The 135,751-nt window shown below is 44.4% G+C and overlaps 3 protein-coding genes across 8 annotated transcripts; 1 reads left to right on the forward strand and 2 right to left on the reverse strand.

The window, feature by feature from the left end:
• Positions 1 to 29,340: 29,340 nt before the first annotated feature.
• NXPH3 (neurexophilin 3) lies at positions 29,341 to 33,590 on the forward strand. The gene is made up of 2 exons (XM_016215594.2): positions 29,341 to 29,492; positions 31,912 to 33,590. Exons 1-2 carry the CDS (start codon positions 29,439 to 29,441, stop codon positions 32,614 to 32,616), a joined length of 759 nt encoding a protein of 252 aa, XP_016071080.1. The 5' UTR covers positions 29,341 to 29,438; the 3' UTR covers positions 32,617 to 33,590.
• A 15,134-nt stretch (positions 33,591 to 48,724) lies between these two features.
• On the reverse strand, positions 48,725 to 110,622 carry SPOP (speckle type BTB/POZ protein). Of its 5 annotated transcripts, none has more exons than XM_087826178.1 (12): positions 110,498 to 110,622; positions 91,496 to 91,598; positions 79,567 to 79,618; positions 68,579 to 68,722; positions 67,796 to 67,917; positions 65,798 to 65,949; positions 65,548 to 65,675; positions 58,923 to 59,100; positions 55,716 to 55,771; positions 55,097 to 55,219; positions 51,416 to 51,558; positions 48,725 to 49,937 (listed from the first exon to the last, which is right to left on the reverse strand). In XM_087826178.1, the coding sequence occupies exons 4-12, from the start codon at positions 68,654 to 68,656 to the stop codon at positions 49,793 to 49,795; spliced, it is 1,125 nt and encodes a 374-aa protein (XP_087682304.1). In that variant the 5' UTR covers positions 68,657 to 68,722; positions 79,567 to 79,618; positions 91,496 to 91,598; positions 110,498 to 110,622; the 3' UTR covers positions 48,725 to 49,792. The 5 variants fall into 5 exon arrangements, with proteins under 5 accessions (XP_087682304.1, XP_016071091.1, XP_087682303.1 ...); XM_016215605.2 differs by lacking the exon at positions 110,498 to 110,622 and adding an exon at positions 92,463 to 93,190; XM_087826177.1 differs by lacking the exon at positions 91,496 to 91,598.
• Positions 110,623 to 127,296: 16,674 nt separating this feature from the next.
• On the reverse strand, positions 127,297 to 133,679 carry SLC35B1 (solute carrier family 35 member B1). Of its 2 annotated transcripts, XM_016215614.2 has the most exons (9): positions 133,462 to 133,679; positions 132,685 to 132,788; positions 131,989 to 132,119; positions 131,672 to 131,702; positions 130,935 to 131,092; positions 129,890 to 130,016; positions 129,031 to 129,137; positions 128,718 to 128,871; positions 127,297 to 127,530 (listed from the first exon to the last, which is right to left on the reverse strand). In XM_016215614.2, the coding sequence occupies exons 1-9, from the start codon at positions 133,665 to 133,667 to the stop codon at positions 127,478 to 127,480; spliced, it is 1,071 nt and encodes a 356-aa protein (XP_016071100.1). In that variant the 5' UTR covers positions 133,668 to 133,679; the 3' UTR covers positions 127,297 to 127,477. The 2 variants fall into 2 exon arrangements, with proteins under 2 accessions (XP_016071100.1, XP_016071102.2); XM_016215616.2 differs by lacking the exon at positions 132,685 to 132,788 and having other exon boundaries at positions 133,462 to 133,579.
• Between the last annotated feature and the right edge of the window lie 2,072 nt (positions 133,680 to 135,751).

The raw sequence follows: 135,751 nt of genomic DNA on the forward strand, positions 1-135,751 counted from the left end.
CAGAAGAACCACAACCTGGATCCCCTGTCAAAATGCCACCTTTTTTGAGACTTTACTAAGCAACCATTAGGCCCTGGGAGTGAGATCCTCGCTCCATCCCTTCCAGGGGAGTGGCTGAAGGCCAGGGCAGGACTGAAGAAGCTGCAGAATCACAATAGGTTCATGCAGAAGCCACCTCAGCAGCTCTGGGCACCAAGCCCCACAACACATGGGCTGGGCACTTGCCCAGAGAGTGCCACATGCCTGTCAGGCTGGAGCCTGTCTCATGCCTTTCTAAGGAGGCTGCCAGAAGCCCCGGAGCAGGGCAAACCCAGAACAGTGACGCAGCTGAGGAGTGAGGGCTGGGAGGGAAGGCTGCAGTCCAGGCCAGATTGTGGCACCCCTTCAGCCCTCACCAGGTGTCCGGCTAGTCAAGGGACAGGGGAGGGAGCATGGGTGCCAGGGGCAGGGGCTTGTTCCCCATCTGGGAGCATGGCAATGCCTCTCTTGGCAAGAGAGAAGTCTGCTTGGCAGACTGGCAAAGAGGCTGTCTTGGGCTGACCCAAACTCAGATTTGATACCTAAATGCCAGGCAGCCCTCCATCAAGGAGGAGTCTCCTCTATTCAGGACAAAGGGGCAGCCACAGTCCAGGCCTGGTAGGACATGCCTCTAAGGCCTGCAGCGAGGATAAGGGTAAGGATAGGGGGTGTCAGTGAGAGCCATAGCCTGATTCCTTGGACTCTGGCCCCTGGTTTGGCCTTAGAGTGAGGGGACCAAGGGATCCCTAAAGGATGGGGGTTAACCACAGCCACTGAAGTGGGTGAACCAAGCAACATAGCACCTATTAACTGGGCCTCTGGAGACACTGCTTAATGATAACAGAACACATTTGAAAGTTTACAAAGTGCTTTCACAGCTGTAGTTTCATGTGATTGTCTCACTAGCTCTACCAAAGAGGTATTATTGGACCCATTTTATAGATGACACAACTGACACCCCGAGATTTGCCCAAGGCCCCCTGATGGTAGGTGACAGAGCCAACCTGGGAGCCATATCTGCCTCCCCAGCACCCTCACCTCCGGTTCTGCCCCATGACTGGCTGAGTCTGCTGCCACTGGGCTGAGGGGTGGGGATGAAGGGTGGAACAAGGGGCTGGTGTGGAGAGGCAGGGAAGCTGGGGTGGGGACTGGAATTCAGACCGGGGGATGGAGGTTGAAGATAAGCTGACCCCACTTGGGTATTTCCTAAGGTTCATTCCCCTTCCTGAATCCCCTGCCCCCTCCTGCAAAGAGTGGCAGGGACAGCTGAGACCCACAAGGGGAGGAAGAAAGGGGATCCCCATTCAGAACACCCCCTCCCCTCTGCTCCCAGCCCCCCACCCAGGCTGCAGGAAGCTGGCGCCACTGGGAGCCTGGCACAGAGCCACACAGACCAGGCCTAGTAGAGGGAGCAGAAGGCCAGCAAGACTACACTGCAGCTCCAAGTCCCACCCTGGTGGGCCTGGCCTGGACCCCTCTTCCTATGCCCACTGCCCACCACTCTGCCTGTCCACAGAGATTCCTCAGGGCCTCACATCTCAGTCTGGGATTCAGACAAACCTGCTTTTTCAAGACATCGCACCCCCTCCTTACCCCGGGCTCTGCTGGCCCCTTCCTGGGTCCCTGAAACGAAGGCTCCAAGCCCACTTGTGTCAATAATCTTCCCACTTTGGCTGCTGGTTATTTTGGCCTCATCACCCAAGGACACAAGTGGAAAGGATGTGAGCTAAAGAGTCGCACAGTCCTAGGTTCAAACCCTGGCCTGGCCATTCATAGCTCTGGGATCTTGGGCAAGGTAGTCACATATGGTCATTGAGCCTTTGTTTCTCAGACATAAAATGCAAAGAAATAGCAGCTCCCTTGGAGATTTGGGGTAAACTGAGCACTGTGGGTCACAGTGCATATTTGAGTCCTTGTCAACCTATCCTGGCATTACAGGCCCCGTAAGGACCCCACCCTGCCCTTCCAGCCTATCTCCCACCCTATAGCGAGACTGGGTGACTTGTGTTCCCTGAGTACGGCTCATGCTTCCCAATGGGGTCCTTATTGCTGTGCCTGCTGCCTGTGGAGCACTGTCCCCAGCCCCACCTGTAGCCACACTCCTTCCTCAGCTCCTCCGGGAAGCCCTCCCGGATCTCCCTCTCATATTTCCTCCAGGATCTCCTTGGCACTTGCATAGAAAGGACTCCATTCTGTTTTGAGTCTTTGCTTTACATCTTTTATTAAATTATAAGCTGACTCATTTCTGCCGCTCTCTCTGTCCCCACCAAACCCCTCCCCCCGGCCGCTTGTGCACAGTAGGTGCTCAAAAGCCCATGGAATGCTAACTGTTCCTCTTCCACAGAGTGAGTCTCCCTGCAACCCTTGGGCCCACTTGCACTGGAGCCTTCACACCAGCCAGCCAGGACAGAACACTGCTAACCAAGGAGAACCTGGAATCCAGCTGCACTCAGACAGAAAGATGGGGAGTGGAGAGAGAGGAGCATGTTGGGGGGGGACCAGCCCTGTGACTTAATCCAGCTTGACACAGTTTGGCAAAGCCATTCATGTTGTCCCTCTGACTCCAGCCAGACCAGCAGCTCGTGCCTTCCTCCACTCTTGGCTGACGATGTAGAGAAGGAGAAGCCACCCACAGACACCAGTTGTGAGACAGACACAGCCTGGGCCTCCGGGCGGGAGCCGGAAGAAGGCTGTGGGGTGGGGGTGAAATAAAGTCGGGGGACGGTGGCTGAGCTAGGCTGCAGCTGACACCGGGCTGGAGACTGATGCATCGGACACCTGTCTGCCTTCGGGGCTGTTGTCCCTATACACACCATCCCCACTCCAACCCCCTTGCAGATTTCCAGTAGAGTCCCTTCTTCATTTCACCTGAACTGTAAGCTCTTTGAGAACAGGGGACTGGCTCTTACTAATTAATCCCCACACCCAGCGCTGTGCCTGATGAACAACTAATAGTATAGTCATCCTGTTGTACAATGAGGAAATTGAGGTTCAGAGAGGTTTGTGACTCTCCCAAGGTCACACCATGGATGCACAGTGGACACTGAGACCTTGGGCCCCCAAGTACCCTGGACTCTTCTCACAATCCCCTGGAGATGGGGGATCTCAAGGGCAAGATATTATCTGCAAATTCCCAAAACTCAGCAAATTCAGGAGGATGCAGGAGCAGAAAGCAGGCTTCTTGTTCCCCACCCATAAACTCCCAGGTGTCTCCCAAAGGGACCTCCTAGCTTAGAAGGCGCTGAGCAAGGTCACTTGCCACTGACCAGAGGAGCTTCTCTCCCAGTTTTGCAACAAACCCTACCTTCCACTTTCCTTTGCTGCCCTGGTTCCACCAGGGAGGCCCCCAGGCCCCCGGGTGCAGTGAGGCAGCCAGTGATGCACATGGTCAGCAGCTCAGGGGTCTGACTCCCAGGTTCTAGTCTTTCTTGAACTCTGAACCATCCCTGTATAAATAGCAAAGCTCTGCACACTTCCTCTGCCTGCCTTAGGTCTAACCTGAGGGTCTTCTCCTATTTAGAGCAGATAAAAATTGCTTAGAGCAATCCTTAAGAAGTCGCCAGGATGACTGGAAAGGCATGATTCTTGTCTCTGGTTAGCTCCCAATCTGATGGTGGAAACAGGTCACACTTGGAGGACAGCAGAGAGACAAAGGGCAGTGGGCACCAGTGCAGGGCATTTGGGGGAGGCAAAGGGAAAGCAACGTGTCTGGACAGAGCAGGAGGGGAAGAAAGATTGGGTGGGGGGAGGAGAGCTTTTGGCCAGAGGAAAGGCCTGAGGGAGAAGGGGAGACTTGCGTGGGTAGGGGTGGAGGCTGCTTGCCAGGACCTACAGAGGGAACTGAAGTGGCTGAACGGGTGGGGTAGGGGACAGGACCCCTGGAGGCCCCAGATCCTGGACTGGGCTCCAGCAGAGAAACCTAAGCCTGCGAGCCCTCCCCCTTCCCAATCCTCCCGTGCTAAAAAGCCCACGACATTTACGACTTCAGGAGGGTAAAGAGCCTGAGAAACAATCGCAGACCATATGGATTTGTTTCCTGGGTTTAAAAAAAAGAATCCCTCTAATTAGGCCGGGGAAAAGCCATTGGCCTCTGTCTTAAGGCCCCTGGATTCAATTACCACCCAGCCCCCCACTAGCACTGTGGCCCTTCCCACACCCTCCAAGTGGGGCTCAGGGTGGTACCCTGCTAAGGGGTGGCCCCGGGGAAGCAGGAGCCATGGGGACCAGGGCAAGGAGCTGGGGGTGGGGGGGCGGGGCTCAGTGTTTTTACTCCTCTGATAGATTCGATGATATTAAACCCCCTCTGGGCTGTGGCGAGTCCTCAGTGCCCAGCCCCTCCTTTCCTCATCCCTGGGAAGACTGAGGCCTGAGGACAGGCCCTCCTTGGATTCCCTTCCTCTCTCTGCCAGGAAAAACTTCTTGACATCAGAGGAAATCAGAATCGTTGAACAAGGTGAGAGGTGGAATTATGAGTGTTTCCAAAAGAATTTTTTATTGGCATAATACTTTTTCTGCAATAAATGGAAACAATCCATGAAAAAGTCCCTCCTCCACCTGTGCTCTGGATCCTCTCTGAGGACTCTGTCCCCTTAGTCTATAAACAGTCTCCCACTTCCCTCATCCTATAAACACCTTCTCTGAACCCCGACACACTCTCAAAACCTCTATCCTCACCTTCTCTGCCAAACTCCAGATTCAGGGAAAAAGAGGGTCACCTGCCAGCCTCAAGCAACAGCACCCAGCTCCCCTCCAATCCCCCCCTTTCCCTCCCTGGCAGGCCGCCTTCCTGGTGGGACCCGACTCTGCACGCCCAGAGCTCCCCCCCCAACCCCCCTGAGCCTGCGCTCTGAGGAAACAGAAATACACCTCCCCCGATTTTTGAACTGCCTCTCCCCCAGCACCTCTGCTCTCTGCATCTGGGTCCCCTTCTAGGCCCTTTATTCTCTCTAGGCCATGCTGTCTTCCTGTGTCACATGACCCACTGCCAGTGTGGCCCCCATCCCCTCTCTAAATGGCCCAAGTCTGTTACCTCAGCACCGCCTCTCTCCAAACCCCATCTTCTGGTTGCTTGTTAAAAACTGCCTTTTGCATGTTCTGCCAACATCTCAAGCTCAACCTGCTCAAAATGCAACAAGAATTCATTCTTTATCTTCACCACTCATCCCAAACCAAAACAATTACAAAAGTCCCTCCCTCAGTGGTCTGTTCATTTTTTAAAATTAATAAATGTTATTTTGTAGAGCAACTGTAGGTCCCCAGCAAAATTGAGTGGAAAGCACCGAGAGTTTCCATAGGTCCTCTGTCTCTGTTCCCCCAACACAATCCCCTCCACGATCTATACCCTGTATTCCAATGGTACATTTGTTAAAATTGATGAACCTAAATTGAAATATTATTATCACCTAAAGCCCATACTTACATGCGTTCACTTTTAGTGTTGTACAGTCTATGGGCTTGGATAAACGTATAGACAAGCACCACCATTGTAGTATCATACAGAATAATTTCACGGCCCTAAACATCCTCTGCGCTCCCCCTACTCACCCCTCCCACTCCCCACCCCCTGGCAACCACTGATCCTTCTACTGTCCCCATAATTTCGCCTTTTCCAGAATATCATATAGTTGGAATCATACAGTATGTAGCCTCTCCAGATTAGCTTCTTTCACCTAGTAACATGTATTTAAGACTCCTCCATGTCTTTTCAATTTGATAGCTCATCTCTTTTTAGTGCTGAATAATATTCCATTGTCTGGATATACAATGGTTTATTTATGCATTCACCTCCTGACGGACATCATGGTTGCTTCCAAGTTTTGGGCAATTATGAGTATAGCTGCTATAAATATCCTTTTGCAGGTTTTTGTGTGGATGTAAGTTTTCAATTCTTTTGGCTAAATACCGAGGAGCACAATTGCTGGATCCTATGTTAACAGTATATTGGTTTAGTGAGAAACTGTCAAACTGTCTTCCAAAGTGGCTGTACTATTTTGTATTCCTACCAGCCACGAATGAGAGTGACTTTTGCTTCACATGCTCCCCAGCATTTGGTGTATCAGTGTTTTAGATTTTGGCCTACAGGGTGTAGTTCTATCTCATTTTTGTTTTCATTTGTAATTCCCTAAGGACGTATGACTCTTAATATATTTTCATATGCTTGCTTGCCATCTGTATATCTGCTTTGGTGAGGTGTCTGTTAAGATCTTTGCTCTGTCTGACCCGAGGGCAATCTCTGAACTGCTCACAAGCCTGCCTTGCTCTGAGAGCCTGGCGAGAAAGACACAGGAGGGGGTGGGGGCTGGCATGGGGGCTGGGCCAATGGACTCTGCCTGAGGCTCAGAGCTCCCAAGAGGAGCAGACAGGGAGAGCAGAACTGGGTTTTCCTGGCTCTGAGGGGCTGCTTCCCTGCAGGAGGTTACACAGAGCCCCTGAATCATGAGATGCTCAGCCCTGGAGATCCCACAGGAGCCCAGAGCTCTCACCAGTGTCCTGTATGGTGCCCAGGGCTGGGGACAGGAGGCAAGCTCATGGTAGGTACATTACTGTGCCCCTGAAGATTCTGGGGTGGGGAGTAGTATGGCCCTGTAGTGTCAACCTGGCAACTTGCTAATGTGCAGATGCTCAACCTCCCCCGCAATTCTGATTCAAGGTTGCTGGGCTGGAGTTGGGCCTGGGCCTCCAAGCCCCAGGTGATTCTGTTGTGGCAGCTAGTCTGGGATTCTGTCCTGAGAGGCGGTGTTCCATGCAATGGGCATCTTTTCCACAAAGAGTTGCTGGGAAGGTGGGGAGCTTGATAATCTCAGTGCTCCAAGAATCTCCCAGGCAGGGCCCAATGGGGAATTGAGAGCACCAGCGGATGTACAGGGAGGGAGCCTAGGCGAGCAGGCAGAGGTGAGCTAGGGCAGGGGACTGTCGGCACCCCTTTAAAGTCCCTTGTGCCCTGGGCTCCCTCCCATCCCAGATCTTATCTTTGGGTGCTTGTCCCTGGATGGAGCTTTCCCTGGGGCACCTCAGGACCCCCAGGGTAGGAGGAGGGGGTGGATCAAAGGGCGAGCTCCCTGACAAGGGAACCTGAGATGCCTTCTTTGTATCCTGGAGAGGCCCAGCCTGAGACAGGATGGATGGGAGCCCTGGGCCAGCGGCTGGGCTGGGGGTGGGGGTGTCAGCGGAGAAACCAAATCCTGCTGTATTCACGGTGGACAAAAGGAAGGGCTTCAGAGGGGTCCGGTTCCTCTCACCAGCTGCTCTAGCTGAAGGCTCTGGCAAGGTCTTGGGACATCTGAGTCTGGTTCTCTTCAGGGGCAAGAAAGACTCAAAGCAGGTGGAGGCTTGTACTCCTACTGGTTGGGGACCTGGGTCCACTCACCAAGCCCCACTTTTAGTTGATTCTAAGTTACCCGCATCCAGGAGTGGGGCCTAGGAACAGAGCCCATGGGGAGGGGGGAGTAGGAAGTATCCCCCCTCCCCTATTCTCCAATTCCAGACACCCCCTGACATTCCCATCCCTCCTGGGAAAGTGAATGGATGACTTGGGCGTAACACTATCCCCAGGCTCCGGCTCCCCCACATCTGGAGCCCCAGCTGCCAGCCTGCCATGGAGTCTGTGAACTCTTCCCCTGCAGCCTGCCTGGTCCCAACAACAGGAGAAGAGCCCAAGGGAGCGGCAGCTGTCTGTTTGGGGCTGTCTGGGCCACAGGCAGGCGCCTGGGCTCTGTAAGGGGGTGTGGAAGGGGGAGGATCCGTGTTTCACCTGCCTCTATGGTAATTTGGGCCCTTGCAGTTGGTGTTAGGATATAGGGGGTATTTGTGATAAGGTTAGCTTTATCCTAAATTTGATGTGAATTCAAGGACACTCAGAGACTAGGACTCCCAAACCATGTCCCCGTAAGTCACCCACTGAGACCAGTTGGATTCCACATAGACTCGGAGGCCAAGTCCCCAATATAGACAGGCCAGGTCCAGAGGGGGAGGTGGGTGGGGGCTGAGCAAGGTAAACCCAGGGTGGTGGGCATGTGAAGGCCTGAATTTAGCCTCCTGTTCCCAGGGTTCTCCCACACCCCATGATCTTTCCCTCAGTGTTGCTCCTTGAGGCTGGTTGTCTGAAGCCCACCAAGTTTGGATGCCCAGTAACAAATTACCACAAATTTAGTAGCTAAAAATAACACTTTTTTTTTTAAATCTCACAGTTCCCATGGGTCAGAGTAGAGTCTGGGTCCAGCTTAATGGAACTTCTGCTCAGGGTCTCACAAGGCTGTGGTCAAGATGTCAGCCAGGCTGCGTTCCTTCCTGAGTTCAAGGTCCTCTTCAGAACCCACACAGCTGTTGGCAGAATTCAGTTCCTGCTGCTTCAGGGTTGAGGTTCTGCTTTTCTTGCTGGCTGCCAGTGGGGGGCTTTTCTCAGGTCCTAGAGGCTGCCCACAGTTCCCTGCCATGTGGCCCTCTCCTAAGCCCTCTGGTTACAGGGCAGGTTACTTCTTCAGCCAGCAAGAGGATTCCATGACCGCAGGAAGGGTTCCCAGTACCCCTTTTAAGAGATTTCACCTGATTAAGCCAGGCCCAACAGAATCATCTCTCTTTTGATAACTCAGAATCAACTGATTTGGAATCTTAATTGCATCTGCAAACCCCCTTCACTCTGTCATAGTCTATGGGCTAGGAGCAAGTCACAGGTTCTGCCCACGCTCACAGGGAGGGATTTATATGAGGGTGTGACTCATTGGGGATCCCCTTAGTGCGCCTCTGCCACACCAGCCACTGAGGGCCTTGGTAAGGTCACTACGCCTTCTCCCACAGACTTTTGCTGTCTCTGGACTGTGGGACAGTGAACCTCCTGATAGACCAGGGAGCGGCCAGGTGTGGGCCCTTTCTTTTTCAACTTCCACTCAACAAAAGGGCTGTTGAATGTACTCGAGGCATGCTGGGAATATGCAGGTTGATTAGGCCATGACCTTGGCTGGTCACTGGGACACCCATCCTCAAGAAGGAGGCCAACCCTGCATAAAGAAGCCACTTTAGACCTTCAGGGGAGTCCAGGAAAGCTGGTCAGGGGAGGGATAACCTGAGCTGGGCCTGCTGGGATTTTGAAGACAACCAGAGTGGGGGTGGGCAGGGAGAAGGGCTGTTCCGGCTAAAGGACAGCTTAAGGGAAGTGAATTTGGGGAAACAATGTGGCTGTTGACTGCAGGCTTTTCAATTAGAAAGCCGATGAGGGAGGCTCAGGGAGCCGTGAATGTGAACTTGTGTGAGCAGGGGAAGGACATGATGATATCTTGTCATGGACACCTCTTGAGAGCCTGTCTCCCTGTCTATAGTGAGCTCCCACTACAAGCCAGACACTGAGTTTGACGCTGGGAACTCAATATTAAATCAGCAGAGAAGGGACCTCAGGGATCTTAGAGAAGAGTCAGGGACACAGACATTAACCAAATCATCAATTACATCTGGAATATGAGCTGGAAAGGAAGAACCGGGCATTGTAAGAGCAAAGAGCAGGGCCCTCACCTAGTCTGGCGAGTCCGCCAAGGCCTGGGGTGGGGCGGGGGTGGGCCTCGGGGGTGGCTGGTGTGTCACAGCCCAGCAGTGAAAAGAGAAAGAACAGGGGCGCCTCGCTGGCTCTCACACTCGCATGTTCAGCCTGAAAGCAGCCTCCCTGCCCCCAGATCCCATCCTCTCTCAAAGCAAGGACCACAGACGGGCACTCCTGTGCCCAGCTCTGACCCAGCGCTCACCTTCTGCCTCCACGCGCTGGGAGGGAAAATAGCCTTGACTTCCCCGCACAGACACAGAGACTCTCAGCCAGGGGCACAACCTCTCGTCCCCCCGCGATGAGAGTGCCCTCGGACTTTCGCCCCTCTCTGCTACCAGGCAGGCCCAGGGGACCCTACCCCGCTGCCTGGCTGCTCCGCACACCCAGCCCCAGATGTTCTCACGACCCATTGACCCAGACACAGCCCCAGACAGCTGCACAGCTGGCCGACCGGCTTGTGGGACAACAGGCCTGCCAATAGCCCTGGGAAGGAGCGCAAACAGGGGATACCTCAGACAAACAGCGGACTCCCTGAGCCAAAGCATACACTGGTCAGAGGCCTAAGCAGGCAGGCAGGCTGGTGGTGAGGCGTGTGCTTAACCCTTTCCCTCCCAGCACAGCTCCAGGGAGTCCCCCATGTACTCATCACTGCCCTTCCCTCGCCCTCCAGCCAGATGTCCCTGTCCCTCAGTCATTCCAGCAGACTCTTCTGGCTGGACAAGGGAAGTCTTTCCCTGCTCCCTGGGGAACAGTTTCATTGGTTCATTCATTCATTCATTCATTCATTCATTCATTCATTCATTCATTCATTGTTATAGAAACAAGACACAGGTCTGGTCCCCAAGGAGCCAGGGTCTGGAACTTCTTTCCGTTGGCTGACCTTGATCCCACTCTCTGACTTGGTCACTGCTGTCCATCTGCTATGGCAGCTGCTGACTGTCCCTCTCTGATCTCCAGTTCCCCCTCAGCTTCCAAGCAGAGAAACCAGAAATGGGTCTAGGAATGGCAGGAGTGGGAGAAATGGAGGTGGCAGGGCCTGGAAGAGCTCCAGCACCTTCATGTCCCAAGGGTGTATGCTTTGCAGCACATGAAGCCTGGGCTCCCATCTCAGCCCCCCACCCACTAACCTCACATCCCTGGATGAGTTACTATTTCTAAGATGTCTGTGAGTGTAGGAGCTGCCTTAGCCGGGCTCAGAAGATAGAAGGAGGTAATACGTGCAAAGGCCCTAAGCTGGTGCCAGCAGTGCTACAAGCTACTGTCTGACAATCTCAGTGCCAGCAGCTCCAGGAAGAGACAATGCCTGGGCTATCTTGAACTCATGCTCTAGTGACCCAGGCAGACACTGAGCATGTAAATAACCAGCAAGCAATATCACCCCAGACTGTGACAGGTGACAGGAAAGAACTGAGAGGGTGAGCAGGAGTCTGGACAGATGGGTAGGAAGCAGCGTGGGAAGGGCTGGGCTGTTTAGTGAGCGGCTCTTTGCCTGTCTGTCCAGTCTGTGTCCTGCTGTGCAGACGGAGATTCAAAGGTGAGCGGCAGCCAGGCTCTGCACCCAAGACTTTGCAGTCTGACAAATGCTCAGAGACACAGGGTCACAGGAGCACAGAGCAGACATCCTTCACCCCCAGGCAGGCAGAGGGAGAAGAAAGGCTTGGGGCTATTGGAGAGAAGCTGTTTGAAGCTGGAATGAATTAGGGAAGCCCTGTGAGACCAAGTGTAAAAGGAGTTGAGATATAGAGTTGGAACATTCTCCTGGGGCACCGGGGAGACATGGAAGGTTTGAGGTCCAACAGTGCCTTTTCAGATGTGGATTTTAGAAATATCACTATGGCTGCAGTGAGGAAAAAAGAGTGGAAGGGCTGACCCAGGGGATGCAGGGGGAAAATCAGTAGCTATTGGCGACTGTCTGGACCCGCAGAGGTGGAACTGGGTTCTCCCTGGGAGCTTGTCTATGACTCATCCTGCACTGTGCAATTCAACACATCTCAACAGCATCTGCTGGGGGCCAGGCCTTGAGATGACCATGAACAAACCAGATGAGGGGTCTCAGGGAGATGCCAGCCAGTGGGCGAAAGAGACATTAAACAAACCGCACTGGGAGGGGTGGCTTATGAATTATTAAGGGGAAGTGGGATGGGCTGTCTGCTTTAGACCTGAGCTCCCTGAGCAGATGCCTGAGGACAGCGCAATGTTTTTTCCACTAGGCTGGAGGCTCCCTAAGAGAGGACCTGTTTCCTGTCCAGCCTGCCTGTGCCCACGTCTCCGGGGGCCAGGAACCGAGGGGAACTGGTCGTGTCATCCTGAAATACTCACTAGCCATGCGCCATTTCCTGAACTGAGCCCACTGCCCCCTCTCCCTCCAGGGCAGGAGGGTCACCTGCACTTTCTCAAAAGCACCTCTCAGGTGTAGCCAGGCCAGGGGAGTATCAGTTCCCAAAGAGGGTCTCCACTGGGCTTCAGTCCCTGCTGCCCACTGCCCTCCCCCCAGCTCCAGCCCTAATGGCCTGCCCTCCCCTAGCTGTGAGCTCACTCAGCTGCTGAGGCCAGGAATGATTGCTGCATGGGGCTCAATGGGCACTGGGCAGAGGTCAAAGGTCCACACTAACCCATAGGAGGGGCCTGAGGGCAAGACTAAGGTTGGAAGAAGACCCAGGAGAAGTTGCTAGAACATAGAGGGTCCAGAAAAAGAGCTGGGAGAAAGGGCCCTTAGCCTCTGCTCTTAATTCTTATGGGCCTCAAGCCAGCCCCTACTGTTCTATTGTCCTGTTTGCCTATGAGGTGATGGGCCCGGGATCATCATCACTGTAGTCCCTCTGGCCCTCACTTTTTTTTTTATTCCAACAGGGACAATACATCTTGGAAAACTAAAAGGTCAGGAGTTACCTCACGTGAGTCTGATGAAGCCAAATGAGAGGAAATGCCACAGCATGAGATATTCGAAGCTGACACTAAGAAGGACTTCCCAGAAGGAAGAGATATGAGCCTCTGGACAGGCCCTGTGTGACTGGTTTCCAGGGCTCCATCTGGCTAGACAGTGGGAGGGACCTGTGGCCAAGGCAGCATCAGGGGATACCTCTTGTCCTTGCAGCCAGGATGGGGACTTTTTCCTGGGCAGGTTGGATTTCCCTTACAGACACTCAGGAGGTATGACTTTTGACCTTCGGCTTAGTCATGGAACAAGGCTATTTGTCCACTCATCCCACACATTAAGATTGTGCAGAGTTAGGTGCTGGCTTTGAGGGTGGTGGCAGTCTGTCTGATGGGGCAGACACAGCCCCTGCCTTCAGGAAGCTCCTGACAGCGGGACAGGCACCAGCCCCAGGGAGATCTAATCTTAGGGGGGCACACAGCTCTTGTCTTCAGGGGCCCCAAAGGAACAGAGGAGTCACAGGCCTCAGGGAAAGACCTGTCACATGGAGAAATGACCCAGGAGTCAGGCAAACCCCAATGCCCCCCTTTGGAGGCAGCTGGACCCCCAGCTGCATGTGAATCTGAAACTGGATCAGGAAAGCAGAGATGGCAGCATGCCCAGCAGTTTGTGGGGAGCTTATGGGGGCAAGGAAAACATGCACCCCTGCCTGTCGGAGACATGTGCATGGGTGTAAGAAAGAGCGGAGGGTCAAAGCCCAGCTGGAGGCTGTGCGCACATCTGTGGGCAGATGTCCTGATACCTGTGCTCCGGCCTGGGGGGTGGGTGTGCCCAGGTGCACGGCCCTCAGTGCTAGCGAGCTCGCTTCATGCAGAGGCTATGCAGAGTCTGCAGGCGTGTGAGGTGCAGGTGTGCGCACTGAGCATGCAGCACATGTGCATGAGTCAGGATGCCAACCCTGGCGAAGTGGGAGGCCTGGGCCTGGTCTCTGTCTGGGTCTTGGCCCCATGAAGTCATGCTGGGTGATTTGCAAGCCCTCCCTGGGCTTCGGGTGCCTTACACAGGGAGGGGTGAGGGCTGTGTGAGGCTTCCCCAGCTCCATCCCATTGGTCTGTGCTCTGAGCTCCAGAGGAAGCCCCAGGGGCCCTGCATACCCATCTCTAGGCCTTCTGTCTGCCCTTAATCCCTTGCCTTGGCGCCCAACAACTGCTTCTGACCAGTGAATGCAGGCCAGACCAGCTGTCGTTATGACATCCATTCTCCATGGCAGGTCTGGGAGCTCCCACCCAGCTCCCCCAGCTCTCTCACTTTCTCCCTTCTCTTTGCACCCACAGAAAGGAATTAGGCAGGCGGCACCTGGAAGCTTCTGTGGCATGGCATTTCTCATGGGATTTGGAGCCTTAATCCACAAACTGGGAAGGACCAAGGTGACAAGGAGCTCTGCTCCAGCACCCCTAGAGTCCCATTTTCCACTTTTGCACTCAGGGCTCCTGGAGGACTCCTGGGCTGCAGCCCGGGCCAGGAAGAAGTAAGTGTAGTTATTTGCATATCACTTACATCTGATTTGCATGTGCCTCCTGGTTGGCCATTTCTAAGCAACCCTGGAATTCTGATCTCACAAGATGCTGAGCCTTTTCCCAGGGCTTGCTTCTTTCCATCCCCCTGGACCCAGATTCCTCCTGAGGGTTATCGCACAGACGCACACACACACACACACACACACACACACACACACACACACACATTTCTGTCCCTACAAACACCTGAACTTATGCAGAGTATACTGACCTCCACCCACATGCAAAATCTCAAGAGTCCTGGTCCTACTCCCGTGCACCCTCACCTATGCCCTATGAGGGGTGCACTGAGTACACCCTCACATGCAACTGCACAGATGCCTGCGGTTCTATCTTCACTCATACTAAAATTTACACACATTTGTCTACATTTGTCCACACACATGCCCCCAATAGTCCCAGTACATTTTGCACACACAGATTAGTGCCCAAGCATACACGACTCATTTCACCTAGAGGCCTGGGACCTGCACATGGGCTATGAGCCAGGGCTGGCTGCCAGTCTACTCTAAGCAGTAGACCCCATCCAGACCCCCAAATGGCCAAGGCTGGCAGGGGTCCTCCTGAGTGCTGATCAAGTGGCTATCTTTAGTGGCTTTACTACCAGTGGTCCCTGGGACGCCACAGTCAGAGTAGCAGTCCTTTTAGTCAGAGCGTTGTCTCCACTGAAACATGGCTTCACCCTGCATTTTCTCTTATCTCAGATGCCTCCCTCCCAGGCTCCTGTTGTTACTAATCTCCAAACACAGCTTCCTTGGGGACCCCTGCCTTCTGACTCTGTTCACCCTGCTCCCCACTAAGAGCACCTCCCTGCCTTCCTGCGCCATTAACACTCATACCTCTTTGCCTTTACATGCTGTTCCCTCTGCCTAGACGGGCTTCCTTCCCTGTCCACTGGGCACACTCCTGTATATCCTTCAAGTCCCACTTCAAATGTTACCTCCTGGGTGAATCCTTCTCTAGTCTTACCAGGCAGAAGTAATTGCTCCTCACTGCACACATCCAGGGGCAGAGCAGTGCGATGGACAGACAGGGCTGGCCCTGAATATCTGTACAGGGGGTGTATGGGGGTGGGAGCTGCAGTCCTCCCTTTGTAAAGAGGGACCAGGGAATTTTACTGAAAACTGCAATTACATGGCAAGAACTTTTGTTGAAATTGTATTTGTGTTGCTCTGGCAGGCATGGCTCAGTGGTTAGAGCGTTGGCCTGCTCCCCAGAGGTTGCATTCTGGTCAAGGGCACCGTACCTGGGTTGCAGGCTTAATCCCTGCACCCGGTAGGGGGGTGTGCGGGAGGCAATCAATCAATATGTCTTTCTCACATCATTATTTCTCTCCCTGTCTCTCTCCCCCCTCCCCCATCCCTTTCACTCTCTCTAAAAATCAATGGGAAAAATATACTTGGTGTTTATTTTGGGGAGAAGAGCATGGGCGCCAGAATCAGACAATGTTGCTTCCATCCTTTCTTCTGTGTGCCTTTGGGTGAGTGTTGCAGCCTCTCTGGGCCTGTTTCCTTGTCTGTCACATGGGCTCACCATGAGGGATTATGAGGACCCAATTAGAGCTCGAACATTTATGGCCTGGATTCTCATTTCATTGAAGAGTACAGTTAATTTGGCTCAAAGGATTTTTGCTCACTTCTCTACCCCCCACTGGACTGGAACTTCCACGAAAGCAAAGGCAATGTCTCTATCTACAACGATGGGACAGACCTCATGTGCTTATAGCGAGGATTAACTGAGTTAATTCATGTAATGCGTTTAGAAGAGCTCCTGGCACTATATACTCAGTGCTCGTTATTCTAGTTATTAGTACACACTCTATCACTTAATTCTTACAACAACCTAGTGCTACTGGAGATATTGTTATCCAGCTTTACAGGTGGGAAAACTTAGGCTCAGGACATTTAGGGCCTTCCTTGCCAAAGACTGTGAGCAACTATCAGAACTTGGATTTGAACATGCATTTGGCAGACTCTTAAACCATGCATCAGGATGCAACAGTTCTAGGCAAACTGATCAGATGTCAGGCCCAGGGCTTCCTGATACCAATGATTTACACAGGGCCACACACCTCACTGTGTCCCTATAGCGCATACGCCTGTGCTCCATCTGGTCTTAGAAACTGGTGCTAGTGTGGGACACCCTGGAAAGGAGCTGCCCCTTGGCCTGATCCCCACAGCCAAATGAGGTTCATGGATACTAAACTGAAAACAGGATTCCATATGGGGAGGGGGAATCAGGGTGAGGGCCTGGGGTATGGGGTTTTTGTCCACACTGGCCTAGTATGCTGATCAATCAGACCCTCCCCGCATATCCATTCAGCATCCCAGCCCTGAGCACCTGGACACTGTCCACTCCACACTCAAGTGAACGCTGGGACCCTCCTACTGGGAAGCTTGCCCCAGAAAGTGTTTCCTGGCAGCCACACTGTCCAAGCCTCACTCACATTGCCCCCCCCCCCGCTACATACCCTGGGCCAGTAGCCTAAATGGGGCCCTAATTCCAGCTAGGATAGCCCTGGAGGCAGCAGAGGGCCAGGGAAGTAGGGACACAGGGGTTTCCCCTGTGGCAGCTGGGCAACAGCCAGGCCAGAGAGTGATTTCTTCACATCACACAGCAAGTCTGGGCCTGTCCAGTGTCTGGAATCAGTGGGATCCCCCTTTCCTGGGCCTTGCTGGAGTCTTGGCCAACAGGCAGCTGGAGTCCTCTGTGTCCTGCTGGGGGTCTGGTCCCGGTTGTATGTCCAGTCAGCTTTAGGGAGGGTGGCCCGAATGGCCAGAATCCCAGAGGGACAAGAGACATCTAAGAGGCTGCAGGGCTTCGTCTGATTCTGGGACAAGTCACGTCCAAGAGCCTGCCAAGTCTGAGATGTCAGAGTCAAGAGGCATGAAATAGGGAGGGAGAGACTTTCTTGGGATGAGATGAGGCGAGACACGGGAGTGAGAAGCGCGCAGCTCAAGGCTGGTCCTGCTCACAGATGTTTCGGGCTGGGCCCAGCAGGGGGAGGGGGGGCACAGATCAGAGGCAGGGCATGGAAGGAATGACTTCTTGAGCTCCTTAGGGCTCCAGATCCAGCCTGCCGTCTTCAGCCCAGACCCAAGGAAGCGAACACTCGAGCCCCGCGGACAGTCTGGCGGGACCAGAGCTGTAGAGAGAAGGACCCAGTGGACAGAGAAGCAAGAGGTGGACGCCGGGGCACACCCAGGACCGCAGTGGCAGCGAATGGCTCCGGAAGGCACTGAGCCCGGCCCGGTGCGGCGCTCCCGCAGCGCCCTCTGTTGGCCAGAGGCGGAGGCCGCCTGTGCAGAGCTTCGTGACGGCTGGAGGGGTGGGGCTGCCTGCGGGGCTGGCCGAAAGCAAGTCAGCCCCGACCGAGGCGGTCATCCGAGCTGGAGCACCTTGGAGACTCCAGAGTCAATTCCTACTTTATTGCTGAGAAAACTGAAGCCAAGAGAGGGGAGATGGGTTAAGTCCCAGCGGTGGTGCCATAGGATGGCCAGAGATTCCATAGTGACTCCACCAGCCATGCTCCCCACCAACCACCCCAAATCAACCCCCACCCAGCTGACTAATCAGGTCTCGCAGCCCTCCTTTAACAATCCTAGAACCTCCCTGTCTCCCCACCAGCCTCCTCCTCTGCCACCATACCCCCAATTCTCTTCAGCCCACCCCAATCTCCCAGCCTCAAGAGACTACCTGTGCTTCCCAGCACATCAAACGGTTTCCCACATAATGCCTTATGCTTTTTTCTTTATTTTTTTTCCCGCAGAAAATGAAAACTTTCATTTCTTTCTTCTTTTTTTAATTAACTTTATTGGATTTTCTTTTTAATTACAAACCATGGTACTACATGTTCTTTGTAACAGCTTAAACGAACTAGAGGTATCTTAAGAAAAAGTCAATCTACCCCTTTCTACTCTTCCAACCCCACAACCCTGAGGTCGCTAATGTGGCTCAAGGAGTGTTGTCTTTCCTTATATTCCTCTAAGGCGGTTCACTCAACAAATAAGTTTTGAGACCTACCATGCGTTGGCTACTGGGGCAAATAAGACAACAGCTATGGTGCCCCTGCCCTCATGGGGCTTACATTCTAGTGGGGGAGGGTAGGCAATAGACAGTGAATTCGACTATTTCAAGTCATAATAGTAATGAATTCTCTGGGGGAGGGGGAAATGGTGGGGTGATGGGCTGGGGGTTATGGAGCCTGGGGCAGAGAGGAGGCTGCTTTAGGCGGAATTGCGAGGGAAGGGCTCTCTGAGGTGGGCCATCTGAGTTGAGCCCCAGTAGAGGGCGCTGTGGGCCACAGTGAGGGGGTTGAATGTTATTCTAAGGGCACCAGAAAGCCACTGAGAGCAGGGGAAGGTTGCACAAGGACCTCTGGCTGTCCACTGGGTGGAGAACGGATTGAAGGTGGGCTAGTGTGGCTACCGAGAGACAAATGGAGATACAGATGGATAGATGATAGATAGATGATGATAGATGATAGAGATAGATATAGATAGATGATAGATAGATAGATGATTGATAGATGATAGACAGATGATGATGATAGATATTCCTTCTTTTTATATAAAAATGGGCTCAGAGAACACACATGCTCTGACTCTGCTCTTTTTCCTTCAGTGTTTCCAGGTCAGAACACACAGCTCTGACTCCAGAGGAGCAGCAGTTCACTCTCTGGGTGGCCAGCACCACAGCTGCCTCAGCCCTGGTTGTTAATCTTTTAATTTTTCCAGTCTGAGTGGTAAAAAAATACATCACAACAATTTGAGGAACAAAAGAAATAAAGTAGTATTGGGTTATAACCCAAAGTATAAAATAAATATTCATGAGCCCATACTGATTTAAATACATAAATTATTGAATATATTAATAAATGGAGGGAGAAGAGATAAATCTCCCTTGCAAAAGAACTGCAAATAAATGATGTGGCTACTTCATCCTAAAAAAGGAGGCACATCGCCTGGCTGGGCATGGCTCAGCAGTTGAGCATCAACCTAGGATCCAGGAGATCACAGTTCGATTCCCAGTCAGGGCACAGGCCCGGGTTGCGGGCTCGATCCCCCGTCGGGGGTGTGCAGGAGGCAGCCGATCAATGACTCTCTCATCATTGAGGTTTCTCTCTCTCCCTCTCCCTCTCCCTTCCTCTCTCTGAAATCAGTAAAGATATATTAAAAATAAAAATAATTATAATTAAAAAGGAGGCACATAACTTCCCACTGCTTAATCATGGGAAGAGGTGGGCTGGTTGGGGAGGAGGTAATTTTACAGTGAAAAAACCTGCCAAACACAACTTCAGCCAGGTGATCAAGGTCAACTTCAATATCATAAATCGTGTTGATGGTATGTAGCCTTGAGATGATGTGATAAAAGTGGAATTTCATCTCTGTGGTCACCTTCCCCAAAACCCACAGCCCCAGTCTATGAAAAAAAAAAAAATCAGATAAATTCCAGTAGAGGGGCATTCTACAAAATACCTGACCAGTACTCAAATTGTGAAAGTCATCAAAAACAAGACAAGTCAGAAAAGGTCACAGCCAAGAGGAGCCTAAACAGACTAAATGTAATGAGGTTTCCTGGATGCAATTCTGGGACAGAAAAAGGACACGAGATAAAAACTAAGAACATCTGAATAAACTTTGCACTTCAGTTAATAATAATGTGTCAATGTTGGCTCTTTAATTGTGAAAAAAAAGTAACATTTGTAACTTGTTAATAGTTGGGGAAACTGTATGGGGGAGCCATCTATGGGAACTCTCTGTACTTTCTGTGCTATTTTTCTGTAAGCCTAAAACTGTTCAAAAAAATAAAGTCTATTGATTAAAAAAATACACATCTCATTGTACGTTTTATTTGTATTTCCCTGACTCCTGCTGAGGCTGAGTCTCTTTTCACATGTATGTCCTGTCAACTGCTTTTTATACTTCTACACATTCTTTATTTTTGTATTTTTCTTATTTAAAAATGTCATAATGAGGATATTAACCCTTTGTTACACATGTTGCAAATATTTTCTGATGGAAACTTACATCAGTCAAAAATACTTTTTCCCCATAACCAAAACTTTCTTGTTCTTTTGTTGATGGCTTCTGGGTTTCCTGCCCCTTCAAGGTTAAAGAATTATTCTTCTACATTTTCTTCTAATGTTTTTAGATTTTATATTACTTTACATCTTTAATCCACCTGGGATGTGTTTGGCTTTATTTTCTTCCAGATGGCTCACCAAGATGGAAGCAAGGTTTAGTAAATAAATTGACCTTCCCCCTCAACTGACATTTCCCCTTGACAGATCATAAGCTCCCATGTAGATCCTTGGATCTGCTTCCAGGAGACCATCTTCCCCAATGCTCCATGCTGTCCTCAACATCCAGCTCAAAAGTCCACACCCACCTTGTCCTCGAAGGCTGCGACCAGCCACCCATTCCTCCCAGCTGGACTTAGCCTTTCCACTTCCTGCCCTCCCCCATGAAATTCATTCAGCCAACACACATTTACTGGCCTCCTCCTGGGTGTCAGGTGCTGGACCAGAGAAGACTGTCCCTGTCTTCTGGGGAGGAAAGAGGGAAGAACAAAGTGCAATAATGTGATGTCAGTGTCTCTGGGGGTGCAATGGTAGGAGAGGTCCATTTTAGAAAAGTATCCAAAAAAAAAAAAATGATGACCGAGCTGGATGAAGTCACCAGTGGTGAACAGGTGTTTGCCAGACCACCAACAAGAACGGGGGGCTCAGGTGGAGGGCGCAGCATGTCCAAAGCACAGAGGCAAGGCAAAGCCTGGTGTGTTTGGGGAGCTGCAAATGTTTCAGAGGCCACAGCAAGGGAGAAGGGAGGGAAGGGAAAGTGAGAGACGCGCTGGATGGGTAAGCAGAGCCAGAGCACTCAGAAGCACGATAAAGACTTTGAACTTTCCCCTGAGAAGCTGTACGCTGCGGTGAGTATGCCAACATTCATTCCTCCACATCCACATTCCACTTGAGTTGTCATCATTTGACTACTTTTCTTTCAATTAGCTATTTTTTCTTAAAATAAATTCAACATAAAGGGATGTGTGTCACTTCCATAAATGGAAAATCAGTATCCCTTGCTAGAAATAAGAGAGAATAGAAAAGCCTCCAAAGAAACATATTTCCATGAAAACTAAAATTGTTCATCTGTAATATTAATCAAAGGAGTCTCCCAGCCAACAGAACAAATCCTCACTTCAGGATACACTGGTGAGAGGGGTAAAAGCATGGGCTCTGGAAGCCAGGCTTCCTGGGCTCAAATCTCAGCTCTGACGAGTATCAACTGTGCATCCTTGGGGAAGTCATTTTATTTCTAGAAGCCTCAGTTTTCTCATCTGTAAAATGTGGCAATAATAGAACCTACCTCACTGGGTGACATGATTAAGTGAGAATGTGGTTAACATTTAGTGAGTGCTGTCAATACACCTTGGCAAATTTGGGGCCATCAGAAGCCTCCCAAGGGTTTGAAACAGGAGAGGGACACCATCTAGTCTGCATCCTAGAAACTGGTCTCCCTCTGGCTGTGGGGTGGGTAGGGAAAGCTGTGAGACCAGTCCGGGGCTGCTGTGGTCCCGCTGAGCAAGGATGGAGTCCTGACGCCTGAAATGGGATGGAGCAGATGTAACTGGGTATCAGGGAAAGAGCCCAGAGGCAAGGCTGCCACCACGATTCTAACGAGGTGGAGGGTGGGGCTCTTCCTGGAGCGGGGAACACAGGAGACCACAGGCCTATGGGTCAGAATGTGCTGCGTACAATTTTGTGCACCCGGAGCTGGTGGAGTCCGTGGAATCCCATGTCTGGAGGTGGCTGGTTTTTGCACTGAGGAATGAGCAGGTTAAGGTCAGGCCCCCACCAGCCTGCAAGATCCCAGAGCGGGTGGGCGCCGAGTTTGCCTGGCGCCGGTGTGGGCCACCATCCTTCTGTGGTGGTCCAGGCGGAACAGGGGTGAGAAAACCATTTCCAGGTGGTGTCCTCCCTGCCGCCTCTCCAAATCTTCTGCTGGGTGACCCTCCTGGGAGCTGCCAGGACTGAGGACCCTTTCAGGCCATGGCCATTCCCAGGCCCATTGCTCCCCATGTACTGCCCTATATTGCCCCCAACGAAATGCTGGGGGGGCCGGGGCACCAACATGAAACAGTAATGACTCCAAATGGGGCGGAGGGAGAAAGCTAGGGAGGTCTTCCTCCTGAACTCGCTGGAATGTCATCTGGCTATACCCAACCCTGCCCCTTCCTCAGGGGGCCTTGACTCCCCCTGCCCCATCTCCGATCTGATTTGGGTGGAAGGCCCTAGGTTCCCAGCAGAAGCCCAGGTCACAGCGGCCCTGGGAATCCCTTCTACCTCCCGGATCCCCCTGACCGTGTCGGCTCCCCGCCCACCCGCACCCCACCTAGCCTCGCCCAGCCCGGCAGGGTGTGAAGAGCTTCTCAACCGGGGTTCTTTGGGGCGTGGAGGTTGCGACTGTGCTTCCCTCTACCGCCAGGCGTCACCACCGGCCTGGAAATGGAAGACGCAGCCAGGCGCGGCCAGACACCCGGGCGTCAGTCGCCAGTCGCCAGAGAGGAAAAGAAGCGCCCAGGCAGCCCCGGAGAGGTGGGCGGGAACCCTCCTGGAGAGAAGCCTTGATCTCCCAGAGGTGGCTGCTACTTGGTGCTCTAGTCCCAATGTCCATCGGGGGTCCAGAGGGGCGCTAGCCCCTGAATTCGGGCTGATGTGGCCGGGTCTCCCGAGGTAAACGCGAGGGAGGCCAGGGGTGCGAGAGTTGGCGGACTCTGGGGTTCCCCGCCTCCGCGCGCACCCCGCGCCCCTTCGGTGAGGAGGAAGCAGAACTTCTCACTACAGGTGCTATAGTGAGTGACCCACTGCACAAATAACGGCCCCGAGGCTCCGTTTCGTGCCCTTTTGCAGGAACCCTCTCCCCCTCCCAGTTGAAGCTATTTGCACCACACAGCTGCCTCCCTGCAAGCTCCTGGCATTTGAGCATCTGTGGCTGAATGGGTAACTAAACGCGAGTACAATAGCCAGAGTTTATTGAGCACTTACTATGTGCCAGAGGCTGTTCTCAACGACTTTATATGGGGATACTGAGGCACAGAGAGGTGAAGTAATTTGCCCAAGACACTGCTAAATCCAGGGTTAGGACCCAGGCGATCCGGCTCCAGAGTCACCCAGTTGTTTTAAGCTCCTCAGCGCCCACCGAGCAGAAAGGCGCAGAGCAGGCCCTTGGGGCCCGCGGGCCGCGGCGGGTTCACCCTCTCCCTCCTCGCTCCGGCAAAGCGCCGCCGGGAGGCGCCCCAAGTGCTCAGTGCTCACCAGGTGGCGCACAAACCCCGCTCTCCTCCAACTCGCCACGCCCGCGCTGCTCCCCATCGCCCCCTGCGGGAGTTGGCCTTGAGTTGGCTTTGACCACAGTGTCCTGGGTCCAGCCGACAGGTGGCGGACAGGTGACCCAGTGCCAGGTGTGGGCTCCAGGCCAGGTGTCAGCTCCCCGCCAGGTCCTCTGCAGTCTGGCGGCCCAGCTCAGGCCCTGTTTTCTCCCCCTTGCCTCTCACCTGCGAAGCAACCTGAGATGCAGCAGGAAGGAGCATGACCAGACCCCTTTTGTTCCCTGCGTCACTGTTTACAACGCGCTTCCCACCAGCACCATTCATACAAAAGACCAGGGGTAGTGTGCCGAGCCACCTGCTCTCACACCCAGCACATCCTCACCCTGGGAGATGGGAAGTATGATTTCCCCGTTAGGACAGGGAAGCTGAGGCCAGAAGAAGATGAGATTCACCCTAGATCACCCAGAAAGCAGATCTCAGAGCCAGATCCCTAATGGGGGCTGCTGGACCCCACATCCTCACCCTTCCTGCTCTACAAGAGCACAGGTGGGAACCTCTACAGGCAGAAGGTCCCTCCTGGGCTGGTGAGTCCTGTGAGAGGCAGAGGCATGGACAAAATGACCTCCCAAAGCCTGAGGTGTGCATGGTTTGGGATGGTAGTGGGCAGCTTCCCTCTGGACCTTCAGACCAGGGGTCTCCCACCTGCCTCCTTGGCTCCCTTGCCCCTCCCCCACCCTGGTGCACCCTCTCTTCCCACACTCCTTCCTGCATGACTGGCCCCAGCAGCCCCATCGTGCACCCTGGGAAGATGAGTCCTTTGCAAGCTCTTCACACTTTCACCTCTGCTGATTCTCGAGGCTCATACACCTCCCAGTCTTGTCCCTCCAGTCGGAACCCACTCTGCCCCCAGCTATTCAGCTGTGCACCTGAACTCCTTGAACCACGGACACTCCACCTGTCCAGGTCGGGGTGCTGCATCGCCCCCTGCAAATCTGCTCTTTGTCCTGTGTTTCCAGGCCACAAAGCTGGAGGTCATCTTTGACTCCTCAATACTGTATCCTGGAGTCTAACTCCTCTCCATTCCACCCCTTAAACATCCTTCAAGGTCATTGCCTCCTCCCATCCCGATGGTTTCTGCCTTATTTCAGGCCATCATCACCTGCCAGCAGCCAGTCTCACCCATCCTCTCAAACCCACCCTCCACATTTCAGTCAGAGTGATCTTCCTAGTGATTATTCTAAAGTGCAAGTCTGACTCGTTTAAAACTTGAAATACCCCCCCCCCCCAAAACACCTTAATCACAGGATGAAACCCAGACCTTAACTAGATCCATAAAGTCCTAGATCCATTCCCAACCCACCTCTCTGGCTCTCTGGCTCACGCCCTACCCCCTTCACTACACTCAATTCCTTCAGCTCCTCCAAAGCACTGAAGTCTTCCTAGTCTCAGGGTCTTAGCATGCACTGTTCCCTTTGCCTGGAACTCCTCCCCCAGCTCCATTGCTGGCCAAGGCCCCCTCATCCTTTAGATCTCAGCTGAGGCATCACATCTCTCAGACTTTCCCCTGACTCCTTCCAGGTAACTGGGGCCCCTCCTTGGTTTCTCTGGCTCAGAACTTGCTGTTCTTTCCTTCCCATCACTTGCCAACATCTCAGAGCTTGTGTTTTCTTCTGTTCAGCTGTTTAATCTCGGTCTCTCCCAAAATCTCCATGTGGATAAGTGCTGCAGCCTCTCCGTTCACAGGTGTACCCCACACCCAGCCCAGGACGACATAAAAGTAGGCATTTGATAACTATTTGTAGAACAAATGATTCTTTCATCTTGTTCTCATCAGAACCCCTTTCTCAGGCTTGCTTTCATCTCTGGCCTTTGCATGAGTTGCTTCCTCTGCCTGGAAGGTTCTTTCCTTCCCCTCCCACCTGGGCTGATCCACATATCACAAGATAATTTCTCTGGGGTTCATCCTTGGCCCCCTCATTTGCATTAGGGTTTCCCTCTGGGCTCTGCTAATCCCCTCTACAGACAGCACTCTACCATGACACTTCAAAACTGCAGATTGCCAGATAAACATGAGTGATTACTAATAATAATGACCCACTCCCACCTCTCCCCCAGGACCTCTCTGCTCCAGCTGGCTCAAGGGCATCCACTTTGTGCCTTTCAAACCATCAGGAACCCTATTTTCCACCCATCCAATAAGCACTGATCAGGCACCTACTGTGTTGTTTTCTTTCTGTAGCACTGGAGAGGCAGTGAGGGGTGGGGGAAGGGATTAGATTCTTCCAAGTGTGAGACCGAAGCTGGTGAAGGCACCTGAAGTGCTAAGCAAATGCTCAGCCACCCCACATCCAGAGTGCAAATGGCTGGGTGTGGGCTGAGGGGTGGGACTAGTGCATTGAGTCCTGTCCAGTTCATTGAGCATCTGCTGTCTGCAGGGTGTGGCGGGGGAGGGGAGCCGGTGGACACAGGGAGCTGAGCCTGAATGGCAGACGTGCCTGGGGTTACCTTCAGCACAGCTGCGCACTGTTTTCCCACCCTGGGAGCAGCTGGAGGGACCAAGGCTGGGTACAGTTGCTGGAGGAATCTCAGCCATACTCAGTGTTCTCTGTTCTGTTGCTACCTTTCCAGACCATTCTGATCTTTTGAGCTGCTTCTCATTTCCTCTTTCCCGATGCTCCCCACACAGCAGAGTTTATCAAAGTGAGAAGCCCAGAAGCCACCTCCATCGGCATCATCTGGGATGGGACAAGGGCTTATAAAAATACATAGTTCTGGGCTCTCATCTACTGACTAAGGTTCCCTGGAGTGGGAGACTAGGATCTGTGTACAGTAACTCCCACTCTACTTGCTACACCCAAGTGGGAGAGCCCATCAGCCCACCTGCCCTCTTTGCCCCTGGCTGCCTGTTTCTGCCTGGGTACCCTTGGGAGCTATTCTTCCTCTGCCCACTCCTTAAACGCCAGAGTGCCCAGGGCTCCCCCATCCACGCCCCTTGCTCCTCTTGTATATCCTGTATATCCGAACCTTCAGCACCAAAGGCGAGACTTTCTTCTACCCTGGGGTGGCCAACACCACCCAGACTTGACATGACCAAAGATGACCCTTCCACCCTCTCTCCCCAGAACCCATTCTCCTTCCCTCCCCTGTGGCACCCATCTCAGCAGGCATCCTGCCAGTTGCCCAAGCTAGAAATCTGCGTATCATACCTGACTCCCTCCCTCCCTCATCTCAGCAACAAACAGATCCTGATTGTTTTACCTCCTAAAGATGTTTTTGGCTTCCCTCCTCTCTCACCTCAGATCATTGCATTTATCTCCTAACTGGATCCCTCCCTCTAGTCTCTCCTCTTTCCAGTGAATTCTCCAAAAGCTTTCTAAAATGCAAATGTGGCTATAGTCACCAGCCCCTTTATTAAAACCCTTCAAAAGATCTTCATAAACAAAAGTCTTAACCTCTTGACCTGACATATAAGACCCCCCATCGGCTGGTCCCAGCCTTCTGCTCTGGCTTCCTTCTCTCCCTTCTGTGCCCCAGTAACAGCAAACTGCTGCTGCTTCTGGCCTCCAGACCTTTGACCAGTCAGTGCCTTGTGCCAGAAATAGCTCTTGCCTGCCTGATTCCTCCTGACAACTACAGCATCACCTCCTCCAGGAAGCCATCCCTGACCCACTCTGCTCCTATCTCCACCATCCTCGGTGCGTCAATAATGCCTGGTATAGAAATCTGTTATTCCACTCACCTCACTGAGTTATAATCATTGATCTCCATGTCTCAGTTCGGCACTAGCCAGTGAGATCCTTGAAGGCAGGGATGGTGTCCCATTCATCTCTGTATCCCAGCCCCTGGCCTGGTGCCTGACAACGAGGACAGGCTTAATTAGTGGTTGATGGATGAATGCTGACGAGAAACTTGAAGGAAGTGAGAGCCAGGAATGGCCAAGAGGGCAGTGAGGGCAAGCCTGGCAGGAGACGCAGCCAGAGCAAATGTGTGGGAAGTAGAAAAGCGAGAACTTCCCTTTATTGCACTCCCACGACTGCCTGCCAGCCATTGTGCCTGCGCTTTGTTTGTACATTTAGTCTCAGTTAGTTCTTGCAGCAACAGATCAGGAAACTGGCATCAGAGAACTAAAGCAACCTGCCCAAGGTCACACAGCCAGACCTGGAATGGAATCCAGAGCTGTCTGGACTGCAAAGCTGTATTCTTTCTTTTGGCCCGCACTGCTCTCCTGGGGACAGGGCCTTCTGGAGATGTACAAGGAGTGGGCCCAGCTATGCCTCTGCCTAGCTGAGCGCCGGAACCAGCTGCCCACGCTCAGGCCGACAGCTTCTTCCTCCCAGCCGGACAGAGGCTCTGAGGCAGACAAGGATTTAGCTGTTCCTTCCTCCCCTGGCTTTCGGGGTCTTTGACCAGACATGTACACTCCCACCACCGCCAGGGAAGGGCTGCTGCACCTGGTGCCGCCCAGGGCGCCTAGGGGATGCAGGGGCTCTGTGATGCTGTCTGGGTTACGCAGGAGCTGTCTCCCTCGTTGCACTTGGCCCAGGCTGGTATTAAGATTCATCTGCATTCTCAGCGCACCCGCCTGGCAGATGGTGGGGGAGGAGGCTGGGTGCCTGCTGGGGGCTGCAGCTAGAGACCAAGCTGGGACTTGAGGGCCACAGAGCAGAGTCCCCACCCATCGGGCCCCCGGGGCTCTCGCCAGGCTGGGGCACTCCACATGTTGGGGTACTTCCTTACCCTCACAGCCTTCAAAGATTGGTAGGACCTGACCTTTGCTTTTTCTAAGGACTAAAGGGGCCCTAAATCCCAGGAAGGAAATGTGAAGATTAGTGCAGGGAGAAGGGGCACCTTTGGGAGTCTCGTATCAGGATCCTGTTCTTCCTCCTTGCCCTGGAAGTTTGCAGAGACCAAGGATAACCAGGGAGCCGGCTGAAACAGGAGCCACGTCCCAGCCTAGAGACTGCCTGGGTTACGGGGTCCATAAGGAGTGAAGAGGAGGAAGAGCCTCCACCGAGTCCTTGCGCAGCTTCTTAGGAGGCTTCCGCTTACCCAGCCCCAGAATCTAGCCTGACCTCTAGCGGACTTTTCAGCCCAGGGCTTTAGCCAAAAGTAAGGGAGGTGGGGGGGGGGGGGTAGGGGAGAACAGTTATACCACCCCTCTGAGTAGAAAAGGAGAGGAACTGACATTATAACAAAAGAACAGACTAGACACCCAGGAGAACTTTCCTCAGCACAGAAGCAAGTCTTGCAGACAGAAAATGGACTTTCGACTGGTGGCGAGAGGTTACAATAAGGAAGATTTGGGGGGGGAGGGTCAGAATAGGTTTGGAAAAAATGATCTTCCCAAATTCCAGGTCTCCTGGGGTTGCGGGAAGGGCAGCAGATGCCTAATGCCCTGCTAGAGGGGTGAGGAAGGTAGGGTCCCTAACCCCGAGCCACCACCCTCAGTGCCTCTCCAAGAATTACTCTGCTCCCGCGTCCTGCCTTTGTCCTGGGTCCCCGGGCTGCGGGCCGGCAGGGTAGGAGTTAACTCCGGAGGTTCAGAGAGGGTGGGGGGTGGGGGGGCAGCTCGCCGTACCTGCCGCCGCCGCTTGTAGGAGGGACGAGGGAGCCGGAGCCGCTCCAGTCTGGCGGGTGCCGAGCGGGCAGCGGCGGCCGGTTCGGTGCGGCCAGGGGCATCCGCCAGGGGGCGCGCCACGCCGGGGCCGCAGGGGCTGCCAGGTCTGGGGAATTAGCACTAGGGACGGGCGCGCGCGCGGGTCCCCAGCACATCTGGGCGAGAGCGGCGCCTCTGGAACCGAAGGGGGCGCCGAGCGCAGATCTGGAGCGGCAGAGCCACCGTGCAACTGGGGACCCTCGAGGCGCTCGGGGCGCACATCTGGTACCTCGAGAGGGGGCCGCGCGGCGCTCAGCTGGGCCAGGGAAAGGGGGCGGCGGCTGCACAGCTGGACCGAAGGGGGCGGGGTCGGTCCCAGCGACTGGCAGAAGCTAGGGCCGCGAGTCGCCGGCTGCCGGAGCATGGGACGGCGCGCCTGAGAGGAGCAGGGGTGAGGCAGGGGCCTGGGACCCGGAGAGGAAAAGAGGCGAGAAAGGGGCGCGAGAGCAAAGGAGGATGCAACTGACTCGCTGCTGCTTCGTGTTCCTAGTGCAGGGCAGCCTCTATCTGGTGAGCGGTCCGCGGGGAGCTGCGCGGAGGGCAGGGGCTCGGAGGACTGGGGGAGAGCGCGGGAAGCTTCCGAGCCCGGAAACTTTCTCCCTTCCCCCCAACATCCTCGGGATGGAGGGAACGCCTGGGGGCTGGGGGAGAGGGCGGGTCCGAGGCCGAAGAAGGCACAGAAAGGGTTAATAGGGGCGGGGAGCGGGCGCTTGGCTGGCCCACCCATTCGGCTGCTGGTGGCGGGAGGTGCGACCAGCCAGTGGGAAAAGGCCCGCAGCTAGGTCTCCAAGGGTTACCCGACCCCTTCCAGGCGCCCGGGCCGCTCGCGAGGGGAACGGGGGTCGGTTGTGGGGCTGGTGTCCGGCCAGGTTCGGTGGCTTGGGCTTTCTCCTGATCTCGGGGACGCAGAGGGCCCCGGGCCGTGGGTCCGCCAGCGCGCGGAGCAGGTCCAGGCGGGGTCGGCCCCGCGTCCCTGGCTCCCGCTCCCTCCCGCTCCCGCCCTCCCCGCCTGTTGTTTTCCTCTCCTCTCCCGGCTGCGCGCAGCCCGAGCCCCACAGGACCTGGGCGGGCGGCTCCCGCCCCGGGCGCTCGCGGCAGCTGAGCTGGTCGCCCAGAGCCCGCCGCCCAGGCTCTTGCTCGCGGCTGCCCGGGGGCCCAGGACACCGGGGAACCCCACCCCAGGCCCCAGACTAGGGCTTAACTCCCCTCGGACCCAGCGCCCGCCCTCCGCGCCCCATCCCCCATCCTGCCTTGGAGAAGCCTCAGCCCCACATCTGGACCTGCCCCTTTCCTCAAAACAATAATCCCCTTGGCCACTCACTGTGTGGAGGAACCCTTCCCTTCTCACATCCCACCTGCGGCCCTTTCCCGACCCCCTGCCCATTCAGCTGTGACCCCTCGGGCCAAGTGCACACGGGTCTGCAGCCCTTAGTCCAGCCCCCAGGAGCCTCCCCTCCTGCTGTCCTACCCCACCCTGGGGCCTGGCAGGCAGAGCCACTGCGCACAACCTCGGGCATGACCAGGGCCAGAATAGGGCGCATGAAGACCCCAAACTCCTTTGGAGCCCTCTAGACCCCAGCCCTCAGGCATCCCCCATTATCACCCCAGGAACAGCAAATCCAGATGCCACCCAGCTGTGAGCTAATGCCCCTAGTGCTGGTAACACGGTCGGATAGGGTGAGTGCTCTGGTCAAATGCTGAGCAGACACACATCAGGCGGCTGCCCTCAGGAAACCTGGTCTACTCCAGGATGCCCTCCAGAGCTGTCCGTGTTTGAGCTGGGTCAGGCTGCCCTGCTAGCCCTACATACAGCTCTTCCAAGAAGCCTCCTCCGGTGTCACCTGCTGCCAGAGCTGGTCCAGCAGAGCCCTGGCAGTTTGACAGGGGATTCGGGGTGGGGATGGGGCTTGGATAAAACCTCTATTAAAGGGCACATGTGGTCTGTGAGGCTGGGAGTGTGTGGTGGAGCAGGACAGGCCTGCCTGCACAGGAGGCCATAGTCTCTCTTGTGTGACTTAACCTACGTGACTAAGACCCTATGTGACTTAGCCTTAGAGTGATGTAACCTTTGAGTGCTGGTGTCCTCATCTGGGAAATGGGAATAATAAGAACTACCTCATAGTGCAAGTAATGTCCTGGCATGTCACCATCAGTGGTCCCCATGGGAGTGTTAAGCTTTCCACTCCTTTGGCCATCCTCATTGTGAAATTCACTCCAGGTCTCCCCCTAGTCCTCCTGCATTTATCCTTGAAAGAGAATGTCCCTGGGCTCCATTTTCTTATTCCATTGTCTGTTGGTTCTCATTGACCTGGAGTAGGATGGTGCCTCATCCAACAGACTAGGAAATTCCAAAAAGCAGGGGCTGTACCTCTCCTGTTAAATTAGGAGCTCTCCCAGCATAGGGATGGAGCTCATCTATCTGACTTGGGGATCTCTGAGAGCAGAGACTATGCTTCCCCCATCAGCCTGGGATTTCACAGAGGTAGGGACTCTACTTCTGTTATGTCTGGGGGCTCTGTCAACACAGGGATATGCTTCTGTCATTAGGCAGCAGCTCTTCCAAGATCAGGGCCTGGGCCTCCCCCATCAGACTGGGCACTCCCTAGGGTTAGGGGCTGTGTACCTGCGGAGCTGTGGTCCACCGGAGAGAATTCTCCTCCATCCTTTTAGACTTTGAGTAATGGCCAGAGATAAGACAGTGGGGAGAGGAGGTGGGGGTGGCCTGAGTGTCAGAACATGAGATGGGACCATGACACAAGCCAGAGTGTACACCCAACCACCAGCATAAATGGACAGTGTGCAGGGACCCCTCAGCCCCAAGTCAGTGGGAGACCTGGAGAGAGATGATGCTGTGGTGGGGAACAATGGACCAGAACTTCTGGATCCTCTGGAGACCGGGCTCTCACATTCATCCCAACTCCCTTCACAGGTCATCTGTGGCCAAGATGATGGTCCCCCCGGCTCAGAGGACCCTGAACATGATGACCATGAGAACCAGCCCCGGCCCCGGATGCCTCGGAAGCGGGGCCACATCTCACCCAAGTCCCGCCCCATGACCAACTCTACTCTCCTAGGGCTGCTGGCTCCACCTGGAGAGGCATGGGGGTTCCTTGGGCAGCCCCCCAACCGCCCGAACCATAGCCCCCCACCTTCAGCCAAGGTGAAGAAAATCTTTGGCTGGGGTGACTTCTATTCCAACATCAAGACGGTCGCCCTGAACCTACTTGTCACGGGGAAGATCGTGGACCACGGGAATGGAACCTTCAGCGTCCACTTCCGACACAACGCCACGGGCCAGGGCAATATCTCCATCAGCCTCGTGCCCCCCAGTAAAGCTGTAGAGTTCCACCAGGAACAGCAGATCTACATTGAAGCCAAGGCCTCCAAAATCTTCAACTGCCGAATGGAGTGGGAGAAGGTGGAACGGGGTCGCCGGACCTCCCTCTGCACCCATGACCCAGCCAAGACCTGCTCCCGAGACCACGCTCAGAGTTCAGCCACCTGGAGCTGCTCCCAGCCCTTCAAAGTCGTCTGTGTCTACATTGCATTCTATAGCACGGACTATAGGCTGGTCCAGAAGGTGTGCCCAGACTACAACTACCACAGTGATACTCCCTACTACCCCTCCGGTTGACCCTGGGCAGGCCGCAGAGGCCAGGCCAGGGCTGGAAGGACAGGCCTGCCTGCACAGGAGGCCATCGGTCTGGACACTGGGAAGGGAAGGGGAGGGGCCTCAGGCAGGGAGTGGGGTGGAGAGAAGGAGATGCCAAGTGGGGCCAGGGCCGAGTCTCACGTGTTGGGGAAGGGGTCCCAAGTGCTGGCCCCATCCCGAGGTTGTGGAGCGAGAGACTAGGACACAGGCACACTGGAAGAGGAGTGGGTTCTCCACGCAGCCTCACAGGGTATCCCCACTGAGTGACAGGCAGATGCTCTGTTCAGGAGGCCCCTGGGGCTGGTAGACCAGTGTGGCCTCAATAAGGTCACGGAGAGGAGCCTAAAACCTTGGCTCCCTCCTTGCCATCCCGAGACAGGACAGCAACAAGGAGAGGGTGTTTCATCAGTGCAGACACCAAGTAGGTAGTGAAGGATGGCTGAAATGGGGCCTCCGGAGAGCCAGCCCTCAGGGCCAGAGGCAGGAGGAACTCTCCAGTCCCTCTCAGTGGGCAGCCCTGAGCCCCTTGTCCTGGACTGTGGACTGAGTTCAGCTTGAGGCTGAAGTGGTGACTTTGGAGTCTGATGTCATGACAAATAGATCATCTGCCCCCAGCCAGGCCACCCCTTTCCAAAATTCCCTCTCCTGCCATTGCTCTTCCACCCTTCCACGTACTGATGGGACACCCTTCCTTCAGCTGAGATAGAGGGTGATCGTGGTTCTCCCAGCCCCAAGGTCATAGGTGGGAGCCCGCCTGTGTGCTGTGTGCCCCTCCTGCACCCCACCCCTGCTGACTCCTCTGGGAGCATCCTGGTCCAGTGAGCACCGTTCAGTAGTCAGTCTAGCCTGGCAGGTTGGGGCTGGATGGAGATGTAGCCTCCCATCTTTGCTGGGAGGCTGGGGGAGGCCAGGCTATGGAGGGCATGCTGGACCTATTCCGTTATGTCTGTCTGTGGGTGGGTGGGTGGGGGAGTCTTGTGAAATCACTTGATTGTCAACTTCTATGTGCAGAATCTTGTTCTTGGAGCAGGGAATAAAGCTTTCCTGGGGCATTGGATTCTTGTCAGGGGAAAGGGCCCCGGGCGCCCTATAGTTCTGCTGGCATTTCTCAGATGGTGGCAGGACATTTCCTGGAGACCAGAGCTGCAGGGCTCAAACAGCTGTGGGAGCTGATGGTGGCAGGATGGGGGGGTGGGGGGGTGCATCTGCAAAAACAGCTCGTGGAGGGAGAGCTGGTAGGTGGGATGGGCCATAGAAAGGTGTTCCTTGTTTCCTCCCTGGATTGCCATCTGGGTGGGCCCAGTGGGGGTCCCAGATCCATCAGTAGTTTGCTCTGTGACCTTGGGCAAGTCTTCCCTGCCCAGCAGCACTCAGTATGGACTAATCCCCCTCACACTGCAGAGCTAGATGGGGCCTTAGAAGCCACCTTGTAGAAAGTGGCCCAGAAAGGGCACGTGACTTGAGCTTATGCTCCTATGGCAGCTTCTTTGCCCTGCACCGTCGCTCCTGGGCAGAGACTTGAGACTCCCTCGCTGCTCCACGTGACTCTCCCTTCCCACCCTGGGGACAGGCAGGTAGTGTTCAAAGAGGCCCACGGCCTTTGGCTCTGCCACAGGAGACTTGGGTTTGTTGTCCCGCCTGCAGATGCCCACCCACTGGACACCAGCCAGGGCCCCATCCCACAGCCCTGTGGGTCCAGGAGGACAAGAGCAGGAGAGCAGCAAGCGGTGGTGGTCCTGGGGCCCTGCTCAGTCTGTCCTGGCTGACCTGTCAGCAGGACCAGGGGCACTCTGACCCACCCCCTCTGGCTCCTCTCCTGTGGAGAGCCAGATGCTGCCGACAGCTGGAGGGCGGCCTGCCTGGCGCAGTCCTGCCTGCGCAGGGGGTGGGTTCATTTTAATAACTTCATCGCACCCGCGCGCACACTCCGCCGCCTCGGCCTCCTCTCTGCCTCCCCGTCACCGTCACCGGGCTGCTCTTCTCAGCTAGGATGCTGCTGACAGATTTCCTCCAAAATCGTAATTCTTTTGGAATCACCCTCTGGGCCCTACTATTCTTGCCATCACGGTACTTCCTGCACCCTGTGGGTCCTCACAAGGGTAAGGGGTCCATCTGGCTACAAAGGCGACAACCTCTGCCCCCTTGGTGAGCAATGGCTACGGGGTCCCCCTGGGAGATGGACCCCAGTCACTGAAACGGACCCCTCCCCCCTTACCACTCAAACACTCACAGGAGAGCGGATTCCTCAGGAGGGAGCTTGTCTCCTCTCCCAGGGAGAAGCTCTGGGTCCTGCCCTCACCCCAACCCTTCGGCCTCCTTCACTATTGCCCTTCAGTGACCAGGCTGCTGGTCCTATGGTCCTGCTCCCCAACCGCTCAGACTAGCCGGGGGCTGCTCCAGGGCAAGTCCTTGTCTCCTCCATCCTAGGACAAGCCTACCGGACCGGGGCTCTTTGAGGTCAAGGCGTGGGATCTCTGAATCAGCCGGGGGAGCCCCCGGGGCCGGGGTCTGTGCTGTCCTCATCAGAATGGAGTTTCCCTGAGAGCAAGAACTGCAATACGGACATGGGGGCGGGGAGCTTGTTCGTTTCTAAGCATCGGAACACCTGGAGGACGTCTCTGCCCTTCAGACTTGGCACAGGCCGTGTTTGGGCCCCAGCGTTCCCATCTCTAATGGGTGCATCTTCCCAGCAGCCTGTGAGGCCAGTTGGAGGGAATACACTTTAGGTCAACTGGCAGCAAGTGAGTCTTCCTCCTGATGAAGCTTAAGGCAAAAGGGAATGTGTCCCTGGGTCCCTGGGTCCCTGGGTCCCTGGGTCCCTGGGTTCCTCCTCCCTCCTGCCTCCTCCCTCCCCCCTTGCTCTCCTTTCCTGGGATGAGCAACCAGGAACTGAGTCACCCCCCCTTCCCCCTCCTTGGCAGGAATGCCAGTGACCTTGCATGTGGCAGACTCCCTTGGCAGGGCCCATTGCTCAGAGATGCATGAGGCAGCAGGTGGGTAGGGAAGCTCATGAAGGGTGTGTGGGGGGTAGAGGAGCCGAAGGTCGTGGGGTGACCAAAGAACTGGGTTATCGAGTGAATGTGTGTAGGGGGTTGTGGGGGACACAGAACCAGTTGCTCTGTGTCAGAAAGTGATCCAATGTCATGGCTGGGAGTGGGACAGAGATGTCACTTCTGAAGGCTCTGAGTCTATGGTGTTGTCAGGAGAACCGGGGGCTGGGGTGATGGGTGAGGAGAAGCCCCACCAGCCCTACCAGGCAGAGGCAAGATCAGGTGGGGGCGGCACCTGCCAATTATGCCAACGTCCTAGAGCTACGCTGCCGGCCGTCACCAGGGCACAAATGCCAGAGGACCTGCCACTCAGCAGTGGGGGGCTGGCTTCTGGTCCCACAGGGAAACCTGTTTCCTGTTGGCTGGCCAAGCTCAAAGCCTGACCTGAGAACAATCCAAGCAAAGGATGACTTGTTTCAAAGTTTCCCAGTTCATCATCTCAGGGCCACCTGGCTGGATGGTCCCAAGGGACAAACTGGCACTTCCTGAACCACAGAGGCTGCCAATGAACTGGCACCATGAGTGTTGTGGGAAGATATATCTGGTCCCAACCCTGAGCCTGTAATTTATTAGCTGTGTGACTTGGACAAATGACATAATCTCCCAGAGCCTCCTTATATGAAAAATTAGGCTCTACCTCCCTTGGAGCATTGCTGGGAAAGCTGAATGAGCTGCTGAACAAATGTTGCTTCCTCCTCTTTGTTTTTGGAGATGGGTGGATATTAACTTCATCCTTGCTCCTGGGGTGCTAGGTGAAAGGGCCCACGCTAGAGGTGGGAGACCTGGGCTCCTGTCCTGGTTCTAAAGCATGTGGCATAATATCCATCCCCTCTTTCTCCATAGTAATGCAATCCTCAGTTTTCAGCTGGGCACATGGCTGCCTGAAATAAGTACATTTCTCTGCTTGCCTTGGGCCAAGATGTGGCCATGTGACTAAGATATGGGCAGTGACGTAGCAAAAGGGTAATTTGGCAACTTCCAGCAATCTTAAGACAATTTGGCCCTTCTTCTTTGTTCCATCTTCTGTCCTGTTGCCTGGAATATGTATGTGATTGCTGGAGCTCTAGCTGCCATCTTAGGCCATGAGGATAAGAAATGACTGGAAACACCTTGTTCCCTGAAAAAATTGTGGAATAGAAATATCACACCAGCCCTAGGCTGCGTACCTTCAGACTTTTACATGAGAGAAACCTCAAATTTCTATCATTTCTATCAAGTTTCTATCTTATTGGGTCTCCCTTTCTAGCAGTTAAATCTAGTTCCATCGGGTTCAATGGGTGCGTTTGAGCACTTGACTCCTGTGGCCCTTGGTCCCTCACCTGTGGAATGAGATAGTGCTCACATATCTTGCCACACTTCAGAGGTTTTATAGACTCACAGACAAGAAATAACATGGGAAGGAGCTGGTCCTCCGCCCTCTCTCCGGCATCGAGGCCACAGCCTCCATTTTTGGAGGTGGAACAACTTGCTGCTGCATTGCAGGGAGCCGCCGAGGGGCTCAGACAGATTCTCTCCCCGTCTGAAAGGCCCCTAGTGCCCAAATTCAGCCCCCACATGTCCACCTCCCCATCCGCATTCTGATATTGGTGACACACAATCCTCGTTAAGGGCCTCACTGATCCCAGCCAGATGGGATCCTAATTTAATTAAAACCCTTTAATTACCTGCGACAACACAGCCTTGGAAGTCCAATGCAGAAGGGGGCCTGTGGCAGCGGGGAACGGCTGACAGGGCAGAGCACTGGCTGCCCTTTCATCACTCCGGGAACCCGGGGTGGCGAGGCATTCCTCCCACCTGTGTGGGCACAAACTGCACGGACCAGCGGCCCTGCTTCTGGCTTGGTGCACAGCCCGGCGGGGGAGGGGGGCAAACCAGGCCTCTGGGAGCAGAGTACCAGGCTCTTGAGCCTGAAGCTGCCAATGTTGGTTTTGTGCTTACACTGAGACCAGCACAGGCTGTTTAAACACAGATCTGAGCTCTCTTGAGACCCTGGCCCCGGGTAGGAGCAGACATGGTTCTGATTCCTCTCGAATTGTCCTGGCTTAAGAAAGAGGGGTACCTCTGCACCCACCAAAGGAAAGTCATGCGCCTACAAACAGGACTTTCCTTGAGATGCCTTCCACCTGAGAGTGGGGATGAAAGGGAATGACTAGGTGGGCTTTAGAGGGGCCGCGTAGTTTCTTGGGGCCTAGTAAGGACACCCTCTCCTTGGTACTGGGCCTCAACTGGCCCCTCCCTTGGAGGGCAGAAGGAAGGAGCCCAGGCAGCCCAGAGGTTGCCATGTCTTGGCAGGGGCAGATCCTGAAACCCAGACTCTGAGTTGGGCTATTTTTAAGCCTTGTGGACATCATATATTAATACCCTTCTGTTCTCTTAGTACTTTTTCATTCAACAAATATTGTTTAATAAAGCCTCTGTAAGTTCCAGCTGGTGTCCCCGGTGCCAGGAGACCCAGGGGAAGAGGTTTCGGTTCACATTTGAGCCATTGCCTAAAAGGAAATGCTCTGTTGGGGCCAGTGTGATGTCAGTGGCTGGAGCTGAAGGAAGCCCGGAGAGGAAGGAAGAGCTCCGGCCGCAACTCCACACTCATCTTGCTTCCTCATTGATCCCCTAACATCCGTGGTCCCCTCTAAAGAGCCTGCTTCTATCTCTGACTCAGGTTGAGTCTGGAACGCTATGTACCCACCAACTTGGGGACAGTAGGAAATGTGGATGTCCCCCCTTGACTAGCAAGAAACTGGACACAGGAGCTATCTCCCTCTCAGATTGGAGACTCATGAGGGCAGGCTCCATGTGCCCCAGCCTAGTGGGCCTGGAGGCTCCCCAGGGGCAGGAGGTCCTTCCTCTGAGGTGTAGCTAGTGGCCTACCTGGACCCAAGTGTCCTGCACACCACTCTCTCCATGGGGGATCATCCCCAGTAGGCCTCATTGGACATTGTGCGGGGTGTGAGCACAGCCTCCATTCTGCCAGCTGGGGAGAGGAGACGACAGCAAGGACAAGACGCTGCACCGTTTGCATCCTAACATGCTGGGTCCTCCAGCTAGCAGAGACCCAGCTTAGCTCCAGGGCATAGTGGGGGACACCGGCTCCTAACACAGGAGCTGCTCTTCCCTTTGTACCAGGCTTCTGTGCCCCATGTCCCTTTCATGGGTTGGGGGTGGCCCCACCTGGGGAAGAGTGGCCTGCTCAGGCCCAAGGAGCCTGGGCTCCCCACCTTGAGGTCAAAGCAAGACCATGCCCAGCTGTGGTGTGTTTAAAGAGAGCTGGGCTTGAATGTCAACCGATGCACCAGGAGGTCTCGGGTTCGATTCCTAGTCAGGGCACATGCCCAGGCTGTAGGCTCAATCCCCAGCAGGGGGCATGAGGAGGCAGCTGACCAACATGGATGTTTCTCTCTCATTGATGTTTCTGTCTCTCTCTCCCTCTCCCTTCCTCTCTTTCTAAAATCAATAAAAACATATTTTTAAAGGGAGCTGGGCTTGAGTCTTAGCTGTCATGTAGCCTTGATCTAATCACCTTGCCTCCCTGGGTCTTGGATGGCAGTGCTCCCCCACCTGCTCATGGTGACTGTGAGGAGCAAACCGACTCTGTGAACATGGTACCATATCAGTGCAGGGTTATTGCCATCCCCCCCGCCCCCCCCCAACCTCTCCTTCCCGGGGCTCATGGCCGACCAGAGCCTCCTGGGAAGGCAGAAGGCTGGTTTCTCTCTCTAGGCTGTGTAGTGTAGCAGTTGAGAACACAGATTCCAGAGGCAGGCTGACCTTGGGCAAGTGACTGAGCACCTTTGTGCCTCAGTTTCCCCATCTGTAAAATGAAGACGATCTTTCCTGCCAGAGGGCTGTTGCAAGTGGGACCGTGGAAAGTGGCTGGAGCTGCGTCTGGCACCGAGGCAGTGCCGGAGGCGAGCTGCTGAGTGCCATCCCACGCTGCGGCCCTCGGCTCCCAGCCTCTCCTGGGCCGGTGGGAGGGAGAATGGCCACGGGCGCTCATTCCTTGCTGCAGGAAAAATGTGCAGGGGAAACCCCATAGGGAAGGTTGGAACTCCGTCATGTCTACAAAAGATGACACTTACACAAAGGAATCTACTTTTGTCTTCCTTGATTCTGGCCAAGAAACTGGGCTCTTGGTTGCATTTCTATGGCTCCTGGGGCCCAGAATCTCACTTCTACTCTCAGAAAGCCCTTGTGGTATGTTGAGGAGGTTCATGTGTACAGTCCCCCTGGGACCTCTACCCGTAAACATAACACGAGGTTCAGAGAATGCAGGTGGCCAAAGCGTCTTTATTTAGAAGCACAGAGTTCACTGCCCAGAGCAGTCAGCCGAGTGCACTCCCCAGGCTGAGGTGGCCCGCTGCCCAGGGCCCCTCCTGCCGCACTCCTAGCCCCATCACCCCACCCCACACACCTGATTTCTCTCCCTGCCCCATCTGCAGGTCACCTCCACCAATAGATTAGTTTCTCATCAGCCTGGACGGCCTGCGGTCCCTTACTGGCACGCCTGGGAACTGGGTGTGTGAAGTGTCCAGCTTGGACTGCACCCGAGAGTGAGTCCCTGGGGACTGGGCCTCGCGCATCCCATTTCTTCCACACTTTGAGGAGGGCCAAGTGCATGGGATACACACGGGGCCTGGCCAGGAAATCTTGACCCTGGGTTAGCTCTGAATTCAATTGCTATTGTGGGTGTCTTTCACAAGGACAGGAAGAAGGGAAGAGACGCACAGGTCAAGAAGCAGCTAAACCCTGCCGGGCGGCAACTGCAATAGATGAGAATGATGCTGGTTTGGGGAAACTGGGGTAGGTGAGGGATAGAGAATGGAAAGGTATATAAATGCCCCATTTACCAGTCTTGGCAGCTCCCCGGCCTGGGAGAGGAGGGGGCCCGCTGCTGCTCAGTCAGGCTCTGCCATCTGCCACATCTCAGCGGAGATCAGCACTGGAGGGCTCGTTGTAGGCAGAGCTTTTTTTTTTTTTTTTTTGCTTTTTTTTTTTAATGCGGCAGGATCAGGCTCAAGATGTCACTCTAGTGAGCAGGACTGGAGATGGGGGAGGGAAATGTCTAGGAAAACAGGAGAGAAATAAATGGAAGCTTCCATGCTCCAGGAGGAGGGAAGATCAGGGGCAGAAAAGGAAGGAAGGAAAAAGAAGCTAAAGAAGAAAAAAAAGTGTAGAAAAGATGGGCTTGATTTAGCAGGTACACATCGCCCATCTTTTCCTGGCCTGCCAGAGGCAGCAAAAGCCCAAGAAACAGGGCTCCTGGATCCCAAAGTCACTTCCATCCTCTCCCCAAGCCTGATTTTCACACCATAAGCTCAAGAGTGTCTGGCCAGCCTCTCTCCTCCCTCTCTGGAATGGCTTGTGCCAAACACTCCTGGCCTTCAGAGATTATTACAATGACAACAGTGATCATAAACGAAGAATGACTTATTCCGGGAGACTGAGAGATTCGGCGCAGGCTGACTCTTTCTGGAGACCTCTGTGGACGCCCCCTCCTCCGCAGGTTACAGCAGAGGAGAGCCTCAGCTCCCAGGATGCTTTCTCCACAGGTAATCCTGCTTCAGGATTCCCACAGTCCCAATGGCGCCCATTTCAGCGTCTCATCACAGACTTAGACTCCATTCCAAGAACTCCTAAAAGGAAATGGACTCAAAAGACTACATACGGCTTAGGTTAGGACCAACGAGAGTGAAATGGCAGTAACAATAACATTAGCATCAGTTTACCTTACTGGAGCCCTTTTCAATGGCAGTCACTGTGTTAAGAACTTGACATGTACTTTCTCATTAATTTCCCAGAACTCTATGAGATATGCCCATTCTGCAGAGGAGAAAGCTAAGGCTTACACAGGCAAGTAAGTACTTTGGTCAGGATCATAAGTGTGGCAGGAGGTCAGGGCCAGGTGCCTGGACTCCAGATGCTGTGCTCCGCAAACACCAACCTGGGCTGAACCCCAAGAGCAGCCTGCACTCTTACCAGCTCCTCCCCAACAACAGTTCAAATCAGTGCTCACCCTGCCACCCTCTCCAGGAATTCTCAGCCATTGACCTGATTTCCTATTTAACACTGAAAAACATACACATCACCATATACAAACTTGCTCAATTTCCCACTATTAGACAAACCCACTTGTTTCTGCCGGGGTCTCCTCATACCCAGAGAGGGTGTCCCGCCTCTTCCTGCCTAAGCCCACCCAGCCTTCTCCTCCCAGCACTCTCAGAACCTCACAGCACAGATTATCTGCTCTCTACTGGGCCTTGGAGCTCTCGCTGCTTCCTCTCTACTGGACCCTTCCTACTAGTTTTAAACATGCTCACATGGCCCAGCTGGTGTTGCCCAGTGGTTGCACGTTGACCCATGAACCTAGAAGTCACAGTTGGATTCCCAGTCAGGGCACATGCCTGGCTTGTGGGCTCGATCCCCAGTAGGGGGCATGCAGGAGGCAGCCGATCAGTGACTCTCTCTCATCATTGATGTTTCTCTCTCTCTCTCTCTGAAATCAAGAAAAAAAATATATTTTAAACATGCTCACGTGGCTTTCATTTTATAGGAAAAAATAAAACACTTCCCTCTATTCATTTCCCTCCCCCAGTTGCTGCCCCAACTTTGCCCCTCCCTTCACAGTCATACCTTGAAGACTTGCCTGTGCTCCCTGGTCCCTGTCTTCTTCCTCACCTCCCACCCCCTCTTCACCTCACCCCAACCAGGGTCTCTTTCCTGAAATGGCCATGGCTACAGTCACCAATGACTTTCATGCTGCTAGCTCCAATGGGCATTTTAAAATTCTTTTTATTCTGCTCCATTCGATACTTCCAACAGTTTTATATTGGTTCTCTCCTTTAACATATTTTCTTCCTATCTTTGGCCTCTTTTGTGGCTTATCTTCCTTAACCGGCCTTTAAATGTAAGGGTTCCTTAAGGTTTAGTCCTGGGCACCCTCACTCTGCACTACTTGGAGATCCAACACATCCCAGGACTTCAATGACACCTGTAAACCAGCATCTCCCCCTGAACTTTCTCTTCTGTCTGAACCTCTCCACATGACACCTCCATTTGGATTTCTCAAGGCATCTCATAATCAACAAGTAAAATAAAACTAATGATCTAATCTCCCTTAAGCCTGTTTATATTCCCACCAGTCTCTATTTTGGTGAATCTATCCTAGTCAGCTCTTCATCCTTACTCTCTCCAGTCCACCATCAAGTTCTGCCAAATTTGCTCCCTAAATCTCTCAAAGGTATCTATGCTTTCTAGCTCAGCCACCCCCTCACTCAAGTTGCATTATCTCTTGCCTTCCTCTATTCCTACTCCCAACATTAACTTTTCTATACTCTAGCTAAAGATCTTATTAAAATGAAACTCGTCACCCCCCCTTGTTTAAAACTCAATGACTTTCCCACTGTTCTTAGTATAAGACCTATAAGGTCTAAATATGACCTATGCAGGTCCTGCCAGACTGGCTCCCAACTTGCTCTCAGGCCTCTCCACACTCCAGCCACGCAGCCTTGTCTGGGCTCCTGCAACACACTAGGCTCCCTCCTGACTCAGAGCTTAATATATGCGATTTCTTCTGCGAGGAATATGCCTCTCCAACATCACCATGCTGACAGCTTCTCAGCCTTCAGCTCTCACGTTCAAAAGCTTTCTTTGGGAAGACTTTCCGGGTCTCCCAAACGAGATGAATCCCCACTCACAGGCTCTCGCCGTGCCCCACCAGTCTCTTTCAGAGCACTCACCATGGTTGGACATTATGTCTTTTGGGGATTACTATGGACACTATCTCCCCATTAGATGCTAAGTTCCAATGAGAGCAAGGAACAGTTTTACTCACTGGTCATCCCTAGAAACTAGCACAGTCCCTGGCACATCACATATCAAGTGTATACGTGAATTACTAGCAAAGGAAACAGAAAATATTCTAAAAATTCATTCTTCAAAGGCACAGTTATTAAAACTTTGGTGGGCATAAAAGACCCTAGGGATCACCCAATCGTATGCTGACCACTCTCAAATGCCCTTTCCTTTCTTGGTTTTCCTCTAACTTTTGTGCAGAGGTAATGGGGGCAGGAAGGATACACTACGGAGACCCCCTGGAATGACAGGATTATATTGTATAATGTGTCAAGGGAGAGGCCTATTTTTCATTAGTGTTTCAATAAAATACACACTTCCAATACTTGTAAGAGATATAAAAAATGTTTATTTAACCAGAGAGATTAAAGTGTGTAATATGACTATTGGTTCATGTATCGATGCCAATGTATCTATAGATTCTAAACAGGAAGTACTTCCCTTTACCATTAAACTAGGTGAGTGCATAGTAAAGTGCTGTGAGATGACAGGAAATAACGAGGCACACAGATGCTGGAGGAAAAACTTGACACCACACCAGTGTTGGAGCTGGTTCACATGGGCTCTCCAGAGCCAACTGTTAAATTTTCAGGAACTTTGAGAGTTCGTTGTTGAATGGCCAGTTAAAAATCAAGTTGTGCCCTAGCAGACTGAAGGGTCCTGGGTTTGATTCCGGCCAAGGGCATGTACCTCATTTGCAGGCTTGATCCCTGGCCCCAGTTGGGGCTCATGTGGGAGGCAACCAATCGATGTGTCTCTCTCACATCCATCTTTCTCTCTGTCTCCCTTCCACTCTCTCTGAAAAAGCAATGAAAAAATATCAAGTGAGGATTTAAAAAAAAAAAATCAAGTTATATTAACATACAATTAACAGCAAAGGTAATACTCAAAATTCATCTCTTCCTAATTATTTCACACCTTACTCTTATCTGTGCTCTTGAGGTTCTGTACATCTACTTATTTGCACGGTGGAAATACTAGACAATGGCGAGCTGTGCATCCCTTTCCAGCTCTACGCCAGTCATGTCACCTTGAAAGTTTGAAATGAGCCATAGTGGGGGTATTTACACCCTAGAAGCTGACAAGTGCTACCCATCAGGGTTTGGTACCGATTTGGGGAAGTGAATGTTATACCTTTAGCAACACACCACTGAACTGAAGGTTTATAGGAAGCGTGGAACAAACTTTTACTTGGAAGATGGATGGGTTGAAGAAGTACAGAAACATGTGCCCGTCTTCAGGAAGCCATTCTCAAAATTGTGTTAGAGTTGAAGGTACTTGTTTTCTTTCTCAATTTAAAGCTATAATTATTCTATAAACATGACTTTTATTACAAATACCAGTTATGAAAGCGTCTGTAACTTTATGGAACAACCTGTATGTCATGACTTCTAGACAAAAATAAACGTGTTGACTAAATTGAGACATAAGTTCTTGAGAGTGGGCGGGAGAGATTCCCTTCCTTTCTCCCTGCCAAACTTCTAGAAAGAGGAGCTTGTACTCAATCTGTTTGCTTACCTTCTCATCAGTCTTGGCTTCTGTCTCCATCATTGGACAGAAATTGCTCTAAGGTAACCACTGACCTCCTTACGGCTAAATTCAGTATCTTTTCAATCCTCAAGGCCATGACCTCTGCTTGGTTTGTGTGCCATTCCCCAGCCTCCTCCGCTAGACTGAATTAGTAGAGCAGAAATCCTACCCTCCACTTCAGCCCTAGCCTCGCACACTATTTGGCACCTTCTAAGTACTCGGCCATTGTTTGCTGAATCAGTGGCCCGAGTTTTTATTTCTGTAACCTTAAGTATGTCATCTCATGTTTCTGGATGTCTGTTCTCTGACATGAAAGGAAGGTGAGCTATGTGGGGAGCTTCAGTTTGTCAAGAGCTCACCTTTAGGGTCCTGAGGAGACTGAAATTCTCCCCGCTTCAACTGAGCAATAGGAGCAGGTATGTCCTCTTTACTGCCAGGCAAACTCTTGGGTTTTCGCTTTCTCTTTGGTCCTTGGGCCTATGCCCCAAAACTATTCCTTTGCCTTCTGTTGTTTCTTGGCTCAGAGCCAAGGTGAGTGACTTTGAGGAACTTACATTGTCACCTTCCCAAGCTATACAGTTGGGATGAAGGGGAGCTGCACAAGACAAGCCAAGTGTTCACAACTCATGGGAGATCTGTAAACTGTGGGCCGGGTACATTCCCATACTTGGGTTATGCTTATTTTATCTTCATAATGTTTTTTCCCTAGAGTTGATCCCCTTCAACTCGTTAATCGTTTCTGTTGCTTTTATTGAATTCCCTCGAGTCTAAACTTCTTTTTTCTTAGAGTTGCCGGAATCAGAACCAAACAGTATTCCATATGCCAGTTTCCACTCCAGCATTACAGGATTTACAGAAGGGGAGGGATCATCTCGCTAATGGCTTAGTGGCACAAAGATCCCATCAGTCAACAACATTCAAGTTTCCACTGTCATCTGGGGGTCAAAGCTTTTGGTTCGCCCAGCTCATTATCCCAAATACTGATTGTCCTGCATTTGCTTTCTGGCTCACTGTCTCCATGAGGTGTCCGCCTATTGGGTCAAAGGCCCCAACGTGGTGCAGTCACCTCTGAAATTAAAAGGGGAAAAACACATCCACCTTGTGCATACACATACATAAAGAGCAGTCCAGCAATACTCACCTGAATGCTAGATTAGTCAGCAAACCATCAGAAATGAATCTAAATGAAGGAGGGCAGAGTTCAACGAAAAGTCATGATAAAGAAACACACTGGGCCCAGGCTGATTAAAGATAATTAGTTGTGGAAAATAAGATTGGGCTCCAGCCAAGTATTTGTTGTTGGTTTTTTTTTTAAGAATTTGTTTTTGACAAAGATAAACCAAAGGATCCAATAGTCATGTTGGGGGAATTTAGTGGTTCTTTTATAGGAGTTGAAGAGCCAGAACAAAGCAACAGTCAGTTTCAAAGTGCGGCTCAACTCTCCCTCTGTTTGTTGTTCTGCTCATAAACATACAAGCTGTTTTCTTTCATCTGCACAGGGCTAAGACAATATGGAGAATCTATAATAGGTTTAAACCAGATTTATAAATAAATGCACAGAGTGGTGGTCAAGCCTGAGATCTTTTGGCCTAAGAAAAGATCTTAATGTCCCTGGCTGAAATTATTTTAAAAAGAGGAATCTCTTCAAAGTCCTAAAAGCCATCTGACTTGCCAGCGATAAGGAAAAGAGGTATCTCTTACCTAAATTGTTAAAACCCATAAAGGTGTTTGAGATGCTCAATAACAACAGAGAGGTTTAACCTCCACAGAGGGAATGGGAACAATTCTCCATGGATGTCTGCCTCCATGTCCAGATATAGGGGGGCCGACAACAGGGGAGGAGGGGAGCTGGTGAGTGACGCCAGATAACTTTATTTGGACTGAAACTGCAACGCCAAAGGGTCTGTGAAACCACCTGCCTGAAATATTGTTTTGATAAATAAGCCATATCCTCGTGGAATTGAAATCTCCAACTGTTCCACTGGCACGGACATCTCTGCAGTGACAGCACATGCCCCAGATTGTGGAGTTAACTTGAATTAAATTTCAGATGTGGGGGAGCTAAGGGAGGGGGTGGTGGCAGTGGGAGGGTTACAAACAGTATGCTGAGGCTCTGATGTTGTCACAACCAGATGGCTTCAACTGTATCATTTAAACAAAAACAAACATGTCCAGAAATAATGTAATAATGACAGGAGAAGCACAGAGTAGCTTCACCTATACCTGAAATCTTAACAGCTTTGTACCCACGGTAAAGCCCACATTAGAAATTCCATAAATATTGGAAAATCCCAGAAGAGACCTTCGTCCTGCTAGAAGCTTGGTGGCAGGATTGCTACCCACCCCTCGAGAACATATTCCCTGAACCCACCAGCCCCAAACCCACTGCTTTCGGTAAGAAAGCAAACCTGAAATCTGGTTTGTCCTCTGGAACCTCTGGAGAACAAGCCAGCAAAGGCGCCTTTCCAGTTTTGCTCCTACTGTCCCCACAGGAAGGAAGCTTCACCTCAGGTTTCACAAACATTTCAGAAAAGATAATTCCCAAAGTTACTGACAATCTTCTCAGAGTTCTACATTAGAAGAACTGTCACTCAACAGTTTTGTGATCTTAGGTGTGTCACGTAACCTCTCTGGGTTTCAACTTCTCTCATCTATAAAATGGGAAGATACTATTTGTCACTTGTCTTACCAAACTCAAGTTGTTGGGAAGTTCAAATGAGATACTGTGCATGGAAGGTTCGCTGAAAACTGAGAACTGCTGAGCAAATGCAGTTACCTGAAGGACAATGCGGGTGGAGGAGACTCCTTGTATGCCCTGATCCCCGGAGCTGTGTGCTGATCTGGAAAGTGAGGACCAAGAAGGTGTGCAGGGACAGCAGCCAGAACATGGAGAACTGGGCGCTTGCTCACACAGGTGACACTTAGGAGGACACTGAAGAGTGCAATGGAGGGGTTGGTTTCTAACAAGCAAATCCTGTCTGTCATTGTACTGATAATAGATCTTATTTACTCCATTCCAGGGGTGGCAAGATAAATGAAAATTGGAATATTTGCAAAGGCTAAAGTCACTGAAGGAAATTAGAAGATGAAATATGTCAAATTTCCACCTAAGGTCAAACAAAGCACACCTTGGCCAGATGGACAATGCTTTTCCCAATGTTACCTTCACTGTCTGTCCACACTGCTATGAGAAAGGCAGAAGAGGAGCCCCAGAGCATTCTTGTGAGCTTGCTGGGAATTCAGACATCACATCAAGTCAGTGACAGAACTAGTCAGAGATAGTAATTTCCCTTTATTTAATCTCCACAGCCATGTCCCCTTGATCTTTTTATATTTCACTAGAAGGGACACTGAGAGTAGGTCTTAAACTGTGTAGGGTGCAGAAAGCCCACTTCCATTACCTGCCTTGGCAGAGGTAGGAGCCTAATCCCCAGTATAGGATGTGGACTGAGAGATACTCAAGGACAAGAGACTGGCAGACGCTGGTAGCTCACCAAGGAAACCTGAGATTAGGAAGATGTAATAAATCCCCACCACTCAGACATTTCAAACATTATCTCTGCAAGCTGCAGAATCAAACTAGGCCTTCAAAATCCCTTAAGGAACTCAGACCCAAAACACAAATCAGATGAGTGAAACAAAAGACCAGATACACCACACAGTACAAAATAGTCATTATTTATATTTTCAAAAAGAAAAAAATTAACATTTGGAAGTTCTCCCCTGTAGGAAGAGGGGTGAATTGGAAGGAACAGGACTGGCTCCTATGCAGGCGCAGGTACGAACAGCTGAGCAATCGGGGCTGGGATTTTTTCACACAGCATTAATAATAAAATTTCCTTTTCTCTTCTCTTTTGTTTTGTTTTTTTAGAAAAGGGGGGAGGGAGAAATAAAATCAGAGAAAAATGCCAAAAAACATTTTCCACAATATCTAAAAACAGAGAACTATAGTTCTTATCAAGACAGTATGAATTCTGGGTAAATTATTTTTTTCCAGTCTTCAAAACCAATAAAGATTTTTTTGCAAAAGCCACCACATCAGAACACTCATCTTCCAGATCAAATAACCTCCTTCCCCTTTCGCCTTCACTTGTCGTTTTTTCATAAAGGGATAAAAGGATGTATTCTGCTCTTGCAAACAATAAGTGCTAACAACAAGAGAGCTCTTCTGATACTTGCATGGTGGTGAGGAGTTTTCACAAATATCCAAGTTTTAGCACAGTTGTATGGACTGAAATTTCTCTCAATATAAATAGTATTAGAATCCACAAACTGATTTTTGAGAAATTCTGCAAAAATCCTTTCTTCTTTCCCCTTCTCTTAAAACTAAATGTCCTTCCTTTTTTTCCTTTTTGCTCCAGGCACCTGACGATTTGTTCTGCTCAGTCAGATGCAGACAGGTTTCTCCAAGTACCACCACTGGGATGTCCTCAGGGCCAGCGCCTAAACCGAATCCCCACAGGATCAAACTCGGTCAGGCCAAAGGGAACACAGTGACGCAGCAACAGGGTTTTCATTAGGTTGAACAGCCCCGAGTCCCCGGCCCTTCCCTCCCCCCACTTTCCCCAAGTTTATTTAGTGCTGTTTTAAAAGTCTGGGGCCACGATGCAGTCTTTTCCCCCACAGCAGAGTAAAAGCTCCACAGATTGCGCTGTCTACCTGGTGGTCAGTGGCAGCAACAGTGGCTGCTGCTTCTGGAAAATAAACGGAGTCTTACAACAGGCAGGATCTTAGGACTGCTTCAGACGTTTGCGTGGGGGTCCCAGAAAGGGGCACTGTGCTGAAGCCAGAGAGCGGTACGCCTCAGCCACCAAGTGGGGATGCGACACCACCATTGCCTTCCACCCCGAGGTCTCCAAGACATCCGAAGCATGACTAGGAGAAATGTGGAGAGATGGGTTACCAAAGGAGTTAAGGATGGATTAAACAGCCGCCTAGACAGCCTCATTTCCCAGAGTTTGCTGTAATGGGTGTGAATGCAAGAAACACTCAGTCAGAAAACTCTTAATATGCATGAGAATTCGCTTGTTAGAGGGTATGCAGACCGCTGACCAGATTGTGGCTGTTGTAACTTTGAAAACCAGGATTTTGTGCCACTAGATAATCAACTACAAGGTGAAATGTTCCTCAGGATCTTCTCTACACTGTCAAAGCTCTTCACTTTTTTTTTTTTTTTTATCTTCACCCGAGGATATGTCTTACTGATTTTAGAGAGAGGGGAAGAAGGGTGGGGGGAGAAACATGGATGTACGAGAGAAACAATAATCAGTTGCCTCCCATACACTCGCACTGGGGCTTGAACCCGCAACCTTTTGGTGCATGGGATGGTGTTCCAACCAATTGAGCCACACCAGCCAGGGCTATCAACGCTCTTTATGTTGCTAATGAAGAGAGAGCTCTGAGCTTCCACCAGGCTTTGCCATTTAACAGTGCCCTAACCACAGAGCAGATCAGAGCCTGGGGTCTATCTGAATATAAAAAAGGAGGGGATACTAACCACACTGTGTTGAATGGTTCAATCTATAAAGCACCAAGCAAGTGTCCAGCATAGACTGAGCACTAACTCGGACCAACATTTCGTGGTCTCCTCCCTCTTTTGCCTCAATCGGTAACTCCTTCAAAACAATCTTACAGACTGTGAGGGCATCGTTTCCTGTTTGGGGGCATTTTCCGTGTTGAATAATGTTCACTATTTACCTGGCAAACTCTTAGACCCGCCTCACCCCAGAAATGCTGTCGTGAGGGCTTTATAAGGCCCGCTCCTCTTCCTTGGGCTTCTCCAACTGTTATTCCCCATCAGGCAAGGGAGCAGAAGATGCCCTACTGAGAATTATTTCAGAAAGTAATATGGCCAGGTCATTTATCATTTCAGGTTGAAGGAATAGATCTTCTGGAATGAACATTTCTTTCTCAAAAAAGGATTTAACAACCTCATCTACTGATGATCCCTTCTCTTTTCCCCATCCCACGATGGACCATTAGATATATTTTAGTAACTCATAAAAACATGCTTCTGTTCATCAGAGATCTACATGCCTTTTATCAAGCCAGTGAATGTGAAGTAAAGATGCTATCATTTGGGGAACACAGCTTTTTTTGGCCAGCACATTATCATTTTCATCAATCTGATCACTACGAGGAAGTAAAACACCTCACTCAGCAATCAAATTAGACCCATGAAAGCAAAACCATCTTCCACACTCTCAAGATGAAGGAAAAGATGAAAACATTATACTTACTACTAAAAGGTTAATGAAGCTTCTCGTCTATTTTATTCACTAATTCAAAGTCTTTCTCATTTCTCTAGCTATCCCAACTACCCTGAAAGAAGAACTTTGAAGATGCCAACTCACTAGTTGATGAAATCCACTGCCTGAGTTTTCAATTGATCTGCACTGTGGAGGTCAGCCAAGATGAGAATTTCTGCGGCGTTCTCCACGGAGAGGTTGCTGCAGAGGGCATCCTCACACATGACCTTTAAACGCTCCAGGGCATACTGTAAAACACAAGCACCGCTGTCAGAGCAGGAATCGCTCTGGGCTGACGCTACGGAAGCTTATTCTGCAGCTGTACCATTATGTAATGTACCTGAACAAAACTGCAGACTGTGAGAAGGCTACCACTGCAATTATAAAATATAACCATACTCCAAAGGCTGAAGTGAAGACAGCTAAATAACCTGCATACCTACCATTCAAGTTCTACAGTCTTCCTATGAGAAAAACGGCAATTATGAAGTAGACCGACATCCTCAAGTTTACCCTGTCCCAGGTACGATTAAAGTGTTTCTTAAACCATCACCACCTACCCTTACAAGGAGGCATTATTCTGCTTCATGTCACCAGGGACACTACATTTTAAACTTCTGCAATCCTTTTATTAGAGCCACACTAGGGTGAAGGACAGTCCTTTCTACTTAAGCATTGTCACCAGCCCAGCAGGGTATCCCGACTGCCCATTGGGCTGTGGAAAGGAGCCCTGTGGTGACTTTCACCAGCATCTCTGCCACCAGTTGTTCCTGAATGAGGGCCAAACACAGCGTCCTTTTAAATAGAGAAGGATAATGGAGTCCTACTTTACTAGGGTTGAGGTTAAGATTCTCAGGGTAGAAGAATAAAGCAATAAAGACCCTGGGTCCAGTTTCAGTCTAAAAACTTCCTCTTTTCCAAGTAAAGGGTATCAATGTTTTGTAAATGAAAGTCTAGGTTAATACTGGGCACATCTGACTTAGTTGATTTGTTTTGAGGCAACTGTACTCCTTGCTCTCAAATATGAGATTATGAACTTACTGAGGAACTTCAAGGAGGAGGAGGAGGAAGGGATAAAAGGAGGCACAAAATAAAATGGCATTAATCAGCTCACAAGAAAGGGGTTTGGTTGAGGGTATCCAGTCTCCATACAGGCCCCATCTCAAGGGGCCTCAGAACTCAACTGACACAACACTCCTCCAAGCGGAATCATGACAATCAAACCAGGACAACTTTATTTTTATGAATTTTGGGTGAGGAGGCATATCTGCTGGCACTGTGATCTCCTGCAGCAAAAAGAGAGTTTTATTGGTTTTGGTGCAGCTTTAATTTTTTACATTTGAGTAACTGGAAAACAGTTTCCATGGAAAACAAGAATGACATTAGACAAGCAAGAAATTAGGTTTTTGTTTTAAAAGGCTAGAAAAGGTTGAGTAAATGTTCAGTTTTTACACAGTACTGCACAGAATATTTCTATTATCCTTTCTCAATACATTCTTTTAAAAGGACTTTTACTGCATAATTAGACAAAAGTAGCCACTTTTGCCCCTTGGGGGACAAAGTTTTTTCTTAATTATACTTCTGAAAAACCTGCCTAATGGCAGTACTTACCCGAGAGATTGAAATTGTGTCTCCCAGGCCTGGCCAACGTGTTTTGTTTTGTTTTTGGTCTAATTACACATGTCCCCAGGAGACTGGAAAAGCTCAGAAGAAGCTGTTCCAGCCTCTTGGGTAAATTCTAGATGTTTAGATCCTTCCATGAAAGATTTCTTATTCTGTTTTCCTGAAGCTCACAAAGAGGTATAAAGGTAAGAATAACTTTCAAATAAGTTTGGAGGAGTGTGTCTAATTGGAAATTCTGAATGGAATTTGAAAACATACCCTTTAGTTACTTCTCATTCATAAATTTAAAGCACTGCAGTGACTCAACTGCTTTAGCTTTTAAAATCATAAGCTAACATACTGTACTGAAAATACCATCCTTAGAATGTCACTTCAGGCTGATCCCCATGCCCTGTGCACTTACAGTAGGTTCCCAGCAGGTTCTCTGGCTGAGGAATAGAAATGAAAACCCAGGGACAACAGATGTCTAACCTTGGCTCTGAGAATATATAACTCTGAGCCTTAGTATTTCTGTCTAAAAAGTGGGCCTTTCGATACTACTCACCCTCATGGGAGCTAGAGGATGAGAGGAAGATAAATGCCTGGTTGTATAAACACAAGAGACCCGACTCATTGAAAATCAGAGGGCAGATGAGTCAGAATCACTATAAATTCATGTCTATAAAAAGCAGGCATTGGGCTATGTGTCTCCAACTTCCCCTGAGCTCACAATGTGTATTTTCTTACTTTCTCCACTAGAAGCAAGTTTCCTTTGGTCAGAACTGAGCTAGAATGGAGGGTATGGGATGTTCGCATTGCTTAACTGTACTGATAAAATCTTGCAAGGTAATAAGCAGGATACAGCTAGCTATTATTCAATCCTTTTCATCTGTAGCATTGATTGGCTTTACATGCCTTATCCCCTACAAACACTCCAAAGAGCTAATCAATAAAGATAAAACCTCCACTGTAAACACAGGTACTTTCCTCTGTTCTCAGGGGTGCAAAGGAAGGTAGAAGATTATTCCCATGAGCAAATCCTGAAACGGCTCTAGTGCCCTTTCGTTAGAGTCAGAGCCAGCCTTGCCTCAGATGGCTGCTGCAGCATCCTGGCAGAAAGACGAGGCACTGCCAGCAGAGAACCATCCTTCTCATAGGTCTACTACTGGCCAGGTTTAAGCCCCTTGACACCCTTGCTTCAACCCTCCTTCCCAACACAAGAAAAGCTTCTGCAGGATAAATAGTAATCACACACACACACCCATCATGCTTCCTTAGACCACAGGGCCTTGGATGGCAGGTCACTGAGCTCTCTTTGATGTATTTACACAATGAAAGTCAGTTTCCCAAAGTGTGTTTTGGGGAACACTAATCCTGGGGGTGATCCTTGAGGAAAACTAAATTGGAGAAATGCTATCATATTCCTTTTCAGAAAACTCACAGTGCACATGAACATACTAAAGGTTCTGAGAAATCCTGCAATAAAATAGCAATACAAAACCCCCCATTTGACTTGGTTAAACTCAGTGTTTCATTAACCTTTCCCCTCAAGTTTATTTTGGGAATCACTGGTCGACTGTTTTAGGTAATCACCATATTTCCTTGTTAAGATCCACGTTTTTATTTTCATACTGTAACATTTCTCAAATCAAAATGTATCTTACAATGAAAGTATACATTTACTCTAGTAGCATCTCTTTTTTCCCCAAAGAGCTATTAACCATCTTATAATTTAGAATATTTCAATAATTACTTAAAAATGCTAACCAGGACACTGTTAAAAGATTATTCCCTTATTGAAAAAGTTTAAATAAAAGTTAATGAATTCAAGAACATTTTATAAATTATAAAGCCAAATTATAAATCCAAATGTTAGCATTATCTGAGTCTTTAATATCACTATGGTTAAATCTGAGATTGGGAAGAGAGGTAAATGGCAAGCTTATTCTTCTTTCCCACAGGTAGAGTGGCCATATGTAATTTACCATTCAAAGCAGGATACTTTTGAAAATAAAAAGGGTGCTATCAATAATTGTGCTATAACACAAGTGTAAACCAGGACTCTCCAGCCAAACTAAGATATATGCTCATTTTACCCACAATACAGCATAGAAGCCCAGTTGTGAAACTCAAGAGGTCACAGAAACTCCTAGTCTTATGATTATTTTTCTATTCCTATCTCACCTTGTCAGCAGCTGCCAGCAAATCATCAGCCATTTTGTCCAGGTTTGGAGCCTTCCCCGTGTAAATGAAGCACATCATTTCCTTAAAAACTTCAGGCTCCACATCATTGATTTCAACCCGATTCTATGCCAGAAAAACCAGAAGTGAAAAACATTCCAACAGAACAAATTCCCTAAACAATTTTCATGATTTTAAGCTCTGGTGAGGAGAGAATCCTGTATCATTTAAAACCTAACACGAATGGAAAACTGTTCTTTGCCGTATTTGATTATAATAGCCTTTCTCTGTCATATGTACCACCTTTGTTTTCTCAAATACAACAGCAAGACAAGTATTATCTTTCATTTTTCACCTTTCTTTTCTTGAGTAGAGACACATGTCTAATACCCTCACCTCAAACACTTTCGATAATTTGCCTGGGAGAGAGAGAGTCTGATGTACCTAGAATCCTTCTGGACCACCTCTCTCTGCTCTCAGAAAGTATCTGTTCATGGAATTTGTACATTTCAGTAACACAGTAAGGAAAAAATAAGTAGGAAAATAAATTCACTGCCAAATTGGAAAAATCATCTGAATCTAGTCACCTAGCTAAAAGACATATTTTTATTCTGATACATACCTTTTTGCTCTCCTCCATTTCATGTTCAAACATGGCACTAAAAACTGGAGAACGAGCTAGAAAGTGAAAGGCAACAGAGACAAATGTAGTTATCACATTATAATCGCTTGGTTCTTCTGTTATGTAGAAGAGGACATTTTCTTCTCTGATATAGGAAAGGGTCAATTATACCAGAATTATAAAATTCCTTTCTTCTTATACCAATAAGTGAATAATTATAATGCATAGGGAAAAAAGAAATTGCTACTTTCAAAGTAATTTATTAGCTCGATTCCAACCATTCATATTTAAAAAATTTTTTTTTTAAATCCTCTCCAGAGAATATTTTTTCCATTGCTTTTCAGAGAGAGTGGAAGGGAGACAGAGAGAAAGAAACACTGATGTGAGAGAGACACATTGACTGGCTTCCTCCTGAACATGCCCCAACTTGGAGCAGGGAGCAAATCTGCAACCTAGGTGCCCTTGACCGGAATCAAACCTATGACATTTTAGTGCGCAGGCCAATGCTTTAACCACTGAGCAACTGGCCAGGGCAACAACCATTCATATTTTAAGGAAATTACTCAAATTACCTATGTTGGATGACAATGATATTCTCTGGGTAGATTTGGGGTTCAAATGGGAGGTCTTTAGGGTCTAAGCAGGATATCCTGATACCTAGATTTTTTGCCTGGAACAATGACACCTACTCTCTCCACCTCCAGGGATCACACAGCAAGGAGGTCAAGAACAGGGTTCAATGGCATCCATTAACTAGATGAAAAGCATGCTTGTTTATGGCAGGTTTTCTGTTCCTTCAAGTCTTACATTCTCAACAGAGATAACAACCCAAAGAAGCAAAAAAAATCTTAGATATTGCAATCATTTGTGGCCCTTCAAAGCTCAACCCTACCCAACAAAATCTTATTCCTTAGTATTCAATGTCTCTCATTAGGGATAATTTAATTTTTTTCCTTAGGGGTGGGAATAATGAAAAAAGGTTGAGAAACAGTGTTCTAAGTCATGCCCAATTCTAGTCTAATAAACATTATAAATAATAAGTAAACTTAATTTCAACCATGAAAGTAATAAAATGGCTAAGAACTCAAATTTTATCATGTGGTCCAGTAAATCAGGGATTTTGGTGAAAGTTGAGACTACCAATTTCTACCTAAGAGAGGAAGAACAGATGGAATATACAGTAAGACTCTGAGCTAACAGGTAACTGGAACTTTGATCTACAGTTTATGTCAGAAAGGACTAATTTTATTTTATTTATTTTTATTTTTTTAATAATTTTTATTTTTGTTTAAAGTATTACAGATGTCCCTTTTTCTCCCCAATGACCCTTTCCCCCCTGTTCTTTCCCCCTCCCCAGTCCCTCTCCCCACCATTGTCCGTGTCCTTGGGTTGTGCATATATGCATATAAATTCTTTGGTTACTCTCTCCCCCTCCATCCCCTCTCCCCCTTCCCTCTGACATTTCGTTAATTTTAGATCTGCCATATTTTAACCACATAATCTTGGGCAAATCACTTAACCCTCTGAGCCTCAACGTTTCAATCTATTCCAAAGGATATTAATTCTCATTGTTCTTATCTAAGAAGGGCTACAGACTAAAAGGTACTAAATAAACACATTACAGAAGTTGAATACTAAAGGGCTGGTGTTTTTAATAAAAAGGGGAGGTTCCAAAGCAGTGATATGCTTAGAGGGTCTACAGTGAATAGACAGAAGCTGATGAGAATAAAATCACCCTGGGAGAGTAAGTAGAGTGAAAAGAAAGCTGAGGGACCAATTTTAAAGGGATGGCTACACATTAGAAGTAGCCAGAGAACCAGAAGAAAACCAGAAGAAAGGAATCAAATAATATATGAACTAAAGAGTTCCTCAAATTTAAGAACTAGCAGGTCATATAACTTTGGAAAACTGCTTTCATTGCATGAAGGTGAACTGAGGATAAGTGGGAAGAAAGAAGTAGAGACACTGAGTGTGCTAACTTAAGAAATTTAGCTCTGAAAAAAAGAGAGAAAGACAATAACTAGATGGAGAAGCCTGAGCCTGTTTACAGGTGGAGGGTAAACAGGCAACAGGAGAAAGAGAGATGGTGAAGATACCAGATAACAAGGTAAAAGTGGCAGAGTAAGGCTTCTGAGAAGGCAGTATGGGATATGAAACAGGACAGAAGTAGAAAGTACAGTTGGCTCTGGACACAAGGAAGAACACCCCTTCCACTGAGAATGCAGGGAAAATGCAGGGAAAGTGAGGGGCAAGAGCTAAGGGGAAGAGTCTCAATTTTCTTTTGGAAGAAGTAGCAAGGTCGTCTTTTAGGAGTTGGAGATTAAAGGAGAGTGGTAAAGGTTTGAAGTACCTATTGCTGAGAAAAAGAAATGGAGCTAACTGTAGAAAGAGTTCGTGGCAGTGCTGAGGGCCTAGCTGAGTATGGAGTGCGTTAACCTAAGAGTTGATGACTTTCTTTAGCAATACATGGTAATATCTAGTTGAGAGGGGGAAGAGAAAGATGATTAGATTGAGCCAGACTGAGGTTTTGCCAGGTGTATATTGTAGTATAATACAGCAGAGGGTCTTGGTAAGAAATCTGTTGCCTGAAGGTTCATGCTATTTCCGTTTATGTCCTATGGCCTGAATAGAAGTTTGTGGCTGACTGCTATGCTTTCACGTGAGGTGAAGTCAGCCCTGCCTTATCAGCTCCTCCTGTGTCAGTCTTTCTAGTCTTAAAGACAAGAGGTCTATTATTACAATAAGACCCGATCCTCCATGTCACCAGCAACATTCTCATTCTTCTAATATGTTTATATAAAAGACAAGGCTAAGACCTCCAGGGTTGGTGACTTAGCTAGATGGTAGTTTAGTCCTGAGTCCAGAATTCTCTCTGTTACATCCTAAGTCCCTGTCTAGGGACCAGTACCTGATCTTAACCAGTGTCTTGACATCTGTTTTCTAGGTGCAAAGGCATTCAATACATATCATCATCCATTCCTGGAAAATGGTGGCCTAAGTCCACTACAGAGGAAGAACAGAAATACCATTTTTATGGAGAGTTGCCTTTTTGGTTATGACAACTAATGTCACCACAATATTAAAATATATTTAGTTGCAATTTTTTTGCACTAGTTTAAAAGCTTGAAGTTATTCAAAAGGTGATTATGCTGCCACTGTTTTTCCTTGTTTCACCAAAACTAACACTCCCCACGAATAAATACTAACCTGCTAAGATAGCTTTGTGAGCCTGGAATTCCTGGCCAGCAACACACAAACAACAGTCTGTGAACCGGGAATTCTCCCACAGTCCTCCTAACTCATCGGCCAACCGGCACTCGGGAACCTTCACCATATTCATGGTATTCTGGCCAGAAATGTTGACGGAATCTTGCACCACACTCACCTGTGAAGACAAGCAAACACAGTCCAAAGCTTTTGTTACCAGGAATTTCCTTCCCAGCAGGGAGAGAGATGATTTTTACCTTGTTGCTATAGTACATTCAGATACTACAAAGTTAGTCATATTCTCTTGAAATCACCTCCACAAATCAAAGCTTTATCCTGTGGATCAAGTAATTTCCTATCTATCACAATCATACTTAGTCTACATCATCTCAAGAAAATGGGGAGAGAGCCCCACATATCTCCTTCTCCTCCAACTTCTAATAAGCTCCACCCCCCATCCCTGAAAACCTGGGCAAAGCCATCAGAGGGAAAAAACTGACAGAAACAACTGTTAAACTTCAAGTACTGACCTTATCCTGCCTTAAGGGAAAGGTTAAATACAAAGAACTCCTATAGAAACTACCACTTAAACTCTTTAGAGAGAAAAATCTAGTATGCCTAAAAAGCACTTCACTTACTTTAGTTAGGTCTGGAACATGAAAATAAAATGCAGCTTCCATAGGGCCTGATAAATAATTGGTAGTTCCTCACAAATGTTACTTTAATGAACAGGACTGGGCTTCTAGTAGTGATAACTGAGTGGGTATCTCACACCACTTATACCCTTACTCAGTCATCTGTGACAATGATATGCAAGATGGCTGGCCCCCGCTAGACATGCCCTTATAGCTTTGGAACAGAATGATGAGAACAGGTTTAAAGAGGGATCCAACATGCCACATGGCTTCAGCAGCAGCATGTTTTAACCAGGTGAATTAACAGTTCAGTTTAGATTTAAAAAACAACAAGGTAATTTCTAGATGGGTCAGTGAAAGTCAGATAAGTTTGTTAGTATACCAAATATAAGAATTTATAAATCATATAATATTATAAGGTAAACATAAGTTACCAAACTGAAGATAAGACCCAGCAGATCAGTCTTCTGCCTAACAACCACTGCTATGCTTTGCCTCCTACATCATATTAGGTTAGAAATGTTAAAATCAAAGCAAAATTCGTAAACCTCAGCATCAGCTACCCACTCTTGCTATTCCTATGAGTTAGATGAGAAAGGCAGCTTAGGAACATTCTAAATGACCCAAATTTCTTTTAACCTTCAAAACAGAAGTCATCCCTTAAATGCAGTCATAAACCCTGAGGCAAAGTTAATGCCCCATCCAAATGACCCGTAATCCCTTCTGTGCAGGAGTGAGATATTTATTATAGGGTCAAGAAATTTATTCATTTGTTTGAAATGAGCTGTTATAGTCTTGAGCAATGAAGCAGCCAAGTTAATCAATTATGAATGTGCTTAGCATTAGCAGCACATTTATCAGAGCCAGATTATAACATTATTTTAATAGCCTGAGACCCAGCATGAACTACTACACAGAGATTCTTTCTTGTCCTGTGTAAGATCTCTAATTTGGTTCAGCCATTCTCTCATATTAACATCCTTACTTCCCTGATATAATATTAATATCAAAAGTAGAAGTTGCCTGTTTCCAGTTATAGCTTCAAAATACCACTGATTTTTTTTTTTTTTATTAAAGAAAAAAACCAAGTAAATCCAACTTCCTCTTAGAAAAAGGCAGGAATCTCTTGGGATGATCAATGAAGGGAATGGAGAATGCTTTTGGCACTAAGTCCTAAGCTTGAATTAAACCAGGCTGACAGGAGCCCAAAGTCATTAACACTTGATGGCAATTTACTAGACTGGGTAAAATGAACTGGCAAGAGATAAGGTAAATTTCAGACTATGGTTACCAGTGGACCCTCTGCTGGTTAGATGCATGCTTGGTAATGAGTGGGACCCCAAAACTGTGATTCTTCTCACAGGGACAATTCCTCTCTCTAGACACAGACAGAAACGCAGCAGGAAGGAGAATGTACCTTTACTGTCTGAGCCAGACTTGTTCCGCAGATATATGGATGCCTGGAGTCTCCAGAGCTCTGAATGTCTGGCACCTCTTACTAACATTAAATATGCTTAATTAAAAATAAATTTTAAATGGCATTCACAAATGAGTCTTCAGAGCCCAAACTTTTAACTTAGAAAGGGATTGTTTTCCTCTGCAAATGATGCTGCTAAAATGAAACCATTTTGAGAAAAACTAAAGATTTTTTTTTTAATGCCTATAAAGTTGACTATGGAGACTCATTCAGAATTACAGCTATGAAGATGACGTGATTGTGACATTTATGTCGTCTTACAAATGACTGCATGAAAATGTCTCAGGAAGGCTGTATAACCCTCTAAATTTCAAGTTGTAAAAGGGCCTCACTTTTAAAGGCAATTCCTTTTCTTAAAAAAGAAAATTTCATAAAAGACTAAAGATTGTGCCGATTTTTATACATTTTACCTAAACATAAAAAGTCAAAACCAATGGAAATATACTTTTAAACTTCTATATAATTAAAACATTTGAGGGGGAAAAAAGACTCTTCATATAAATTGTTTATAGCAGCAGCACTATTTCTTTTTTCTTTTTTAAATATGTTTTTATTGACTTCAGAGAGAAGGAAGAGGGAGAGAGAAACATCAATGATGAGAGAGTCATTGATCAGCTGCCTCCTGCACAACCCCTACTGGGGATCAAGCCCAAAACCTGGGTATGTGTTGTGACCAGGAATTGAACAGTGACTTCCTGATTCATGGGTTGACGCTCAACCACTGAACTACACCGGCTGGGCAGCAGCACTATTTCTAATCAAAAGACTAGCAACAATTTAAATGTCCATCAACAAGAGAATAAACTATTGCATATTCACACAACTATTATACAGCAGTAAAAATGAATGAACTGTAGTTACATCCACAATATAAATTTTAGAAACATAATGTGAAAAGAGGAAGTCCTAGATGACTACATACATTCTGACACCAATTTTATAAAGCTCAAAAACCAATCAAATGTAAACAATATATTATTCAGGCATACAAATAATAAATGAGAGGATGATGACATACAAATCAAAATAGCTATTTATTATCTCCTGATGGGGGAAGACAATGGTCAAAGGGATAAGGGAAAACCTTCAGGTGAATTACACGTTACCGGTGGGTTGGATTGTAGGTTTACTACATTATCATATTTTATAACCTATAATAATGTTACATATTAAATCACCATTTTTGTAGGACAAAAACACTCAAATTGGCATTTTCTTATAGTTTAACTAATATATGCAAATAATCCATTAATAAAATAATAAAAAGGAAAAAAATGAATAGATTCACATATTTAAAATTTGGCTAAAATCATATTCCCAGTCAATGAGGGGATATTTTATGTTTGAGAAGGACAGGAATGTTTTAAGAGTTAAGACTACTAGATACTTCATATTTCAACTTTAATTACAACGTTACAAAAAAACGCTGAAATCTTCATTGTATATTGAAGGCATATACAATGATGGTGGAATATGTGCATCTTCATTGCTAACAGCTACATGTTTTCAATATAAAGAAATGGAGAGAAGGGTCAACAGAAGCTAAAACATTTCAAGTAGATTTTCTGCCATCCAAATTATTAAAAGTGTAAAGCTGTCTTGATTCTGTTTCATTACCAAAATAAATACTCTCTGTGAAGAAAACTTGGTAGAGCCCATGTTTCCCTGGGTAAATGGCATTCAGCTCCACTTAGCGTGGCACAGCAGACTAGAGACAGAAAATGGAGAGCTGACACTAATTTGCTGCACAATGGTAGGAAAAAAATTACCTGACCTCCCTAGGCACTTCTTCTCTCCCCAACAACAAGAAATGAAGATAATAGAACTAACCAAGCTCAAAGGATTGTGAAAAGAGACAATTCAAGGAATGCTTTGAAAATGCTTCCAAATACATTAACTAAGCAATATCAACTTGGAAGAATCGCTACATTTCCTAATAGACAAAAACATCACTGAAAATTTAAAGTGAACCCAGTGCGGCACATTATAAACAAGGCCATCCATTTGGCATTTTCAGAGTTTGCAATCTAATTTCATTTAAATATTCATTAAAAGTAATATTACTAAAACGAAGCCCAAACAAACAAATGTGTGATTCTCAGTCTTGCACTTTAGGATATATTCCTTCTTGTGGCTTCTGGGAACATAACAAAAAAAAATTCACGGAACAACTATACTTATTGCATCATGACAGGACAGATGTGTCTGGGCCAGAGGCTGAATGAGGAATGGAGCAGTGGAGTATTCATAATCTAAATTTGTATGTGGACATCAACTTCATAAAAGCCTCTAAATAATAAAATACTAACTAAACCTATAATAAACTAAATTAAAATATAAATATGAACTAAAATAAACTTGTACATATATTTTCCATTGATAAAAGGGAGCAAGAGGTCAAAGGGACAGAACTTGCACCAAAGAATGATCCAGCTTTGTAAAGCACTAAGAACTCAGATGAGCTGCATACATTTTTAAAACCCACACATCCAACACTCCCCCCCTCCCCATGCAACTGTCTTGCAATGCTGAATGCTACTAAGTCCACAGAGAGCCTTGGAACAAAAACAAGTCTCACTAGGCACAAGCCCAAGTATGAGAAGCAACACTCAGCACCTGTGGCCAACAGAGAAGTGTGAGAGGAACAGATGGCATACCTGGTCCAATGGTAAGAAACCGATGGCATCAGCAGAACCCAGCAGACGTTTCCCTGTTCAACATCTCCTCACTTCCAAAGTGTCATCTCACTTCCCTTCTAAGTCAGTAAGGCAAATCTAAACTTAACCACAGAATTTCTCCTAAGAGATTTTATACAGGGAAGCGAAGGGGGAGAGAGTGCCTCAGTCTTTAACCACAGGATGAGAGACTGCCAAGTGAGGGCAGAACAATTGGTTTCCAAATCAAGAATGTCAATACAGGGGTCGGAGCGGACTGGAGAAGGGGGAAGCATGAGAAAAGGCTGGACCCACTGTGGACTTGGAAATACTGCAATAAAGGTTACGGCACTGCCTAAAACACCAGATGCAACATTTAGAGGAGAAATCTTTCTTCAGAGAACAGTTAAGATGGGCTTTGATTCCCAACAGGAATTAGAATTTCCCACTATTTTTAAATTTTTCTGAGATTTAGGTCTTTCAGATAGGTGAAAATGAAATTAATGGTCTGTTTATATAACATCTAACCTCACACAAAACCACCTAATAGTTTTCATTTCTTGCTTGGGCAACTGAGTGTGTACCTAGTTAGATTTACATGGAATTCAAATTTCAAGTTCATCAGACAAAATACAACTAAAATAAATTCTGCATTTATCTAGATGTCATCATGTTAGTATTTCCTTCTTTTATTTAGAAATTTAAAAGGAGAGAAGGTAACTATTATGCAAACTGCATTTTATGTATTCAGTGTGGTATTTTAATAAACTAGACTTCCAGAATTTCCCAACAACCAGGAACTAGTCTGGAAATAACCAATGAGCTGTGACTCAGAACAGAAGCAGGCTACTACTGGCCAGTCCTCTTCTACAAAAGGGCGAGATTCCTAAGGGACACCCTTCCAGGCTACACAGGTGGTGACATGTTTTTGGAACTGTCATTAACTCACAGTATGAGCCTATTATCTGACAGAACAATTGCAGGGAAATTGCCTGCACCCTCCCCATGGTCATTTTCATCAAATGGTGCTGCTCAGGAAGTGTTTCCTTGACCATACAATGTACAGGAAATACTGATGTCTTCAGTTTTATTCATTTATTACACGTAAGCTTAAGAATATTTCTAAATGTACTGATAACAGCATGAAATAACTTATTAGTATATATTCATTAACAAAACCACTTTCCAACTCACTCTCAGTTTTGGAATTTTACTTCGAGGCTTCTCTTATAAACCTAAGAAAGGCTCTTAGGTTGTTGGTTTCTGAGAGAAGGCCTCTCCGAGCTGACTACAGTTAACTCTCAGCTAATAGGAGTTAGAGAGCTTTACATAACCTTCACGCTAGAAAAGAGGGTTCTCACCTTCCTATTTCACAATTACTCTAGCAAGACAAACCAAAGACATTCAACTCCTGATAAGTCATCTGGTTCAAAGAGCAGAAAAGAAAAGCGATCTATAGTCAAACATATGTGGACTTCATGCTCAAGGAGACGCCATAATGTTTAAGGAACAAATTATGTACTTGCTGGCCAGTATGCTCAGCTTGAAGTGACAGTCTTTCCAAATGCTATCTGAAAAAACCCACAACAAAAAAGCCAAAATCCTGACCAAAGCAATTAAAAAATCATAAATACCAAGATTGTACACAATCTTTGTTTTTAAGAATAGGAACAAGTGGAAAGCTGAGATGCCCGACAACCTTGAAATCATGGCAGTTTCAGTCACATAAATAACGTTTGCTAGCACCACCCCACTCAGGGGTTCTTCTCACTCTCCATCCCTGATACAATACAATTAAATCTGCCAATACTGATCAGGCCTGGGAACTGCTAGTCTCACAGCGGGGTAGAAGCACTCACCTCACAGAAGAGGGTAAGCTTGTCATCAGGGAGAAGCCCGTTGGCTTCATCCAAGAGAAAATCTCTACGGATGAATTTTTTGAATCCCCAGTCTTTGCCTTGCACAAACCTATATGCCCGTTGACTCTCTGAGGTGAAAAAAAAGTCATATTTAGGGTTACTCAAAAAACCAGATCAAATCTACAACTTGTCAGTGTATCAAGTTGCTGGATGTGAAAATTAAGAATCGAACAAAGAAGAGAACATTTACCCATAGCTTTGGTTTCTTCTCCCTTGGCATTCAGGATGGAGAATTTGAATTTTGCCCGAACTTCACTCTTTGGACAGCTGACCAGTAACAGGTAAAGTGACAGGTAATCTTTGCTTTCTTCATCTAGCCCTTTTGGGTTTACTCTCAAACACCTGCCCAAAACAGATAGAAAAAAAAAAGTGTTGAAAACATCCATGCTTATAGGCTGGAGAAGGGATAGAAGAGAACTAGAACATCAGAATCAAGAGAGGGAGATGTTTTAAAAACAAACAAACAAACAATCTCAGGCCCCATAATCAGGAAATTCTGATTCAGTAGAATGACTACTTTGGAACCACTTTTCTAGAGCAACCTGAGTCCACTTTTTAAAAGTAAACAAAAAAATAAAGGCGCATTCTAGAATCTGACAACACATCCCTTACATCTTTGCCTCTTTCCTCATAATTTCCTAAATCATTCCTTTTCTCCCTAAAATATTTTAAAAGTCAGGCTATTCTAATCCTCAATCTCAGGAGAGGCAGCCCCTAATTTTGTTGGGACTGTGGTGAAACCATGAACAAAAAAGTGTCAATAAGCCCTTTAATATCACCTTGGGGGAGAAAAAGTATTTGAGAGAAATATGTGAATAGTACCTAATCTTTCATAGATACTTTATCAATCTGGCAATAATATTATAAGATTAAAATCAAGGAGACAGTATGGAGGAAGCACAGATAAAAGTAAACTCCCAGGGTATAGCTCCAAGCTATACAGTCAGAGATGCCAATCTGTTACCAATGAATCAAAACAAAATTCAGACAGAACAGGTTCAAATGAGTTAAGTTGTAAATGTCAGTTGAACTGCAAGTGATTCAGACACTGCTTCTACCAGATAGGCCATATGTACCCTAAGGCCTTGCCAGTGTTATGACACCTCTCGCAAACAGGTGGCCCAATCCAATGCCTCTCTAGGGAGTGCCACTTATATCTCTATACATTGTGTTAAAGATGTAGATTTAGATACAATGCCTAAGAAGAAGCATTCTCTCTCAGCACCTAGTAGTATACTGCTTAATGTACACAGCCAACAAATACTAAATGGAGAGCTATTTAACTTTTCAGTGGGTTATCAGAGGTCAAAAATGGCGGTTCACAGACATGTGTTCTGGTCTTTGCAGTAAACGCATGAGTGCATCCTTAACTACCTGGTCTTCCTCAAGAGGACACATGGTTTGGGTGGGACTGACTCTCATTTATTGCCACAGGGATTAATGGAGGGAATGGAGACCTAATCCAATCAGTATATGTATAACATATTCTTGGCCACACAGTTAGTTCAGAAGTTCAAAAACTTCTGTTGGATGGTAGTGGGTTGTGTTCATTACTAATACAAGTTATCCTTCAACCACAAGGGAAATTAGACTTGAGATCTCCAACAGTGTGGAGAGCAAGGCAGAGCAGAGAGAGATGGAGGTTCTTAATCTAACCACTGGGCTGCTGGATTGAACTAAGCTTCAAAGCCATCGTGCACCCCGGGCATTCCAGTTACATAAGCAAATAAATCTCCATTATTTTTTTAAAAACAGGCAACTTAAAAGTCAAGAGATTATATGTTAAAATCTAGATTTCTTGCTTTTCTTGAACCATCAGAAAATCTGGCAATGGTTAAGCCCTTGTTCACACATAGCTGTAGTCAGCTGGATCTCAGTACCCACTGTCCCTTTTAGAAGGACACTCATTTGTTTGCTAGTAGTCAACACTTACACCAGATATGGATATGTTTTACAACACTGGCCCTCTTTCCTCATTTACATTACCCTACAGCCATTTGAGTTTGCAGATCCCTGATATACTCAGCAAGCGCCTATATGTACCAGGCACCGTTCTAGGCACTGGGGAATATATAAGGACAAAGTCCCTGTCTCTAAGGATCTTACATTTTAGTCAGTCTCCCCATAAAACCAAGCAAAAGAGGCAACTTTTAGAAAAATTTTTACAACTAGATGTATTCTTCCTCACCATTTCAGTTTATCATTGGCTCCTGATGAAAAGGTTGAACTTTTAATGACTTCACCCATTTCCTCCCGGCAAAAGCTAAAGTTATTGATGGTCCACATGTAGGAGAATTTCACTACCTTGATCTGTTGATAGAAAACCAGGAAGTAATTAAATAAGAAGTGGGCGACCTAAAAAACAGGCTAAAGATCAGATCATTGTTTCCCCTCCCTCCCTCTGCATGATCCCAGAGGAAGATAGCACTGTTTGGCCAGCATGGAGGCTCAGCCTTTTTCTCACCTTACGTCCCTCATCCACATTTTAAGAAATCTCACAATGACCAACTGCTTTCATAACTTTTCTCAGCTTCTGAGAAATACTGAATGGAAAGTGAGAAAAACATGGAAAGGGTTGGGAAAGCAGATGACAAAGCCAAACCTAACATGAGCCTTTGTACAAAGAAGTGTTTGACAATTGAGATGTTAATGCTACTACCTGGGGTCGCAAATCTCAAAACTAGTTTCCTTTTGAGTTGCCCAACAGAAGAACACATTTCCATCAAGGAGGATGTAAGTGGATCTAGTTTCGAAGAGTCCCCCCTTTTCAACCTCCAGTGAAAAACACTGGCGCACGGTATTCAGATTCCACTTGGAGAACCAAGGAGTGGAAAGCTGACAAATACTTTATCTGCTATTTGGCAGTTATGTCCCAGAGAAAGCAGAACCCAATGTAGAAAGAAATCTTATTCCTTTCATCCAACAAATCCCCCCAACACGCAAGATTTATAGGGTGAAAACAAGAACCTACCTGTGTGTAGCACCAGCTCTCAGCTACAGGGCCACTCGACATTTCTGCCGGAGGTGGAGGACTTGGAACCCTTGACATCGCCAGTTTGAAGGTTAGACGAGATTTCCAATGTCAGGGGACAAAGATTTCTCTTCTCTCTTCACCCTGGTTGACACAAGAAGCAAGAGGATGTTTTAGGTTAATGGCATACAATCCTATTTCTGTTTGACCTTCCAGAGATTGGAAACTTTGTCTCCTGCCTAGAATTCTCTACCCGTATCATTCAAATGGCTGCTTAGAGTTCCAGATTTAAATGTTAATCTCAGAGAAAATCACCTAATCTAATCTAGTCTCCTAGTTACAATTATATCACCCTATTTTAATTCTCTGCACAATACTTAATATTATCTTACCAAAGGAATTTACTCAATGGGCATATAAAGTACATCTATGAAAAGGCTGCCTGAAGAAGAGACAGCATAAGTGAACATCACGCACAACTATATCACTGGCTCCTTCACTTGGGACAGAAATACTCTACTCCTGAAGGAAAATGACCTGATTATCTCTCTATCTCATCTTCTCTTACACTTCAGTACAAACTAATGAAGAGTAATCTTCCATTCCTCAACCCACTGGTAGCTGCTCTTTTGAAGGGCAACATTTACCCCTTTCTTAGATGTGTTCCTTCCTCTGCAGAGAGATCACTCCCCACTTATACCCACCCCATCACTATACAATTTTCCAGATTCTTCTCCTTGTTCTTGCCCTGTTTTCTGATCACTCTTGAGTCTCTTTCATTAAATGTTCATCCTTCACTATTGTTCCCCATGGTTTAATCCTCAGTCATTTTCTCAATCTACATTCTCTTTCATGACAATTTTATCCATCCAACAGTGTCAAATTTCTGCCTTTATAAAAAATATTTCCCAAATCTCTCTAACTTTGACCTCTCTCATAAGCCTCAGACTATTTTCAAATAACTACTCTACATCTCAGCAGGGTGTCCCAGTAGCCAATCAGATTCAACTCAAAATTCTCCCTTCCAAGGCCATTCAAAAAAGTGATGAATTTGGTGACAATTTTAAGTACCATAAACTAAACTAAACTGAAAAGAAAAGCTTACAATGCATGACAGAGGAATAATTTCATTAATATACGAATTGATATATAAATTGTTTCTAAAAAATCATTAAGAAAAAGGCCAGCTACCCTACAAAAATATCATTCACAAAGAAAGAAAAAAAATCACTCTACCACTTTTTAACACCTATCAGACCTGCTGGGGAAAAAAAAAAAAATCAATCAAATCATGCATGGGGATATGGAAACTCTCATATACTGTTGATGGGAAAGTATATTTTGGATGGGGATTTGGCTACATCTTGTGAAGTTGAATATATATGTACACTAAGGCTCAGTAATTCTACTTTTAACTATAGTATTGCACTAGAATAGTGGTTCTCAAATTTTAGTGTGCATTAGAATCACCTGATAAATTGGTTGCTGAGCCCCACCCTCAGAGTTTCTGATCCAGAGGTTGGGAATGAGCTTTAGAATTTGAATTTCTAACAAAGTTCCCAGGTGATCCTGATATGCTGGTCCTGAAACCACATTTTGAGAGCCACTGCCCTATAGAAGCTACACATGAGCACAAGAAGACATAGACAAGGGTGTTCAATGTAGCACTGTTTATAACAGTGAAAAACTAGGAGCAAACTCAAAGTGCATTCAAAGGAGAAGATAATTAAATTGGATTATTTCCATATAATGGAAAGCTATATTTTAGAATTAAAATTAATTAACTAGCTCTACAGCACCATGGAGATGACATCAAACACAATGCTAATAAAACAAACAAACAACTTTTGCAATGTTATGTGTAGTACATTATTTATACAAATTTAAGATGATATTTACAGCTATATGCATGCAAAAGTAAGAAAAAAAAGACAAGCTATGCATCAAATTCATGATGGGAGACCAAGGGAGAACAATGAGGCTGGGAAAATAATATAAGACATTTCAAGTTGACCTCTCCTATTTCTTTTAAAATAAGGATGATCTGAGGCAAATACGACAATACAAATGTCCGTTGGGTTTGGGATGATAACTACTTGAGTGAGTACTACTCTTTGTACTGTTCTGCTTTATTTTTTAATATACTGTATTAATTGTAGGAATAAAGTAAGGATGTATTCCATTACATCACACTCTGTCTGGTTTATAACACCTAAGGGAGAAATTTCTTTCCTGAATACTGGTTTGTTTTTAGCTATGGACAGACTATATGAATCTTATCACATTGCCCTCTTTGCCTGGCTACCAAGAAGCCCCAAGACAAATGTGTGACCTAGCTCCTGAAACTATAGATTATTCTATATGCTACATTCTATATAGATTCAGATGCTCATTCTGTGATAGTTTATTACTTACTTAATGCTGCTATTCCTTTTGCGATAATTCCTTCAACTGGTTACTGTTTTCTAATATGTTAAGTGCTTTTGGAAACTGCCTCAAAGCCTTTGGAGAAATAGGTATAAATGAGTAAGAACGACAACAAAATCACTCAGCTCATGCATAGTCACTGACAAGTATGTAGTAATCATGGAGGGGGGTAACTGAGATTTAGTTGCACCCTCACAAAATAATATCATTGGTATTACCAGAGTCCCCACTGGTTTTAACACTACTCTACAGGCATTTACAACTAAAGAGTCCCATGTAATTGGAGATGGAGTTAACAATCTTACACATGAGGTGCTATTTCACTTAAACTAGCAAAGTAAGCACCACATTGCATTTGAGCCTCCTTGGCTTCTGAAATTCATGATTTTATGATAACATCAAGAAAAGAGGCCAAATGCTACACTGGATCACCTATGATCACCTAGGCTTGCACTTGAGGGAAAACACATTCTCACAGAACTGTTTGTCTAATAATGAGTAAATGCACTTAAAACAGTTTTACACATCCCAGTTACCATTATTGCCAGCAGAGGCCAGAATGAAATTTCAAAATTCCTACTTGAAACTATCTTTTGGGCAGGTTGGCAATAAAGATGTGAATTTTACATGTTAGTTAAGAGCATGAAATCTGGCTCTGGAGGTGTGGAGTGCAGGCTCAGCTCTATACTGAACAACAATAAATACTAATTTGAGTTATTTTGAAGTTTAAAATATACCTCAAATTTATCTAACAATGAACAATTTAAGAATTCTTTAGGTCTAAGAAAAAGACAAATTTAAAATCCTATTTTAATGGATTAACTGTTGCTATTGAACCAAAGGTCCATCATTACAACCAGAAAAAAAAAACAACTTCTTTGGTCTTGGCCATTTTTTTTTCTTTTTTGCTTCTCACTCATTTTGTAGCCAAGTCTTTTGTTGTTTTTTAATAATATCACCTTTCTTCCAATTTTAAAAAAATGTCCAACCTAGCAGCTAGAAGAACTGCAGAATCAGCCTTAGGCTCTGAGGAGCTCTAACCACACAACCTGCTGAGAGGGAAATTGACGAGGATAGCACAAGTCTAATTAATTTCACTCATAGCAGGCACCATGGGCAAAGTGTTCACCAGCAAAGTAACCTGGTGTTACACGAACTCTCTAGCACTTTACGCCAAATGCTGCAGATACTCAGCAGAAAAACAATTTTAGAAAAGAGGAGGTCTATTTGAGGGTCATGGTTTGAGAACCTTTGTAGGAGACAACTAGCACCAAAGTATATTGTTCCTGACTTCAAACAAATTAAGAAAAAATATCCAAGCTCTCAAATGAGAAACTTATTCTCCAAAGCTTAGCAAACTTCCCAGTATGTTGACAACTCTGAGGCTGAATATATCTGTTAGATACCACCATTTATTTTCCTGTTCATTCTATTAAATCCTGACCTGTGAGGTTACACTTCTTCCGAGAAATATACTTAAAATACCTGTCGACTGTAATACTGCTAAAATTCCAATGAAGGTAATATCAGTTAACAACTAATAACAATCTCTAACAGAATTGCTTCCTAGCACAGATGCTTTCACTGAACCTATACAATGCACTTCTTTCTTGTCTTCTATTAGACTTATGAACACTTCTGTTCCCTCTAAGTAAACTTTAAGTTGCTTAAAAGGAACTTGCAACTATTCTTTGTATCCCCTTTACCACCTAGCAGCCTGCCTGGAACAAGGCATTCAGCAAAAATACTTTGATGACTGAAACATTTATCCAATTGCATTGAAACTCATTAACTTTTCTGTTTGTTTCTTTCACATATCTCTAAAAGAGCCCTTTGAACAGTACTGAGTATATTAGATTTGCAATGTAATGAAATCATTAATTTGTTCTTTTGGACATTTATAAACAAAACAAAAAACTAGCCTGACCCTCTCAAATTTCAGCCTGGTAAAAGTGAGTTTTTCATCCAGTATTAAGTATAACTTCATTCTACATGAGGGAAAAGACTGGTTATAATTTCTTTCATTTTGAAAACACAAATTAGTAATTTGAACTAAACTCTTACATAATCAGGATTCTTTCAGGATAGAAGATAAATTCCCTGAACAGGGGGACATATTACAATAGTTTAACCTGTAGTATATGCAGAGCTGGCCAGCACACTCTCTAATTAAGTTTTACACAGAGAGTTTATGCAGTTATTTTTTACCTTTCTTTTATTCTCTACAAGCATTCCTCCATCTTCAATCTAATTCAGTCATCCAGAAAATTTTTTTTTAAATCAACAACTAAAACAGGCATATCACACACATGACATCTATGAGTTAGCCTTATTCCATGAGCCTTAAAATTACAGGAATAAGATTGTGGATATATTAGACTGAACCATGTAATTGTTCTGTAGGCCAAAAATAGCCAAATATCAGCTATTTCATGTGGTTCAACATAATACACAAACATGCACAAGTTAGATGGCTGGGAACAAAGCTTCCTGCCAAAGAATGGTTTGTTAGGGACTTTTTAAAAGACTCACTTTTTTTTCTTTTGGTGTAAAGACTTGTACAGTTTCCAAGTAAGGAAAAATCCCAATGTCATAACTATTTTAAACCTGAGAGACGTTTGCATTTTCCAAAACAGAAGAAGCCGAAAAGATTGTTGACAATTATAGGAGGGAGGAAGGGAGGGATGGCAAGAGAGAGGCGGGGTGGGGGAGAAACTACAGAAAGATTTGAGTACACTCATTTCTGCGAAACTGATGTGACTTCAAAGGAGCATTTGTGTTTCTTCTGTTACAGTGTCTTCAATCACATACAGCCCAGGAGGTAATAACTTCTTTCTCATTATCCCAAGGACAGAGTATTATAGGTCATACTGACTTTCTCTGTTGCAAGGTTTGAATGACTGTTGAACATTTGTTATAGGTAAACTTTTTGCAGTTCAATCCAGTTTAACCAAATACTAAATGCACTTTTTAAAAATTTAGAAATACTTCTTAAAATAAAACTAAGAGCAATCAAAGAGAGACCTCAATCAGCAAAGGAAAGATTGGGTTTCTCTTATATCCCCTTACCAGGTTCATGCTTTATAAAATTTATAAATTAAGCCTGGCCGGTATGTCTCAGTGGTTAGAGCATCAGCCCACGCTTAGAAGGGTCTCTCACTCAATACCCAGTCAAGAGCATGTACCTGGGTTGCAGGTTCCATTCCCGGCCCCAGTTAGGGCACATGCAGGAGGCAACCAATTGACGTGTCTCTCTCATATTGATGTTTCTCTCTTTCTCCCTCTCCCTCCCTTCCTTCCACTCTCTCTTAAAAGCAATGGGAAAAATACCCTCATGTGAGGGTTAACAAAAATAATTTTTTAAGTTAACAGCTTTTATAAAAATTGAGATATAACCTGACATATAACATTGTGTTTGTTTTTTAAATCTTTAAGTGAGATATTTAGTACTAAGTGAATCTAAAGATGAAGGAGAAAAAAGTCAATAGCCTAAAATAAAAATGGGCAAAGAACAGCCAATAGTTTACAGAAATGTAAATACCAGTGGTTCTTAAATATGTGAAAATATGTTCAACTCCCATTCATATTAAGATAAATGCAAATTAAACTGCACACTGATTCACCCAGTGAGTTGGCAAAGATCAAAATGTTTGATAATACTTGCCCAGGGTAAGAAGAACATGCTCTTGACTGGGTATTGAGTGAGAGACCCTTCTAAGCATGGGCTGATGCTCTAACCACTGATTAGAGCATAAATTGTTACAATCTCCATGAAAGGAAATGTGTATCAGAATGGATAAGAAATGCATATACCCTTTGATCCAACAATTCCACTTCTAGAAATTTATCCTACTGATACATTTAATATGATAAGTATATAATGTTTTTCACTATAACACTTATTTATAATCACAAAATAATGGAAATAACCTAAAGTCCATCAATAGGGGATGATTAAATTATGATACAGATAGACAATGTAATAAGTACTGCTTAAAAAAAGGAATGAGGAAGCTCTTTCTAAAGAGGCAAAAATATTTGTTTTAATATACATATTAAAGATAGATATATGCCTGTAAAGCTAGGGATACTGGTTACTTTCAAGGAAGGAAACTGGATACTTGGTTGGGAAGGAGAATTTCCACTGTATTCCCTTTTGTGCTTTCTGAATTTTGAACTATGTGACCATATTACCTTTTCAAATAATAAATAAACAAAATTTTAAAGGAATAAGCAGCATTTACAAATAATTTTTCTAAGTTATGAGATGGCTTATAAATCTGACCCTTATGAGAGACAAGACAGGAATTCTTCGGTGGCTTCCACTGCTATCCGAATAAAATCTACCTTTTGTCATCACAGCCAAGGCCTCAGTGAACCTCCCTGACCTCATCTAACACTTACCCTTCTCAATCACCATGTCAATCACTCACTCAGACCTTTAATTCTATTTTGTGAACACATCAGGCTCTTTCCTCCACCTGGGAAGCTCTTTCTTCCCTCAGTTCTTTTCATAGCTGGTTCCTTAGATATTCTATCAAATGTAATATCCTCAGAGAGGTATTCTCTGACCACCCGATCTAAAGCCCACTTCTAGTCCACTCCTTTCTTCATATTACCCTATTTTATTTTCTTCATTACCACCATCTGAAATTACCTTGTTTTAATTTTCTTATTTGTCTATTGTCTTTCCCACTAGAAGTTAAGTTCAATGAGAGAAGAGAATCCCCCTGTGCCTAATGGTATAAATAGGTACTCAATAAACATTTGTTCAATGAAATTGTTGAATAGACTGTCTTTTGAAATCATATTTTTCCTTAATGAGCTCCAGCTAAAATGTTAAAGTTTGGGAGCTGCTGAATGAATAACAGCATAGGAAGCCCAGGCATACTTTTAAAACAATGGAACATTAAACAAAGAAAATTATCAGTTCATCTCACGTCAATTTTAAAGAATTCATTCAATACATTCCAAAACTACATTCTTTGATTTAAAAAAAAATCCAAGAAAACCTGGGAGAAAAGGGAAGCCTGCAGAGCTAAGTGAAAATTTCCTGAACTCTTAAGACAACAGTAATAAACACATTTTCCAGGATAAGTCAATCCCGGTTATAGAACATACCATTACAGCAATTGTCAGGAATTCAGGCTAGACCTCTAAGTTATTTCAAGTTAAATTCTATAAAATAAAATTCCAATATATTGATAAAATGAGGCAGATCTTTAGCATTTACTTAGATTTGACCTATAATTTTCATACTGTCTGACATGGGGCTTGATTCCCTTAAAATTGACATGTAGAGAAAAGATAATTAACATTAAATACACACATACACATATCTTTAAAACATGTCTAGATACATAACTAAATTTTTTCTATATCAGGCTAAGATGTAGAACATATTTTCTGCCATAGCCAAATATTTATTAAGAGTTGAATTGTTCTTGCAACTGTTGTATATAAGGAAAACTCAGAAACAAGTATAGTATTATGTATGCATGTCAGCGCCTTTAAAGTCTTCCCGGTTTACAGATATCTCTTAGGCAAGCATAGACTCTAAAATAATTATGAGAATTAGATAAGCTTTCGTACATGAAATGGTTACTTTTCCTTCTTCTCCTCAATCTAAGTGTTATAAGATAGAGTTTTATGGACTAGCCTGGCTAGTAAGGTTCATCCAAAGTCAGGATGAACAAGAAGGTACATGAATCTCAAGTCATGGAAAGCAGTGGGATAACTAACAAAATGCTCTCACTGACTCCCATACCTCAGTGTGTGCTGGCTGTTCACAGACTTACTGCCTTTTTCTACAGGTTATAAATAACTACAAAGTGTCCTTGTCCCCAAGGAGACCTTAGCAGCCAGCTCAAAGGTTAAAATATGGAATAATTCTCACTTTGGATGCAACTTTTCCAGATAACAATAATCAAAGAGCAGAAAAATGTATTGCTAATTTAAGGGCTGGGGAATCATTCCCTTCCACTGAAAACTATCTGTCCATTACGTAAGAGTTGTTGACATAGACATATTAGCCTAATTCCCTACCCCAAAAATACTTCCAGGGAGAATGCAATGCTTGCTCTGCTCCAAATGCAGAGGTCTACTGGAAAGAGACAGGCAGATGCCACTCAATAGCCTTGTAGAATTGCATCTCCTTAGACCTTAAAAAGACTTTTTGAGTTTTGTTTTTGCTTTTAATTTAGACACAAATGGCTACTGAGCTAAATACATCTACAAAACAACACTGGGGGAAAAATCCTGTCTCCACTTGGATGGAGGATACAGCAGAATAAACCATGGCTACAACAACCACAAATTTCACAAGACCATCAGGTGATGTGCTGCTCTTCTTAATTACAGAACCCCTGCTAAGGAAAAGAAAAACTCCTCCAACTGCTTTGGAAAAAAAAAAAAAAAAAGCAGATAGGTTCATCAAATTAAGCTTCTCCACACATCACTTTCAAAATCCATCATTTGGGAGATGTCTGAAACGACATGAATCCAAATTAGCAAACAAACAATTATAAAGGGGCCATTTCACTTCAAAGTGGATCTCAGTTCCAAAGGAAAACACCTTTAGAAATGAAGTTAGATAGGCAAAGCCAAACAATCAGCAACTTCTCTTTTTTCACAAATTACAATAATGTGTTAATTCAACTGAATGGCTGGGCAAAATCCTCTAAGGCCACAAAGAGCAAAGTTAGGAAAGATGAAGATTTTAACACATCCTACGTGTTATCAAAGATTTCTCCTCTAGGTTGAGAAAATTTATTCTAAAACAGAGCTGGAACAGAATTATTAAAAAGAAAGGAGGGGTGGGAAGGTGGAAGGAGGGAGAAGAGGGGGAGAAGGGGGAGGGGGAGAGAAAGCATTATGGCTAAGAAGATTCTATTTATATAATTATATTCCCAAAGTTGTTTTGAGATTTGAGACGTTTTTCACCCTTTCCCTTCACAACGACTATGAAGAACCTTATAAAATCCAAATAGTAAACAGATGAAAGGCTTGGCCCTAATACAATTCAAGCATGTCCAATCTGCAAGGAATTCAAAAACAAAAGAGTCATTTCATGAAACAAATAGGGAGAGGTTGCATAACCCCACAGGGTCCTCTGGCCTTTATAGAAGCCAAATTCAACATGCGGTTCTCTTTGGCCATCTATACTTTAGCCAAGCCATTTAAAAATATTTCTTCTAACACAATTTGGCTACAGAAAGGGCCCAAAGAATGCATATCAAAGAAGGAAGTCTAAATTGGTCCTAAGGTATATAATTTGTAATAAGTTCATTAATTTAGAAGCCAAAAAGGCCCACCTGCTCCAGAGTTGTTGTATTTACTACATGTGCAACCAATTAATTCTCTTCAGCATTAACTACTGTAATACTATCTAGCTTTTTAAAAAAATTTTTTAAGTACAAAATTCAGTATTTTCTGGAGATTATTTATGAGAGACAACTAGACCTCCCTCTAACTATAAGAGATCGAGGTGTATGTATGCTTTCATCTTCTCCTTTAACTATGGTCTTTAACTGAAGAAATCTGATGACTGTTTACATGGACCCATGCTCCTTGCCTAGCAATATTGGCAAGAAGTAAGTTCTCTCTTCTTCTAAAGTTATCAAAATAAGCCCATTTCTGTGTAAATGTTAAGATTCTAACTAAACTAAATGGAACAAAGGATGGGCAGGAAGTTCTCAGCTTTAAATGTTCATTCCAAAATTCATGACACAAGGAAAAAGTAAAACCACACAGGCAGACAAAACAAGGGAAAGTTAGACAGAATGTCTGCCTTAACAGAATTTCCTGGCTCTCAATGATTTGTGTCAGAATTCAGAAGATTAACAAGCAATAACACCTGTTTTACCCACTAAAACACTGTAAAAACATACATAAGCATTTGAAGCAAGAATCTCATACCACAAAGTAAAAGTTTTAAGATGCTAGCCAGAATGGTAGAAATATTTTTTAAAGTCACCCACAGAGAGATGGGCTCTAAGGGCACATACACAAAGGCAATCTGCTCAAAATCAAACTCCTTTTATAGAGTAAAATGAAGCCCATGAATTGCTTTAAGGTATTCTCCTTTTCTAAACTGCAATTCTAATTTCCCTGAAGATCTTTTCTAGGGAGAAAAATAATCTTACTCTAAGGTTTCAAAACCATATACTATCAACTGTTGATTTAAAATTTAAATCCAAACACCTCTTCTTCCCTCCATCATCAGTATAAAGCCTAATCCTATCCATATACAACAGTCACCAGAAGAATAACTCTGGTTTACTCTAGGAACGAATATTTAGAATAAAACTTCTTTTGAAGGCACTTATAAAAATGTTTCTTTCACAGTTTGTAATGCTCATTACTTTTTTAAAAAGACCACCTTACATGTTTACCTTATATGACTTCCAACTTCACATACCATTTGCACTGAAATGAAACAGTAGATTGCACTCAAGATGTGCATTTTTTTAAAGTCATGGTAAATATTTCTATGCATTTCATTCCACTTTCCCCCTCATCTTCTTAAACTATACTTAAAATAAAACTATGTAAAAACTCACCAAGTCAAGTCAGTAGAAGGAAGATGAATGGGTCTGGTCTAACAGGAAATCTCTGTTGGGAATAGAGATGATGAATCAAACTTAACTAGATTCTGAATCTCATACAAGTCCTTACTTTGGGTATTCTAAAATGGGAAAATCTTACAAAAGCAAGTGAAACATTTGCTAGGATTTACAAGTCAAAATTACCATTCTTATATCTATAGTCCTGAGTGTTCTATTTTTTAGTCATCTTTCAAAAAGATAATACTTAGAAAATAAAGTCAGAAAAATCCAAGCTAATTCTTCATGAACTGGCTTATGAATGTAGGAAAAATGAAATAAGTGGCTTGCTCCACATCAACAAGAGAGGAGTGATCACTTTTGTTTGCCAGCTACCTCACAAATACTGAAAGGATTACTATGAAGTTTTTATGTAGTTTTTAAAAAGTGCTATGTGGGTCAATTACACCAAAGGAAGATGGATTTAAATGACACTGAGGTTCCTGTTGAAGATTGGTGACATAACTTGGCTAAACACCACCATTATACCACCCTAATAATCTACCGTATCCTTCAAAGTGACTCGAAACAGAAACAGGAATAAGAATGGTTGCATGGCTTCCAAGAGCCTCATGTAGGCATAAAACTCTGGTGCTATCTTCCCTTTTGCAGGAAAATGAAGTACTGCATATGTAATTCTTTAAAAACCAAATCTTTTCCTGAAAATGTAAACACTTTTTTTAACTGTTACACCGGTACAAATAAGCTTCTCTTATTTTGGTAAATCAAACCTGGTTACTACCAGTAATAGAATGAGCTCTCACCAAAAACTGTCTTAAACTACTGATGTTAAAACAGCACAGTCATGATTAGAAGATTTAAGAGCAAGAGTCAGGCTGAATTCATTTCATAAATATTTACTGAACACCAACTGTGCAAGGCATTCTTTGAGGTGTAGTGGTTAAAAACAAACAAACAAAAGGACAAGGTTCCTGATCCTCTGAGGGTATAGACATGTAATAAGCCTTTAAGACTTTATAGGTAACTACTCCTTAGGCAGAAGTTATCAACAAACTTTAACAAATAAAAATGCTCTGAATACCTGTGATTCTTAAAGCTAAAACCAATGCTTTTAGTCCTTTACTCTTTCTCTTTTTTTAAGTTTAAGGTTTTGGTTTCTCAGTAAATTTGCTACAATGAACATTTTTAGGCCCAAAGAATTAGCAAAATTTAAAGAGTCTAACAATACTGGTAAGGACTAGGAGGAATAAGGACACTCTCACACTCTTGGCAGGAGACAAATTAGTAACAGCTTTGTAAAAACAGTTTATTATCTAATAAAACTAAATATCCAGCAATTTCACCCCCATATATGGCCCAAAGAAACTCCTCCTGCACTTTTCTGTGAGCACACATAAAAAAAATGTTCATAGCAGCAGTGTTCATAATAGCCAAAAACATCATCAACAGTAGAATGGCTACATAAATTGTGGTATATTCATATAATAGGATGCTATATGGCAATGAAAATAAACTACAGTTCTATAGAACAACATGGATGAAAGTTACAAACATACTGTTAGGTTCTGAAAGAAGACACAAAAGAACACTTACAGTATTATTCCATTTATATAAAGTTCAAAAGATGACAAAATTAAACTATGGTTTGCAATGAAACATAGATGATAAAATCACAAAGTAAGGATATAATTATAATGTCAGACTAGTCAGACCTCTGAACAAAAAGTATGGGTTATAAGCTAGGAGAGAGACATACACAGCAAGCTTCTTCAGGGTGCTACCAATGACATATTTCTAGTTCCTACTGATGGTTATATAAGTATTGTTTTTTATAATTAATCTTTATACAGTTATGTTTTGTGTATTTTCATTATATTTCATAATGAAAATGTTCAAAACATGTTAAAATAATCCAACAGAGTGTACATACAGTGGACCCTTGAACAACATGGTTTTGAACCACATGGGCCCACTTATATACGAATTTTTTTTCAATAAATACTGTAAATGTATTTTTTCTCCTTTTATGATTTTAACATTTTCTTTTCTTTTACTTTAGTGTAAGAATAGAGTAAATAATGCACATAACATATAAAATATACATTCACCAACTGTTATTAGTAAGGCTTCCAGTCAATAGTTGGCTATTAGTAGTTCAATTTTGGTGGAGTCAAAGTTATACATGGATTTTCAAATGCATGGGGAGGGGGGATGAGTGCCCCTAAACCCTGCATTGTTTAAGGGTCAACTTTGTGTGTGTATAAATTTTATTTATATATTTATCTACTAAATATATTTATTTAATACTTATTATAAGTATATCTATTTATTTCCTCCAAAATCTAAAAGCAAATAAAATGTCTTGTACAATACACCCTTCATTTCCCCCCACAATACAATTCAGGATGAGAACTGAGTAACAGAGCAGTGCCACTCAGAAAAGAACACCTACAGACAGGCTTTCTTACTATACTTCCTTTAAGTTTATATGTAATACATACCTAAGATCAGTATTTCAGGAAAATTTTCAATACTGACAAACATTTAAATCTATGTAGGTATGACTACTCACCAGGAGCCATTACTGAATGCCCAAAGTATTATAAGAAATAAAAGCTTCTGAAAAAGCAAAGCCAGGATACAAGTATTTTTTGGTATTACCATTTTAGTTTAATCATGGCCTCTGATGAAACCTCCAATGACTTCCCATTTCACTCTGAGTAAAAGCCAAAATCCTGACATGGCTGAAAGGCCCAGCACAATCTGGACGTCATTACCTCTCCAGCCTCATCTACAATTACATTCTCTTGAGCTCACTATGTTCCAGCCACACTGCCCTTCTTTGCTCTTGTTCTTCAAACAGAACAGGCTCGTTTCTACCTCAAGGCTTTGTACTTGACCTTTTCTCTACAACTCTTCCCTGATATATTCAAACACTCCCTCACCATTGTTGGGTCTTTCCTTAACGGGCATGATCTCTGTGACACCTATCCTGACACCCTTAAAAATGTAATCCCCACCCCTATAGCCCCAATTGCATTTCTCCTTCATTATTTTTTTCTATAGCACTTAAAGTCATATACCTTACTGTAGCTGGAATGGGAGGTCAACTCTTGTCTGTTTTGTTGCTGTACCCATCAGTGTCTGGCACGTGGAAGGCCAGAACTAAATACTTATTTAATAAATGATTGAATAATTTACTTTTCTTTTGGATTTCTATCCTTGAAAAATTAAACAGTAACTCCATACATTCAAAAAAACAATGTTTCCCCTTTCTATGTCAAATTTAATAACAAAGTTTGTTTTACTAACAAGTTTCAGGTTTATGTTCTTATTAACATTAATAAGCCACAGGTAAGACTTAAATGAAGTTGACACAAACAAAATTGTATTTTCCCCTAACAAGTGTGCAGTGCCTGTTTTAAAAACAATGCTGGGAAAGCCCAGACAGACAAGAACTCTCCTGAATTGCTGGTGCAGGCACATACTGGCACTGCCTGACATGAGATGCAGCATGAAGACTGACTGATTGCTTCCTTTACCTATACTTTTTGTTATTTTTAATTTTTAAAAAAATAAGCATGTTTTACTTTTATAGTCAGAAAAAAGGTGTGTGTTTTTTAATTTTGCAAACAAGATATAACTTCAAGAAGTTCTTTCTCTTTTGACTAACACAAACAGTAAAGGCTTTGGTGTACATCTAGATGAAACAGCCCAAGGAGACTACAGTTAGGAAAAAAAAATTATTTTGACTTAGGAAGTAAAATTTTTATGAAGCATTTCCACAGAAGAAGGGAAAGCAAAACGCCATGGTGTTAGTAGTCCATATAAAAACATAATTTTATTCTAAAGAAAGATTTAAAATTTCACTGATGTGATGAAGTGCACGTAAGGACCTCCATTCAAACTTAGTGATTACAATGGCAGAGGGAAGATAATTCACAAAACAAAGCCTATGGGGTGACATGGCAGATACTTCTGAGCACACAGGTAGAGCTTATTCTTTTGATGGAATACTTCACCCAAGTTAAAGTCGGAGTAAGCCTAGATCCAAAGGTTACTTTCCAACCACAATACTTGTGACCTGAACTATATCCTAAGACATAATAAATCTGAGAGAAAATACACAACCATCTCATGTTCTACCGTTATATTTATTACTAAGATTTCCATTTTGTTTTATCAATTGTCTTTAAAAATACACAGCACATAAATTCTTCTCAAATTCTTAAGATAGTTGATATATTCATGAAGTAAATACATCATGAATATATACTCATATATGAGGTGGCTGCCTACCCTAGTTAAGGAATTACTACTCAAATACTTGCAGCAAGCGGAGTGTATTATTAGAGAAGGGAAACAGTTTTCATTTGTGACATTTCAGCATTCCAACTGCTCAAAGCTCTGAATAGGATCCATGTTTGGGGGGGGGAATAAGGAATATAAAAATTAAAAATATACTCAGCCTCACCATAATGAATAAAAGTACAGTGGATTAAAGACTCCAGAAAAAAATTATAAATGAAAAACACTGGCCATTAAAACATATGGTCCCCGAATAAAATTTACCTGTAATAATTCTAATCTAGGTAAAGACTTATATTTTTGAAATGCTTCATTTCGCCCAGCCAGGTGTGGCTCAGCGGTTAACCATTGGCCTATGATCCAGGAGGTCGAGGTTCAATTCCCGGTCAGGGCATATGCCCGGGTTGCAGGTTCGATCCCCAGTCGGGGGCATGCAGGAGGCAGCCAATCAATGACTCTCATCGTTGATGTTTCTCTCTCCCTCTCCCTTCCTCTCTCTGAAATCAATAAAAATATATATATTTTTTAAAAATTATAAAATGCTTCATTTGGCTAAGAACACTCCAAGAACTCTTTCATAAATATCAGCTTTGTTTGGATCATGCTGAACTTACAAGATTACACAAGAATTGCATGAACTGGATTGGAGATAGGCCTACATTTAGCGGGCAGGGAATATTCTAACAGTTAAAAAGTAGTAAAAGAAAACTTAGAAGGGAGAAGGGAAAAAGGTGAGTAGTTACGGGCATTTATGAAAGACAGCCAATGAGATACAAAACAATAAAATCACAAAATATTAACATGCAAAAGTTGCCAAATTTATCAGATTCCAAAATGAATCCATAGAAAAGGAGCTTTTCAGAGCCTCTGGCCCTAGTGAAAGACTGCTGGGTAGTGGGCACACAGTGCAATATACAGATCTTGTAACACAGAAATCCACACCTGAAACCTATATGATCCTATTAACCAATGTCACTCTAATAAATTTAATTTTTAAAAAAAGATTGGCATTCCAAATTATGGAAGATTTTCCTCATTACTCCCTCTCCCTCAAATGATCCTTCCCTCTACTCAAAGTGGTAGACCAAGAGGGGGAATTCAAATAAAAAAAATACTTAGAACAGAATCAAATCACCAAAGCAACAACAACAAAGAGGAGGAGGAGGAGGAAGAGGAGAAGAAATCCACAAGGGATTATGTATGAGGTTTTTGTTCACTAACCTTTTGTCTTTACTGGCAAAAAAAAGGAAGGAAAAAAACCAGTTTATATATCTGTCAAAGAGTTTTGGAAAAACTGTGAAGCAGTCATTCAATGAAATAAAAATAAAACAGCTAAAATGAGGGACCTAGATCTATACGTATCCAGATGAACAGGTGTTGAAAAACAAGAATAAAGGGGGGGAAATGACTTCCATAGCATTTATTTATGTATCTATACACACATTTCACACATGCGCTGCACTGGAAGAATGCACACTCAGTTTATGGTAAGAGGTTGTCTCTGGGGAGGGACGGTGGGAAAAAGAACTGAGAAAGTGAATAAAGAGGGCTTCGGCAGCAGGTGTTTCTCACAATCTCTACTTCTTATTTGGCTTTTTGAAAAAACTTTTCAAAAACAATGAATTCAGGGGAAAAAGTAAATTAGAAAAGCTTTTAAAAAGTCAACAGAGCAATATTTTAAACAGACAATACTGTAATCAGAATCAAATAAAAATAGCCAATGAATTCAATCCCTATCTTCTCAATAATGAAAAGTCCAGCTTTTGTTGGTAAAATATTTTTTCTGGTTGATGGGAATTATGTAGCACTGGGGTTACTTGAAAAGTGAGAGAATAAATATACTGACTTCATATACTTCAGTAAAAAAGTACATTTTAAATAAAAATAATACTACCACAGTAGCCCAGCCCAGCATATCTTGAGAGAGACTGTAAATCCTCATAAGGAACCATGTTTCCACAGAGCACTTTCTCTTTCCTTTCTAACATCTATAGAACCTCTCTTCCATTCTACCTTCTAACCTCCTGTAGACTTGTCCTCCATCTTTCCCTAATTTTGTTCATGCCCCTCTCTAAAAACCAATCCCTCCTTTAATTACCTGAAATTTAAACACATATACTCAAAGACAGATTTTTTAAAAGAAAACTTGAGACTTCCTGAAATAATTTAAGCTTTTTCTCCTTTTTCAAATACATTTTCCTCCCTCTTCCTTTACTTTTTCCACCCCCAACCTGTTTTTTCCCTCCCATTCTCTGTGGACCAACAGTTGCCTTCAACTGCTAGCAACCCTCTGGCAAGTTTCTACATTTCACTTAAGGAAAAGATGCTCCCAAGTAAACCAAACAAAATCCCACTCCACAGCCCAAAGGTCAAGTAAAGGTGGGGAAAAACTGAAGTAAAAAATACTAACCATATTTTGCTGCCTTTCATTTGACATTATGGCTAGGGATAAAGTTCTAACCACTTAATGAGAGAGCAAAACCAAACTTGCTCATACATTTTATCATCTTTATAACGTTTAAATGTTTCTGGAGTCCTGTTTCACAGGGCACTTGGGTTAAGGTCACTTAGAATAGGCCTGTACAGTTGAGTACCATGGCCTAGTAGAAACATAACCTCAAGATTTACAGTAGAGGTTCATCCCATACACCCCCACTTCATTCCCCTGGTCATCTTTTTAAAAAAAACTTCCAAGGTCCTTTTTGTTGAATGTTTTAAGCTATATAAGCATTTTCTCAAAAGCAGTATTCAGTGCTTCAGTCTTCAAAGTACTTTGACATTCCTGATCTTATTTGGGATTTAAAACAGCTCTCTCTGTGTGGCATGCAGGGCAAGTATTTTACAAATAAGGAAACAGAAGCTCAGAGGTTACAATCTGTCACGGTCACCCAGCTATTAAGGGGTTTCAGTTCAGAACTTAAGTCTTTCAACTCCTAATCCAATACTTTATAATTCATGTGACCAGGTGATTCTTAGATCAGGTACAGTCTTTCATTCAACATGTAGGAATTGGAAAAATATCTGATAGAAGACACATTCATATACCCCAGCTTCCAATTCCAATTCCATTTTCAAGTGGCAACTCTGTTGAAAAATATGCTCTTTGTTCTAATGAATTCTAAGCACGATTATTAATGGAGACCTGGGCAAATTATTGACAGGACCATGCCTTTCTACTTTCAAGACTGGACCCTGGGCACAAATCATATGTCCTAATACTTTTATAATGAATTTCCATGCTTTAGTACTAGTCATCATTAATTTTTAAAAATAAAATGTCTATTGTTCTAAAATGCCAGAATAATTTTCTAGTCTGAGTTTCTGAGAAATCAGTGTCTTTGTTTCTCTAGAGATCTCTATCTCCCTTTTGCCACAAGATTACAGAATTTAAAAATACAATTTCTATCATTACTTAACTATACTCATTTGAGATATCTAACATGACTAAAACACTAAGAGGCAGAGGCACCCAGTTGCTCAACCCAAAACCTATCTTTTTTCAAATCCTCATTTTTTTTATTGACCTTTTTAGAGAGAGAGGAAGGGGTGGGGAGAGAAACATCGATCAGCTGCCTCCCTCTCTCCCGTACACACCCTGCACCCCACCTGGGATCAAACCACAACCTAGGTATGTGCCCTGACTAGAAATCGCACCCACCACCTTCTGGTGTACTGGACGAAGCTCCAACCAACTGAGCCACACCAGCCAGGGAAAGCAAAGGTAGATTTTTATCCTAAGTCCAACAACTAAATAATCTTAACATTAATGTTTCTATTACTTGAGCCCTAAAGTCAATCAACCATAAAAAATATTCATTCAATGAAATTTGGATGTACAGTCTCATGCTGAACTACCAGCATCACCACTACCGCTTTCTTTAGAATGACTTTCCAATAATTTGGTTTGAATAAAAAGAAAATGTTTCTGGCCTTAAAGAGCCAGGAAAAGACGCGATTTATAGTTAAAAGAAGAACTGCTTATATTTTCAAGAACTGAGAAATTCTCAATATATAAATTTGCCTCCTTTAAACAATTTTACTACCATCTTTTACCGAACACTTTGCCTTTAAGTAGCAAGCAACAACTTAGAATAATAATAATTCAAGTTAGAAGTCACAAAAAGTATTTCCCCATCTATTTACCTCTGGATATTAAATGAACAAAAACTCAGTAAAATCAATTTTATAAATCTAGAATAGTCAGGTATTCAAATCAAAAAAGATAGCTTTGGACTCTAGACACAAGTTCACTCCAAATATTAAATACTTACAGAACTCATAAATTTACTTTTAGGGGATTGAGTCTCCAAAGTCACAAAATGTGGGTAAGAGTTACCACTACCACTTTATCATTACTGTCAGAAGTAGTGACTTGAAGAAATGTTTAAAAAAAAAGAAAGAAAAGAACATCTTAGGAAGGTCAACATTTTATTGGGTCTTACAAAATCAATTCTTTGAAACAAGAAAAGGACACCATTTAAATAGACTGTTAGAATAGAATAGAACAAGTCAATATATTCATAAGCTTTTGCAGTCCTCAGGACCTGAATTCTAGCCCAAACTTTGCAGATACTTTTCAGAATTTTCTCCCTCTTTCTCTCTTTCTTCTCTCTTTTTTTTTAATCCTCACCCCAGAATATGTTTTTATTGATTTTTAGAGAGAGAGAGAAAAACACTGATGTGAGAGAAACATCAATCTCCTGCCTCCTATACTCGCCTCAACTGGGGAATGGAATCTGCAACCTAGGTATGTGCCCTGAGGGAATCAAACCCGCAACATTTCAGTGCATGGGATGATGTTCCAACCAACTGAGCAACCCAGCCAGGGCTGAGTTTCCTCATCTTTAAACTGAGGGCAATTGTCTAAGAATCTCTAAGGTCTCTTCCAGAGTTAAAGTTCTAGCCCCTTTGGAAATACTGTTAAAATTATATCTGCTTCTCTTCATACATGCTCTTTTTTTTTTATACATGCTTTTTCAAAACTAAAAGCAATACATACAACATAAATAATTCAAGTTATAGACACCCAAATCCAGACACCAAATCCGTCTTCCAAAGCCTAAAGATAACCAGTTTTTTGGATCCTCAGAAACACAAAAGTCACACAAAACCAAAAAAGGGCCACGTGCCAACAAACTAACTCTATCTCATATTCTCTTGTAGGCACACATACACCTTATTCTTCCTAAAGGTTGCAAAGAATTCTAGTTTACACTGATGTGTGGTTTTCAGGATTTTCCTACTGCAAGCAATGTAGCAAAAAGGTATATCTGAACATAAGTTCAAGCAAGCCTAAGAACCTGTGCATTGTTTATTTTGATAGATATTGCCAAATTGCCCTACAAAATGTTGTTCCGGTGATACATACTCCCCACATAATAGCCTGATTCCCCACACTTTTGAGCATCTATCCTCTTCATACAGTCTTTCATCCAGTATGGCCAGATTCAGAGAGACATAAACAAACCTTCAAGCAGACGAGCCATTGAGACTAGACCAAAAAAAGAGAAAAAAATAGGCGAGAAATGTCTTTTATGAATTAAGTGGAAAAACTCCAGTCAAAAATATACCAGAAATATGTGGTTCTTGTCTGTTTATAAGATTTAAGTGTTGTTTCCTTCAGATGTTTATAAAAGAAGATGATAGAAAATAAATTTGGGGGGTTTGGAGAAGAAACACAAGGAGAGTAGGGGATCAACTTGCATTGCAGATTCTATAAGTCCAAGGAGACCCAGTTCTATCTTAGATCAGGATATATACTAACAACATGTATGACTAAATTCCTCCACATATAATCTGGCCACTTTTATCCAGAGATGGTTATCAGCACAGTAAAAAGTCAATTTAGTTCCTTATCTGTATCGCTTGCAAAAGATTCCTATTAATTCAGCTTTTTACCCCTAAAATTGGAATACTGCATGATTCCAGAAGTGATAAGTGTTAATAAAAGTACATAGGAAGCAACTCTTGCTGTATTTTAAGAGTGTTTCTTTATTAAATAATTGATATAATGCCTAGCATGTAGTAGATACTCAGTAAATAACTGTTAATTAAGTTATTCACACTATCCACTTTGAAAATTATCATCTTCGTTTAACAGTATTTGCAAAGGACCATGTGAACATCAGGCAATTCCAGAAATATATGTATCTGTGAGTATGAGTGTGTATGTATGTATGGGGGGAGTACGTAAGTTTCTAAAAACAAAATAAATATAGACAAAAGTTCTCATTTTACTGTTCTATAATTTGCTATTCCCGATTCCATGGATGTGGAGGGCCAAGTCTATGAATTGCTCTACACCATTTATATAAGGAATTTTATTTTATTACTATTATTTTTTAAAAATATCTTTATTGATTTCAGAGAGAGGAAGAGAGAGGAAGAGGGAGGGAAAGAGCTAGAAACATCAATGATGAGAAAGTCATTGATTGGCTGCCTCCTGCACACCTCCGACTGGGGCTCGAGCCTGCAACCCAGGCATGTGCGCCCTGACCGAGAGTCAAAGCATGATCTCTTGGATCCTAGATTGATGCTCAACCGCTGAGCTACGCCTGGCCGGGCTATGTAAGGAATTTGAGTATCCTTAGATTTTGGTTTCTGCCCACAGCGGGTCCTGGAACCAATCCCCCACAGATACTGAGGGATGACCATAGTTAAGTTTTTGGGAAGTCAAAAGTTATACATGGATTTTTGACCACACGGGGGTCAGTGCCCCTAACTCTCATGTTGTTCAATGGTCAACTGTATAAGTATTTATTATATCTTCAGTTGCAGTATGCTATCACATTTTGAGGGGAGAAAGAAAAAATTATACTTTGGTCTTACACTAAAATATGAAAAAAAAATTTAAGTTTATAATCAGGGAAATCTAATACGGTACGCTTGTTTCCAGCAGAAGCTCCCTTTAATTTTATAAGAAAAGTAGGAAAATACAATTTAGGAACACTCAATATGAGATTATTGCCAATACATTCTTTCTTCTCCTCACCCAAGTAAACTAACCATACCCAGCACTAATTCTCTCAAGAAAACTGCCCCCAGTTTCTTCTATTATCAGGGGAATCAATTTAAAAAACTCACAATTTTAAGGATCAATAGGAAGCACTCAGAATCAAGGAGATCCTTATATACACTTACACATAAAAGCCACCAAGCACAGCAAATCCTATGTTGAGGGCCAGAAGCATCTCTTTCATTTAATTTTTATTTTTATTTTTGGAAAGAGAGTAAAACATCAATTTGCTATTCTACTTATTTATGCATTCATTGGTTGATTCTTGTATGTGCCCAAACTGGAGAACTTACCCACAACCTTGGAACATTGGGATGATGTTCTAACCAACTGAGCTACCAGCCAGGGGCCAGAAGCATCTCTTTTAAAATGAAGTGGTCTTCTCAACCATTGTTCTGTCTATATCACAAATAATCAGTGGGGTCCAATGCCAGACACTGGACTCAGAGCACATAACATCAAATGGGAAAGGAAGGGGGAAGTTGAACCAAATGGGACACAAAGTCAGATAAAAGGGTTACCTGGCAAGGGTCCTGCCTATGACATTATCAAAAAATAACATGGGAGGTCCCTAAATTCTAATACTAATAAAGAAATCCTTACCTGTAGGCATATGATTTGAATAGGCTCTTTAAGACTGATTGCAGCTGAAGAAAAAGTCTTCTAGATGCTGGCAAATTCTACTGAATGAAGTTCAATGTCCCGTCTACCAGAATGAATTCCACAGATTTGCAGATAAAAATTTTAGGTTAGGAGTTTTCAAATAAAAATTATAAATCAAAGAAAAACAAATATTCCAATCACAAAATTAAAGAGGCGGGCCTCAGACTAAAATGAAATAATTACACCCTTCAATACAATCCAGTTTCCAAGATACACAATCTGTTTCTTGGACTTGAGATTGGTATTAAGTGGCAATGGATGAAGGAAAAAATAAATGACTAGTTGAAATTAATCCAAAAATCAAATCTGAAGATATCCAATTTAACACCAAGCTAGCACATAAGTCAAAAACAAACTAAAGCAGTATTTGGTTGGGTTCCTATGTTACATGGCAAGCTACTATGACATAAGAGAAAATAATGATTCATGATTGGCTATAGTTTGGTAACCAAGGTGCATAGTTATGGATTACTGCCCATATCTGCCCCAAAAGTTTACTCAGTCAAATCATGTAATGAGTTTTTAATGAGCATGTACTCCATCCATACAAGACACAGTAGTCAAGGCACAGTCCAGTAGAGGAATGGAGGTGTCTTAGTCTACTGCTGCATAAAACTACCAAAAACTTAATGACCAATGTCCTTGAGACTTCCACACAATTTATAATTAACCCAATCACTTCTATAAATATTCCATGCCTATAAACTTTGACTTTCATAACTGATGTTAATTTAGCTAATTCAAAATATCTTTACATTATATTGGCAATAAAGATGATCGTTATCCTCATTATTCTAGAATGAAAGTATGATCTTTATTTCAATTCCTACCATAACTGAAGATGAAAACTTATTTTTTAAAAAGGTATTTTGTAAATACTGTAGATATCTATAGTGAAGTCATTCACAATTTATTGGGGGTGGGGGACTGCAGTCGACACAGTCTTCATTATCCAATTTGTAGACTCTTCGGATCCTATGCTGCCTCCCTGTCTTCAAATAGTAGAAAGAGAACAGATTAAGTAGGAAGAGAACAGATAAAGTTAAGTCCACCCATTTCCTTATTTGTAAGCTTGGTCAAAGAACTGGCGATAAAGTTGAGAGGAATTTGTTAAAATGAGGTTTTAGCATTATGAAAAGTTTTCATCAGATCCCGTTAAAAGACTACAGGAGAAGAGCATGCATAAAACTCTGAATGTATTTTTTAAACAATTTTTATATACAGTAAAATTTACCTTTTGCATAAAATTATACAAAATTTTGAAGAAATTCACATGTAACCACCACCATAATCAAAATAACAACAGTTTTTGTGTGAATTTTAGGACAACAACCATAAATAAGAGTTATCTAAAGGGCTTACATCAAAAGATTTCTACCAGTACAAGCAGATAAATAAAAACAGGACCTAAAAATTTAAACATGGATTTACTGAAAATAGAAGAATGCCCTCTCTCTACTTTTACTCCTGCCTTCTAGCCAATCCAAATCACTACAACAGCCCCCATTTCTTTAATTTCCATGGTGTCAGTTACTATGGACAAGCGTCTCTCTTCTGTACCACAAACTTCCTGCTATGAGACATCTTGTGGCTATCTCAAACTCAGCAAGTCCAAAATGGAAGCCCATCTCCCTCCCACCCCAAAACCTGTCTTCCAGTAATCCTACCATTCATCCAAGTATTCAAACTAGAAACCTTGGAGTTAGCCTTAACTCCCCACTCTCCCTACTACCCCCACACCTCCACTTCCCACCTCCCAATTTAGTTAATCATCATGTCTTGCTAATTTTACCTCAGAAATACATCCCAAAAGGGTTTATTTCTCTTGATTCCCCACAACCAACAACTAGCTTAATCAGTTCAGAATATTAGTATACTGCAGTATTACCTTATTAATGCAATACTTTCTTGTTTCATTCTGCAGAGTAAGCTGTTTTTTTACCATGGCATCTTTGCATATAGTATTTCCTCTACCAAGGATGCCTTTCCTTCATCTTTGTAAACATCTACTCCAATTTCTCCAAGTAAAATTAAATGTTTCCCCCTCATTACTCTCAATGTGTAAAACTCTTGCTTTTGTAATTATTTGTCTTTTCCACTAGACTTAAGAGTCCCAGGAGGGCACGTAACTGTTATATTCATTACCTTGTAAGCCTGGTGTCCTGGCAGTGCCCTGCAAATAATAAAATACTTAACAAATGTTTAAAAAATGGTAAGTGAATGTACCATGATCCAGTTAAAATGACTTCCTTTTGCTAAGATTCTATGCTTTCCAAGTGATCTTTTGCTTAGTCCAACACAGTAGTTGTATAATTTCAGGCAAGTTACTAAAAACCTCTCTGTGCCTCTAACTCCTCACCTATAAAATACAAGAAAGAATACTTTTCCCGTAAGCTTACTGTGAAGATTAAATGAGTAAAATACATGTAAAATGCCTTAGAGCAGTACTTGACACATAGTAAGTGCTCAGTAAACATTACCTATTGTTATTTTTTTTTTAAATATATCTTTATTGATTTCATGGAGAGGAAAGAAGAAGGATAGAGAGATAGAAACATCCATGATGAGAGAGTCATGGATCGGCCGCCTCCTACACGCCCCCAACTGGGGATCGAGCCCGCCACCTGGGCATGTGCCCTGACAGGGAATCAAACCCCGATCGCCTGGATCCTAGGTCAACACTCAATCGCTGAGCCAAGCCCGACAGGGCTGTTATTAGTTTTTTAATAATACCTAATGCTAGAAGAGGAATGGACTGAGCAGAAACATGTTTTCTTGGTCATAGAAAAGACCATCCCTCAATGTACATGAATAAAGTGACATTCTGGTTTATCTGTCAGCCCCTTGCAGTTTGCTTAGCTACTTTTCCATGAGACCAACTCTGATGATGATGAAGAAATGGGGGTTTTCTTACAAAAAGGAATGGATCCTGAATCTTGAAGACCCCATCAAGTTAACAGCATCCTGAGAGGACCTGTAAGAAGAGCCAGCTGGTCACCTATGACAACCTTATCTTGGTTCTCTCTAAAAGGCAACATTTGGTCAAAGACAGTACAATTTAGTGAAAACAATGTGATACTATGAGGGAGATACTTAAAGTATGCCACTAATTAGCTCTGAATATGATTGTGTACTTTAAAGTTTCTGAGTTTAAAAAAGTACTAGTCAGCTCTCAATTATCCGGATACACAAAAGGAGGTGAAAGTGATACAAATAATTCAAATTGTATCTGGGCTGAACTAATAATAAAATGTATTTACATAGCCTGGCCATACATTAAAAACATCATGGGAGTGAATTAAACATAAAAGAAGGAAGCTACCATGAGATAAATTCCTGCAGGTAATTTACATGATAACTTAAAACTATTAATTATATAATAATCCCTCTCAACCTCACAGCATCCTCTTGAGGTTAAATCTTAGCCATAAAATTCTTTCAAATGAAAATCTCTAAATGTCACTTAGAAACAAATGATGAAACTGAGTTTTTAAAAGTGAATCAATCTAGACCTAGGAAGCCATGAGAGAATCATCCACTTGAGGATTTTTGTTTCAACAGACGTGAAGGTGCATTATTGTACCTAAAGTGCCAGAAGTGAGTATCAGCCTAACTACAGGCCAATTTATTTCTTAAAAGCAAGGTATTCTTGGAAGGTTATGTAACAGTTTTAATGCCAGAAAGTATTTCAGTGACCACTTTGCCTAAACCCTTTGATTTTATAGAAGAAACTGAGATGCACAAAAGTTGTATCATGTCTGTCAAACTACACATTAAAATAAATATTTAAGCATTGGGAAATTCATATAATTGACATATAATACTGTATGAGTTGCCCTAGCTGGTTTGGCTCAGTGGTTAGAGCGTTGGCCTGCAGACTGAAGGGTCCTGGATTTGATTCCAGCCAAGGGCATGTACCTTGGTTGCAGGCTCAGCCCTGGTCAGGGAGCATGCAGGAGGCAACCAATCAATGTGTCTCTCTCACGTAGGTGTTTCTCTCTCTCCCTTCCACTCTCTTAGAAAAAGCAATGGAAAAAATAACCTCAGGTGAGGATTAAAAAAAAAATACTGTATTAGTTTTAGGTGTACAACATATGATTTGATATATGTATATATTGCAAAATGATTACCACAATAAGTTTAGCTAACATCCATTACCACACATAGTTACAAAAAACATTTTTTTGTTGTGATGAGAACTTTTAAGGTCTCCAGGAAGTTTATTACTTAAATAATTCACTTATATAAATAAATAACCTTCTATATTTCTTACAGAGACTTTAATGAATTGTTTGCTTACAATGGGCCATATCTATATAGATCTGCTTTATTTTAGAGATCCATACTGTACAACTTCAGACATCCTAAAAATAAAATTGGTACTCTGGGATATCACTTTAATCCCATACAAGCCTCTCCACTACTCCATAACATTAACCATCATCCTCTCCCATTAGTCTATTTTTTGTGAACTTGTATGTACAACCATATGTCTTTTTTTTCCCTCCGTGTGTCTTCCTCAAATTTGTTCATACCGTTCTGAAAGCCAGGAATGCTTTCCTTCCTCCTATTTGAGTATCACCCTCTAGATCCAGGTCAGGTTCCATCTTGCTTGAAGCTTTTCCTAATCACCCTAGTTCACTCTGAATTCCTATAGGATTTATTGTTACTTTCTTGTCAGTTAACAAATATTATGTAGAATCCCTTACCTGATAATTAACATAGAATGTCCAGAATTGTAATTGTTCTGTGTATATGTCCTTGTCTATCCCACAAGTTTTCTCTTGGTAGGTCTAATGAGACCTAGGAATATGTACTTAAAAACCAAAATCAAACAGCTGGTAAAAGAATAAAAAATTTATTTTTCCCTTTATTAAAATGTCTTTTAATGCTGTTTAAAGTATTCCTTTTAACTATAAAAATACTTCAAGTTAGGAAAAAACAGAACATTGCACACCCTTTAACACAGAAATTCCTGCAGCATATAATAATTCATATGTAAGGATGTTCACCATAGCATAATTTATAAGCAAAACTGGAGAAAAACGAAGTTCATTAGTAGGGAACTGACTAAATAAAATATGATGCATCTATACAACAGAATTCTATGTAGTAAGTTTAAAAGATTATTTTTTGCCCGGCCGGGCGTGGCTCAGTGGTTGAGTGTCAACCTAGGATCCAGGTGATCGGGGTTTGATTCCCAGTCAACAGATTTTAGAACTGGGGTATACCAAGAAGCAGTATACTAAGGCACAGTGTCTTTGTGTTGGCAGGATTTCAATTTCAATGGCTCCCATAGACTTTCCACTTCAGATACTCATCCACACTCATACCTTAGGCAAGGATCTCTTGGAGTTTTCTCTACTTCCCAGACATCAACTTCTGAATTTTTCTCTCCAAATTCCTATTTCCTCTACTAAGAGGAAGAAGAGTCAAGATGAGAAAATAGCAAGTGCAAAAGCCCAGGAGGAGGAACTAGCTGGGTATATTGGAAGAACAGAAGGAAAGCCAGTGCAGCTTTAACATGGTGAACAAAGGAAAACAAGAAACAAGCAAGGGCCCGGCCGGGAGTGGCTCAGCGGTTGAGCGTCGACCTGGGATCCAGGCGATCCGGGTTCAATTCCCGGTCAGGGCACATGCCCAGGCTGCGGGCTCAATCAATGACTCTCTCATCATTGATGTTTCTGTCTCTCTCTCTCCCTCTCCTTTCCTCTCTCTGAAATCAATAAAGATATATTAAAAAAAAAAAAGAAAAAAGAAATAAGCAAGGACCATAAATATCTCAGAGGACCTAACAGGTCATGGTAAAGATTTTGGATGTTGTTATTTTCCTAAATTTTGCCACTCCCATAGTGAATCAATTTTATAAAAATGAAGCCTAAATCTATGTTTCAAACCTCATCTGCTCTTCTAAAACCCAGTGCAATAGATTCAACTGCCTGCCTGCTAGACAGCCTCTCCTAAGTGTCAATACATGCAAAGTTAAACACTATCTTTTTCCCAAACCAGCTCCTCCTGTCTATTTTATATCTGCTAACAGACCATTCATTCATCCAGACTTGATATCTCAAAGCTATCTTTCATTCCTTCCTAATGTCCACTGCCACTAGATATGGGCTCCACAGGTCCTCAAATCTCCAATCTACCCTTTCTATTGTAGTCCCAATGCCACTATCTTAGTTTATACTATCACCAATTCTTGTTCAAATTACTGGAATAGGCTAACCAGTTCTTTCCCCATCAAATTTACCTTATATGATGTTATTTAGATACTTTTAAGACCACCAATAAGTAGACAATACATAAATTTATTAACTCAAGTTCTGACTTCAAGCTCCACTCATACCTGCCTACTTAACATATTTATACTTAGCTTCATTCGCATCTCAAATTTAACATGTCTAAAATTGAACTCCTGATTTCCGATCTTCCCTCCAAATCCCACACCTGCTCCTATTCCTCTATCCCTCACTCCCATCTTAGTAAGTGGCACCTCTACCCATCCAATTGCTTGAGCCAGGAACCTGGGAGTCATCCTTGACACTTACTTTTCCCTCAACTCCCACATTCAATCTATAATTAAATGGATTCTTTCTTTAACATACTTCTCAAATCCATCTACTTCTCTCCATTGCCTCTGCCACTGAATCCCACCTGCAAAGATCCTTATTTAAGTGGTATGAGATGCAGCCCAAGCATCAAAAGTTTTCAAAGCTCCCCAGGTGATTTTAACATGCAGTTAAGGGTGAGAACCACTGCTCTACAGGTTCTAGTTTCCACTTACCTCTCTGACTTCATTTCTACCACTTTTTCCCTTGCTCACTTAACTCCAGCCAGGTTTCTTGGACTTGCAAGGCACATACAGACATTCCTTATGGCTTTTGCCCTTGCTATTCCCTCTGTCTGGAGTTCTGATTCACTCCTTCACCTTCTATAGGTATTTACTCAGATATTACCTTTACAGTGATTTACTGAGATGGCCCCTGGCCATTCTATCAAAAACTGCAACCCCACCCCCATCCCAACATTCCCTCTTTCTCTGGCTTTATTTTTCTCCTTGGCACTTACTACTTTTTAACATAACATGTATTTTGTTTATCTTGTTTATACACTTCATGAAAGCAGAGATTTTTATCTGTTTGGTCCTTAACTATATCCCTGGCACCCAGAATAGCATCTGACATAAGGTAGATAATTAATATTTAACTCCACAGCAGGGCCTTCCCAGATTCCCCCAACTAAATTTAATTTCCCCATTATTCCCCTAATACTAATTTATTCCTTTCCTTCATAACACAGTAATTTGTAATTATATTTGTGTATATTTGTTGAAGCTCCTTTCCTAGACTGTAAATTCTATGAGAATAAGGATATTCTGTTTGGTTCACCATTTTACCTGTGCACCATTGCTCATGCTTAAGTGGTACAGAGTAACTATTTAAAAAAAAGAGTCAATGAATGAATTAAAAAATGAATGAGGTCAAATGCATTTTCTGAAAACACATCTGATCATGTTGTTTTTTTCAAAAATCAAAAACTATCAACAGTCACTCCATCACTTACCACATTAAACCCTAACTGCCTGACCTTGGTAGAAAACCTTCCATGTTCTGGGCCAATTTACTTTCCTGTCTTACCTCCCATTATCCCATGCATCTTTTGCTTCAGCTATACTACACTGTTCATTGTTTCTGGTATACACCCAATACTAACAAACACTGCATTTCCCCACCTCCACATTTTTGTTCATGACATTCCTTCTATCTGAATTCCCTTCCCGTCTCTGCCAATTAAAATTCCAGCTTTCAAAATACCTATACCCTTCAAAATCCAGCTCAAATGAACCTTCACAAAGACGGTCCTGCCTCCCACCCCAGCTTTCCCAATTAAATGATCTCTTCCTTTTCTAAATACCAAAATACATAATGCTGGTTTAAATCCCCTACTCTTTTCATAACAAACCCATCCCCCAGCTTTTATAAAATCTTTTGTTTATTGTCACTTAATAGATATTTGTTGAAATGAAGCCAGCTAACACCATTACTCCCTTCTCTTTAGAAAGACCTTTTAATGACTAAAAGCTGGAATGACCTTCCCTTCTATGCCTTTTCTGAAAAGGCAAGATCTTCCCAAATGCAATTTTTGGAGCCCAGATTTTTAAATGTATTCAACTGCTTGAAAAAAAAAGTTAAGCTGCCATGTGCTACTATGATGACATAAATTTCATAAGCTTTATTAAAATGGGTTACCCTAAGATTATCACATACTTGAAAGAATAGCTGGCTGAAAACCTGAATACCTTAAACTCTGCTGTCTGAAACGATAATTACTAGAAAAACACATCTGTTCAATAAGAAATCTGCAACATTTTATGATCTTTAAAAATATCCCATTCATTTCTACATCATGTTAAGTGACTTAAAGTAACATCCTAGCAACCCAGTAAAATTCTTCCATGAAACATTTGTTAGACCTCAAGTAACAGGTTTTTGTTTCCCTACCCACACCTTCTCATCAAGTTGTGGTTCCCAAAGTGTAGTCCATGTATCCCTGGAGGTCCCTTTCAAGGGGTCCATGAAGTCGAGACTATTTTCATAATACTAAGAAATTGTTTGCCTTTTCATCATGTTAACATTTCCACTGGTGGTGTAAAACCAATAATGGGTAAAACTGCTGATGCCTTAGCATAAATCAAGGTAATGGCATCAAACTATACTAGAGTCCTGTGTCTTTCACCACTATGTACCGATGATTTTAAAAAGTCAATTTCACTTAAGAATGTTCTTGATGAAGCAATAAAAATTATTAATTTTATAAATCTAAAACCTTGAGTACAGGTCTTTTAAATATTCTGTGTGATGAAATGAGAAGTATGCAAAAACACTTCTGCAGGATACTCAAGTACAATGGTTATCTCGAGCAAAAGCACTTGTGACTCTGAGTTGTGAATTGGACAGCTTTTTTCACAGAACACTACTTTTACTTGGAACAAAGCACAAACTGTGGCTATTCAGACATGACTATTTAGCAGACATTTTCTTGAGAATGAAGTGAGTCTGTCACTTCAAAAAAAAACCCTGACAGTATTTGTTGCCAATGATAAAATCAGAACTTTTAATCAAAAATTAGAATTTTGGAAATCTTGTAGCTGCTTGACACATTCCAATAACTTTTCTGATGGGAAGGGTGGTGATATTAACTAATGTGGTTTTTGGTATAGCACTATAAAATGTGTCATTTGGAAGATCTGCTTAACTCAATGACCAGTATTCCCCAAACAACCAATGCATGATATTATAAAATCATATATAGGTAAAAGATCCATTCAAAGTGTAAGACAGATCAATGGATTTTAATATAACAGTACCATCAACATGATTTCAGATTTCAAACTGCAACGTATAAGAAACTACCAACTGTCAAGATTTAGTGTAGTACCATAAAGAATACGCACAATTTCTGAAAATACTCCTTTTTCCAACTACCTCTTTTTTTTAATCCTCACCCAAGGATATGTTTTAATGGATAGAGAGGAAGGGGAAGGGGGGGGGGAGAGAAACATCAATATGAGAGAGAAACATCTACTAGTAGCCTCCCTTACTTGAGCTGCCTCCCTTACTTGCCCAGACTAGGAATCAAACCCACAACCTAGGTATGTGCCCTCACTGGGAATCGAGTCTGCAACCCTCTGGTGTACAGGACGAAGCTCCAACCAACTAATCCACCTGGCCAGGGCCCAACTACATCTTATGAGGCCATATTTTCTTAATTTACTTTAACCAAAACAATCTATCATATCAGATTGAATACAGAAGAAGATATGAGAATCTAGTTGTCTTCCATTACGTGGATACTTAGATTTGTAAAAATGTAAAAAAAATGAAAGTGGCCACTCTTCTCACTAATTTTTTTAAAGTTATTTTTATAAAAATATATTATTTATGTTAACCTGATACAGATTTTTTTAAGTAATCAATATTTCTAAAAAATGTTTTCCATTCTGAACTCTAATTTGGTCAATATCAATAGGTATAAATCACATAAACAAAAGCGTTTTGGGGTCTTCAATAATTTTTAAGAGTATAAAGAGTCCTGAGACCAAAAAGTTTGAGAACCACTACTCTAAGACAATCTGCCTCTTATTCCAGCCACTCCCAAAATTTGCTGCTTGTACCAAATCTCCCTTCCCCCATCCTCAACCACAGGTGAACCTGGGGCAGATATTTGGCCCAAGGGAAATCAAGCCTTAGACTGACCAAATCAGATATCACTCAAGAATCTGAATTAAGCCTCATGGATACTGAGATCTATTTATGGCAGAACACTAGAGTCTTATTAACTCTTACTGCTGAAGTCTTTGGAACTGTTTTTGTTCCATCCCTTTCTGAAGCCTGGTTGTTCAGCTTTTCCTTGGATTCTATGACAGCTATTTCCTTTTGGTAAATCTTTTCTATGAGCTATTTTAAATAAGTTTCTTTTCCTCCATTTGAAGATCAGATTCCCATATAAAAATAAAAATCACTCAGAAAAACCTAAAAATTTAATGGAAATTGTAGGCTCATTCATAACAAGAGACAAACTTGATCAGCTGCTAGATAAGGGAGGCTTGATTTTTTTTTTTCTTTTTTGGAGAAAGCCATTCTATATATCACGTCAATATACTTTAGACAGCAAAAGGCTTCATTAAAATATATCAATCTGACAGGGTTTTTCAGTGAGGTTGATAAACAGAAAAAGAACAAGGTGAGACTTATCCTACCAGATATAAACAATTATTACAAACTCATGATAATTAAGATATGAAAACAGACTAATGGTACAGGGTAGAGAAAACAGATACAAACACTCATATATTTGGAAGCATAAAGTGGCAGGGGGCAGACATGACTAATAAATGATGCTGCGGTAGTGGGTTACCCTTATGGAAAGAAAATTAAATCTCTATTTCACACTAAACATAAAAATAAATTCTAGGTGGATTAGATACTTAAATGTAAAAAGCAAAACTTTAAAGCTCTGAGAAGAAAACATGGGATGTAACCATTACCTCAGTATAGAGGAGGAGTCCTTCATTCAGACACAAAAAACACCACAAAGGAAAAACATAATAAATCTGACTCTGTTAAAGTTTAAAACTTAGTTTCATTAAAAGAACAAAATTAAAAAACAAATTAAAACACACCCATTAGGATGACCACTATTAAAGAAAACAACAACACAGAAAATAATGTGTTGGGGAGGACGCAGAGAAATTGAAATCCTGTACACTGGCAGTAGGAATGTAAAACAGAGCTGCCACTATGTTATACAGTATGGCAGTTCCTCAAAAAAAATTAAAAAGAGAATTACCATGTGATTCAGCAATTCCACTTCTGGGTATATATCCAAAAGAACTGAAAGCAGGGTCTCAAAGAGGTATGTTTACACCCATGTCCATAGCAGCATTACTCACAATAGCCAAAAGGTGGAAGCAACCCAAGTGTCCATTGACAGAATAAACAAAATGTGGTACACACATACAATGAAATATTATTCAGCTTTTAAAAGGAAGGAAATTCTGACATATGCTACAACATGGATGAATCTCATGACAAAAGGACAAATACTGCATGATTCCACTCATTTGACGTATCTAAAGTAGTCAAAAATCACAGAAACAGAAAGTAGTACCTATTTCTAAATACCAATAAAGAATTATGTAAATCTCAAATTAAGGAGATGAATGATTACATATATATTTTTTCTTACAAATAAATAAATAGGAGGAATTAGAAGCTTTCAGAAAACTACTGCAAGCCCTTCTTTTTTGTAGCTGGTGTCACAGCAAGAAGATTTATGCCAAAAGCTTCTTAAAAAGAAACAGTCAAGAAAAAAGGTCTTCATGGTCAAATAAGGGTTATGTCTGAATGTTTAATCCCCACTGTGAGGTCTGCATCCAGCTCTCTCAAAGTGGCATGACCAGCTTTGCCACACAAAGCAGGCAGGCAACTCCTGCTCTATTAAAACCTGACCACAGCTGTAGGAATGAAGGCCCAAGCATCTCCTAAAGAGGTTATACTTTAGGAACTTTTTTCCTATAATGAGAGCATATCAAAAACAAAAGTAAAAGAAACTACTAGATCTTAGTAGCAAATGTGTCAGTGTAGCCTTCAGAGTGATTCACCATGCCTGAAAACAAACACAAGAAACAGGTGTGCTTCGCTGAATACACACCAGAATTTAATATGGGGCCAGTTTTGTTTTATGAAACCAGGTTGAGAATAACCTTATAAAGTCTGGAAGTAAATATGACAAGATAGTGAAATGAAAAATGAATTTCAGATAAATATCAGAATACTGTTACTGTCAGGCTTTGCATACTTTGAAATCAGTTTACTCAAGTGAGATTACTCAAAATACCACTACATTTTAAGAGTCTAACAAAGCATTTTCTGCTATGGCAGGAATTAGTCCAGCCCCTAAAATCAGCTTTAGAATGCAGTTCCACTGTATCTCTGATTTGTATTAACCTTCATTAGTGTGATGGAGTTTCAGAAAACACTGTGGATGCACCAACATTTCTTCTGAGTCTACTATACACAGGAGAAATCCACAGGATTCAGCACTGTTCCAGACCCTAAGTTAAGACAGCTAGATATCAGAGTTCATGGCCTATCTGAAAATTTACCCTAATTAAGAACAATCTGTCTTACTCCTTTTTTATTATGAAGATCTAGTGATAATGAAAAAAAATATGCTATTACAGCATAATCTTACATAACACTACAACTGTGGAAAAATGCATGTAAATGAGGAAAAAAGAGGAAAAACAAATACATACTTGTGCACACACACATGCGCGCACACACACACAATGTTTTTATATAACAATCAAAACCCCACATCTCTCAGAAAGCTGATAAACATAATTTCAGTCTCTAAATTTCATTTTGTGTACCTTTCATCTCAGAAAAAAGCAACGCTGCTCATGAGAGAAGAAATTCCCCAGTCTCTTCTACAGCCAACCTTATATTAAGGGGGGACGGTGTAAGGAAGCAATACTCTCTTCAGAGATACTACCTGTCTTTCACAAAGAGTATTCAAGGCAAAGAATCTGTGAGGTCTAAGGTCCAGAATCCAGCAATGCCAGTGGCACAGAAATGAGTCAAACACTAGGTGCATTGTGTTAAAATAAAGGCACCTTTATTTTTTAGAATTTGGTTCCAGAAGCTTCATAGGGAGATGAACATATTTATTAAAAGGGAAGAAAATGTGATACGCACATGCACATGCACAGAGAAATGAGGGTTCCACATATGGGACAGGAACTTCTTGTATTGGAAGGCAAGGAAGTGCTCACACACCAAGCTTAAAAGGGCCCCAAAGGCCAAATATGGGGCATCTTGAATATCAAAGAACAGTAATTTTTGGTAAAGCATGGAATAAATTAAAATCCCTAAGTTTAAAATGATACTAAAACAAAAAGCAAGAAAAAGAAACAATCTGCCACCATTAGAGGTGATTATTATATCATTTCCTTACTCAGAAAATTGTTAAAGGGAAAAATTAAGAATTTACCTGAACTTTTTGACAGAAATTATAATCTATTCCTAATTGATAAGGGCAACTTTTATAGAATACTGGGGTAATGAGAATTAGAAAATTACCATTTTGCAACAACCAAAGAAATAACTGTCAAGAATCATCATAATTAGATGAAAGGTTGCTGGAGAAGTGTAACAATATGGTGCCAAAGTGTCACCACTCTGCAGATTATTTGCTAATTACAAAGAAAGAAAAGTCTTTACAATGGAGACACATGGTATTTATCATCTTAAAAAATGATCAAACAAACTCAGCAGCATTACTAGTGGGCCATTTCGACATTATGTTCCTCTTATTGTGACGCAATATGAGGTACAAAAGCAATACCTGTGAAGTATTCTTATCAAAAATGTTTAACCTGAATCTAATCAAACCTTTATAATTCATTGCCTGTTTATAGGAAATACAGGGATAAAAGAACAAATTAAATGAAACTGTGAGAAAACAATCAGAAAATTCTAGAAGTGACATATTCTATAAGACAAATGGCCTGGTCTCTTCAAAAAGTCAATATCATGTGGCATCTATATAAACTGTCCTAGATTTAAAGAGAGACTAAAGAGACATGTTTGGAGAAAAAAATACCAACAGCTAAAAGGTGTCATCTTTGAGACAACTGGGAAAATCTGAACATGAACTGAGTATTAGATGGTATTAGGAAATTACTGTTAATTGCCTTAAGTGTGGCAATGTATTGTAAGGACAATTAAGTAAAACAATGTATTTTAAGAAGCATCTAACATATTTAAAGTATTTAAGTGTTATGATGTCTGCAATATAAAAACTTACATGTATAAACACACAAGCACATACATATAGCAAATATAACAAAATGTGAACAACTGTTGAATCTAGGGGACAACCAGTATAAAGATGATAATTGTACTATTCTTTCCACTTTTCTGTATGTTTAAATTTTTCATTTAAACAGTTATAAAAAGGTGGGGGGGGGGCTCGAAATACACTTCTTCCAGGAAGGCATCCCAAATATACTCTCCTTCAGCCCTTAATCCTTTGTTTATAAAGTCCTCTCAGCATAGAACACAGTGTATTAATGTTCCCTTATTATTTCATACAGTCAATAGATTTGGTTTTCCAACAAGACTGTAAGCTCCCAGACATCTTTTCATTCTTTTCTGTTTCCTCACAGCTCACAGTGAAGTACTCCATAATCAGCAGACTTTTAAAAAGTACTAGTACCAATATTCTGTGTAAGTGATCAGTAAAGCACTTTAACTGAATTAGCTATTTTTAAAATATAGATATATTTTATTGATTTCAGAGAGAGAGAAAAACATCAATGATGAAAGCCACTGATTGGCCCAGCCGGGCGTGGCTCAGCCATTGAGCGTCAACCTAGGATCCAGGCAATCAGGGTTCGATTCCCGGTCAGGGCACATGCCCAGGTTGCGGGCTCGATCAATGACTCTCTCATCATTGATGTTTCTATCTCTCCCTCTCTCCCTCTCCTTTCCTCTCTTTGAAATCAATAAAGATATATTAAAAAAAAAAAAAAAAGTCATTGATCGGCTGCCTCCTGCATGCCCCCTGCTGGGGATTGAGCCCAAAACCTGGGAATGTGCCCTGACCAGGAATCGAACCAGGATCTCCTGGATCATAGGTCGACGCTCAACCGCTGAGTCACGCGGGGCCTGAGTTAGCTTTTCAATTCCTCAACAGAATGGCAGTTCACTTGTATAAACCATTTTTGAGTCACAACTATCAAAAGATTATAAAACCTCACTTACAGGCTTATAGAACTTCACATAGAAAAACTGGTATCTAAAGGTTAAAGAAATTAGAATATAGGGTTTACATGTCTTCCTAGCAATGTCATGGGCTTGCTGTGTTATACAGACATATGACTTTATTCCCATCGCATTATTCTTCAGTTGAATAATATCTTCCACTCCCACCCCCACCTGCAAAACAGCAACAGTATCTATCCACAACTCCTGGATGTAATGAAGCTTAACAAGCTACATAATGAGCTTTAAAATCTTAAATAAAAGACTGCACATAGATAAAAACAATTTTTAATCCTCACCCAAGGACATGCTTATTGATTTTAAAAATTTATTTTTTATTGTTTTAAAAAATATATTTATTGATTTTTTTAGTATATATATATATATATATATTTTAATATATCTTTATTGATTCCAGAGAGAGGAAAGGAGAGGGAGAAAGGGAGAGATAGAAACATCAATGATGAGCGAGTCATTGATCGAGCCCACAACCCGGGCATGTGCCCTGACCGGGAATCGAACCCTGATCGCCTGGATCCCAGGTCGACGCTCAACCGCTGAGCCATGTCTGGCAGGGCTTAATATGGTTTTTTAAATTGATTTCAGAGAGAGGAAGGGAGAGGGAGAGAGAAATATCGATGTTTTTTGTTTGTTTGTTTGTTTGTTTTAGAGAGAGGAAGGGAGACTGGGAGAAAGAAAAAACATCGATAAGAGAGAAACATCAATTGGCTGCCTCCTGCACATCCCCTACTGGGGATGGAGCTCAAATCCTGGGCATGTGCCCTGACCAGGGAATCAAACTGGCGTCCTACCTCTCAGTGCGTGGGACTAGACTCAACCAACGGAGCCACAACGGCCATGGCTAGATAAAAAAATTTTGACAATACAGTGTTGGTGAGGAAAGAGGCAGACTCATACCCTGCTGGCAGGAATAAAATTCATACAGCTCTTATGAAAAGCAATTTAACAATATCTAACAACATTAAAAATGCATATATCCTCTGATCCAGCACTTCCACTATGAATTTACCCAACAGACACCCATGTACATAAAAAGTACATATAAGAAATTAATTGCAGCTCTGCAAACTAGTCTCCAATAGTAAAAGCTGGAATGAATTATGGTACATCTATACAATGGAATACCTGCCAGCTTTCAAAAAGAGGTACTCTATGTACTGAATTAACTGATGGCCAAGATATATTAAATGAGGAAAGCAAAGTGCAGAATAATGGGTATAATTTCTTACCATTTGCATAAAACAATTAAAAACAAAAGCACCAAAGAATATATACAAGTAGTTGTATAGGCTTGTAAAAGCATCGATTATCTCTAGAAGGGTAAATAAGATACAGGTCAGAACAACTTCCTTTGGGGAGGGTAACTAGATGGATGAAAAAAGGACAGTAGAATAAAGATTTTTCACTCTCTCTTTGTACCTTTTGAGTTTTGTTTCATATGTATGTACATGTGTTACCCATTTTAAAGAGTTATTTCTTTAAACATGGCTCTGCACCAATAAGAATTATTTAATGATACCCGTCTTAATCCTAAAAGCATATCATGCCTTGGTATCATAACAATTTTAAATGAGGTTTTGGTAAATTCAACCAGATGAAATGTTTCCAGATAAAAACAAAGCATCCTAGAAGACAATAGCCTATAGAGAAAAGAAATGGACATTTATTACCTCAATAGTTTTACTTCAATATTTTACCAGAACCTGATGAAAGTATGGGCATAGGCAACATTAATCATCTCCAAGTACCAAGCTAACCACTGTGAAGAGCTTTAAAAGGAGAAGTCACTAAAGTACCAAATGGACACCAACCACTCCCACCCTAAATGTGGTGTTGTCACAATAACTTAACACTCCTCATGTTCACACAAGGGGGGAAAAAGATGAGTCTCCAGCTCTTTCCCAGGGCAAGGATGATATATGCCCCCCAAATTCGTATGCTTCCTGTGTCATCTCTTGTCTCCACTGTAACCACATGGCAACAGAAAACAGCACAAAAGAGAGTGGAACTATTATGCAAAGGCCAGAGTTAAGTGAGGAAGTGAAAAAATATATGCTTTAAAGCCCAAGAATGTAAGGTGCTAAAGTTAAAAATGGCAGCCAAAAAAGCCTTGAGCAAAGAATACCAAAGAAAGAACACAAAAGAAAGAGAACAGAAAATAAGGCTTACTAATATGCCCCATTCCCAGTTATCCAGGTAGGAGACATGGTTGGCAAAGATAACTGAAAAACACAGAAAATACCCCCTCCCCTGTGCCCAACAAATTAGCTATTCATTTCAGTGATTTCAGCAAACCTGTTTGTAAGAGTTCATCACTTCCTCACCCTATTCTGATGGCAGAGGTAAGAAACAGCCAAGTATGCAAAAGAGTGGCAACACAGGAGCAAAGTAAAAGGATCAGGGATAATCTGCCAACTAAAAACCCAGGGCCTAGATCACTGAATTATTACTGTACTTTAAAGTTCCTAGTTTTAAACTGCTGTTTGTTTCTTGCACTCTCCTTATTTAAGAGTTAAAACCTCCACTGGGTAAGATACCGTCCACCAGTAGTTTCAGATTGCTTTTGTTTTCATGTGACGTTCACTGAGCATCAATAATGTATAGCTAAAACGAAAGCGCTAAGGGAGATCTTTTACAAAGAGGCAAATGGGTCACACAAATAAGAGGGCTGGAGATGAGAGAATCTTGATATCTTGATTTACAGCTACTACTCTAAGCCTTAACTGTGTGCTCTTTTTATCTTATCTAGTTATGTGCCGATAATTAAGAATTTTGCTAAAAGGAAACCCCCTCTTACTTTCTTTTTTATGACCCTTAGTCCTCAGGAAGCCTTCCAAAATCCCCTGCCATAGTAATTGAATGGGTTTGGGCACCTACTCCAAAATTTAGGGGATGTCTGCATTAAAGGTACAGCATAACTATGAGAGTAAAGAAAAGTAACGACAGAACTAGAAGTTGTAGTGACAGTTTAAAAAGCAGGGTCAGCGTGGGGCATATTGGCTCTGGGAAGGGTTTGTAGCCTAGGAGTCTCTCAGGCAACACCGGATGCAAACAGTGCTTTGTCCGTAAGTCCCTCAAATAACTTAAATTCTCCCTTTTGGACAGAAGCAACAGGCTCACTATCTGGCAGCCAGTCTAGCCCACTAGCCTGGGAAGAAGGCGGGCGCGTGGTCCAGGGGCTCTTTATCCCGCAGGTCCCTGCAACACAGAGATGCGCATGCGCCCCGAGGGCAGCGAACAAGCACCCCGAACTCGTTCACACTCGCGCATGCGCAGTTACCCATCTCGCCGCAGGCGACAGCTCACTATTTGGCAAGGGGGATGGGGCTGGGGAAATTATGTGGGGGGGTGAAGGCAGGGGGCGCATTTGTGTCTCCTGAATGCTTCGGATTGGGAGAAGGAACGGTTTATTAGGCTCTGGCAATCACAAGCCACGTAACCCGGAATGTGGGAAATGGGGCAGAGAAGAGTATATGTGTGCCCGGGGGGGAGGGGGGCGGAGGGGAGTGGGGGGTCAGTCACCTCTTAAGGGAGGCGCCCCCACTCCGACAGGACAACCCTCTCCCTCGACTCTCCTCCCCCCACTCACCTCAGAGCGGCGGCGACAGCTGCTGGTCCCGGTTCCCCTGCGCTCGCCTCATACTGTCCGCAACATCCGGGACCTGCGGGACCGCCGATACACAAATACACACACACTCGGAACGCGCACACTCACACACACACACACACCCCGACACACACCGGCCGAGGCGTCATGGCGTCAGCACGTCAACGCAGCGAGCGCGCACCCGCCGGGCCCCACCCCTCTCGGCCTCCGCCCACTCTACTCCCCTCCCCGGGTTCTCCTGCCCCTCCTCCCTTTTCCTCAAGACTCCGCCTACTTTCCCCTAGCGCGCATGCGTCCCGGGGGTCTCCCTGAGGCCCGGAGATTTGAAGGGAAGGAGGGGCCTCAGAAGAAAGAGGCGGGAACTCTCAGGGGGTCGCGTGCGGGGCCCCTCAGGCTACTCCGAGGTGCGACGACCAAATAGGAGGCACCCTGAGGGGAGGGAGGGGTGAGCAGCGTAACAATAAAGGTATTTGCAAGCAATTTATGAATTACCAATGACTTTTACATGCCATACCTAATTTTTCCTGTCAGTAAAATGATTTTCGAACTTTATGATAATACTAGAGACTCTGTTAAGTAACTTCTAAAATTTAGCATGTGGAAACAAAAATAAGGACCATTTTGGGGAGCAGGCATATAAGTAAACAACTGAAAGGAAGCTGATTCAGTGACAATTTGTTGCCTTGGACACTTGGGTCCCCAGTTGGCCTCATGCCCTAGCTCCCAAGGGCCATCAATGATTCCTGAGTTTAGTAAAAGAAAATAGCCTCAGAGCATCTTGGCCCTGTGAGGAAAAAAAGTCATCTCCCAGATTCAGTAATAACATCAGTGATGGGAATATTTATTATTGCTATGATTCTTTTCTTTAGCTTAAACTTTAAAAATTATTCTTACCGAATCAAGCCAAATAATCCAGAGCAGGCATTGTCTCTTTTACATAATATTGAGAAAGGATCATTATGTACGCACACACACAAAAGAACAACCAAATGAACCTGTGGGTCGTGGGGTGACGGAGTGTGGGCCCTGCCTTGGGAACAACTTCCGGAAGCCCTGCTGCTGTGGGACTGTCTCCTGGAGACCGTGAGCACTGTCTCCTGCCACATGGGTGCTGGTGCCAGGTGGCTGGTGAATCTGTTCTGCAAGGAAGGCTGGGATCCCCTGAGCAACGCCATAGTGGTTAGGAAAGAAACTCCTGACAGTACCAGGCTGCCTCCTACTTTCAAATACACAAGCAGACCCTACAGTCCCACAGCTTCAAATGTCCTAGGAATCATGGACAAAACACTCCAAACTCCTAGAGCTTGCCCAAATCAAATTTCAGTCAAACTGATCAAGAAATGGAGATCCTAAATTCGACAGTGGTGTGATAATTACTGTGCCTGCTCCTCCTGAAACAAAAAGAGCTTTTGTCACCTATTAGGCGGATGCTTGAAACTTTCCAGTTAGATTTCACTCAACACCATCATCAACAAACATTCATTCCTTTAGCTGAAGCCAGCAAGGTTTTTAGTCCTTGTGAAAATTTAAAGTGCCCCACAGGCTACCCAGTAACCAGTTACTAGTAACTGACTCCTGGTGGCATGAGGTTGTTCAGTTCTTAACTAGGTTTCACAGGATGGCAGAAAAGAAAAGGAGTACTCACTCCTTGGAGGGAGGAGCATGGAGATGGGGAAGGGGTGCAGAAAGAGGAAACTAGAGGCTCGGACAACATACTTTCGCTACCTCACAACTTGGGCTGATCATTACAGTTTAGTTAGATTCTGCCTGGGACCTGGGAGGAGACTCCTCAGGGCTAGAGTCTGCCAGCAACTTGTCCAGGTTGGTCCTGACTCCCCAGAGATCTAGAAGGACATAAGCGTCCCCATCTGTAGCCTGGTGCAACGAGAATCCCATTCTACTGTGGGGACCATACTGCCCACCTGGGGTGTAATACCACCAGCCTCTGTACAAAGGACTTTGATTTGGTGTGGATCTGATTAAATGACTGTAGATGCCCTTGGAAACACTGTGTGGAAGAATTTTAAACAGCTTCTCCTTTTTAATATGCACTTCCTCTTCGGTTTTAATTATTTTGTTCCTACATTTTCCCTTTCAATTTACTAAAATCTAGAAATGTAATTAGAGCAGAGGCTGGGCTCAGAGAAAGCTGCCAGGATTTCTACAGCATGATTAAATATACTAGGCATCCCTTTAGTGTGGGACTGAAAAATAGGATTCTCATTATTATCTTTCCTTATCCAGGGAAAAATCGGCACTGCGTACAGATACGGATTTATTGAAAATGCAGCACTAATTAAAAACTCACCCAGCCTCTTGACGAGGTTTGGGAGGGGGAAAAGTGCAGTTATTTAATTATTTCCTCCATTTACTGTTTTGTTGTTGTAACCACCACAAGCAAGGAACCCCCCTCACAACTCTGTCCTCAGAATAAGATTCTTCTCTCCTCAGGAGGGATTTAATGAGGCTTTTATCTATGCAACAACAATCAGGCTTACAATGGCACCAATTCACTGCTCCTTGTGATGGTAGAAAACATGCAGAACTCGTTTTCTTAATTCCAAAACACAAATGACAAAATGTTCATGGGCTATCAGGAGCCAGGTCTGGGCAAGGGCTGTGTCCCAAATGACCCTGAGACGTCTGATATTTATTCTGCCAATGAGGACCTTTGGCTCCATTTTACAGTCCAGTAAGCAAAGGCATGGTTTCCCTTGAAGGCATAGGGGAGATGGAGATAGACAGGATGGAACAGATGTGTACAGACTCCCATTTTGGTTGTAGGTACTATTGGAAGATGAAGTCCTCTCCTCTCTATACAGTTTTTCAGTTGGCCAGTCAATGAAAGCCTGGCCCAGTGGCCTGCCATGGTAGAGCCCTGTGTGGACATCAGAGATGGATGTGCAGAAAGATCTTTAGTGATCTTTAATAGGAGCATGGTCCTGTGCTCTGGGGGGTCTTTGTCTAAAGAAACAGAGACAGATGACACACCCTGGAACACAGGTGTAAGACCACACACAAGGAAGCATGCTAACATTGATGAGGTTGTGCTGGGGCCACGATGGGGTTCATAGAAATTGGCAGCGGAAAAATATTTATTGCTTGATTAAATTTCATAATGAGGCAGATATGGCTTAATGAATGAGATCCAGACTCCTTATCTGGGGACTTAAGTTCAAACCCAGCACTGACACTGTATTATAAACTTGGACAAAAGTCTCTGAGCCTTAGTTTTTCCTCAAAACAATGGAGAAAATAATACCCAATATATTATCTTGTTGTGAGGATTAACAGAGGTCATATTTGAACATAGCACAGTCCCTGGTAAAGAGTAGACCCCACTAATTTACGGATATGTTACTGAATGCCTTTTTCTAGGGTAAGTGTTCATAAAGTTCCTACTGGTCTTCAAATCCCACTCTAATCTGTGTACCATGCTCATTTGTTTTCTCTATGACCTTTTCAGGGAAACATGAAATCAAAGAAACAGCATAGACTTCTCAGCCAGAGCATTGCCACTTGCTAGCTGGCATCCCTGAACAAGCTCCTTGATGGAGGAGTCTGTTTCCTTATAGATGGGTCATGGTTTCTGGTTGCAAGAAATGCACCAACTCTGGCTATACCAACCAAAACTGAAATTTACTGAAGAAATATCTCTGGCTCCCCAAATTGACAGGAGTGAAGAATCAGACTTAGAAATTCAGCTGAAAACCAAAGGCTAGAGGAGGAAGAACAATCTTCTTTATAGAACATTCTGGCCAGGAGGTTCAACTGCTGGGTGCTGCCCCAAAGTGCCACCACCAGACACATGGCCACCCTTCCTTCCACCTTTGTGTCCCATGCTGCAAACCCAGCACCCTGTTGGCCAATCCTAGACCACATCCTGATACCTGACCACCATGGTGGGCAACAAGGAAAGGTCTCACTGCCACAGGGTCCACGGTGTAATATTCGGTACTCCTTCTCACTGATACTATCTACAGCAGTGAACTCATCCCAAAGAGGAAGTGGGTCAGATGCTGGACTGACAACCCTCCCCTCTCATCTGTGAAATGGGGCATTCATTATAGGGTCATAAGCAGCAGGGAATGACATGACATTTGTTAAAAAGTGCTTGGCATATAGAAGGCATTAGTTACTTTACTTCCCTCTTTAATAAAACAAAAGGTTTGGAATGGTGTAGTTATCTGAGGATTTCATCAATATGCTTATAGATATTGACATTCTGAGTTTTCAACCTGGAAAGATGGCTAGGAAACATGATATCTGAAGAGTGGAGTGCCTGGCAAACAAACAGCAGTGGGAAAGAGAAAAGTGGAAACGATAAGCTTGAGTCTAGCTTTTCTTTGATTTTTGGTCTTGGACTGACAACACAGCTCCATCTCTGTCTCATTCATCTTTAAAACAGGTCTAAAAATTGCCTGAAGTCATCGCTTCAAAATAAGTCTTTAGTGGATTAATATTTGTTTTTAACAAAGAATATATTACCAAACATAGATTATATTCACTGTTATGAATTATTTTCAGTGGGGTTTTTTGGGGTCCTTTTTTGAGTGTGTTTGATCCACCACCTGTTGGCATTTGCCCTAAAATAATATTTACCTAAATGTAGATAATTAGTTTAGCACAAACACTTTTTTTTTTTCTCTGCCTCAACCAAATAGAAATTACTTTGGCTTTTACAATTTTGGATTATCCTTGCCGTGGCTCCACTTTATCAAAGTGAATTGATTTCAACTGAAAGTTTACTCTACATTAGAATCCTATTTTAAAAAGGGAATTTAATCTAAAATTCAATTATAGAAGGTCTGTGCCAAAGTGAACAGTCAACTAGCACTTACTGAATGCTCCCTGGGTGCAGAGCTAGCTCTACCTAGGTAACTACAGAAGTCAAAGGAAATAGGAATACTGTCCCTATTCACAGAGAGTTTTCAGTTTCAAATAAAAAATAAAATTCAAAACTGGAAGGAACCATAAAGATTCTCCACCCCAGTGGTTTTCAAATGGTATTTGCTTCTCAAGCTGTGGGCTTCTGAAGATTTGTCTCAAGGGCTCCGGGGGGTTGGCGTGGGGGTTCTCTTTCCATCATTCAGGCCAGAAATTAGGTATCATCCTTGCCTCCTCTTTTCCCCTGATACCTCACATCTAATCCATCAGGAATTCCTGTAAATGCTAGTTTCAAATCCACCCACTTTCCCCATCACCCCAGTCCTATCCAAGCTCTAGCCATGATCTTCTTTCGCCTGCGAGGGTCCTAATTAGCCTTCCTAATTCTTCACTTGGCCCTCAATTCCTTCTTCACTCAGCACCCAGGCCAATATAATGAAAACTTAAGTTACATCATGCTGTCCACCTGCTTAAGGCCTTTGAATGGCTTCTCACTGTACCAAGAATAAAACCCAGACTTTGTGCTACTGCCCACAAGAGTCTCATATGCAACTATGTCTCGTGTCACCTTCTTCTGTCTTCACTTTATCCGCGCTATGCATCTAGCAATTTCTAAAACTGATAAAACCCATCAAGCTCTTTCCCTCCACAGGCCTTTGTATTTGCTATTCCCTGTTCCTGGAACACGTTCCCCCTAGCTCTTCATAGCTCTTCATATGGCTGGGTCTGCCTTTCCTTTCAGATCTCAGTTTAATTTTCACATCCGCAGAGAGCCTTCTCTGACCACCCACCCCATTCAAAATAAGGACCTTCTGTTATTTTCTATCAAGGTACTCTGTTTACTTCCTTTGCAACACTAACAATGATTTGTAACTGTTTTGAGTATTTACTTGTTTATTATTGGTCTCCCTGACGCATTTGTCAGCTTCATAGGGACCTGTATGTTTTGCTCTCCATAATGTCCCAGCACAGTACTAACACATGGTCAGAAGGTACTGAGTACAGAAGAATGAATGAATGAATGAATGAATGAATGAATGAATGAATGAGTGAATGTCCTGGTCTTATCTGGAGTGTCAGGAAAGGCTTGAGCAGAGATCTGAACCCTGAAGGGAAGGTTAATAGACAAAGGGTGTGGAGAAGGGGAATGAGGAAGGAAAACAGTCCAGAGATATAAAGATCCTAAGGTCAGAGAGCCTGGTTTTTGAGAAACTCAAGGAAAATTAGTGTGGCTGGAATACAGGGAACAAGTGGGAGGCTGTGGGAGGTGAGTCAGGAGGGTCAGGCGGAACCAGCCAGCATCTCTCCCCTAGGATCCAAACCACAGGATTAAGAACATGGGAGGAATGAATTCCCCAAAGGAAGGTCAGAGCGCTCTTGGCAGGAAAAGGGGGAAATGAATGCTGGAGGCCAACAACAGAGGACTGTTGCTCCTGGTTTTCCTTCTACCTCTTTGGCTGCTTCCGTTGGCCATCCTTTGAATATCAACTTTCCTTGGACTCTGTTCATTTCCTCTCCTCTTCACACTGTCCTCACTTGCCTTGAGATCACTCATTCACTCTCACAGCTCCACTGCCATCCATCTGCTGAAGAAAATTCCAAATCTACCTTGAGCCAGGTCTTTCTCTTGAGCTCTAGACTTACACATCCAACTACCAACCTGATATCTTCAGTTGGATGCCCCGTAAGCACTAACAGCAGATCTAAAACTGTTTTTTCTTCCAGTGTTCTCTGTCTCACCAAGTAGCTCCAGCCTGGAAACTGGGAATTATTCCTGACTTCTCAAGCCCACTTCTAATTCAACACCAAGTTCAGACCATTTTATTCTTTAGTTACCTCCCAGTTCTGCCTACTCCCTTCCATCTTCCTGACCCTTCTTCAGTTTTCCTTGGATCACAGCAGCCTCCTCATCTGCCTCCCAGCCTCTGGTCTTCCCCCCTTCCAGCTCATTCTCTGCTCTGCAGCTAGAGTGAGCTTTCTAAAATGCCAATCAGCATGTCATTTCTTTGCATACAACCCTTCAGTGGCTCCCCATTGCCCTCTAGATCAAGTCCACAATCCTTAACAGGAGTGAAAGGCTCTTTACCAGTGGCCATGCCTTTGTCTCTAGGGGCTCTCTTACCCTACCAAAGCCATTCAGCAATATGGTTTCCAGTCATACACACAGAACTGCTCTCAATTCCCTGAGTAAACCAAGTTCTCTCTTTTTGCACATGCTATTACCTCTTCCCAGAACAGTCATCTCCACACCTTCCCCTGCCCCAACTCCACCTTCCCCAGGTTAATTCTCTGTTGATTCTCCAGGCTTTGATTCACCCATCTGTTCCTCCAGGAAGCTGTGCATGTCCCCTAACCCCATATTTCTACTCCCACTGCAATATCCCCTGATTCTTGGTTGCCTGATACCCTCTCTGTGTCCTTCACTAAATGGTAAACTCCTTGGGGCAGGAATTCCTTTTTATTTTTGTCTATGGTATTTCTAGCACCAAACAGCATTCCTAGCACATAATAAAATATTCAGAGAAATGCTTGTGTGATGAATAAATGGATGAATGAGTGAAATAAACATTCCTTTCAGGAACTTGGTTGCTGTAGTTTCGGGCACAGAAGCCTCTAGCAGCTTCCTCTTCCTGAATCCACGGTTTAGCCACAGGCTGGTCACCAGCTTGTGAGAACACTTAACACTGGCTCAAGAGGCTCCTTGACTCACACCCAGTGCTGGGAGCCCAGTCTTCCCTTAAAAGGCCACCTTATCAAAAAGTGCCTATGATGGCATTTATGAGCTCTATTTTTATCTATGTTGGAAAAGTTTCAAAGTTAATTCCCAAGCCAAAGACATTAAACTCAGGAACGTGGATGAGCAAGGAAGCATCTATGTGATGCCTTTGAGTCACAGCTTTGTCTTCCTTGGCAAGGGCCTTCATTCCTTCCTGTCACTGGGCCCTTGTTTTCAAGGACTGGCTGACTCTAAAAAGCTTTTGATCCCATGTCCATTAAAACTAGATCCTACAGCCCTTAATGGTCTATAAAATGGTGTTGTCTTCCCCAAGCTTCTCTTAACTCTGCTGGGGCCCTCAGAGCACAACACAGAATGGATTGCCAAACATCTCCCAGTTTATTCAAACCAGCTTTCTACCCCCAACCCCAAATGGATATGAATACTGAGTGATAGTACTACTAGCAGCAGGAAGGAAGGAGGCAGGGTGGCCAGAAGAGAGGGCTCCCTATGAGCCCGGCCAAAGAAATCATTGGACAGAAGCTACAGAAATGAGGAGAGCAACCCAGCAGGGTTGGCGGGCAAGCAAGTGGAGGACTGTGCCAGGGAAAGGATTCGCCATCAGAAGGGGCGGGGGGGGGGGGGGGAGAGAAAGTGTGGAGAGAGGAAAATGTCAGTGAAGGTTAGAAGGAAGGAAGGGCAGGCAGGGAGAGGGAAGCAGGGAGCAGCAGTACAGATGGAAGGAATCAGGGAGTTTATGGAGAAAGTGCAGAGAGGGAGCATGAATTCCCTTTCATCTAAGCGGAGGCATTTGGGGAAAGAGAATGTTGGAGATTCAGGTGGAGGCCCCAGAGATATAGTCAACCCTTCCCCCACAGCAGGTTAGAAATGAGAGCTGTGGAATAGATCAGAGAATGTTCTCATTCCCAGATTCAAGGTTACTGAATTTGCCATCATCCCTGCTTCTAGAATTCAGGAAAGATCGATTTTGTCCAAGGGTGCTGGATTCAAGCCACTACTGAGTCTCCCCCTCCCTTCCCTTAGCAAAAGCCTGAACAATTCAGGGTCCAGGCCCCACGCTCTCCGCCCCACCCCACCCCTCTCTTCCCTGCAGCACACGCACAGCCCGGGGTCACAGCAACCTCTGTGCTGCCGCCTCTGCTGGCTACTCTGGGACAGGGCCCAGGCGTAGAGCTCGGAGTCTGGGCTGAGTCAGCGCTGCCTGTGGGAGAGGTTGCTTCCTGGAAAGTCTTGCATCAAAGCTTGGCGCTGGCCAATGCTGGTAGGAAGCGAGAGGCACCCTGGAGGCTGCAGGTAGCTTTGACTCTCAAAACACCTCTCACCCTGGAGAGCATCGTAGAATAGAAATTTCCATAGTCTAGCTTAACGAGTGCTTCCAATGTACTTCAGACTGTCCAATACCCTCCACCCTTCCCGATTCAGAAAATCGCATTTTCCAGGCCTCACAAGAGATTTTGGAGGCTCTGATTCCTAAATGATATAGTTACTTCTCCTGAAAATTAGACAACATATATTTTCTAAGCCTCAGATGTCTATTTTTGCAAAGATATGTCCTTATGCACTGGGGTAGCAAGTGCATATGTGTGGGCTCAAGGCAATATCCTCTCTTGATAAAAAGGACAACATAGCCCTAGCCGGTGTGGCTCAATGGTTAAAGCGTCATCGGGCGCACTGAAGGGTCACAGGTTCCATTCCAGGTCAGGGCACATACCCAGATTGTGGGTTCCATCCCCAGTCGGGGTTGGGGCCTGTCTGTGAGGCAATGGATCAATGTTTCTCACATCGATGTTTCTCTCCCTCTCCCTTCCCCTCTCTCTGGAATCAATGAAAACAATGTTCTTGGGTGAAGATTTAAAAAAAGGACAGCATACCATTAGCAGAAATCAGCAGACTGCTCCAGTGGTCAAGCTCAGGCTCTGTCTGTGGGGAGCTGTGTGATGGGCAGTCTAAGCCACCCCTACCCTTCTCTTTAACTTGGGAGTTTTGATCCCCAAAGCAGGGTGAAGGGTCATTTTGATGATCTCACTTTGGACAAGTGAGAAGAGAAAGCATTTCACTTTGATCCCCACAACTGCTTGCTATGCAGTGGGCACTCTAGCGGGTAGGCAGTGGGTGGCAACAGCTGCCAGACACCTTCCCCGGAGGATGTATCAGTTGGTGCCAAAAGCCCATATAAGCTCTTTCTGATCTCTGTGCCAGTGACTACAGGTCCTGGAAGGAAGCCAGGAGGCCACCAAGAGCCTTGCATTCTTCCCCTCCCTCTCATCCGCCAAGAATGGGGAGGGATGGCTTGGGAGCCCACCAAGAAAGGAGCTAGTGGTTCTTAGACACATTTTTCAGCTGTCACACCTGCTCACATGGAAACTCACACTCACGCAGACACACACACTTAGAAATAAATAGTTTCAGGCTTTCTTATTCCATATGCCCCACACCCAAAGCAATTGTAAAAAAAACTCCCATCAATAAACTATTGTTCTCAGTTTGTCTCCTTCCTCTCTCCCTTCTTTTGGCCCTTCCACCAACATTTTTTGATGTTTGACTGGCACCTACCATGTGTCAGCCACTGTATTAGGGGCTAAAGACACAAGGACACAGTCTTGGGGAGAAAGTATATATGAATACTAATCAGATGCAAGACAATGACATAGTGTTACATGATGGTGGGTGGCAAACTGGTGGCCATAGGCCAAATCTGACCTGTAGGCACATCTAGTGTAGCGGGCCAAGAATTTTTAAAAAGTGGGAAAGTTCACATGAAAATCAATATTTCCATCTTTTTTGAAATAACAGATCTGACAACAATCAGAAGGAGGTGAAAAGCCTCTGTCCCCTTTAGATGGGAAAGACATTCTCAGTTTGTCATAGGCCAAACACCCCCTCCTCTCCACCCCACCCCCTTCACCATTAATTCAACTGGCTTTTCATTCATTCATGTTCCCTGTAATGATTGTACAGGTGTTAGAATATGGGACTCTTAAAATGAAAAGCCATTAGAGGATCCAAAGCAGAGAACCATTAACTCTGCTCTAGGAAGTCAGATGGGTTAACCCTTAAACTAAGTCCAAGTCCTTCATGGATTTAATTATTTGTTTCTCCCCTCTCCCATTGTGAGATGCATAAGGGAAGGTCTCTAGTAGGCCACCCTCTCTGAAGTATCTCCAGCGAGTAGCACAGGACCCGGTACACTGTTTGTCTTGATAAATACTTGTGAGATGCGTTGAATGGCGTCATTTAGAAGCACCAGGTGGGAAAGGAAATTCCAAGCAGAGGGAACTATGGGCACAAAGGCGTGATAGTAAATAGTGTACAGAGAAAATGCAAATAGTTCATGGTGAATGGGAGTGCTGGAAGTGTGAGGTGGGTGGGATCATGTAGGGTGGAAGCAGCATCGATTGAGCAGGGAAAATAAACTCTGGTGGAATCCTAAAATGCTTTTGATGTTGCATTAAGAAGGTACCCAGAGAATCTTGGAAGTGATTTAAGGAGTGAAGTGACAGGATCAGATTCTTGTTTCACAGAGATAACTCTGGCAGAGTGGTGGGTGGAGAGAAGTGAGCTCCAGAGAGAGGCAGCAGCAGCAAATAGAATTCAATTCAATGTTCCCCATTACCTTTCTGAGGGCCCTGAAACTCCACTGGGATCTATTTTAAGAAAATGGTGCCCCCTGCTGACTAAGTCTGGGCTTGCAAGTCCCCTGGGCCAAGAGGGAAATTATGCTCGGTCCTGAAGAAAAGTACCTGGAAGCCCTGTGCACAGGGTTGCAAGTGGTGATGTATCTGAGGGCCTTCCTTTCCCTAGGAAAAGAGGGTGATAATGGCTAATGTCACAAAGTGTTGCCAGATCAATACAGAATACTGGCTAAATTTGCATTTCAGATAAACACCACCTAATAGTTTGGTGTAAGTATATCTCAAATAGTACATGAATAATTTGTAGCATAAGTATCTCTAAAAAATCGTGTTTATCTAAAATTCAAATTTAGTTGGGCATCCTTTATTTTTATTCACTAACTCTGACAATCCTAGATAAGGTATGTGGAGGAGCTGTGAGACAAGCAGAAATGAAATTGGATGGGTTACTTTCCTTAGGTATCTCTGCAACCTCCACTCCACCCCTCCATATAAGCAGAGCTGGAGATGATGCTTTCTTATATTTTGCAGTGGTGCCATTATACAACTCTATTTGGGAAATTACTTTTAATGAAGTGAGTCCCATTAGTACGAGACCCGGTATATGGACGCTTTGAGAATCTGAAGAGCGCCATGGACTCTTTTTTACAGAAAAATGAACCTATCAGCTTGACATGTGTGAGCACTTGTGCCATTGCTCATACACACACACACACACTTTTACATAAGACTTCAGGGAGTTCTAAGCTTTCATGTAAGAGTGATTCATTCCTTCTAGGGATGTGGTCTGAATGTGGCAGCTCTAGATCCTGAGTAGGAGGAAACGGTGCTGTCAGAACCTAAGCTGAAATATGGAGCTTCTACTAGCTCTGGCCACCCACATACCATGACGAAACAGAAGTGGGCAGGCAGAAAGAGTTCATTTCTCTCCTTGGTAACCGACTTGACCCTCTTCCCTCTTCCACCTCTCCCAGAACTAACAGGGAGTCAGGCATATTCGGACAGAAAACTCACCAGCCCTTGTGGACTTGTAACACAGCCAAGTGAAAGGCCCTGAATAAAATAACCCATCATTCCAAGACCCTCTTGGTTCCCCTTCCCATCCTTCTTGCTGTGGTAGGCACAGCCCACTGGTTCCCAGTCTGAGGGCTAGGCCTGTCAGAAACTGGCTTTCACTAGTAGGTGAAACCTTCCAGAATAAATTCTGGACACTCTGAGCTGGGTGAGCAAAGCCATGGCCTAGACATTCCAGGGGTAGATTTTGGAGCAAGGGAGCTGAGTCTCCCTCTTGCAGGCCTAACTGGGAAGCGCCTTGGACCCCACAGCCTGCTCCTGGCCCTAGAGGGAAGGCAGGAATGGTCCAGGTCAGGGGGTGTTGTTTTCACTCTCTCAGAATGTTCTAAATGATGTAAAACTGACCTAGTTGTATCAAACAATCATAATGAAATATCCAACCATTGATTACCAGAGGATGTTTTATGTTGAACATTTCCTGCAATTAAAACATTTAGTCTGGCCGGTTGAGCATCGACCTAGGATCCAGGCGATCGGGATTCGATTCCCAGTCAGGGCAAATGCCTAGGTTGTGGGCTCGATCCCCAGTCTGGAGGGTGCAGGAGGCAGCTGATCAATGACTCTCTCATCATTGATGTTTCTATCTCTCTCTCTCTCCTTCTCCTTTCCTCTCTCTGAAATCAATAAAGATATATTTAAAAAACAAACAAAAAAACCCCACATTAAATTAGCTCGGCTAGGAATCTCAGTAGTCGAGCATCGACCTAGGATCCAGGAGATCTCAGTTTGATTCCTGTCCAGGGCACATGCCCGGGTTGCGGGCTTGATCCTGTTGGGGGCGTGCAAGAGGCAGCCGATCAATGACTCTCTCATCATTGATGTTTCTATCTCTCTCTCCCTCTCCCTTCCTCTCTCTGAAATCAATAAAGATATATTTAAAACAAACAAAAACCCATTAATTTATCTTATTTTCTATATGGTGGTGTGATTTCCAACTATCATTCTTTGGAAAAAGAGTCCTTTATTCTGAAATAGCTTTTCTTACTTTAAAAAAAGTTTTTTTAAAACATATCTTTATTGATTTCAGAGACAGGACGAGGGAGAGAGAGAGAAACATCAATGAGGAGAGTCATTGATCCGCTGCCTCCTGCACAATGCTGACTGGGGATTAAGCCTGCAACCCGGGCACGAGCCCTGACCGGGAATTGAGCCTTGATCTCCTGGATCCTAGGTCAATGCTCAAGCACTGAGCCACACCTTGCCGGGCATAAATATTTTTTTAAAATGTGTTTTTATGGGTTTTAGAGGGAGAGGGAGAGAAACATTGATCAGTTGCCTCCCACACACACCCCAACTGGGGGTCAAACCTACAACCTGGACATGTGCCCTGACCAGGAATCAAACTCACCTTTTGGTGCACAGGACGATACTCAACTGAGCCACATGGGCCAGGGCTAAAACTTTTGGAGTTAAAATGTCCTTTTATAAGCCATAATGGTGATATTAGATTTTTTAAATGTCCTTACTTGGGGGTGGGGAGGAGCTGCCAGCATACCTATCAGCCCTTCAAATTATTTGGAAATTCTCCCAGACCAGGAAATCCAAACAGCTGGGCTTAGCTCGCTGACTTGACCTGAGGTGAGTGGAGACACTTTGGGGCCCCGCCCTCCCACAGTCATGTGACCTTCGGCTAATGCAGTTTCAGGCTCCCTATTCCAAATATGGGGAGACTTGTTTCTGGCCCAAGCTCTCCCCAGGAGTGTTGTAAGGATAAAATGTCATAGACTAAAAAGCTTTGGGAAAGGAGGAGCTCAATAAATACATGAGATTGCTGCTCCTAAGGACAGCTGGTGTGTTCTTGGTGGGAAGGGTAGAATGATCCCGCAGAGACGCAGGACGATTTCTCTGCCAGGGCATCTGGGGAAAGTGACCAGCACCACTCATAAAATGTGCAGACTGTTCCACTGACAACTGGGACCAGACAGGCTGCAGAGGCAATGGGCCTCCTGAGGAGCTTTGCTCCTCTCCCTCTAGGGCACAGGTCCAAGATACAACTAGAACTCAGGGAAATACCCAGGGACCTCCCACAGGTCACTCAACCTTCGTTTTTTCATTTCTAAAAGGTGCAGACACTTGCTCAGTCCTCTTCATGAGGGTGTCATGAGGGCTGCGAGGAAAACACATCACCCATTCCTAAATACCTCACTTTAAAGATTAGCCAGCGTTTGATTCCTGCCCCTTTAAATCCTTTGAAACACAATGTCAAATTTTTCTTTCTTCTAATGTTTAATTCCTGAAGAGCTTTCCCCATGGTTTTACCCCCAAATCACATTTGTGGGTCACTGCCCTTGCCTTAGGCTGAGAGATATACAGGACATGGAAAAACAGCTTTACCACGAGCCTGAGCACAATCGGCTGAGGAGATGGACCTGATGGTGTGACCAAAATAGACGTAAGTACAACACACCCCAAACTAAGAACAGTGTTTGGGGCAATCTGTGCTGGTTCCCTCCCTTCCACACATAGCTGAGAATTAACTGCACATGAAAGTCCTTTGATCTTTAGAAACATGAGGCATCAGGCCGCCCAGGGTTAGGGATCAACAATACTTTTGTTTGAACTTGTCTGGTATTTCACATTTATCAGCCCTATTATAACCTAACAGAGAGTTACCGACTTAGTCTAACCTGGCACTCAGTTCCTGTGATCCTGTAGGTAAGCATGCCACCCTGAACAAACTGGCATCTTACACAACATTTTCAAATATCTTCCAATTGAGCTGGAAGATGTCTCACTGCAAAGCCACTCTTCTGCTTGAGCTCTCACTTGAAATGATTGAAGGCAGGAGCATGGGGAGAAGCCAGTTTAAAATCCCATTCTCTGCTTGGCTGTGAAGCCAAAGCTCACTTCCTCCTCCTTTCATCTTCCCACACTCTCTCCAGCTCAAGCCTCACCTTGCCCAGACACCTTCCTTCATTGTTACCCTGAACATCTGAGATGCAATGATTTGCTTACCCATCTCCCTATTAGACTATGAACCCCCTAAGGGGTAAGTACTGGTCCTACTCAACTTTGAACTCCCAGCGTATTCACAGTACATGGCACACAGAAGGAAGTGATAGGTGAATGACAGGGGACTCAACATACCAGAACTGGGCTCCTAGGCCATCGTTGGTAGGTCATGCTTGCTTTAGTATCAGGTGATATGATGAGTTGTTGAAAATTCTATCTTGCTCTTGGTGACTATATTAGGCATGTCTGAGACAGCTAGTTGGAAATGGCAGGGGGTAGAGGGAGGGGATTGGTCTGATAGCTGGGAAAATATCTTGTTAAAATAGGCCACTGGTAATATGCTCTACCTACCTAACCAATTCAGAGGAGAAAGTTTGGAAGAACCATCAGTCCAATAGAGGAACTAATTGATGCAACTTTCAGGATGAAAAAAACAGAGCAGGGTAAGGGGTGAAGGAATTTCAGCCAGATATACATAAAACCTCTTCCCTCAAGGAGTTCAAAATGAGAGGGAGCATTTAGGGCCAGGGCTGCAGTGACACCCAGGCTGCTAGAGAGAGAGATGAGTACAAATGAGGCAGGGCTTGAAAGGCTGGGCGGGGGGTGGCAAGGCAGGGCTCAGGAAGGAGGCTGGGCTCCCATCTGGAGAGCCCAGGGGCTGGGGCTGCTGAACAGATGGAGTGAAAGTTACAGCTGGTGGAAATGCACTTTCATGTGTAAAGTGTGGTCCCTGGAGTATTGCGATTTCCAACTCTGAAGGCAGCAGTGGGCAGGTGGCTCTGCTCCATGCTCCGCCTTGTCCCCTCATTGCCACCCAGAAAACTCGACAGCGGCTCTGTGCCAGGACTCAGCCACCATGCCTTCCGCCAGCATCCCTTTTCAACAGACAGAAGCTGGCATGGTGACACCTTGGCACAGTCAGGATGGCAGAGCACTGCAATACTTAAGCAGTTGAAGGGGGCTGGGGAATTAGGATTAATCCAGCCTCCCCAGGAGGGGTCCAGGTGGATTGAGAACAGACACAGAGATGGAGAGGGAATCAGACCTTCCAAAGCTGTTTATGACATACACATTGGGTCTCTGCTTGGGGGTGAGCTTTGGCTGAAGGGGAGGCGGTGGGAAAATGTGAAAACACAGCAGACTCTGAGGCTCTGGGCTCAGTTTACCTCAACCTCAAGGGAAGTTTCTTGAGGAGAGAATATATATAATTTTTTTAAAGAAATATGTGCCCACCAGAGCTTTGAGAGAAAGTGATTTTTACATTCTATGGCTCTAACACAGCCATCTGAGCTGGCATATTCAGACCCTCACCTGTGGGAATCTATTAAAGTTCCTCCCTATAATGGTTAGGCTCTTGAAGGAATTAGCCACTCAACCAGGTTTACCATACCTGAGAGGAAGCAGCTTGGACAATGAGCATCAAGCTCTGCCTCTTCCTTCTTTCTCTATTTGCGTTAGGCTGTGCTCCAGGTCATCAAGAACAGAAACTGCCAACTCTGTCTTGTTAAAATCCAAGTACTTTTTTTCAGAATATGTGATTTTGCTTCCTTTAAAAAAAACAAACCACAAAAACAGACAGGAACCCAGTCGTTTATCCCTATTGTGTCCATTTTTCCAAGAGATATCACTATTTGAGATAATAACTTAAATATTCTTGCAGTGGAGGTAGTCTCTCTCTTCCTAGTGGGATGTCTTCTTGGCTCCTTTCCCAAACTTGGCATCAAGACCAAGACCTATGGAAAGGGAGAACATGGACTGAGAATTACAGGGAAAAATCAAACCTATCAATGACATGGGGGGAAAAGAAAAGTTCAGCCTTGGTTTTCCAAAATTGGGGCTTTAAACAAAACTAGTTTCCAAACATGGGTTTTATAAAGCTCCCTCAGAGAAAAGAGAATGGCATCAAATGAAAAAAATCAGTAAGACACCGGTAATTACATATATATACACACACAGATGTGTGTGTGTGTGTGTATAGACTGAAAGAAACAGAGTCAAAATTTCTAAGCTCATTCTCTCAGCTTACTCATGGAAAGCATAAATAGGGAATATGTATAATCATTTTACCCTGTTCGGTGTCTGGGGAAACCTGGATCACCAGAAGGAAATCACTAAAATGAAATGCTCATTAGGAAGATTGAATTTAAAAAGTTTCCTCACAATCCAGTAATTCTACCTCTGGATATTTATCCAAAGAAAATGAGAACACTAATTCAAAAATATATATGTTCACTGCAAGATTATTTATAATAGCCAAGACATGGAAGCACCCTAGGTGGCCATCAGTTGATGAATGGATAAAGATGTGATAGACACACACACACACACAAAATGGAATATTCCTCAGTAATAAAAAAAAGAATGAAATCTTGCCATTTGTGATAACATGGTTGGACCTAGAGGGTGTTATGCTATGTGAAATAAGTCAGACAGAAAGACAAATATTGTATGACTTCACTTATATGTGGAATCTAAAAAAACAAAACAAACAAACAAAACAAAAACAGAATCATAGAACCAAAGAATAAAATGATGGCTGCCAAGGGGGGCAGGGAGGATGGGTGAAAAAGCAGAAAGGGAATAAAAGGTACATACTTCCAGTTATAAAATAAATAAACCACAGAGATATAGTGTACACCATAGGGAACATAGGCAATAATATTGTAATAACTTGGCGTGGTGAGAGATGGTTACTAGACTTATTGTAGTGATAATATCATCAGGTATAATAATGTTGAATCACTATTGTACATCTGAAATGAATATATTATTGTATGCCAAATATAATTTAAACTTTTTAAAAGTTTTCTGCAAAAGAATGAAATAAACTTCACAATTATACAAGTCAATTTTAGGGGGAAAAATAAAGCTTTGTCCCTCTCTGTGTGGCTTAGGGATGCCTGCTCTGGATGGAACTTACCCAAGAACACAAGCACAGTGCCCACCCACTGCATGGAGCTGATGGGATTGGCAAAGAGGATCACAGAGGCCAAAATGGTGAAGAACTTCCGAGTTGTGGTGATGATAGAGCAGGTCAGGGGACCAAAATACACAACTGTCATGAAGATGAAGCTCTAGAGAGACAGAGAAAGGCAGAGTCAGGTTGCTTCTTGGATATCTGCCATAAGGTCTAAAGTCTAAAACAGGAGATCAGGGTTAATCTTGCCACCCCTCTTCTCCCAGCCAGGCCAATCTCTTGGAAAAGCCAAGCCACCCCCACTCAAGGCACTCACCTGACCGAGGGCACTGGTTAGACCAAAGAGCACGATGTTATAGATGATGGTAGGGTACCTCTCAGCAAAGCTCAAGAACTCCCAGAGCTCCCCAGTGAACAGGATTCCTAGAAAGAAATGTCAGTAGATGAATGGTGCATCTTATGTGCCCATACTCTGGCATACACTTGCACACAGCCTGCGAAAGTACTCTGAAAGAGGGTAGGATGTGGGAAATGTATGAAGTGAGCTTTATTTTTCCCATTAGGCATCCTTTCCTTATTTTTCTTATTAGAGAAACTAAAGCCTCTCTTCCAAGAAAGGCTTAAAAGTTAACTAGTTACCTTTGTCAAAAGTGATTGAAAGCAGAGATCCTCAGATGTGGAGATACTGATCCACATATCCCTAGCTCAAGGCAGCCCCAAGCACTGGTCCCCTCCAGCCATCAGCAGCCTCCTCCATTATACTATACAAAAAATACTTCCTACATGTTCCAGATTTGGAAAAGATTAGGAAGTACTGATCTAAAGTCAAATGCATTCACTTTTGAAATACATTCAATACACACCATATACCAATGTCTTACCTCCCTTAGAAGAGGGCAAGTTCCCAAGGCACCCCTTTGTTCTGTTGCTGTGTGTCCTCCCATATTACCTAGCAGAGTATACCCCAGATTGTGCCAAGAATGAGTAGCAAGCAGAGCCTGTCAGTGAAGGTTTCTCCAGGACAATTTTTGGGGGCTTGGACATAAAGAAATCTTAGGGTTGAGGCAGGACTTTGGCCTGGGCAAAGTTAGCAACTGGCATTTGAGTCAGAAATCAGAATGAGGGCAGTCTGCCCTCTGGTGATACATAAAAAGAACAACAGAACTGCTCCTTACCAGCTCCCAGCAGTAATGTCGACCAAAGGTTAATGTTCAACATCATGTGGTTGGAGCCTGTTTGGTAATGAGCCCGCATGTGGTCCTGGGAAACACCCGTCAGTCCATCCAGGGTCAGAGATAATAACTGGAAAAGAAAAGGTGCAACTTGTAGTGCGAAGGCCAACAGCACCCCTCTGGAGTCGAGGACACAGCACTCTCACCTTTCTGAGACTCCTAAGAAAGCTGTTGCCTTAAGACAGAGTCCTCAGAACAAAATGTTGCCATTTGGTCATGGATGGAGGATGCAAGCTCCCTCATCCCCCAAGCACTAGAATGACAAACTATCTCAGCCATATAGTTGTAATGTAATCAGAATAGGGCAGGAAGCCTACCATTTTCCAATACAATGGCATGGAGCCTGGTGTAGGGACCTACAACAGGTTGTGGTGAGCCACATACATTCTCCCATTAACACTGGAGAGAGAAAATCTACTCTCAGCACGTTAGCCTCCTGGCATGGAAGACAGCGCTTGGGACTGGATTCTATGGTCACACTGTCTGGATTAGAATCCTGGGCAGTGTTAGCCACTAATTGCTACTTAATAGTGATGTGACCATGGGCAAGAACTTAACCTCTCTTTGTTTCAGTTTCTTCATCTGTAAAAATGGAGATAATACAGTGCCTAAATACATCGTAAGCAATAGCTACCACTAGAGTATTTTTTTTACTCTGGCTTCCAGATTTCTTAGAAAGCCACAGTGAGAGACATGCTACTCCTTCACTTTGTTCTCAGATCTCTGTGATGTCACACCAGCGTTTAGACATAGGCCTCAGAGTCATCCCTTCCCCAGGACAGCTGAGCTGCCGTTAAATATTTCAGGCTTCCCACTATGGCCTTAGCAGAGCCAGGGGCCATGCAGTAAGAGACAAACACCAGAAATGGGGGCAAGAAACACCACAGCCTCTCTCAAGACATTTAACTGGCATTTTGCCTGCCCTGGTGAGGTTTTTGCTTGGTTAAGATTATTGGAAAAGGCTGCCTTTCCTACCAGAATCACATACCAGGAGCAGCTCTCCATAGCCAATCGTGTGTTCTTCCATTCCAACCACTTTCTTGGGTTTGTACATGAAAAGGGCCACTCCAGCCACAATTAGCAACACACACAGGTACTTGGCCATTGGGTACTTCTTCTTCAAGAGGGTCACTCCAAGGAGCATGACTACAGGGACGAACGAGAATGGAAAATTCAGGAATCCACAGGCATTGATAAGCCCAACACTCTCCTCCTAGGAGCCAAGAAAAGACTCATGGGAGAAAAGAATGTCCGTGAGGCAGGCTTATACAGGATAAGAGGAGGGTGTGGTATGAGGCTGGCACCTAGATAGAGACGACTGAGCAATAGGGTTGAACAGAGTATAAGGGAAGGAAAAGGCAGAGAACGAAGGTGAAAAGTCCAGGAAGGAACAGGGCAAAGATAGATACAGTGAGCAAGAATGAAAGGTTAAGGAAAGTAACTGATGATCAAAATGGGATTTAGGGCGTCTAATGACAATGTAAACACATGGGACACCAAAATGATTGACAAGAAGCCTCTTAACTCCCAGCTTATACATACCCAACACCAAAGGAATTGATACAGATGACAGGATAGCCAGGGAAAAGAATGGAGGGAAGTCCCTAGAGACAGCTATGATGAAACGATGAAGCCTGAGGGGATACAGAGCTCCAGGAGAGAAGGTGAGAGCTTATTATAAGAAGAGCGAGGATGGAAGATGGGAGACCATCTTCTTCTGCTTACCTGGAATTGGTTTGCAGGATTTACCAAGGACCTGAAATTAAATTCAGTAAATAATTTCTGAGCATCTGTAACTTGCCAAGTACTATGCTAGGTCCTGCGTTAAGATGAGTAAGTTTGGGCCTGCACCAGAAACCACAGCCTCAGAAAGCAGCCCTATCATGGCCAACCCACCACCACTAAACCTCAGATCTATGGCTCTTTGTACTCGAAATATCTCAAACATGCTCTTTTTATTTAAGTCACAGACCTGAGAGAAGAATCCTTAGTCCTTTCCAAATAACTTCTGAGCCAACCCTCATCCCATCCTGATGTTTCACCTGAGTTGGGTAATTGACAAACTGTAGTGCTGAGTTGCTGGAGACCATGGCACCCAGATAGGAGATAGAACAGGCAGCATAGAGCCAGCTCCGAGTACGATCCACTCTGGCAGTGTCAAAAAACTGGATCACTAGAAGACAAAAAACAGGCAAGAAAAACCTGGTGGGCCTAGAATGGAGAATGGACCACTGAGCAAAAGTTGAAGCCATATGAAAGACACTTGTCTGTCAAACAAGATAAGACGTACAAGTTATTTCTGTCCTCTTGTACTGGAAAATCTCTGTAGATTACAAGACCACACGTGGGGCAGAGATGGGACACTCATTCAGTTCAAGGGACCAGTTAGCCTGCTGCTAGCTCCCAGGGAACAGAGAGAAAGCTCACAACATACTTGAAGTTGACACATAAAAGAACATCAAAGGGACAAAGAAAAAAATTAAGTATGCTCAGTGGGGATCTGTAATACAAAAGACAAACTCTCTGCACATTTCTGATTCAGTTGGTCAAATTTAAGGAAACAGGGTTTTACTCCATTTCAAAGCCATGTGTTTTATAGACTAAACAGAGAGGCTGTGTGTGTAAATGCTAAAGGGGGTGGTAGATCTTGAGAGTCAGACCTTAAGGTTGGATCACTGTCTAATGTCCAGGATACAAAGGGGATGGAGCACATAACTGATTACTATTTGGATACTCACAGATTTTGGCAAATAGAGCATTGATCACACATTGGATGAAGACCAAAGTTAAGGCAAAAGTGAACGTCTCCTGCTTGGCTCCCTCCCCATACTTTCCTCTTGTTCTAGGAATGAAATGCATGAGAAAGAAAGGAGAGGAATCAGTATATTTCCTTCAGTGTCATCTAATATGTCCAGAGCTACTGAAAACTTTGAAATTATCTTGTCTCTCTGGAGGTAGAGAGAGTTTGGTAAGGATCACCGGGCTCATTTACAAAAGGGGCCGATTTTATTTGATTTAAAAACTAAACATCCCAGCCTGCTAATGTAGCCTAGGACAAGAATATCCATAAAGGATGTAGTTAGATGAAACGTAGAAAATTAGATGCTGAAACGAGGTACCCTAGGCAGCCAAAGGGATTTGGGCTACAGCTGCAAGGCTGAGGGGGAAGAGTCAGCTGTCTACAAGCATCTAAGAGCTCCAAGGAGGTCACGGAAAACTGTTTGCGGGGTATAAGTCTCAGCCTGTAAAACCCAGGCCCTTAGAACCAACAGGGAAAAAAGGCAATTAAGGGAAGAAAAATCTGCAGGTCCCCAGAATCCAAAGACCAACTTTCGCGTTTTGGAAATCTGGGGAGGCTGAGCCGGGCCGTAAAGGTGTTGGGGTGCTAGAAGGGCGGGAGGGCAAGAGGGCACACCCGAGGCAAGGGCTTGAAGACCAAGAACCCGGCTACAGGCTTGGGGACGGGGGGCGGAATAGCGGGGAATGTCTGCTTTCAGACCCGGGGGTCCGCTCACATCTTTTCCTGCAGGATTCCATAGTAGAAATAGCAGACGAAGACGCCAAAGAAGCAGAGCGGTAGCCGTAGCCGGTCGGGCACTAGGGAGCTGCTAGCGGCCATGAGACGCCCGGAAGACCCTACTGGAGACCCGCTCACAGCCGGCAGCGGCAGCGGCGGCGACAGCTCCAGCCGGACATCGCCGACCGGCGATAGGGGCCTCATAGGAGCTGCATGCGACAGCCGCTCAGCAGGGCCCAACGGCCACCGCCAGAACTGCCAGCTCAGGGCTGCCCAGGGGGGAACGCCTCAGAACCCAGAAACCGCTTCCAACGTAAGGAAACCCACCCTGGGACCTTGGCTTCGTCTCTAGTGGCCAGGGGAGCCAGCTGTCCCGAGGTTAATGTCTTGCCCTCCAGATTTTCCGGTCAGGCAATTCCGAGGACAACCACAACTCGGAGCTCCATGGGACGACCTACGAGTTATGCGGGCGTGGAGTGATGACGTATAAGGATGTGGAGGTCACCGATTGGCTGCGCTGTGTGAAGACAGACGGGTGGGAGGAGAGATGATGATGCGGGCGGCGGGGCAAATTGAATTGTCTTTTTCCCTGTTGGCCGTCAGGCTTCTACTGGGTCCTAACGCCAGAAATTCTTAGTGGAGCCTTAGCGCCCCCTAGCCGCTGCCCAGCGACTCGACCTCCTCTATCGAAAAAGCGTTCAAAGGCCCAGCTGGCCCAGCTTTTGAGAACGGTCCTCCTCCTGTGGCACTTCACCGGGCTTCCGAGGGAGGCGGGGCTTCTGCCCCAGCTCCTTCATTTAAAGGCGGGGCAACCTAGGCATGCCACCTAAATTCCGTGCCAGTTTTCTCTTTGTAAACTAGAGATAATTAGTAATAGCCGTCCTGTCGCCTCTTGATTGTTCTGAGGATGAAATGAGCTGAGGTTTGTGAAAGTGTTTTGTCAACTGTAAAGTGTGCTGTGCGAGTTTAAGTATTAATTATTCTTTCTCAACTCTAATCGGATTTCTTCATAACCTGGAGGTGGAAATGGAAGCTAACTGAAGTCAATTTTCTTTGGCCTTACAACTTACCAACAATGGAGCAAATCCTCCCGCTGCCCTCCAGATTCTTTCCTATGAATGAGCCCCTTTTTGGACCCCTCCCTCATCCAAGTGTTGGACATCCACCTGCTGGCAACAAGAACTTGGGCAAGCCTGACCCCAGGTCTTTCCACTACCCACCCTGAACTCTCACTTAATTGTACTCTGGGCTGCTAGCTGGTTAGTGGCTCCTTCCCCTTCTCCCCTTCTAGCAGCCGGCTCCTTTGGCACAGCCTCGGGCAAAGGAAGGAAACTCAGGGCAGCACCACACCCATCACTTGGGGCCTGACTCACTAAGGCTTTGGGGAACAGGCCAAATATCTTTGAGGGGGAGGGGTAAGAGATAGAAGACGGGGTCTGTCCTCAACTCCCTCTCTCCTATATACTAGTGGGGGAGGAGTGACCTCCATACATTAGCTCTTGCACCATGTCTTAGCCATTGAGTCAGGGGTACCAGGGCACCAAGCAGCAGCTGGATGAGACCTGGGTTCCAGGTCCCAACTCTGCCTCTTCACCAGCTGGGATTTCAAACAATTCACTTGACCTCTGGGTCAAGTTTCCTCATCTGAAATGAAAGGGAATATAATAACAAGTGGGAGAGTGTTGTGGTTAGAAGCATGGGCACTGGGTTCAAATGACCTGGTTCCCAATCCCAGCATTGTATCTTTGTCTTTGGGGTAAAATTACTCAATCTTTCTTTCCTTCCCTCAGGAGTACAGTGAGATTTATCACATTTCTCTCATTGGGTTGCTTTAATATTTCAATGACATTTATGCAAGCACTTAGCAGTGTTATCTGATGCTTACCAAGCCAATGTATTGCAGTTGGGATAGCTGCCTCAGGAGCTTGTCTTGAGGTCTTTCAGATAGATACAACTGTAGTTATTATGGGGATTAATGTATCTTTTGTGAAAATGCTTTGTAAATTGCAAAACACCATCAGAGCCCGGCCAGGCGTGGCTCAGCTGTTGAGCATTGACCTAGGGTTGCAGGCCCGGTCCCCAGTCGGAGGCATGCAGGAGGCAGCTGATCGATGACTCTCTCATCACTGATGTTTCTCTCTCCCTCTCCCTTCCTCTCTCTGAAATCAATAAAGACATATGAAAAACAAAGCAAACACCATCAGAATGTTGGGATGGTTATTCCCATTTCCCCCAAAAGCCTCAGAGCCCTTACAGGCGTGGCACTGTATTAGCGAAGAGGCAGCAAG

Source organism: Miniopterus natalensis, chromosome 17 (genome assembly GCF_054644295.1).
Source record: "Miniopterus natalensis isolate mMinNat1 chromosome 17, mMinNat1.hap1, whole genome shotgun sequence".
Taxonomy (NCBI): domain Eukaryota; kingdom Metazoa; phylum Chordata; class Mammalia; order Chiroptera; family Miniopteridae; genus Miniopterus; species Miniopterus natalensis.

Bases quoted from the DNA above. Each gene is read 5' to 3' on its own strand.
- SLC35B1 (XM_016215614.2), bottom strand. From the start codon at position 133,667: ATGAGGCCCCTATCGCCGGTCGGCGATGTCCGGCTGGAGCTGTCGCCG. The intron at 132,789-133,461 runs GTGAGCGGACCC...TTTCATTCCTAG, and splicing joins GGAATCCTGCAGGAAAAGAT to AACAAGAGGAAAGTATGGGG. The intron at 127,531-128,717 runs GTAAGTTCCATC...CCCTTTCCATAG, and splicing joins CACTGTGCTTGTGTTCTTGG to GTCTTGGTCTTGATGCCAAG.
- NXPH3 (XM_016215594.2), top strand. From the start codon at position 29,439: ATGCAACTGACTCGCTGCTGCTTCGTGTTCCTAGTGCAGGGCAGCCTC. The intron at 29,493-31,911 runs GTGAGCGGTCCG...CTCCCTTCACAG, and splicing joins TGCAGGGCAGCCTCTATCTG to GTCATCTGTGGCCAAGATGA.
- SPOP (XM_087826179.1), bottom strand. From the start codon at position 68,656: ATGTCAAGGGTTCCAAGTCCTCCACCTCCGGCAGAAATGTCGAGTGGC. The intron at 59,101-65,547 runs GTGAGTGCTTCT...TTGTCTTCACAG, and splicing joins AGCTTACCCTCTTCTGTGAG to GTGAGTGTGGTGCAAGATTC. The intron at 51,559-55,096 runs GTGAGATAGGAA...TGTGTTTTACAG, and splicing joins TGCTGGCAGCTGCTGACAAG to TATGCCCTGGAGCGTTTAAA.